The sequence below is a fragment of the Alnus glutinosa genome, chromosome 10, assembly GCF_958979055.1.
Source record: "Alnus glutinosa chromosome 10, dhAlnGlut1.1, whole genome shotgun sequence".
Taxonomy (NCBI): Eukaryota; Viridiplantae; Streptophyta; class Magnoliopsida; order Fagales; family Betulaceae; genus Alnus; species Alnus glutinosa.
In genome coordinates this window covers 24614866-24757487 of record NC_084895.1, presented here as the reverse complement: position 1 = coordinate 24757487, position 142622 = coordinate 24614866, and the positions used below count along the sequence as shown (strand labels likewise).

General features: G+C 37.7%; 10 protein-coding genes and 1 pseudogene across 19 annotated transcripts in view; 3 read left to right on the top strand and 8 right to left on the bottom strand.

Annotated features, from left to right (window-relative positions):
- The window catches only part of LOC133879535 (protein unc-13 homolog), a 63191-nt gene extending 23706 nt beyond the window's left edge, over nucleotides 1-39485 (bottom strand). For 2 of the 4 annotated variants that reach the window (XM_062318129.1, XM_062318132.1), the window contains exons 1-12: nucleotides 39218-39485; nucleotides 38742-38810; nucleotides 38322-38497; nucleotides 38177-38241; nucleotides 37502-37847; nucleotides 35558-35624; nucleotides 35255-35408; nucleotides 13094-13261; nucleotides 12852-12962; nucleotides 10730-10939; nucleotides 10217-10318; nucleotides 292-519 (exon numbers count right to left, since the gene is read on the bottom strand). In XM_062318129.1, the coding sequence (XP_062174113.1) occupies nucleotides 292-519; nucleotides 10217-10318; nucleotides 10730-10939; nucleotides 12852-12962; nucleotides 13094-13261; nucleotides 35255-35408; nucleotides 35558-35624; nucleotides 37502-37847; nucleotides 38177-38241; nucleotides 38322-38497; nucleotides 38742-38749 (1635 nt within the window). In that variant the 5' untranslated portion in view covers nucleotides 38750-38810; nucleotides 39218-39485. Of the gene's footprint in view, nucleotides 1-291; nucleotides 520-10216; nucleotides 10319-10729; nucleotides 10940-12851; nucleotides 12963-13093; nucleotides 13262-35254; nucleotides 35409-35557; nucleotides 35625-37501; nucleotides 37848-38176; nucleotides 38242-38321; nucleotides 38498-38741; nucleotides 38829-38924; nucleotides 38955-39217 lie in introns of those variants that run through there. The other 2 variants (XM_062318130.1, XM_062318131.1) reach the window with 2 other exon arrangements.
- Nucleotides 39486-40882: 1397 nt separating this feature from the next.
- LOC133880117 (protein CHLORORESPIRATORY REDUCTION 42, chloroplastic) lies at nucleotides 40883-41968 on the top strand. Its single transcript, XM_062318998.1, has 2 exons — nucleotides 40883-41230; nucleotides 41799-41968. Exons 1-2 carry the CDS (start codon nucleotides 40971-40973, stop codon nucleotides 41899-41901), a joined length of 363 nt encoding a protein of 120 aa, XP_062174982.1. The 5' UTR covers nucleotides 40883-40970; the 3' UTR covers nucleotides 41902-41968.
- A 3002-nt stretch (nucleotides 41969-44970) lies between these two features.
- LOC133880116 (probable protein arginine N-methyltransferase 3) lies at nucleotides 44971-51325 on the top strand. The gene is made up of 7 exons (XM_062318997.1): nucleotides 44971-45381; nucleotides 45907-46452; nucleotides 46540-46637; nucleotides 48136-48214; nucleotides 48302-48562; nucleotides 48653-48820; nucleotides 50593-51325. Exons 1-7 carry the CDS (start codon nucleotides 45067-45069, stop codon nucleotides 51025-51027), a joined length of 1902 nt encoding a protein of 633 aa, XP_062174981.1. The 5' UTR covers nucleotides 44971-45066; the 3' UTR covers nucleotides 51028-51325.
- Nucleotides 51326-52805: 1480 nt separating this feature from the next.
- On the bottom strand, nucleotides 52806-85825 carry LOC133880085 (DNA-directed RNA polymerase I subunit 2). Its single transcript, XM_062318966.1, has 28 exons — nucleotides 85523-85825; nucleotides 85335-85417; nucleotides 85099-85218; nucleotides 84259-84335; nucleotides 83606-83669; nucleotides 83244-83314; nucleotides 81155-81232; nucleotides 81031-81076; nucleotides 75967-76147; nucleotides 75826-75878; nucleotides 75614-75687; nucleotides 75368-75485; nucleotides 73869-73956; nucleotides 73129-73244; nucleotides 72267-72394; nucleotides 72110-72189; nucleotides 70215-70456; nucleotides 69969-70133; nucleotides 69660-69824; nucleotides 69468-69542; nucleotides 59179-59282; nucleotides 59019-59094; nucleotides 58582-58710; nucleotides 58350-58490; nucleotides 56952-57164; nucleotides 55449-55703; nucleotides 53770-54185; nucleotides 52806-53117 (listed from the first exon to the last, which is right to left on the bottom strand). Exons 1-27 carry the CDS (start codon nucleotides 85686-85688, stop codon nucleotides 53772-53774), a joined length of 3522 nt encoding a protein of 1173 aa, XP_062174950.1. The 5' UTR covers nucleotides 85689-85825; the 3' UTR covers nucleotides 52806-53117; nucleotides 53770-53771.
- Nucleotides 77516-78522, bottom strand: LOC133879780 (probable ribose-5-phosphate isomerase 3, chloroplastic; annotated as a pseudogene).
- Nucleotides 85826-90332: 4507 nt separating the features above from the next.
- Nucleotides 90333-103460, bottom strand: LOC133880007 (mitotic-spindle organizing protein 1A-like). 4 transcript variants are annotated; one of them, XM_062318852.1, is made up of 4 exons: nucleotides 103299-103459; nucleotides 102871-102916; nucleotides 102519-102752; nucleotides 90333-90494 (listed from the first exon to the last, which is right to left on the bottom strand). In XM_062318852.1, exons 2-3 carry the CDS (start codon nucleotides 102891-102893, stop codon nucleotides 102524-102526), a joined length of 252 nt encoding a protein of 83 aa, XP_062174836.1. In that variant the 5' UTR covers nucleotides 102894-102916; nucleotides 103299-103459; the 3' UTR covers nucleotides 90333-90494; nucleotides 102519-102523. The 4 variants fall into 4 exon arrangements, with proteins under 4 accessions (XP_062174836.1, XP_062174837.1, XP_062174835.1 ...); XM_062318853.1 differs by lacking the exon at nucleotides 90333-90494 and adding an exon at nucleotides 99166-99327 and having other exon boundaries at nucleotides 103299-103460; XM_062318851.1 differs by lacking the exon at nucleotides 90333-90494 and having other exon boundaries at nucleotides 102315-102752; nucleotides 103299-103447.
- A 975-nt stretch (nucleotides 103461-104435) lies between these two features.
- Nucleotides 104436-114201, top strand: LOC133879676 (uncharacterized). Its single transcript, XM_062318354.1, has 5 exons — nucleotides 104436-104509; nucleotides 104649-104733; nucleotides 108300-108892; nucleotides 113049-113224; nucleotides 113317-114201. Exons 2-5 carry the CDS (start codon nucleotides 104712-104714, stop codon nucleotides 113768-113770), a joined length of 1245 nt encoding a protein of 414 aa, XP_062174338.1. The 5' UTR covers nucleotides 104436-104509; nucleotides 104649-104711; the 3' UTR covers nucleotides 113771-114201.
- Nucleotides 114202-117561: 3360 nt separating this feature from the next.
- On the bottom strand, nucleotides 117562-120686 carry LOC133879337 (uncharacterized). The gene is made up of 6 exons (XM_062317858.1): nucleotides 120479-120686; nucleotides 120110-120259; nucleotides 119772-120006; nucleotides 119188-119363; nucleotides 118577-118868; nucleotides 117562-117810 (listed from the first exon to the last, which is right to left on the bottom strand). The coding sequence occupies exons 2-6, from the start codon at nucleotides 120189-120191 to the stop codon at nucleotides 117744-117746; spliced, it is 852 nt and encodes a 283-aa protein (XP_062173842.1). The 5' UTR covers nucleotides 120192-120259; nucleotides 120479-120686; the 3' UTR covers nucleotides 117562-117743.
- A 1523-nt stretch (nucleotides 120687-122209) lies between these two features.
- Nucleotides 122210-130886, bottom strand: LOC133879942 (retinoblastoma-related protein). 2 transcript variants are annotated; one of them, XM_062318766.1, is made up of 19 exons: nucleotides 130630-130886; nucleotides 129838-130009; nucleotides 129584-129688; nucleotides 129345-129490; nucleotides 129126-129222; nucleotides 128951-128997; nucleotides 127692-127890; nucleotides 127271-127337; nucleotides 126879-127058; nucleotides 126574-126767; nucleotides 125572-126448; nucleotides 125066-125228; nucleotides 124840-124912; nucleotides 124286-124462; nucleotides 124078-124197; nucleotides 123860-124004; nucleotides 123627-123739; nucleotides 122699-122814; nucleotides 122210-122585 (listed from the first exon to the last, which is right to left on the bottom strand). In XM_062318766.1, exons 2-19 carry the CDS (start codon nucleotides 129934-129936, stop codon nucleotides 122435-122437), a joined length of 3069 nt encoding a protein of 1022 aa, XP_062174750.1. In that variant the 5' UTR covers nucleotides 129937-130009; nucleotides 130630-130886; the 3' UTR covers nucleotides 122210-122434. The 2 variants fall into 2 exon arrangements, with proteins under 2 accessions (XP_062174750.1, XP_062174751.1); XM_062318767.1 differs by having other exon boundaries at nucleotides 129345-129487; nucleotides 130630-130885.
- Nucleotides 130887-135982: 5096 nt separating this feature from the next.
- On the bottom strand, nucleotides 135983-139338 carry LOC133879913 (uncharacterized). 3 transcript variants are annotated; one of them, XM_062318727.1, is made up of 6 exons: nucleotides 139153-139338; nucleotides 138941-139060; nucleotides 138044-138154; nucleotides 137709-137935; nucleotides 137026-137073; nucleotides 135983-136453 (listed from the first exon to the last, which is right to left on the bottom strand). In XM_062318727.1, exons 1-6 carry the CDS (start codon nucleotides 139244-139246, stop codon nucleotides 136277-136279), a joined length of 777 nt encoding a protein of 258 aa, XP_062174711.1. In that variant the 5' UTR covers nucleotides 139247-139338; the 3' UTR covers nucleotides 135983-136276. The 3 variants fall into 3 exon arrangements, with proteins under 3 accessions (XP_062174711.1, XP_062174713.1, XP_062174712.1); XM_062318729.1 differs by having other exon boundaries at nucleotides 138065-138154; XM_062318728.1 differs by having other exon boundaries at nucleotides 137709-137950; nucleotides 138065-138154; nucleotides 139153-139337.
- Nucleotides 139339-141439: 2101 nt separating this feature from the next.
- LOC133880120 (sirohydrochlorin ferrochelatase, chloroplastic-like) overlaps nucleotides 141440-142622 on the bottom strand; it is a 3900-nt gene continuing 2717 nt past the window's right edge. The window contains exons 4-6 of the mRNA XM_062319001.1: nucleotides 142534-142622; nucleotides 142309-142401; nucleotides 141440-142034 (exon numbers count right to left, since the gene is read on the bottom strand). The exon at nucleotides 142534-142622 is cut by the window's right edge and continues 22 nt beyond it. Coding sequence (XP_062174985.1) covers nucleotides 141933-142034; nucleotides 142309-142401; nucleotides 142534-142622 — 284 coding nt within the window. The 3' untranslated portion in view covers nucleotides 141440-141932. The remainder of the gene's footprint in view (nucleotides 142035-142308; nucleotides 142402-142533) is intronic.

The following is a 142622-nucleotide window of genomic DNA, read 5'->3' as shown; positions in this document are numbered from 1 at the left end:
TGCGTGCACTGTTGAAGAAGAGTGGGTCTTTTTAAAACAAGACATCGACGGAATAAAGGTGACAGTTAGACAGAAGCAACAATAAAACAACAAACTGTGAATCATTAATTTATGAGCAAAAATAATAGCTCAAGGAGAATATGCATGCAGTAAATTGATTACACCTATCTTATAACAGTTTGGATACAGTCAGACAGAGAATCACAGCTCATATGCAACGCAATCTCGGACCAGCCTGACGACATATCAAACTAGACATCAACATATTTTGCTACTAATGGTATATCAAACCTCAGAAAAGTGTAGATGGTAGTCTCCTAGCTGCTTATCAGTCCATCTCTGGATCGGTGATAAAAAGGATTGTAAGAAAGACAAATCCCGAAAGCCCCCTTGTTCAACTTTGGAATGCAAACCATTCAAGTGCAATCTCTCTTGTGGGCCCCGTTGTTCCTTCAATGGTATTTTCTTCAGCTGCTCCATGGCATGTCGCAAGATTCCTTGCTCACTTGTAATGACATACTACAATCATAAAAAAATAATAAAACTAATCACAATGAACAATTTTTTATTCATAGTACTGATCCCAATTAACAATGATAAAACTGTGGGGATGCGTGTGGGTGTGTCCATGTGGGCGTTTGTGTGCGTGGTGTGCAAGCATCAATGACAACCAAAAATCACATGTTTTTACAAGCACTTTTTGACAAAAGCTTGTAAATAAGTGTCACATGAAACTTTTTTTTTGATAAGTAATGATAGTATTATTGAAAGCGTAAGGCGCCCCTACGTACACTAGAAGTATACAACAGGAAAACACCTAACTAGTAAGCGAAAAAGAAATCTGAAATTCAGCAAAGCTGATAGATAAAGGGTGCAAATAAGCCATCGACCATCCATACAAAGTATGGAGAAACATCTTTAACACCTCCTCTAGGGAGCTTTCTACATTCTCAAAACACCTAAGATTTCTTTCTCTCCAAATGCACCAAAAAAGGCAAATAGGTACTGTTTTAGGGAAAGAGGAGGCTAATTCTCTTACTTAGCCTACCTCACATAACATTATATAGACTTAGGAAAATATTACAATGACCATAGTACCCTCTTACCTACCACATATTATAATGACCATAACATATTATTCTAACACTCCCCCTCAAGTTGGAGCATATATATCATATAAGCCCAACTTGTTACAAATACACTCTAACTGGTTTCGACACAAAGCTTTTGTAAACACATCAGCTAACTGGTCTCCAGACTTCACGTATGCTGTAGATATATCTCCATCGAGTATCTTGTCTCTAATGAAATGGCAATCAACTTCAATATGCTTAGTCCTTTCATGAAAAACTGGGTTAGATGCAATATGTAAAGCAGCCTGATTGTCACAAAATAACGGAATAGGAGTAGGAGCTGAGAACCCAATCTCTTGAAGGAAATGTTGTAACCAGGTCAATTCAGTAGCAGTATGAGCCATTGCCCTGTACTCTGCTTCAGCACTAGATCGTGCCACTACTGTTTGTTTCTTACTCTTCCAAGTGACAAGATTGCCACCAAAGAATGTGCAATAACCTGTAGTAGACCGTCTATCTGAAGGAGAACCTGCCCAATCTGCATCAGTAAAACCTTCGACTCTAAGATGTCCATTTGGTCTATATAGTATTCCCAGACCAGGGGCTCTCTTCAAGTACCGAAGAATGCGAGTAACAGCTTCCCAATGTGAAACCCGAGGAGCCTCCAAGAACTGACTAACAACACTAACTGCATATGAGATATCTGGCCTGGTGATAGTAAGGTAGTTCAACTTCCCAACTAGACGGCGGTACCTGCCAGGATCTTCAAATAATTCACCTTCACCCTTCAATAATTTCTTATTTGGATCCATCGGAACATCAACTGGTCGAGAACCCAAGAGACCTGTCTCTTCTAATAAATCAAGTGCATACTTTCTCTGAGATAAGTTGATACCTGATCGAGATCTAGCAACTTCAATACCTAGGAAATATCGAAGTTTGCCCAAATCCTTTGTATGAAACTGCTGTTGTAGAAACTGTTTTAAACGAGCAATTCCTTCTGAATCATCTCCAGTAATAACAATATCATCTACATATACCACAAGAAATATATAGCCTGCACTAGTGTGTAAGTGAAATACTGAATGATCCGTCTGACATCTCTGAAGACCAAACTTCAATACTGCTTCAGAGAATTTTCCAAACCATGCCCTCGGTGATTGCTTGAGACCATACAATGCCTTTTTCAACTTACAGACGCTGCCTGGAGACTCCCCCTGAGCAACAAACCCAGGTGGTTGCTCCATATAAACCTCCTCATGCAGATCCCCATGCAAAAAGGCATTTTTGACATCCAATTGAAACAAGGGCCAATCCAGAGTAGCAGCCAAAGAAATAAGAACACGAACAGAAGAAATTTTGGCAACGGGTGAGAAAGTTTCATCATAATCAATACCATATGTTTGTGTATAGCCTTTAGCAACCAGCCGAGCTTTCAATCGGTCAACAGAACCATCAGGATGAAACTTAACGGTGAAGACCCATTTGCAACCAACTGTCTTCTTATGAGGTGGTAAAGGAACAAGCTCCCACGTCCCATTATGATGCAAGGCGCTCATCTCCAATTCCATAGCTTGCCTCCAACCGGAGTGAGATAGAGCATCATGCACTGTCTTTGGAATGGAAATACTAGAAAGGTGGGAAGTAAAACAAGATAGTGAAGGAGATAAAGAACTAGTGGACACAAACTGACTGATAGGATGGTGAGTAGTGCAAGAACGTGTACCTTTCCGTAGGGCAATGGGCAAGGAGTCTGATGCATGTGGAAACACTGGATCTGAAGACGTTGAGGATGATGGTGGAGGAGCAGGAGCTGTTGGGCGTTGACGACGCGTATAAACCTGGAGTGGGGCAGGCGAGTGTGGTGGCGACAAGACAGGAGGAGCAGAGGCAGGCTCAGAGAGAAATGGAACAGGCAGCGGAGTGGACGAAGCGTCAGGCGCGAGAAAAGAGTCTCCCAAAGAAAGTGTAGTAGTGAAATAGGGGAGAGACTCGACAAATGTGACGTCAGCGCTAGTGAAGTAGCGGCGAAGAACAGGACTATAGCAACGATATCCTTTCTGAGTGGAGGAATATCCAAGAAAGACACATTTAGTAGCACGAGGGTCAAGTTTATCAAAACCGGGACCTAAATTATGAACATAGCAGACACACCCAAAGACCTTGAGTGGCAAGTGGAACGGGGAGGAAGAAGGATATAAAAGGGAATGAGGAGAGACACCATCTAAGACCGAGGAGGGCATCCTATTAATGAGATAACAAGCAGTGAGAACAGCATCACTCCAAAATTGTTTGGGGACATGCATATGAGACAAGAGACAACGTGTAACATCCAATAAATGACGATTCTTGCGTTCGGCCACACCATTTTGTTGTGGAGTGTGAGCACAAGAGGTTTGATGGATAATGCCTTTATCAGACAAATAAGAGGTAAAATGACCAGATGTGTATTCTTTGGCATTATCCGAACGCAAGATACGGATTTTCTGAGCAAATTGAGTTTTAACCATATTACGGAAAAGTTGAAAAATAGAGAATAGCTCAGTACGATTTTTCATTAAAAATAACCATGTCATACGGGAAAAATCATCCACAAAAGTCACAAAATAATGAAATTTATTGGACGCGATATTAATGGGACCCCAGACATCTGAATGAACCAACTCAAAAGGACTCGAAACCCTACGGACAATTCTAGATGGAAAAGAAACACGACGATGCTTACTAAGCTGACAAGTTTCACACGACATAGACAACTCAGAACGAAGACTTGGGACTTGATGCTGCAAAGTAGGAAGAGACGGATGACCAAGACGACAATGCCATTGAAGAGCGGAGGCCGAGGACTGCAAAGCGCGAGGGGCGGGTGTAGGTGCGAGGTCCAGATAATATAAACCACCAACTTCATGTCCCATACCAATCATCCTCTTCGTCTTGAGGTCCTGAAAAATGCACAAAGAGGGGTAAAAACTAACTGAACAATGAAGGGCTTTGGTAATTTTACTAATGGATAACAAATTAAAGGGAAAACTGGGAACATGTAGAACAGACAACAACTCAATGTCAGGACTCAAATGGGCAGTTCCTGAACCGGCCACTTGGGAGAGGGAACCATTAGCAAGAGTGACACTTCTAGGTGTAACAACAGAATGATAATCAGAAAGGGAAGTGGACGAACCAGTCATGTGTTCATTTGCGCCAGAATCGATAACCCATGGGTTGCTAGTGGAAGATAAAAGACAGTGTGATGCAGTACCTGACTGAGCAAGAGTAGCAGTAGAAGAGGAAGAAGCTTGCTTATGGGCCAAGAACTGAGCATACTCATTTTTCGGGATGGAGATGACATCACACTCCAAATTGAGGTTGGACGGAGCAGGAGGTCCAGAGGTGGCGAGAGAATCTACTTGAGAAGACACCTGATTGGCAAACCCAGATGGTGTGCCATGTAGATCCCAACAATAATCCACAGAGTGATTGTTTCGGCCACAATGAGTGCATTTGCGAGGCCCACGACCGCCCGTACGACCACTACCCCGAGAATCTCGTCCACCGCGAAAACTACGACCACCTCTACTGACACGTCCTCCACGGGGACTACCAGAACCACCACGGGCAGGAGGGGCAGCAATAAAAGCAGCGTGATCACCCTCACGGCCAGAGTTCAACACAGGTCCACGATCAGATAGAGTAGCACGCTGAATACGAGAAAAAACCTCAGGAAGAGATGGGAGATCTGAACTTCCTAAGATCTGTGCACGAACTGACTCATATTCAGGTTTCAAACCGAGAAGAAACCTAACCACATCCACATCTTGACGTTGCTTGCCCATTTTCTTTAAATCAGTTGAGAGTGGTTGATACATATCCCGCTCCTTACAAATGGCCACAACTTGATTGTAATACTCGTCCACAGACTGAGCACCTTGCTCGAGTCCAAAGTATTGTTTGCAGACTTCATAAATGCGAGTAATATTGCCAGTACCCGAATACATATGACTAAGATGATCCCAAATATCCTTGGCAGTAGGAAGATAAATACACGAGGATCCAATGTGAGGTTCAATACTGTTCAGCATGAGGGAGATAATCTGATTGTCTTCTTGATCCCAAAGGCTGGTGGATGCGGAATCAGTCGGTTTGCCTGATTGCAAATGAGTATACAAACCCTTCCCGCGCAAGGATACCTCAACAGAACGTGCCCAATAGACATAATTTTTGCCATCTAATTTCACGGATGTCAGTGGTATATTACCCATAGAGACCAACGTGGGTATATCTGATTTAATAGGAGTAGTCATGCTGAGTCGAAACTACCCCAAATTGTACCAACAAGAAGAAGAAAACCCAAAAACACAACACAACCAAGCTGAACGGGTCTAAAATGAGATGAATCGGGTCTGGAATTGGCTAAAACCGGGTCGGGAATTACCTGGACCGGGTCTGTGGGTCTAAAATGAAGTAAACCGGGTCTGGAACTGGATCCGGGTCGAGTTAAAACCGGGTCGGGTTGACCCGCAACACGAATCGGGCTGAACTGACCCGAATGGACAAAAACCGGGTCGGGTTGACCCGCAGCACGAAACGGGCTGAACTGACCCGAATGTACTGGGATGACCCGTGCGGATTTGAGTGACCCAACGACGCAGATCTGGGCTGTAATGGCTGACGCAGATCTGGGCGTTTAAGCACTGTTTATCCGGCGCATTCTCCGTCGCCGTCGCCGGTTTCTTCCGAGAGCTCGCAGCTCCTCCTCCAACAAGACAAACAACATCAACAAAGCACGCACACGGGTCTGTCTTCCCCACTCCGGCCCGACGCAGATCTGGGATCCGACGCAGATCTGACCGGGATATCCTATTTCCGGTTAGGATATCCTTGTGCCGGGCAACCACGACGGCAGTGCACAGAATCGCACCGACGAACAAACTCTGAACATAACCGAACAGATCTGTGAAGAACCTGCGCTCAGGAGTGCTCGCAAGTCACACCACACACGGAACAAGATTACAAAGCACAGCTCCAGCCACCGCAACCACCACTGATGACAACCAACGGAGCGAAACAACAGAGCAAACCAACGGAGCAAACCATGACGGCGAGATCACACCATCAATAACCGTGATTGCGCCGCCGCCGCTTGCCAGACACGGGCATGAAGCCCAGTGCCTTAGATTCCTTCGAGATGCAGCACAATCAGGTCTTTGGGGTTTCTATGGTTAAAAATAAATAAATAACTTAGAGAATAGGGTATAGTATGAAGAACGGAGTTGAACCCTAAGATTAATCCTAAAGCTCTGATACCATGTTTTAGGGAAAGAGGAGGCTAATTCTCTTACTTAGCCTACCTCACATAACATTATATAGACTTAGGAAAATATTACAATGACCATAGTACCCTCTTACCTACCACATATTATAATGACCATAACATATTATTCTAACAGGTACCATCTTCCAAGAAGTAGCACTCCCAGATCTCCCAGACTTCCACCAACAAGCAACTAAGTCCATCACGCTCCTAGGCATGACCCACGCCATACCAAAGCGGGAGAAAATGTTGTTCCAAAGAGCAGAAGCCAGATCGCAGTGCAGAAGAATATGATCCACTGATTCCCCATCCCACTTGCAAAGATAGCATCTATCCACAATAATAAGGTTCCTCTTCCTAAGATTGTCCAACGTCAAGATTTTGCCTAGAGCTGCAGACCAAGTGAAGAAATTTGCCCTCGAGGGAGCCTGAGACCGCCACACACACTTCCATGGGAACCGAGTACCTCCATCACACATCATCGAACCAAAAAATGACTTCACCCTGAACTCACCTTTCTTGGATGGAGCCCATTTAAGACAATCAGCCCTCTCCATATTCACCTTGGTAGAGCCCAGCATCTGGAAGAAAGAGGCAAAAGTATCGACTTCCCAATCATTAGCCTCTCTAATAAAACTCACGTTCCATTGAAAGGACCCACCCAAACTCTCCAAATTATCAGCCACTGACGCATCCTTCACCCGAGCAATGCCAAATAGATCAGGGAACACTTCTTTCAGAATCGAATCTCCACACCACATGTCATGCCAAAATCTTACCCTACTCCCTTCCCCCACCTCAAATCTCAGGAATTTGGAGAACTTCTCCCAACCTTTCCTTATAAACTTCCACAGCCCTACTCCAAACGCCCCAGCAGCCTCTTGGGAGCACCACCCACCCCACAAACTACCATACTTGGAGTCCACCGCGACTCTCCACCAAGCATCCCTATCCGTGCCATATCGCCATAACCATTTACCTAACAATGCGCGATTGAACTGAACCAACTTCCTTATGCCAAGCCCCCCGTACGAAATTGGCGTACAAACCTTCTCCCAACTCACCAAATGGTATTTAAAATCTTCACCCATGCCACCCCAGAGAAAATCGCGTTGCAACTTCTCAATGCGAGAAGCAACACTCACCGGAATAGGGAACAGCGACATATGAGTGTCACATGAAACTTATGTGACAAGTGTTTAGATGTTTAGATGTGACAAGTGTGACAGCTTAATTTCAAATAAGTTTACAAGCGTATGTGACAAGAGTCGCATGAATTTTTTTTTTATTTAGATGAAAAAGTGTAATTGGGAATGTGAATTTAGATGCCAATTTTTTTTTTTTTTGTATATAATTATTCATTAGTGGAGACATAGAGCAGTAAATCAGTCTCAAGAGACAAAAGCTTGCAAATAAGAAGGGGCTGATGAGAAGAATAGGAAGAAAGAGGGAGATCAGTTGATCATTCCCAGTTACACTTTTTGACAGACATGAAACTCTTTTGCAAATGTTTTTACCCAAAGAGGAAATTTAAAGGGAGATCAAATCAAACATGTTTTCTTGTTACTGGAAATTTTTAGGTAATTGATCAACCTGAAAATTTTCCCTGTAGGCTTTCCAAAGATTCTGTGGCTCACACAAAATCCTTGCCATTCCATTATCATTTTCTTTTTTTTCTTTTTTGAACAGGCATTCCATTATCATTTTCATTTTCATTTTCATGGCTAATGTGACAAAGTTTGAAAAAAGAAATAGAACAAAAATGCTCAGCTATTTTTAACTTCAACTATGATACGATCATATCATGCACAACTCAAAAAATTTGCAAACCAAGTAGGACAATTCAGAACTTCAACAAATTCAATTTTAGAATGAGAAATCAACATAATTGTCGTTGAAAAAAAATTAAACAAACAGTATTGCCAAGAGTACTCCACAGACTAACACTGAATTGCTCTTGATGCTGACTTAGCTACTTAGGTATGTGGTTGAGTCATAATAGTGTCATATAGGCAACAGGTAAGTATACTCCACATACTTCAGTCTTTTTTTTTTATAAGTAAAAAAATTTCATTACAAAAGCGCAAGGCGCCCCTAAGTACACAGGGAGTATACACAGGAGCAACTCAACTGGCCCACATGAAAAACCCAAGAAAACCCATAAGAAATTACATACCCACAAAACCCAAAACCCACATGAAACCCAAGATACAAAGTAACCCCCATAATAATAAAACCCAAAAGAACCCCCCATCTAACACTCAAGATACAAAGTAATCCCCCATAATACAATGAAACCCAAGATTCAAAAGAAACCCCCCATCAAACACCCAAGATACAAAAGAACCCCCCATGATACAATAAAACCCAAGATACAAAGTAACCCCCTCCACATACTTCAGTCTTAAATCTTATATATCATTCAAGTCAAGCAGCTCAATAGGTCAGAGAATAAAATAAGAGAGATGTTTCACATAGTGCACCAACAGTGAACCAAAGGATTAGAAGCATTTGCCATAGCGCATCTCAATTGATCCAATCTCCACCTGATGAGAGTGGCTGGTAAGTATTGCTATTATGATTTCTTAAACAACAATGATTACAACTTCTGGAGATCCATTATGACAGACACCATTTAATAAACAAAGATACAAAGAAAAAAAATTTGAAAAAGAGGGAAAAAAAAAAACTCATGATCAAATGAAGCTGGCAACTCATCGATACTTATTTACTTGATAACTGAAGCTCCAACTTAAATAGATCAAACCATAATTTTCAAAAGAATGCATTCTACATCATCTAAATAGCTTTCATTCCCTTCATTCAGTTAAATATACTTTTTTTTTATAAGTAAAAAAACTTTATTAAAGAAAGCGTAAGGAGCTCCTAAGTATACAGGAACAACCAAGCTAACCCGCAAATACCCACAACACCAAGGCCCCAGAAAACGAAAAAACCAAAAACAAACTACAAAATGACCCAACTAAGAACAAGACTACCCACTATCCGCCAAGGCACAACAAGCCTACAACATGTGTGCCTTGCCTTAATTAGAAGATGTATAGAAGAGGGAATCTTCAGCTCCGTTTCTAGGTGCCTGGAGCCTTGGTAACTGTAGCTCCAACTCTAGCACGTTAATTCCGAACACTCTACATCACCTGAATAACTTTCATTGGCTACACTTTAGGTGAATATACATCGATAGAAGATGAATTTAATTGGGAAATCTTGGTTCCAGGAACAGTTATACTTAATGACTTTAATGCACATGAAAATCCCAAAAAGTTTAAATACAAAACACAGCCAAGATACAAGATACAACAAAAAAACTGTGGAGTGTGCAGGAGAGAGAGAGAGAGAGAGAGTTCATCATAACGTCCAAAATTAATTTCCTATATGCATTTGCACGTTAGTCTTAGTTTCTATAGCACATAAGAATGGAAGTTCCCTAAAAGGGGGGAAAAAGTACACAAACATGATACAAGATGCATCCAACCTTTCATGCACGCTTACTCAAACTGCATGTGTTTGTGTTTAGAGAAGGGAAGGAGGCAGAGAGACAGAGACAAAGCACGAGAAAGTGTCTGAAAGCATCATTTATGTCCATGAAAGTCAAAACTTCCAGTAACCATTGTTTAAACAAAATATTAGCATTGCTTAAATAAAATATTTGGAGTATGGATATAAGAAATGAGAGTGCGCATTTTCATCATCAATTAAGAAATCAAGTGTCACAGTAAAGCATTTTCAATCATAGAAAAATATGAAGAAAAAAAAAATTGAGTGGCTACTGAACTACGCAATTAAAAAAGATACTCTTATAGAACTACTATACCTGACGAAACAGTACCCATGCATAGCAGGTGTAATGGATGGTCTCTGTGATTCCTAAAACACGCCATGTTGACTTCAAGAGCTCAAGGATTTCTTCCACTTCCTGGTGATAAAAATAAGCTATACATGGTCCAATCAAGCAAATTATGAAAAATGTAGCTAAAATGAGTCATCATAGATTCATAATGTTTTTTCTAAAAAACAATTTCTTGGATTGCAGTCTGACATTTTTTTACAAGTAATTGGATCACAGTCAACCCTGACTAACATCTCTAGATGAAAGTTTGAAAATAAATCCAAAATTTCAAAGCGTGTCTAAACTATAATATATTTAACAAGACATTAAATTTTATAAGCAATTTTGAACAGAACTCAAACCTAATCCTACCTCCATGAAGCTTTAACTCCAGTTTTCAAGCATAAACTAGCTCAAAACTATGAAAGAAATCTTAAACTTCAAAAATTGAGGACTTCTTTCTTGGTGTTGTCATCACCTAACAAAAAAGCTACTAACCTCTGTCAGCTTTCCCTCATCTAACATGTCGAAGACGCTGAAAAGCAGTTTTTCATATAGTCTAACATTTAGGGGATAACCATCTGCCCAGTGGCATACTTCACCAGTTAAATCACCGCGAGCTGGCCTCTCAGCAAGTGGAATGGCAATCTCTCTCAGGGATCTCAAGCATTCCGTTCGTTGGAGTTCACCCGTGGAAGATGGAAGAGACTAAAATCGGAAATTAAAAAAAAAAAAAAAAAGTTATCGGGATCACTAGCAGCAAGCCAAATAAAAAGGAACAAATGAGAGATAGAAGCGTGCTAAAATGTAAACTAATCTAAGCTTGAAACACATTTAATAAAGTGGAGCATTTAGTTACCATCTGATAATTGGAGGAGAAACTGGAAAAGCCTCTAAGAATTTCGACACGATGACAAGTACATTATTTCTGTTAAATTATCATTTATCCCAAAAGCTTAAATCGATAGAAAAGAGTTGATTTAATCATTTTAATATTCCAATACTCCCCTTCACATGTGGGTTCAAATTTCCTCTCAACAAGTGAGGCCCAACAAGTGAAATGGGAGTAGAGTCATCAAACTTATGATCTCAGCTCTGATGCCATGTTAAATCACTATTAATCCCAAAATCTTAAGCTGATAGGAACATTTAAACTAATATTCTAATAATTTCTTTGAGAAACAAGCTAGAATTTTCAGAAAATCGCAAATGATTTAAGCAGTTATATGAATCTAAAAAAGATAATGATATATAGTCATTTACCATATAAAAAAGAAAAGAAAAGATAATGATGTACAGTCATTTAAGAAATACAGCCAGATGCTGAAGATTATGCCAAAGGCTTTAAGGAGTTACATAAAAGATACTCAAGGTTGATCATAAAGCTGCTTGCGTAATATTGGAACAAAACTTGCGCATCATGGCTCAGAAAGTATGATGATGCACAATTGCCAATCAACACAAATTTATGGAGAGGAAAAAAAAAAAAAAAAACTATCCACGCAGAGGCCAAGGAGGAAAGCAAAAAATTAAGACTCTCTATTCCATTTTGTTTTTCTATCTCTGGGAAATACGACATTTAAGGTGACATCATTTAGTAACATTCACATGTTAAAAAAATCTTTATCTATTCAAACTTAGAAAAACTCCCTTTTCCTTCTTTATATAGGGGTTCTTTTGGAGAGTGAAAAAGAAAATAAAATTTAAAAAAAAAAAATCTATAATGACTTTAAAAAGTGAACAAGCATAGAAAATCAAACTCTAAGGCAGATAGAGAAATTTTATTTTTTTTTGATAAGTAAGAAGAACTTTTATAAAAAAAAAAAAACGTAAGGCGCCCCTAGGTACACAGGAAGTATACACAGGAACAACCAAAGCTAACCCAAAAAAACCCACAACACAAATGCCCCAGAACTGCACATCAACACAATCAACAATTGCTAAAACAGAACAGATGATATAACATAGACGTCAAACAAGGCAAAGATAAAGTTCTAGCCCAAACATAATATCCACATTAGCAACATTATATTATTTAATTTTCTTTCTTCCTCATATACTGTACTTAACTAGAACTGGAAGAAATAACAAGCTAAGAACTAAGAAACAGAGATAATAAACAAGGTCCTATATGATCCAACAAGAAACAAATCCAAAAGACAATAAAAATATATAAAATAAACCTCTTCAAGGACATAGATGCCTTTCAAAATCTTTTTTTTTTTTTTTATAAGTAAGAGTAATATCATTAATGACGCAAAACGCAATCAATTACACAGGAAGTATACAAGAAAGGCATCTAAGAAGAAGAAGAAAACAAAACAAAGAAATCATTAAAACTAATCACTAAAGGAACGAAGAACACAGCCATCCAAGAGTACAAAGAATGAAAGAAAAAGGAAATGAGCTCCTCAATGGTTCTTTCTTTGTCCTCAAACTGTCTATCATTGTGTTCAAAAAGAACTTAAGATCGAAAGCAACTAACTAATTGAAGTAACAGTTTACAAGACAATGGTTTTAACAGCCAATCATGGAAGGAATACACAGGTAAGCAATGGTTTGGCATGGTCTGATGCTAATAATAGCAAACAACAGTAAACAATAAGTGAATAAGACACACCTCAGATTCCTCAATCTTTGCCAAAAGAATCCTCAACTCACTCGCCTTGCGCCCAGATTCCCCAAATCCAACAACAGGATGATTAATAAGCCCCTCCTCCAATATATTTAACTGAACTAACAACAAATTGAAAAAAATTACCGTCAGTGTTAAGTATATATATCACAACCACTCCAAATTTTCCTTAAAAGAGAACTTATATGGCCGAGAAACAGAGTGACAGAGAAAGGGGAAGAACTTACCTGCCTTTTCTGCCACCTTATGTACGCCTTCTTGTCAGAAAATTCTGTGCGCGAAACACAACATAACAATTCCAGAGGGATCAATAGGGCATCCATTCTTTTTCCCACTTTTCCCACCAGCGCACTAAGTAGCCCTTGTCTTGTTCTGATATCCATTGCCTCAGATATCTGTTTTAATGCATAAGAATGGTAAGAGAAATCATCACATCACTCAGAAACCCAAAGACAATTAGTGGACTGAATTGCACAACAAATTAAATATAAGAGCAAGTATGGACTATGAAAACCCTCTGGCTAACACCAAATCTATCCTGGCTGACAATCAGTGACTCACATAAAGGAGTCACTTGCAGAAAAGGATACGAAGTATAAATTACAAAACAGAAGAGGGTTGTAAAGCCCCTATATTTATGCAGCTTTATCACTACTACAATTTTTCTTTTCCTTTTTCTTTTGTTTTTGGGATAAGGTTTTTTCTTTTATAAGTAAAACAATTTCATTAAAGAATGTAAGGGGCAAAACTCAAGTACACGGGGAGTATACAAGAGAAAACACCCAACAAATCAAAAAAGAGAAGAGAGAACAAAATTGGAGATATTTTTTTTTTTTTTTATAAGTAATTGCAATTTATAAAAAAGCACAGAGGAGCGCAACCCTTATACACGGGAAGTATACAAGAGAACTCCTAAAAGGGACACAAAATTGGAGATATTAAGAGAGGCATTAGCAGAGAATCACTCAAAGAGGGATTTAAGAAAACATAGATGTAGGTCCTAACTCGTCTTCTCGCAATCATCGAAACTTCAAGCATTCCTTTCTCTCAAAATGCACTACATTAAACATGACGGGATTACATTCCAAACAATTTTAATATCATTATGAATAAACCTACATTTCCAAAAAGCCAAAATATCTACCACATGTCTAGCCGTCTAGGCATAACCCACTCTACTCAAAACATCTAAAAAATCATGTTCCACAAATCTCTCGCAACATCACAATGAAGAATGAGATAATCAAGAGTTTCCCCACTCCTTTTACATGTGCAACCCTAATTTATCACTGATGTGAAGCTTCCAGAGATTATCCAATGTGAGAATTTTCCTTAAAGATACTGTCCAATTGAAGAAAGTCATCCTGAGAGGAACTTTAATCCTCCAAATGCTCTTCCAAAGGAAGGAGGAATCAACGTTGGGAATGAGAACTTTGTAAAAAGTTTTTACCTCAAAGGATCGTCTTTTCAAAGGGATTCAACAAAACTTATCGTCACCATCACGACCCATCCTAATGGAATACAAAACATTAAAAAAAAAATAATAATAAAAAAAAAAAAGATCCTGAATCCACCTTCCAATCATGCACCAATCTAAGAAAATTTATGTCTCAATGCACCGCATCATTGTGAGAAAGCATATGGTCAGCCACCAAAGCATCCCTATCCCTTGCAAGGAAAAATCACTTCGAAAAAGTGTCCTTCAAAGAGAGATGCCCACACTAAATATCATGCCAAAACCTGGTTCGAGAGCCATCACCCACCTCAATACTAGCAAAACTAGAGACGGCATCCCAACTCCTAATATTTCTCCATAAACTTTTTTTATTATCATTAATAATTCATTCCATTGATGAGCGCAGAGGGGCGCAACCCTAGTACACAGGATGTATACAAATAAAGTCTATCTTACATGCAAAAAGAATAACAAAAATCCACAAATTTAGAAAAGTTAGAAAATTGAGAGATATTATACGCCCCAGTCCAACTAAAAAGCGATTTGACCAGGTTGTTCTTGAACTCTTCCCTCGTCTTCTCTTGATCTTCAAAGCATCTAGTGTTCCACTCTCTCCATATACTTCACATTAAGCACAACGAGGCTATCCTCCACACATCTAAAACTGAGCGACTACCCACCTGACCTCGCTAACAATCGAACAATTTTACTACCCTTACAGGCATAACCCAATGAATTCCGAATAGGATAAAGATCACACTCAATAATTCTTGTGCCACTTCGCAATAGAGTAAAAGATGATAAATAGATTCTCCGCTCCTCTGACACATGCAGCACCATTGCACCACTATTACTCTTTTCTTTCTCAGATTATCCAATGTCAAAATCTTCTCATGAGCTGCTTTACAAAAAAAAAAAAAAAAAAAAAAAAAAAAAAAAAAAAAAAAAAACCTTTTAAAAAGACTTTAACTTTCCAAACACTCTTCCAAGGAAAAGAAAAACCCCCCCTAAGTAGATAACTCGTGAAAGAACAAATTCCCCTCAAATTTCTTCCTCTTTGAAGGAATCCACCTAATACAATCCTCACTCCCTTGTCTAAGTGAATGTAACAATTCTAAAAATGCAAGCACCAAATCTACCTTCCAATCTTGTACAGATCTGAAAAAGACACATTCCACTAAATAACACCACTGGAAGACAGCTTGTTGTCCACAACCCACGCCTCCTTACATCGAGCAATACTAAATAACTTCAGAAAAACTTCCTTCCATGGTTGATCCCCACATCAAGCATCATGTCAGAAACGAGTCTTAGTTCCATCGCCCACTTCATATCTAATATATCTCGAGGAAACACCCCACCCCCTTGTAATATGTTTCCACACTCGAACACCAAAAGGCCCCGCTACCTCCTTAGAACACCAATCACCACTCAAAATATCATATTTTGCTTTCACAATCAAACACCATAACGCCTCCCTCTTCATAGCATAATGCTATAACCATTTACCCAACAAAGCTTGATTAAACTTAATCAAGTTTCTGACTCCTAAACCACCATATTGCGTAGGAGAGAAAACAGTCGACCATTTCACTAGATGGAATTTAAATTTCTCCTTGATACTTCCCGATAAAAAACCTCTTTGCAATTTCTCAATCCTATTCGCCACACCCAACAGAATAGGAAACAAAGATAAATAATAAGTGGGTAAATTGGATAAAGTACTTTTGATCAATGTCAACCTCCCTCCCTTCGACATATATAGCCTCTTCCAGCATGCCAACTGCCTTTCCATCTTTTCTACAATACCATTCCATATACTATCAAATCTGCAAAGTTCCGTCAATAATGGCAATGTTAAAGCTTCTTCTAGGTGTAGGAAAGGCAAGGCCCACATGTTGCGGGGTTGTATGCCTCGGTGGTTTTTTTGTGGGTTGTTTCTTGGGTGATCTTTCGGTTTCTGGGGTTTAGTTTTTGCGGTTGCTCAATACTTTATATTCTTTGATAGCGCCACATCATAGTTTGAGTGTCTTTACTTTTGTAGATTTTTTAAATTTATTTTCTGTTCGACCCTTTTAGGGGCTCTCTTGTGTATAAGGGTTGCGTCCCTTTGCGCTTTTCAATAAATTGCTATTACTTATCAAAAAAATAAAAGTTTGTAGTTTTTGTTGGGTTTTCGCGGGTTAGCTTTGGCTCTCCTGTGTATACTACCTGTTTGTCCACACCCCCACGCTGTAGGACCTGTACACCGCATCGGAGCTTTACCCTCCACACATGCTCTCCTATTTAGCTTCCACCACCAATCTCAACAAAGCCTCCCTCTTCGTGTTGGAATATTTACTCTTCAAGTATCAAAGCAACAGATATTGAAAATCTTAAGTTAGAGCTGGAGAAAATAGATAATTTTAGTACTTAACAACAACTCCCGGAATGAGTTATGTCATCCCGTCGGTGGTCAGTAGAGTCTAAGGAGTTTGTTGTGTCGGTGGTGGGTGGCTTCACAGGCATTAGGATCCATGAGCTTCGTAATGGAAAAACGAGGACTATTCTTTTGGACAAAGATGAGGCTGTGTGGTTGCTTAAGTCTTTTCAGCATTTGGTTACGGTTCAGGACTGTAGAGTGTTCTGGAATCAAGCCGTATCGGGTTATCCGCGGATTCTTGCTCAGCAATGCGCTAATAGGCATGGGTTCTTTTTGATCTTAGAAGAATATGAGGGGAGGAGAAGAAAAGGCTCTGTCTTGGTGCCGAAAGGCTTGTTCGGTGAAGGGTGGAAGCGTTTTGGGGAGGAGCTTCGGTTAGCTCTCAATAGTTTGCTCGCTGGTAATTCCACGAAACACGTTCGAGGTAAGGAAGTCTCACAGTCTCAGCCTCAGACTGAGAAGAGGAGTTATGCAGATATTTTGAAAGCTCCCCTGCCGGCAGATATGGCATCCTCTTCCTTTATGGAGGAAGAGTCCCGTTGTGGGGCGTCTACTCCGGAAAAGGGTCATTGTGATAAGGAGACTCTTACGGCAATTCTGGAGACGGCGAATCAGGCTGGGCTGATGAGAAATAAGTTGGAGAAGGAACTTCCGGAGGCACTAGCTGGGCTGAAGGCAGTGGAGAAGGAGAAGGTTTCTCCGGCGATACCTGCCGGGATGAAGTTTCAAAATTCATCCTATGCTACGTCGAGCAGGGAGCGTGCGACAGACCTTAGTGGTAGGGGAGCGGGCTCTTTTCCCCCTATGTCGGCCACTACACCACGCAAGCTACATGACCAGGATTGCCTCGAGTTGCGCAGTATCAGGGAGATGTTGGAGACTTTATGCGAGGAAGTCGGATATTGTCTGAAACGAGTGCTTTCGTGGGAGGAGGAGATGATGGGTAGGTCCAATCCCATGGGCCCCAGTTTCTCAAGGCCCATTTCCAGGATAACCGATAGAACCTCTTCTATCCAAGGACCTCCTAAGTTGGCCCAACCTTCTATAGGCAAAGACTGTTTACAGTTCCCCAGCAAAAGGCCCGACCTTCGGTTTTTGCCCAAGGCAAGGTCAGTTCTGCGCCCTATTCCGGCTCGCCAGTTCTTATCCGACGCCGGCGCTTCCTCCTCAGCGGTTCAGTCCGAGGTGTTGGGTCTGGGGTCGGCCGTCCAGCCGGCTGTAAGCAAACCTGTTCTCTCGGGACGTGTTTATCAACGTAGGAAAAGGCGGAACCTGTGTTCTTCGGCTGTCTGGAGAGTCAAGGCAGGGCAACACAAGCTGGACGCAGAAACCAGTCAGGTCAAGGAGAAGGAGGCAGCTTCTGCGAAGTATGGGGACAAGGATATTTCTCCGGCGTTTATGGAGTTGCAGGGTGATGGGGCTGGAGAGTTGAAGATCGTATCGGATACCGTGCAACAAGTTGACCAAGATGATAGACAGTTGGATAACTCCTTTCCGGGGCTGGAATCAGAAGAGTTCCGTCAGGCTGGGTTCGCCGTTTCACCTGTGGCAGAAACCACTGAACTAGAAGAGAGAGGTTTGGTCGTCGGTAAGGAACTCAGCTTTGCTTTGTCGGCAGAGGGTGGAGGTCTCCTGTTGACCCCTCAGGTAAACACTCCTCAGATGGGTGATGGTCTGGGAACAAATGGGTCTGTTGTGGACCTGGTTTTTCAGAGACAAGGGGAAGGTATGCCTGACTGGGTGGTGTTTTCCGCTATAGAAGGAAAAGTGGGTATTGATTCTGTTGCATTATTTGGGGAACCGCTGGTGGGGAATTATAGCTGGAAAGGACTAGGAGGTTTCAGGGGGAGTGGGTCTTCTTTTGAATGTGAGACGGCTGAGGAGTGGGATCACTTTGATTATCAACCGTTGCTGCTTGAGGATTTTTTTGAAGGTCCAATGCTGCTGGATAAGACCAGTGATGGGGAGAGGGAGTTAGAGTGCTTTGAGCCGTTAGTTATTGCTCCACTGGCAGTGGAAGTTGAAGACAGGCGGAGGGTGTCGCCTAGATGGGTGGTGGAGAGAATCAAGAAGTTTTATCCAATCATTGGGCTTTCTTGTGGTCGTTTTGAGGACAGATTGTTGGCTTTGTTTGAGGAAATTGAAGAGGCTAGAGATCTCTCTTTAGCAGACTCTAAGACTATGGTTTCGCCTGCGCTAGGGAAGAAAGGAAAGAGGGAATTAAATAGGCTGACTTGGTCTTTGAATTATGAGAAAAAAGGGGCTCAGTCTGTTAGAGGAAGACTTAAGGGTAGGGATTCTGCTCGTTTTTATGACGCCTAAAATTCTGTCATGGAATGTTAGAGGGCTTAATGCGATCGAGAAAAGATTGGACATCAGAGGGCTTTTAAGGGTTTGGAAGGCGGATATTGTATGTTTGGTGGAGACGAAGATGGCAGTAATTTCGCGTGAGGTGGTGCAAAGCTTATGGGGTTGCATCCATGTTGATTGGTGTTATTTGGGTGCCAATGGTGCGTCGGGTGGGATTTTGTTAATGTGGGATAGAAGGGTGGTGGAGAAAGTGGAGGAGTGTATTGGTAGATACTCAGTTGCTTGTTCCTTGCGCAACATTGGTGATAACTCTGTTTGGGCGTTTGGGGGTGTGTACGGTCCTAATGATGATAGAGAGAGGAGGGCTTTGTGGGATGAGTTAGCTGGACTGATGAGTCGGTGGGAGATGCCATGGTGTATTGGGGGGGATTTTAATGTGGTCCGCTTTCCTAGTGAGAGATCTAGTGGTGCTGGTTTCTCTGCTGCTATGGAAGAGTTCTCGGACTTTATTTTCTCGCATAATCTGGTGGACTTACCCCTTGTAGATGGCCAGTTTACCTGGTCTAATGGTCAGGAAGATCTTATTTGGTCCAGAATAGATAGATTCTTAATTTCCTCAGAGTGGGAGGATCGTTATCCTGAGGTATCACAAAGGAGATTGACAAGGCTATTCTCGGATCATTTTCCTTTATTATTGGATTGTGGAACTATTAGGGGAGGTAAAAGGTATTTTAAGTTTGAAAACATGTGGTTGAAATACGAAGGTTTTGTTGAGCAGGTTCAAAAATGGTGGATGTCTTATGAATTTTCTGGTGTGCCAAGCTTCGTTTTAGCCAATAAATTGAAGGCTTTGAAAGCGGATTTGAAGAAATGGAATGAAGAAGTGTTTGGTGATATAGAGAAGAAAAAGAAAGAATTAATGGAGGGTATTCGTGAGCTGGATTTAATCGAAGAACTGCGTTGTCTTGATGAGGGTGAAAAAACTCGTAGGGTAGATATGGCGAGAGAGATGGAGAAGACCCTTCTCTTTGAAGAATTGAGTTGGAGGCAAAAGTCTAGAGCTTTGTGGTTAAAGGAGGGGGACAAGAATACTAAATTCTTCCACAGGGTCGCCAATTCACATCGCAAGTTCAATCATATGGACTCTTTGATTATTAACGGTGAAATTTCAAAAAATCCAGCAGAGATTAAGGAGCATCTAGTTCTTTTTTACAAAAAGCTGTACTCAGAGAACTGTTCGTGGCGCCCTAGGGTGGATGACCTATCGTTTTTATCCATTGATGCGGAGGAGAGCATCTGGTTAGAAAGAGTTTTTGAGGAGAAGGAGGTGTGGGATGTTATCAGGGATTTGAATGGAGATAAGGCGCCGGGCCCGGACGGATTCACGATGGCTTTCTTTCAGAAGTGTTGGGTTTTTCTAAAAACTGACATTATGGATGTTTTTGCAGAATTTCACACTCGAGGCAAGCTCGAAAAGAGCCTGAATGCTACTTTTGTCTCCTTGATTCCTAAGAAGAATGGTGCCATGGATGCGAGAGATTTTCGCCCCATTAGTTTGGTTGGGGGGATTTACAAGATTATTTCAAAGGTTCTTGCGAACAGATTCAGGTCCGTAGTGGGAAAGATTATCTCCAACTCTCAGAATGCGTTCATTGGTGGCCGACAAATACTAGACTCTGTGCTTATTGCAAACGAATGTGTGGATAGTCATATTCGATCGGGGGAAACTGGACTTCTGTGTAAGCTGGATTTGGAGAAGGCTTATGACCATGTGAACTGGGATTTCTTGCTTTATTTGCTGCAAAGATGTGGTTTGGGGGAAAAATGGAGGAAGTGGATACGTTTTTGTATTTCTTCGGTGAGATTTTCTATTCTTGTAAATGGAACCCCAGCCGGTTTTTTCAGTAGTTCGCGTGGGTTGCGACAAGGAGATCCTCTTTCTCCTCTGTTGTTTGTGGTAGTTATGGAGGCATTGAGTCGGATGCTGACTGCTGCACTGGATCAAGGTAATTTGACAGGGTTCTCAGTGGGGTCAAGGGATTCTGAGGCATTAGTTGTGAATCACCTGCTGTTTGCGGATGACACTTTGATCTTTTGTGGAGCTCAAGAAGAACAGATTCGACATCTGAGATGTATTTTCTTAGGTTTTGAGGCGGTTTCTGGCTTGAGAATCAATTTAGGAAAATCTGAAATTGTTCCTATTGGTGGAGTAGAGAATGTCGGAAGGTTGGCGAATCTTCTTGGATGTCGGGTTGCTTCTTTGCCTATGTCTTACTTGGGCCTGCCGTTGGGTGCTTCTTATAAGTCCACCGCTATTTGGAATGTAGTTATTGAGAAAATGGAAAGGAGGTTAGCGGGTTGGAAACGGATGTATTTGTCAAAGGGTGCCCGGTTGACTCTTATCAATAGTACGCTCTCCAATATTCCCACTTATTACCTATCTTTGTTTCCTATTCCTGTGAGGGTGGCTAATCGTCTTGATAAAATTAGGAAAAATTTTCTTTGGGGTGGCATGGGTGAAGAGGCCAAATTTCATCTAGTAAATTGGAACAAAATTTGTTCACCCTTGCAAGCTGGTGGGTTGGGAGTTCACAATTTCATTCAATTCAATCGAGCTCTATTGGGTAAGTGGTTATGGAGGTATGGTAGGGAGAGAGAGGCTTTATGGCGCTCGGTAATTCATGCCAAATTTGATAGTCTAAAAGGGGGATGGTGTTCAAAAGAGGCTTTGGGTTCTTTTGGAGTAGGTGTTTGGAAGCATATTAGGAAGGGGTGGGAGGTTTTTCGTAATTTTATTCGTTTTGAAGTGGGGAATGGTTCTCACATTAGTTTTTGGCAAGATTTGTGGTGTGGGGATAGATCCTTGAAGCAATGCTTTCCTTCTCTCTTTAGAATTGCAAGGTATAAAGACGCGTTGGTGGAAGATAACTTGGTGGTTCATAATGGTGTTATCCAGTGGAATGTTCTCTTCACTCGACATATTCAGGATTGGGAATTGGATATGGTCCTTTCCTTCTTCGAGCGTCTATACTCCTCTTCGAATCGACATGGGGAGGACGACAGGTTAGTGTGGAATCCCTCGAAAAAAGGTGTATTTGAGGTGAGATCCTTATACAAAGAGTTAATTAGGAAGGATGGCCCTTTGGTTCCGTGCTTCCCTTGGAAGAATATTTGGCGTGTGAAGGCTCCAACAAGGGTGGCTTTCTTCGTTTGGTCAGCTGCTTTGGGTAAAATTCTGACGCATGATAACTTGCGTAAGAGGAAGGTGATAGTAATTGAGTGGTGTTGTTTATGCCAGAAGAGCGGGGAATCTATTGATCATCTATTGCTCCATTGTGAGTTCGCCCGGGCTCTCTGGAGCTATGTCTTTATGCGTTTTGGGGTTGAGTGGGTTATGCCTCGTACGGTGTTGGAGTTGCTGAATAGTTGGGGGGGGATGTTTGAGGTTGGTCATGCTGTAAAGGCTTGGCGGTTAGCTCCTGTGTGCATGCTGTGGTGTATTTGGAAGGAACGGAACGCTCGACTGTTTGAAGATGTGGAGACATCCATGGTGGAGCTACGGAAGCGATGGCTCAATACTTTATTTTATTGGATAGCACCCCATTATAGTTCGAGTTCTTTTACTTTTGTAGAATTTTTAAAGCTATTTTCTGTTCGTCCTTTTTAGGGGATCTCTTGTATACTTCCCGTGTATAAGGGTTGCGCCCCTCTGCGCTTTTTATATTTATATAATTACAATTACTTATCAAAAAAAAAAATACTTAGGGGCGCCTTACGCTTTTTATCAATAAATGTTTGCTTACTTATCAAAAAAAAAAAAACACTATCGTAACTGACTTGTATGGCGCCCCCAAAGCAAATCCCATATGTCATTGGTAACACCGCCACTCTACACCTGAATATACCATCCAACCTTTCGACATCCTCCACCTCACCAATAGGAATGATCTCTAACTTCTTCTTTTTTTGATAAGTAAGAGAAATATCATTAAAAAGCGCAAAGCGCAATCAAGTACACAGGAAGTATACAAGAAAGGCATCTAAGAGGAAGTAGTAAACAATACAAGGAAATCATTAAAACTAAACGTTAAAGGTGCGAGGAACGCAGCCGATCTAGAGTACAAAGAATGAAGAAAAAGGAGATGAGATCCTCAATGGTTCTTTCTTTGTCCTCAAACTGCCTATCATTGTGTTCCCTCCATAAGCACCACATAAGGCAACAAGGGACCATCTTCCACACGACAGCACTCCGGGAGCGACCACCTGTCCACTAGCAAGCGAATAAATCTACCACCCGAAGAGGCATAACCCAAGACAGGCTGAAGCGACTAAAGATGGCGATCCACAGAGCGCGTGCTACCTCACAATGGAGAAGAAGGTGATCCACTAACTCCCCATTCATTTTGCACATGCAGCATCTATCAATCACTATGACCCGCTTCTTCCTTAGATTGTCCAAAGTAAGGATCTTCCCATGCGCTGCCGTCCAAGCAAAGAAAGTCACTTTCAAAGGAACCTTGGTCCGCCAGATACTTTTCCAAGGAAAATGAATAGCCTCTTTGTAAGCAAGAGCCTTATAAAAAGATCTAACATCAAATTTCCCTTTGTGAGAAGGAGACCACCATAGCTTATCCTCCCCATCATAATTCGCTCCGGATGAGTACAACAGAGAGAAAAAAGAGGCCAAAACATCCACCTCCCAGTCGTGGGCCGCTCGGTAAAAGCTAACATCCCACTGATAAGACCCACTCACCACAACCATATGGTCTTCTACAAGAGCATCCTTGTCACGCGCAATGTCATACAAAACTGGGAAAGCTTTCTTAAGAGGCACCTCACCACACCACACATCATCCCAAAAACGGATCCTAGATCCATTTCCCAACATGAGTCTGGTATGGTTACAAAACGAACTCCATCCCTTCCTAATATTCTTCCAAAGCCCCACTCCGTGAGACCCAGGGGGATCTAAAGAACACCAACCATCCCGAGTAGATCCATACTTTGCATCCACAACAGATTTCCACCAAGCCTCTCTCTCATGGACATAGCACCACAGCCACTTCCCTAAAAGAGCCTTATTGAAAAGCCTCAAATTCCTGATGCCCAAACCACCACTTGAAATAGGGGAACAAACCTTGGACCAATTAACCAGATGAAATTTAAATTCTTCACCTATGCCACCCCACAAGAAATCTTGATACATCTTCTCTATACGACTAGCAACACTGGAAGGAATAAGGAGTAGAGATAGAAAGTACGTAGGAAGATTAGAGAGAGTGCTTTTTATCAGGGTTACTCTGCCACACTTCGACAAATACAACCGCTTCCAGCTAGCCAGACGTCTCTCGATCTTCCCAACTACCTCATCCCAGCAAGACTTAGCCTTAAAAGGAGCCCCCAATGGAAGACCAAGATACTTTAAAGGAAGAGAAGAGACTCCACAGCCCAAAATGCCAGGAAGATCATCCATATTATCCACAATACCCACAAGAACCAAAACTGACTTATCCAAATTAATCTTCAAACCTGAAACAGCTTCAAAGGACAGTAATAACATACGAAGATAGAGAAGATGATCAGGACTAGCCTCGCAGAAAACTAATGTATCGTCTGCGAATAAAAGGTGAGAAACATTAATCACTCCATTGCTTCTAGAGCCCACAGAGAAGCCAGAGAGAAAGCCCCTTTGAACAGAAATAGATAACAGCTTACTAAAAGCCTCCATCACAATGACAAACAAAAGAGGCGACAGAGGATCACCTTGTCTAATACCACGAGAGCTACTAAAGAAACCAGAAGGGGTGCCGTTCACCAAAACCGAGAAACGCACCGATGAAATACAATGCACTATCCAAGAACACCATCTCTCCCCGAAGCCACATCTTCTCAACATATACAATAAGAAATCCTAGTTTACATGATCATAAGCCTTCTCAATATCCAGTTTACAAAGTAACCCAGGTTCACCTGATTTGATGCGGCTATCCAAACACTCATTCGCTATAAGAACAGAATAAAAAATTTGCCTTCCTTTCACAAAAGCATTTTGAGGATTCGAAATAATCTTCGCTACCACCATTTTGAGTCTATTAGCAAGAACTTTCGCAATGATCTTGTAGGCACCACTTACAAGACTAATAGGCCGAAAATCTTTAAGATCCATAGCCCCAAACTTCTTCGGAATTAAGGCTAAAAAAGTGGCATTAATGCTTTTGACAAACTTGCTATGAGTGTGGAAGTCCTGGAATACCCCCATGAGATCAGTCTTGATCACCTCCCAACAATCTTGGAAGAACGCAAGAGTGAACCCATCAGGACCTGGAGCCTTATCACGATTCAAACCTTTAACCACCTCTAAGACCTCCCTCTCCTCAAAAGGGAGTTCTAAGGAAGAGGCTTCACCCGCATTCAAATTGTCAAAAACAATGTTATTCAATCTAGGCCTCCAACTAAAAGGTTCTGCAAAAAGAGATTTATAAAATAGAGCAACATGATCCTTAATAACCTGCTGATCAGAAGAGATAGAACCATTGACAGAGAGTGACTCAATGGAATTGGATCTCCTATTCGAATTGGCTACACGATGAAAGAATTTGGTGCATTTGTCACCCTCTTGAAGCCAAAGAGCCCTAGACTTCTGTCTCCAGCTAATCTCCTCCTGTAAAATAGAATTCTCCACATCTCTGATGACCCCTCTATTCCTCGCCTTTTCTTCAGAAGTTAAAGACTAATAGGCCGAAAATCTTTAAGATCCATAGCCCCAAACTTCTTCGGAATTAAGGCTAAAAAAGTGGCATTAATGCTTTTGACAAACTTGCTATGAGTGTGGAAGTCCTGGAATACCCCCATGAGATCAGTCTTGATCACCTCCCAACAATCTTGGAAGAACGCAAGAGTGAACCCATCAGGACCTGGAGCCTTATCACGATTCAAACCTTTAACCACCTCTAAGACCTCCCTCTCCTCAAAAGGGAGTTCTAAGGAAGAGGCTTCACCCGCATTCAAATTGTCAAAAACAATGTTATTCAATCTAGGCCTCCAACTAAAAGGTTCTGCAAAAAGAGATTTATAAAATAGAGCAACATGATCCTTAATAACCTGCTGATCAGAAGAGATAGAACCATTGACAGAGAGTGACTCAATGGAATTGGATCTCCTATTCGAATTGGCTACACGATGAAAGAATTTGGTGCATTTGTCACCCTCTTGAAGCCAAAGAGCCCTAGACTTCTGTCTCCAGCTAATCTCCTCCTGTAAAATAGAATTCTCCACATCTCTGATGACCCCTCTATTCCTCGCCTTTTCTTCAGAAGTTAAACCCCGTTGTTCCTCCAAACTATCAAGAGCACACAATTCTTCCATATGCATTTTCTTGCGGAATTCCACATTACCAAACTCCTGATCGTTCCATCTTTTGAGATCAATCTTCAATGCCTTAAGTTTTGAGAAAAGATGAAGCTAGGCGAGCCTTGAAAGCGATAGGACTCCCACCACAAACGCACCCTATCCACAAACCCTTCGGCCTTTAGCCACATATTCTCGAACTTGAACGGTCTGGGACCCCAATGAACACCACCACAATCAAGAAGAATAGGAAAATGATCAGAACACAATCTTGGAAGCCTTTTCTGAAGAGAACTAGGAAACTTGACTTCCCAATCTGGAGAAACAAGAAATCTACCAAGGCGAGACCAAGAGGGAATCTCCTGATTAGTAGACCACGTAAAAGGCCCTCCTACAAGAGGAAGGTCCATACGATCCTGCTCAAAGATAAAGTCTGAAAACTCCATCATAGCCGCATTAAGACGAACGTCTCTAGATCTTTCAGCAGGAAAGCGAGTGACATTGAAATCACCCCCGATGCACCAAGGTAGCTCCCACCAAGAAGAAAGGCCAGCCAACTCATCCCAGAGAGACCTTCTAAGAGAGTCAAAGTTAGGACCGTACACTCCAACAAAAGCCCAAGAGAAATTATCAGCAACGCTTCTGAAAGAGCAGGCAACAACAAACTCACCCACATACACTTCAATCTTCTCTACAATCCTTCTATCCCACATAATCAAAATACCACCAGAGGCCCCGCGAGAAGCTAGATAGCACCAATCAACATAGTGACAACCCCACAGACTTCTCACTAAACTATTAGACACAAAATTCAGTTTAGTTTCTTGCAAGCAAATAATGTCAGCCTTCCATTGCCTTAATAAATTTTTGACTTTCAATCGCTTGACACCCTCGTTTAACCCTCTAACATTCCAAGAGAGGATTTTAGGCTTCATCCCTGCCTTTGCACCTACCACGTGAGGTGCTGCCACTATGTACATCATAATTAACAGAACAAGCTAATCTGTTTAATTCCCTCGTACCTTTGATGCTCAAGCTTGAGCTAGGACCCGCTGCCTTCTTATCATTACTGTCTATGATAGCCTCGAACACAGTCGAAAGCTGATTTTCAAAGCCATCGCAAGTAATCCCCACCCAATGGCAATACGCTAGAACCGCTTTCAAAAAACCCTCTGGAGTCTTCTTACCGGACACTCCCCTGACCTTCTCAATAAAAGACAAAGGTACAGGCTCTTCATCTGGAATTAAAGCAAGTTCCATCCCCTTCCTACCTCCCGAGCCAGAACTGTGAGTCAAATCAACTGCAGAGAGACCCGCAGAAACCAAAGAGTCCGGAGAACCCGAACCATCCCACACAGTCAGCATATCAAGAGAATCCTTAAGAGCTTTGGCAGAACCAACCGGGTCTTTGGGAGAGACCTCCAGAACCGGGATGGACAACACTAGCCCCGAGCTCAGAACCGAGGGAGAGGAGACGCATACTGGAACAGGAACTTCAGGGGGCGAAAATAGAATCTCCGACGACCTCTGTTAGCTTTGGAGACAGACCCGACTTCTCAATCATACCCATTTCTCCCTCCGACGGTTCTCCGTCAAATTCTGGCCGAGAATCCCGCTCAAGACAAGAAGAGCACCCGACATGCTGGTTCCCCGGAGAATATTACCGGACGAAAGAAAACCCAGCCCACCGGAGTTCTTAGGTTGCCGAAGAGTTACCTGAGCCCACTAAGCCCTTCGCCGGCGACAAACCCTCCTCGGGAGACAGTACCCGATCTTTCAAGACTAAGGCATTGGGCTTCGGATCCTTCTGGATCCAACGAAGCCTCCTCTCTAACTTCTACAAATTAATCTTCAACCCCAAGACCGCTTTGAAACATAAAAAATATTATTAAAAAAATAATAAAATTAAAATGAAAAAGGAAAGGAAAGGAAATAAGATATCTCAAATCAGGAAGATGTTCACCATTAGCGTCACAAAATATTAAAGTATCGTATGCAAATAACAAGTGCGACACAACCATTCTTGCAGCATTTCTCGATCCCACTATAAAACCATCCAAAAGACCCCTATCCACTGTGGCTACCATCATCCTATTCAAAGCCTCCATAACACTACAAAAAGTAAAGGTGATAACGGATTTCCTTGTCTTAAACCCTAAGTACTACTTAAGAAACCAAATGGGGCGCCATTTATTAAAACTTAATAGCGAACCGTAGAAATACAAAATGCTATCCATGCTCTCCATTTCCCCCCAAACCCGCTTCTTTCCAACAAGTATAACAAGAACTCCCAATTCACATGATCATATGCCCTTCAAGATCCAATTTGCATAATAAACCCGGTACTTCTGATCTGAGTCGACTATCAATACGCTCATTTGCAATCAGAACTGAATCCAAAATTTGTCTCCCCCTAATAAAGGCATCCTATGAATTTGATATGATCTTTTACAATACATGTTTCAATCTATTCGCTGGCACCTTAGAAATTATTTTGTATACAGCACCCACTAGGCTGATAGGACATAAATCCTTAATATCCACCACACCAACTTCTTTTGGTATGAGAGATATGAAAGTAGCATTGATACATTTCTCAAACAGCCCTTTACTATGAAATTCACTCCATATGGCCCATTGACAACATTAGTGCACCAACCACCCGCCAAACTACTTGTCGCCAAAAAGTCTCTCTCTACAGCATACCTCCATAGCCACTTTCACAAAAGAGCCTGATTGAAAGTAAGAAAGCTCCTAACCCCAAAGCATCCAAGATGAAGCAGAGTAAAAACCTTCATCCAATCCAGTTCCACCATTTCTTACCAAAGCCACAACTCCTTAACATATATAACAACAACAACAAAAATCAACTAACGTGATCATAAGCCTTTTCTAAATCCAATTTACATAATACGCCCGGCTCACCAAATTTTTTTTTTATAAGTAATTGTAATATTATAAAAAACAGCGTAAGGCGCCCCTAGTACACACGGAGTATACAAGAAGCAACAGCCTCACCACCGACCCGACAAGGAACAGCCCAAAAAACAACCCAACCCTAAGCCCCAAAAGCTCACAATCTTCAATCATATCCCACCTCCTATGGTCCTCATCAAGGGCAGAGAGGAAAGCCATAGTTCTATCCCCCTTATCCCCAAAATACATAGAGCACGCCAAGGACAGCTCCAAAGGAGAGGTAGCCTGGAGACCACCCGCAGAATTGAAAGGGCGGGCGCTTGAGAAACTACGATCTGCCTGTGAAAGAGAGGAGGAGCTCGACTCAAGAAACCCCCGCCTGAGAAAACCCACATCTTCATGATTTCCTTGACCCACCACCGGCTTTGGCTTCCTCCCTTTACGTTTGTACTGAATAAGAGGCTTGGACGTGGGTTCTTCCAGGGAAGAGGAAGGGAGAATCCTCCCTTCCGGCGAGCCCATCACAATGGAAACTTGAGAACCCAAGGCAGAAGTCTCCGACCCACGCCCTAAGTCCACAGGATCAAGAACCTGTGGAAAAAGCTTCCGACCAGCCTCTGAGGAAGCCATAGAATCCGTAAAAATAGCCCCAGGATCTGTCGACAGCAAGGTCACCAGCCCAGAAGACACTGGAATAGAAGAGGGAGACGCCGGAACAGAAAATAACGGCGACGCCGAACCCGCTACCTCAGAGGCATCTGATGAGGCAATCTCCATACTCCCAGAAGGAGAATCATTGGCAATGAGAACAAAATCAACAATCTGAAGACCTCTGATAAAAGCATTATGAGTCTTTGAGATGATATTATCCAAAACAATTTTCAATCTATTTGCCAAGACCTTTGTAATAATTTTATAGACACCAATCACCGTACTAATAGGACTAAAGTCTTTGACCTCAACAACCCCCACTTTCTTAGGAATAAGAGTAATGAAAGTAGCATTCAAACTTTTTTCAAACTTACTATGCTCATGGAATTCCTTTTTCTAGGGTTAAATAGTGAACACCCCCATGTGGTTTAACTCCTTTATTTTTTGTACCCTGTGGTTCATTTCATATCGCAGATACTACCTTGATTTTGGCTAAAGATGGAGATGGTATCTCTGTCCAAAAACTAAAGGTAGTCCACGTCGGTGCCACTAAACACCCTTTAAAAGTCGACACCTGTCCCAGATGCCACATCAATGCCATGTCATATATATATATATAAAAAGCTTTAAAAATAGAATAAAAAAAAGAAAAAAGAAAAAAAAGGAGGGGTAGCTCAGCCACCCCCTTGGCCGGTCTGGGGGTGGTTCGGCCACCCCCATGGCCCTTGGGTGTGGTTGTTTGGCGAACCACCCCCAGACCAAAGAAGAATATAGAAATAAATAAAAATTAAGGGGTTTGGCCCATGGGAGTGGCTGAACCACCCCATACCAGCCATGGGGGTGGGGTGGTTTGGCCACCCCCATACCGGCCAAGGGGGTGGCTCACTCATTTTGTTTTTTTTTTTTCGTTTTTTTTTTCATTTTTTAAAGCTTTTTTTAAAAAAAATGACATGGCACTGATGTGGCATCTAGGACAGGTGTCGACTTTTAAAGGGTGTTTAGTGGCATTGACGTGGACTACCGTTAGTTTTTGGACGGAGGTACAATCTTTGTCTTTAGCTAAAATCAAGGTACCATCTGCGATATGAAATGAACTACAGAGGGCAAAAAATAAATGAGTTAAACCACAATGGGCAAAAACATATTTAACCCTTTTTTTTTTTTTTTTTGATAAGTAATAAGACTTTATAAATGAAAGCGTAAGGCGCCCCTAAGTACACAGGCAGTATACAAGGAGAAACCTAAGCTAACCCACAAAAACCCAAAAACAGCCCACATTACCACCCAAGAACCAGCCCACATTACCGCCCAACCCTATGCCCCTAATCCCCTAAGGCTCACAATCTTCAACCATATCCCATCGCCTATGTTCCTCATCAAGGGCAGAGAGGAGAGCCATAGATCTATCCCCCTTATCCCCGAAATACAAAGAGCATGCCATAGACAACTCCGAAGAAGTCAAAGCCTTCTTCCCTTTACATTTCTCCTGAATTAAAGACTTGTAGGAGGGAACATCCAGGGAGGAGGAAGGAAGGATCCTCCCTTCCGGCGAGTCCATGTTCGATCCCTGACAAATCCTCCGACCAGCTTTCCTACGCCTAGAGGGACAGTTCGTGTCACCATAGTTGATGGAACTCTGCAGATTAAGAAGTTCCCTTTTTCCTTTAGACTTCTGGCGCTCAAAAACCTGAAACTCCTCTTCCATGGCGTCCCGAACAGCCAAAGTCCCCTCCCCAAAATCCCCATCCAACGCCCAATCTAAAGGCAAAACTTCCGAATAATCATCTTCATCCTCCTCCCAAACTACAATATCCCCATTGATGGCCTCCTGAGGCACCACCGTTGGGACTGAAATCGGGGGAAGATTAAGGAACCCCTTCCTAAAAATGCCCTGACTCACTGACGTCATTGCCTTCTTTATTGCATGATTTTTTACCACCTTCTCCGCTGTCGTCACTTGACCTGAGACCCCCTTATCCACGAAACCAACTGACATCTTCACAGCTTGCAAAGAGTCAGAAAGTAGCCCATCATCCCATTTTACAGAATGCCTTTCCCTCAGTTTTTTCGCCCTTCTGTAATAACCCTGGAATGGCTTAGATGCCATCACAGGGAGGGGAGAACGCAGCTTCTCTCCTAAAAGAGTAGCACCAGCGGGAGACGGAGCGGCAAAAGAGTGATTAGGGTACTGCATCTTCCCCAGAGGCATGAACTTGAATGAAGTAATAATAGAACCCGCCGGAATACCCAACTCCAGCGCCGGAGAGGGGGGGAAGCCGAACAAGATAGTGGCTGGATACACCCTCGAACTAGAGACCTCCGAATGCACCTGGGAACTGTTCGTTTCACCCCCGACAAGAACCACCGATCTTGGATCTGTCCCTGTAACAGTCGCCGGTAGGGACTCCGGCCTAGGATAGATCTCAGCCGAAGAAGCTGGACTCACACCCACTTTATCTCCCACCTTTGACGCCTCCACACCCCCAGGAAGAATCCGATTCAGAACCAACCCAGAGGACAACTCAGGTATCATCTCCGGCGAGGTTGGCGGCGAACAGGAGATATTAGGTTTCCGCTTGATTCGGGTCACGCGAAAACCCGTAGGTTTTCTAAATTTCCCTGACCCGGTAAAACGGCTCAGGACTCTCCCCACAGCGTGGCCCAAAGCCAAATAAAAACCGGACCCCAACTTGTGCCACGTCCGCAATTTCGAAGATTCAAAATTCAAAAGAGAGCCCTTATTCTGCGGATCTACGGTTTGGTCTATGCCCGACAAAACACGCCGGTGGGCCTCCAAAGAGAAGCAATCCACCGCCAATCTCGGAATATCCTCTGCAATCCGCACCACCGGAAGAAGATCGAAATCGCAAGGAGACGCCCGTGAATCCCATAACCCGGACTGACTATCACCCACCATGGGCAACTTCTTTGCAGCAGTGGTTGAGTCTGCCCTCACAACCTCCACAAATGAAGGCCCCGTCCACTTTGAGGCCATGCCCAGAGCCGATCGATCTTCCTCCAAAGCCTTCTTCTCCGGTGAAGAAGATGAGCGTAGCCTGCCACTCACCGAATCTGAGACGGAGAGTACAGCCTTACTCAGCTCATCTGAAAATTTAAGCCATCCCCACCCTCCACGGCCCTCGGGGATAACAATGGAACCTTTCCGGCCGCCCAACCCGAACATAGTCGCCTCTAGATAGCACCCAGCTTTATTCTCACCTCTTCTAGCAATTAAAACCTTCGAACCCTCTCTAAATGACTTCACAAAAACTTGCTCTGTCTGGATACCCAACATCAATTCCAGAGTCGACGCAAGCCAATCGGCGCTCTGAACATTCAATAAGATCACACCCAGAAAGTTATTCCTCTTCTCCTCCACCCTCAACGTCGACGCCCCATCCAAAACCGAGAAGGTGAAAGCCTTCGACTCCACTAAAAAAACCTTATCCATCATCGATGCCCCCAGGACTCAGACGACCAAAGTCCAAAAAACTACATCGCCGAAGCGAAAGAGAATACCGAAAAACCAATTACAGGACCAGACAATAGGCTGAGAGAGAACGGATCTGAGAGAGGATGGAAGAACTAAGTTGGACGCGCTCTCACGCGCCGTCACTTCTCTCCGAAGAAATGTTAAATTTTATCTCTAGAAACTCCTTTCTAGAAGAAGAAGAAGATGAAGGAATACTAAACCTTAATGAAAGTTTGTGTTTTGGAACGACATTGGTGCCGAATTTCCCTCTCTCTCCTCTTCTCTGTCTTCTCCTTCCTTTAACCAATCTCATTAAAAAGCGTAAAGAGAAGCAACCCAAGTATAGAAGAAGTATACAAGAGAAACACCTAACTAAGAAGGAGAAGAAGAAAACAAATCAAGAAATTCTACGAAATTAGAAAAGCGAGAACAATTGTAAACCAGGCTCATGGAAATCTAGGACTTTCATGACATCTACTTTGATAACATCCTAGAAAATTTGAAAAATAAATAAATAAGCGATAGAAAAGCCGTTTGGACCAAGAGCCTTATCCTCATTCATGTCTTATAACCGCAAACACCTTCGGTGCAGGCAAAGCAAATGTAAGCAGAACTCTTCTTTCTTTCTTTCTTTCTTTTGGTTTTGAGGGGGGGGGGGGGGGGGGGGGTAAGCAAAACACTTCGAGAAAATGGAAATGAGACAAAGAAATCATCCTTGAACACAGATGGGTGAGTGACTAAGTCAATTTTAGGCAAGGAGGAAGACATAGCCTAGAAGAGACCTCTAACAAATTTAGTCCTATAATCAACATAAACATATTACATTTAACAATCTAATCCATAGAACTATTATGAAGCTTATGTTGATGCTTCATCTTCCAAATTTATTATATTAAACCTTTGCCTTCCAATCATTAGGGTACCAGTCATTATGTCCATCCTATGTATATTTCTTTTTCTGACTTTCTCACTCGCTTTTCTATCTCTAGATAGGTGTTTTCCCTGTATACTACCAGTGTACTAAGGGGCGCCTTACGCTTTTTATATAAAATTGATCTCTTACCTATCAAAAAAAAAAGTTTTTAATACTCATGGGTTGCAACTTTTCGCTTTTGAATAAAATTTGGATTACTTATCAAAAAATAAATTAATCAACCCATGGTTGTTCGTTCTGGAAAATAATGGAACATTAAAACCATGTCAGGACATGAGTGGTTTACAAGCATGCTACTTTAATTTCTTAATATATCTCTATTTTTTTTTATAAGTAATTTCTTAATATATCTCTATGATTTAGGAATTCTCTTGTATACTCCATGTGTACTAGGGTTATACACATCCGCGCTTTGAATGAATATACATTACCTATTAAAAAAATTAATTAATTACCATTAAGAAAAGGGGGAATTTAAAACAATTAGGTAAAGTCCACCGGATATAAAATGATTTACAATGCAATGCTTTAGCTCTCTATGCTTTCAAAAGGTTACTTGCAGCAGACTAGAAGACAATTTTAGATGGTTAAAACACTATTTGCTTCATTGCATTCGTTGAATTTATGCCATCCATCAATACGTTCTCTTCCTCTGAAACATGCTACGAGTCTAATTTCAGATATCACTATAAGAGTGATGTTCTACATCTCATTAGGGTCACATGGTATTAAGGTCCACAATACCGTGAAATGAAAAGGAAAACAAGGCATGGTGTGTATTGTGTAACTAGCAGTTTGGAGAGTGAAACAAAAACTAAAATAGAATAGAAAAGGAGTAGAGATGTGAAAAATCCTACATGAGAGTTTCTCTTAAAATTACCTCCATCTGGACACGCATGGTCTCCAACAAGCCAACCAAACCAGGTGCACGTTGTGACTGTGCCACAACATTTTCACTTCTACTACGTCCAAGCTTCCTCATCAACTTGGACCTTTTATCTTTCTTTTTCTCCTTTGATGGTACAATGAGACCCCTGTTTACACAGTGCTAACAAATAAAAACAGTACAGGGTGCAAAAGGTAAAAGAATATAAACAAAGTATGAGAGAGTTCATTGCCAAGCCCTCATTCATCTAACAAAAGAAGAATGATCTGCTGGCCAAACAATATGATAGAAGCATACCCCATAGCCCCGGCACCTGCCAAGAGGATTTCGTATGCAGTTTCACGGAGGTCATCATCAGTGATTCCTGAAAGCAGTAAAAGTACGGAGGTTATTAACAACCATTTCATGCATTATAACTTTTCCTTTCCATGCCACGGTTAATATAAAAATCATCCCAAGAATGCATTTTTTACTTTTGATCGTCATATTACTCAAGGCAACTAAACATAAAGATAAACATGGCATTTACATAATCACATGATTAGACATTAAATGGAATTCCATTATTTCTAACTTTGCCCTATCATCTCCATTATTATCATAATCACAGTCTTACGAGTTATGGCTAATGGTACAGCAGTAATATTACAACGTTGTGATACATGCAAAAATTCCCCTATGAGAGTTAAGCTTTTATATCAATTACCAAAGGAGATAAAGCAAAATCTCTACACTTTCAAAACCCAGCAAAGAGTGGATTTTAAATGAATAGATCTCACTCTAGTGAACAGGGTGAGCCATTAAAAAAAGATACTTGCAAAGAGTCTCAACAAACAAGATTCTTTTGATATTTACCAATATTGCAAATAATTTATTTATTTTTCCAAGTTACATCTCTCACATAATATAATTCTTATCAAAGCTAAATATTCATGTTGTTGCTTGGTCATCTCCATGATGATGATACATTCTTATTCTAGCATCCAACTTTCTTTAGGTAAATCAGTCAGTCCCCATACATCTAGGCTATTCTTAACCCCAGTCAATGCATAGAATTTGATACAAAAAATTTGTAATTTGATTTCAGGTATTGGGTTTGGTTTTGGACATGTATATATTCTTTTCAAAGTGAGTCAGAAAATCAAAAAGAGAGAAGATGATTGGCGATGGATGCAATAGAAGAGTGGGCCCAAGGGTTTTTATAATAAAAAATGTGGAAGATAAAACAAGATAAAGCAATCAAGTGGGACTGGGGACGAACACTCCACAAAGCCATGTAGCACATTTTACCGCCCCATTGTGCCCTTACTGCTGACAACAGGTTTGGCATAATGTATATAATGGTTAATATATTTATTTTTAAAGTGACTCCATAAACTCAAAAAAATAAAATAACAATATAAAAAATGGACCCAAAGGTAGTTATATCGAAAAAATGAGGGAGAAAAACAAAGTAAAACCATCAAGAGCTTGGGACTGCAGATGAAAACTACCCAAAGCCATGCAGCATATCATATGCCATGTTGTCCCTTTAACTGTGTCAGCCACAGGTTTGGCATATTATATGTAACGTCTAGATCATTTAACTGTGAGACTTCATATAACTTACTAAACTCATTGCAAACTTTTGTCTATCTGATGCTATCTTATGCCTTATGTTGTCCTTTGAAAAGAATACAAGAAAGTCAAGTTGTGGTCAGATAATTATGTAGTTTGATATTTTTGTAACTGTGCACAAGAAAACATATATTATCAAGATACTTTACAATGTAGGAATGTTACTAAAACTTGTTAAATGTCAAAAAAAATGTATAAAAAAGAATATTTACTTGCTTCTTTTTCGGTTAAGCTAGGTGAGATTTCAGTTTAGGCCTGACCCACCCAACCCTTTACCACCTGAGCCAAGTCCAAGAGCAATTGTAAAGTACTAGCCATTAATTAGACCAATTAAGAAGTAGTAAAATTCTGTGGCTCCACACAAAGAGAATAATTCAAGTATGGGTATAGGTCTTTAACATTGATTATTTATGCTTAATATGCATAGGTCATATTATCAACTTCAAGTAATCCCATGTGCTTCATTTTTTTTTTCACTATTCCTGCTAGTTCTGAGATGGTTCCTTCCCTAACCTACCTGACTAAAAGGGGCACTTAGACAAGATTTAATACCTTGGCAGCATGGGATGAGCTGCAAAGAACCTATCCTCCCACTACATATACCAAGATCTTAATCCTTTTTACCTGTTACAAAAGAAGGCAATTTGAGTGCAAGATCAGCAGCATCACTTGTGTTCCTTCTTGACATTCTGAGACTATTGACCTCTTCAGCATCATCATCATCCTCAAAATCTTCAATGTCATCTACGGTTAGTTCTTGAACTTGTGTGGAGTTAAAAGAGCCCGATCTCGTCACACTTGATACAATGGGTGATGGTACAAAAGCAGGAGGCGGTGTGGAAACAGGAGATGATGTGTATGCAGGAGGAGGTGTGAAAGCAGGAACAGGTGGTGGTGCCCGTTTTGGAGGTGAACCTGAATATTCAGGATTTGTAACCAAATAAAATTCACGGGCATAACCTGTATTCCTCTGATAAAGGCAGAAGAATTAAAGTTCAAACATTAACAGCAAGAACAAGATAAACAAAATGCTCGACGAACTAATTAGCAGATGTTGGCAAGCAGGTACAGAAATCATGAGCAGAATTTTCTTTTTGAAGATGCATCAAAACCAAAAAGCATGAAAAATACAACCATCCATGACAAGAGGTACTTTTCACTATATTAGTCAGAGCGCAGGCATGTGTGTGTGACACGCAAATAACTGGCCATTACTTATGCACACATGCGCAAGCACCTACATGATTAATATAATGAATAAACAATGTCATGAGCTGCACACAGTGAGACAAGGCTTACAACTTGGGGTAACCCGGTGTGATCGTGATAATCTCTAATAGCTTCAGATAGTTCAAGCATTCCACCTGCACTAAAAAAGAGTCATTTGAATGAAAAATTCTAGTAAAAATACAACCCAAAGGAAGTTAGAAACAAGGTCAGCCACCTTTTTTAGCACAATTGAGGACATAATCGACACTAACTTGGTCCAGATCCACGTCATCTAGCGTAACCGCGCCAGGAGGCATCGCAACTTTCTTTATCAGACTACCAGAAAGTATAAAATCAAGAAGTATTCGCCTGTCCCGCCTGTATCTTTGTAGAACCTCCACAGCATCCTCCCTTTATTTAGACATGTCATAATCCATAAGTATGATCGACAAGCCCGTGAACTCAGCATATATACACATACATACATACATACATAGATATACATATATAATGTCACTTGCAATTTCACAGTATGAATTAGTTCATACTTATAAATTGTACATGCAATACATTCATTCAAATGTGTGTATCGATATATACAACGGTGTGAGTATTGAGATTCAGATAAGAAGTTTCATAATGGACGGATACATACTCTTCCATGGCAAACTGAACAACAACTTAATCGAATGCCACGAACTTCAGCTCCTCAAGACTGCTATCTCTGCAACCCAAGCATAATCTACAAAAATTAATTAATTTGAAAACACACACAAATTTATTGTCATTGCATTGCTTCGAATATAGTTAGATCTCGATAAATCAGCTGATACTCTACTAGCAAGTAACAGCGGCTTTTATATGCTCTGTTTGGTAGGTAAGAAACTGGAAGAAAAGAAAAGAACAAAAAGAAAAAAGAGTTTGCAAGTTAAGCTAAAAACTTCATTCTTCTCAGTCTCTTATCCCGAGATCTGGATTCTTTTCTTCTGCTAAAAGCTTTCTTGGTAACCAAACAGAGCCTATAAACTCAAAGCAAAAATGTGAAAAGAAAAGGCTCAATAACCATGAGATCTCGAACTCAAATTAAAAAAAAAAAAAAATAGTGAAAATATAGAAGTCAATGGGACTCACGCAATAGAAGTGGTGCTTTTGATTGGAGGAATAGCAGAGAATGACAGTCAAATGCGAAGGAGGCCTCCAAGGGAGAGACGGTGACGTTAATGGGAGTAGAATTTAGAACAGGAGTGAAACGGTCAGTTTTGAATACTATTGGTAGCTCTCAGCGGCAAATGTTCCGGTGCCTGTCACCGGAGCAGAGAGAGAGAGCGAGAGGGGTAGCGAGTCAGAGTTGATAATTGATTTTTGATCCAATAAACTTTTATTTATTTACTTTTGTGTTTTGGAATTTATTTTTGTAGAGGCAAATGGTAAAGCTGTATATATACCTGTGATTCTGAAGATAATAATTAGAAATTATACGCACGCACGTGCCGCGCCGTTTTGTTGGACGGTTTGGAATGTGGTTTGACATCAATGCCCCGCTTCACCCCAATATTGGCCAGTCTAATTATTATCCTATTTATTTAATTCTTTTTGCTTTTTAGTAAACTTGAGAAAAAATAAAAGGAAAAAGTTGACGATCTGTATTATTATTATTATTTTTATATAAGTTGACGATCTGTATTAAGTTATTAAGTATAATTCCAAACTTATATGAAAAGAATACTCTTTTATGCTATCGGTTCCGGTCATTTGAAATGGGATGGATAATATTTTTGATTTTGACATATGAGCTCTATGTCAATTCGGTGTTCTTTGTTTATTTTCGAAAGAAAAAAAATGAAAATTTAAAAACTAATTTTCATGTAATTTTAATTTAATCTCTAAGTTTTATCTTCTTTTATTAAAGTAAAAATTAACATTTAAGTCAATAAAAACTTGTAAAAAAAAATTAAAAGTTATTTTCACTGTGACTATCATTTTAATTATATAGGATTTAGGAGTCGTATTTGTACTTTTGTATACGCGTATTTTTTTTCTTCGAAAGTTGCATAGTTTTATGGTTTTAAAAATGCTACACATATTTAAACTTTTATAGATAAAGCATTATTAATTGAAGTGGAACTTTTTTATTAGTGATAATTAAAACAATTAATAAAAAAAAATGATATGAACACTAATGAATAAGCTCTACGTCATCAAGTAAGACTTCTTTTATAAAAATTTAATTATGTATAGCATTTTTCAAAGAGTTTAAATACTTTAAAGTTTAAACAGTTAAAATATGATCTTTTATAAGATACAATTCTTAACCGCATAATTTTAGAGAATTATTTTAAAAAATAAAAAATAAAACTTATTCCGAGGACAAAAGCGATCAATAATTGTATCTTAACTTTAAACCGCCACCCGAACCGTATCAGTCTGCTCTTTCCAATCCCTCCATTACTGCACTGTCAGCACACATGGCCAAAGACCTCCCACCGAAAGAGATTCACAAGAAACGGAATCAATGGACTACGAACTCGAAGAAGAAAGCGAAGACGAAGAGCTCGAAGCCTGGGAAGACTGGGAAGCCGAAAAGGATGACGTAGAAGAAGAAGGCTCCGACTCCGACTCCGACTTCCTTTGCTTCTTCTACGACTCCAGTACGGTTCGTACAATTTCTTAGAAGACTAGGCTACTTATGCCCTTTCCATGGGCCTAGTCCATCCTATTTTGGGCCTCACAGTAGAAGCCCAAGGATTTTTGGCCCCTTTTTAATTTGTTAATGGGACTCTTTATCTATTGGACGGCTCCGGACGTATCTTCTCTACAAACAAAAAAGAAACACCAAGATCGAAAACTTGTTTTGAGAACCACAGAAGCAAATATCCTTTTTGTCATGGCATTATCTATATCTTCCACTTCCACGATGATATTTTCCAAGTCCCCTCAGTTCGTGAATCGCTTGAGAGTGGTTAAAACAAAGTGTGAATCAAAAGAGCCACCACCTGAGACCGGCCGGCCGCCGGCAAAAAGTTCAAAACTTGAAATAGGCTCCCCTGTTATTGTTATCGAGGCTCCCAAAATGATAAAGACCGCTGCATCTGTTCCATGCCTTCGGGTGAATTCTGGCTTAGTCAACCCTGGTGATGTGGGAAGGTACTCTTATTATCTCTCCGGCCATCTCCCTTGCAATTTCCATGCATGCATAACTCTGGGTATTATTTTATTTTTTGAAAAACTTTGCACCGAGCTTCAATCACTTTTCCAATCTCTTTTCAAAATTTAAAAACCCTCAATTTAGAGTAGTTTTTTTTTTTTTTTGAAGGAACAATTTAGAGTAGTTAAATTCAAATTCAATTTTTTTTTAATAATTTTCAATTAAAGATAAATTTAGGATTTTATATATTAAAAAAGAAAACAGGGGTATAAAGGTCATTTCACCTCTTTGCCGTTTGATTTAATTACAAACCCTAATAGAGATGTGACATTGTAAAAATTTAAAAATTATATACACTAAATTTAGAGTTTCCAAACTTTTGAGATAATTGTAAATGTCATTAAAATTCATGGGTTTAAATGAAGTTTTTCTTAATTTTTTTTTACAAATGTTAATCAAAGTGCTAATTTTCACTATCACGACACCAAATTGTATGACAGTCGTATAACAGTTTACTTATATATATTGCATATTAAATACTTATTATTCATGTAAAAAATTGTGCAGAATTGTGTCAAGAAAGCCTAAGGATTTATGGGCCGTTCGGCTTACAGTTGGCACTTATCTCATAGATGGGAAATATTTCAAGCCCTTGCAGCTTGATGAATGATTCAGTAGGCTCTATCAGCTTGTTTTTAATTTGAAGCATTGGAGGACATCATCTTGTCCAAGCATAAGCTCAAGCTGAAAGTAGTAGGCATTAGGAGACCTAGCCTTGTGTATGATTTTGGGTTTGTTTTATTTCTGCCAAGCCTCTATATATATATATATATATATATATATATATATATATATATATATATAGAGAGAGAGAGAGAGAGAGAGAGAGAGAGAGAGAGAGAGAGAGAGAGAGAGTTATCTCCTGATTATGCTTTAGAGGCTCAGGGCTGAGCCCTTTGTTTGCAACATAGCATCCAATAGGTTTTGTAATTCCTTGGTCACAATGCTACAGTAATAGAGCAGATCTAATTGTTAGCAGAAAATAAAAAAGATATCTCCTAATTAATTGGTGTGATGGGCTTGAAATCGGTTAATTAATTAATTAGCATTTTAGTTATATTTAATTAATTTGTATTAATCCTGCAGAAACGAAATTCTTAATACCTATAAAATAGGTTTCAAAAAAGTACCAAGATCCTGATAAACAAAAAAATTAAACATCATACACAAAATCCTGATAAATTAATTACTTAATAATGTTCAGATAAGCAAATTCATAAACAAACTAAACATCGTCCACCATAACATATCTTAATAAATTAAATTCTTAAACAGATCCCGATTATCAAATGAAACATCATTCACAATAACCATTAGTGATAAACAAATTAAACATCATAAATCCTTGATAAGCTAAAATATTTCATTTACTTTCTTTGTCCTTCGCTGTTGAACAATATCCCAAAAAAAATTCATCAATACTACTGTTTGCTTACATAAAAACAGTCATTCATGTGAATTTTAATTCTTTGTATTATATAAAAAGAATAAGGACCAAAGAATTGACAACAACTGAGAAGCAATCACAATCATGTAAAATAAAAGAAGTTTGGGTGGTGAAGAGCTATTTATCACAAGGGTGGGGACTAAATTATTATACTAATAATATTAATGCCGACGGCCCATTTAGAAATGTTTTCAATTTATTAGTTATGAAAAGTTGCCTTCAAGAAACACGTAACAAAAATAATTTTGTTGACAAAGTATCTAAAAAAAAAAAAGTGTTTCCAATAATGAGAAACCAAGAAATTAATTTTGAATGCATAATTGATGTATGTTTGGCCATGCAATTTTGCAGTTTAAAAGTGTGTATTTAAACAAAATTGTTAAAAGTGTGTTTCAAAAATTGACATTTTGAAAACGTGAAAAAAATTAATGTTTTCAAATCTCAAATAAAAGGGGTGCGCTTTAAAAAAAATGATTTTAAAGGATAAATCACAATTTTAAAAGCAAATATCGATTTTATCAAACGTTTAACTGCATTTTTATTGACCGTGTTTTGAAATTGTTATTTATTTTTTATTTTTTAAAAATGCATGTTATAAAACCGTTAAACTGAATGGACCCTAAAACTCTAAAAGTCCTAAAAAGAAAATAATAAGTAAAAGTTCTAATGATGATATGGGACTATAAATACACTCAAGGGAAATTTCATTGCGATAATTTCCTGAGTTTATCATAAACTTGATTTTAGGCTTTAGAAACATCAATTTGGAGTTTTTAGTTTTTGGCACTATACAAGATTAATTGGTAAATGTGTGTGTGTTTTTTTTTTTTTAAAAAAAATTGACTACATATAAGAAAATTTCCTTTGATAAAACTCGGAAGAGAATACTAAACCTCATAAACAATAAAAGAAAAGAATAATAAACTATTGTTCGTGGTTATTGTCGTGTTATTATATATATATATTCTTTTTTCTTTTTTTTTTTATGAAAGTAAAAATTAACATTTAACTCAATAAAAACATGTTAAAAAAAGGGAGATAATTGCACTATTGATTTTTATGATTGGCTTAAATTACAAATCACTCATTCTAGTATCAAAATTAATTCAAAGATCCATGTGATTGGCTTAATTTACAAATCGTTCATTAGAGTCAAATTTCGTTAAAATTTTTAACAGATTTCGCTAGACCAGCCTAGACGCCACTTCAGCGCCAATAAGAATTATATATTTATAGTTTTATATTTTTTATTCAGATCGACACGTGTCGTTATCTTATTGGTACTAACGTGGCAAATTAACGGATTCTATTAACTTAAGGGATAATTGCACCGTTGGTCCCTGTGGTATGCCATAATTATTTTTCACTCCCTATGGTTTAAAAAGTGCATGGGAGGTCCCTGTGATATGCAATAATTGCGTTTTACTTCCTGGGTCGATTTTTCGTCCACAATTTTGACGAAATCTGTTAGCCCTACATGTCAGCGACACGTGTCGCCAATAAGATGGCGACACGTGTCATAAAAATATAAATTTATTAATAAATAAATAAATTTATTTAAAAAAAAAACAAAAAAAAAATGGCAGGCAATGGGGGTGGCCGCGCGCCACCCCCAAAGGCCGCCGGGGGTGGCGCGAGGCCACCCCCAGTGGCCGAGGGTGGCGCGGGCCACCCCAGCCACCCCCTTGCTACCTTTTTCCTTTTTTTTTTTTTTGAATTTTAATCTTAATTTTTTTAAAAAAATAAGTATTTTTTAATAAATTTATATTATTTTATTAAGATGGACATGTCAGCGCCATGTGTTGCCAATAAGATGGCGACACGTGGCATTTGACGGAATCTGTTAAAAATTTTAACGAAATTTGACTGTAGGGATCGATTTGTAATTATTGCATATCACATGGACTTCCCATGCACTTTTTAAACCATTGGGGGTGAAAAATAATTATGGCATACCACAGGGACCAACGGTACAATTATCCCTTAACTTAATTGATTGAAAAATGACTTAAGGGAGTAATTCGTAATTTTAGTTTACCACAATGACCTTACAATAATTTTTTATACTATAGAAAGTGATTCGTAATTTAGGCCAACATAAAGACCAATAGCGTAAATTTTTGAAAAAAAGAAGTTATTTAACTTATTTTCACGGTAACTATCATTTTAATTATATAGGATTTAGGAGTCGTATACTCATATTTGTACTTTTGTACGTGTGTGTGTTTTTCTTTTCCTTGAAGTTGCATAGCTTTAGGGTTTAAACACTTTAAACCGCCACCCGAACCGTACCACTCTGCTCTTTCGAATCCCTCCGTAACAGCACACATGGCCAAAGACCTCCCACCAAACGAAGGTTCACAAGAAACAGAAGCAATGGACTACGAACTCGAAGAAGAAAGTGAAAACGAAGAGCTCGAAGCCTGGGACGACTGGGAAGCCGAAAAGGACGACGTAGAAGAAGAAGGAGACGTCTCCGACTCCGATTTCCTTTGCTTCTTCTGCGACTCCAAGTACGGTTCGTGCGATGCGCTCTTCGAGCATTGCAGCACTTCGCACCGCTTCGATTTTCGCGGTATTCGGACAAGCTTGGGTTTGGACTTTTACGGTGCGTTTAAGCTCATCAACTACGTCCGCTCTCAGGTCAGTGTCTTATTTGATTTGATATCTGTTTGGTTGCTGAGAAAACGAGGGAAAGTAGAGTAAAAGAATTTTTGGCGTTATAACTCACGCTGGATTAAAATTCAGTATTTTATGAGCTTTGTATTTAGTTTTGGTTGCTGAGAAAACCGAGGAATTACGAGACGGAAATTCATGCCGAATGAAGTAAAATAACCGTGTAAGGCTCATTTTGGTTGAAAATGTTGCTGTGTGCTGTCTTTTCTTGCATATTCTCAGCACTCAGAGAATATTTTTTGGTTTGCTTTGTAATCTCTGCTTGGTTGTCAAGAAAATGGAGAGCAACAACTGAAAAGAAGGAAACTGGAATCGATGTGTTCTATTATTGCAATTCACTCAGTTTAATGGTCATTGTCGTGTCTAAGTCCAATGATGAAAACCATGTCATCATTGATTCGTGTGCGAGATTGCGAGGTTAATAACTTAGTGCATATCAAATTTTCATGGTGTGATATTTTCTTATCATCTATCACTCCTTTTTCATACCAGGTGGCAGAAAACAGATGTTGGAGTTGTGGTGTTACCTGTCAGTCTAACCAAGATCTTCAGAATCATTTACATGAAACAGTCAACGTTGAGGACATTAAGCCGCTTTGGGAAGACGATAGATATCTAAAACCTTTCATGAAAGACGACTCACTCTTGTACAGTTTCGGTGAAGATGAAGAAGACTATACTGCATCAGTTGACAAAGAGGAACTAATGAGGGATTTGGAGAATTTTGAAGAGAATGCTATTGATGATGAGAATGCAGGGGACACTACTGCATTTAGTGCTGATACCTGTGACAAAAATGGAGGGAGAATTGTTTCTGCTTCCAATGACTATTCACCCACAGCAAGTTCCTTGGAGAAGGTGATTGTCAATGGTGTGGATTCAAGAGAACATGCTGGCTCAGCTGGTAGAAAATTGAAAGATGAACATTTAAGAGCTTCTTTTCCAACTCTTATTGCAAAGGATATCAAGAATGCGAACAAGAATTATTTTGGGGCTTATAGTTCATTTGGCATTCACAGGGAGATGATAAGTGATAAGGTTCGTAGTTTATCTCTTGGTTTCTGGTAGAAGTGAACTTTAGTTGTGTCAATTTTTGCTAGTAAAAAAGCTTGATGGTTATTGCAGGTAAGAACAGATGCTTATAGACAAGCTATCTTGAAAAACCCTTCTCTCCTGAATAATGCTGTTGTGATGGATGTAGGTTGTGGGACTGGCATACTAAGGTTAGATGACAAATATGCGATGTCTTACTGTTGTTATGATTAGAAGAGTTTTAACTGTTTATTTATTTGCATCATAGTCCACTATTCCATTACCTGGTGCTGATGCAGTTGAGACCATTAATTGAAATTCTGAATCACACTACGGTTTTGACTTCCTGACTCTGTGTTCTATATTGCAAACATTCATCGTAACATTTCCAGTTATATGAATATCCTCGGTCATCATTATTTTTGTATTAGGGAAGTCTATTTTAAATGTAAAACACTTTTTTTTCTATACCCGCACATGATAATATAAATATCTCATGATAATTGATATATGGAAGTACTCCTTTTGAAACATTAGCATGTTATGATGGGAGGCTACGGTTAGAAGGCTATCATGCTTAATTCATGTAAATTAGAGCCCTTTCCTTTTGTTCGGGGAAAAAAAACAATATGACAATGGCTTAAGCTTAATGTCCTTTAGTGAGGGCTTATATACACTGTTGGGACACTTCTTGACAGCTTATTACGTTTGCACTAATGGTTTTCAACATAGTATTAGTCTAGCAGTGTGTTGTTTGCCTAAAAGGTTTTCTGTTGGAAATTTGGAATCCTTTGAATCCTGGGAAAACTTCACCCATTTCAGTATCCGTTTGTCTTTTTTTTTTTCTTTTTTTTTCATGGTTCTATAATCTCTTGATACTTTAAGCTTTTGTTGTTCACGGTTTCCCATCGGGTAATAGAGAAAGATGAAGAATGATAGAGCAATAAAGAGTTTCATGGCCTATCTATTGATTTGAAAAAAAAATGTTGTATAGTTATGTTTGTCTTACTAGCTGAATTTTGCTTGATAAAATTGTGTGTGTGATGTGCATTAATGGGACCCATGGCTTGCCAGTCCCTATACACATTTGACATTGGGATTCTTTTAGCTGTTCTAGATCTAAGTTGTATCATTAAAACCATTCTTTCATTTCAAAATTGTCTTTACTGCTCTTTCTTAATCCTCACTCATTTTTGGGGTTTGGTTTTGGATACCACATCAGATTGCTACGGTATATTGGCAGATGCCATTAACCATGTAGGCTGTTTCTATTGGTATGTTCCATCTTATGGTTGAAGCACTAGGATAAATGAGCCATTTATGAGGTGCATTTGCCTAAAACTTTTAACTCTAACTTAACAGTCCTTTACTTGGCTTCTCTTGTATACCGCTTGTGTACCTGGGGGCACCTTATGCTTTTAATGATATCTTGATTACTTATTTAAAAAAAAAAAAAAAAAAAAAAGGTCCCTTAGTTGAGATTCATTAAAAAAAAGGGTCCTTTACTTGGGATAGCCAATCTCCATATACCAACACTTACGAGAAGGAAAAAAAAAAGGTTACATGTAATAATGATTAGTGAGGCCATCTATTTGTTCATTATATAATTCATCTGTCTATATGTCTCTTTTGACTAGGATTGTTTATCTGATTCTTTTTTCTTTTTTTCCCTCCTTTTTCTTTCACTAGTCTATTTGCGGCTCAAGCTGGGGCTTCAAGGGTAATTGCAATTGATGGAAGTGAGAAGATGACCAGAGTTGCAACTCAGGTAATATTTCCTAGTTTTATAGCTACCAAAGTCACCTTTGTATTTCCTCTCACTGAGTTTTGCCCTCCTTTTGTTTGTTGTTTGCAGATTGCAATGGATAATGGCCTTTGGCGGAGTGAAAGCCAAAATGAAGGTAATAAGCATCCCACAGGGGTAATAGAAGTGGTTCATGGTATGGTTGAAGAGCTTGATAAATCTTTACAAGTTCAACCTCAAAGCGTTGATGTATTATTGAGTGAATGGATGGGGTATTGCCTACTTTATGAGTCAATGCTAAGCTCGGTGCTCTTTGCACGGGACCGATGGTTGAAGCCTGGAGGTGCCATCCTCCCTGACACTGCAACTATTGTGAGTCCCATACAATATTCCATTCGCTTGTCAAACTAGTGCTTTTTAGTTCTTGTGAGCTTATCAATTTCTCTTTCAATTTCTTCGCAGTTTGTTGCTGGATTTGGTAGGGGTGGTACTAGTCTTCCATTTTGGGAAAATGTATATGGTTTCAACATGTCTTGTATTGGCAAGGAACTTGTTGGAGATGCTGCGAAAATTCCTATTGTTGACATTGTGGATAATAATGATATAGTGACTAGTTCTGGAGTTCTTCAGGTTAGTGTTACCTCATTAAAAGTGACCAGTTCCGTTTAAAATATTTAAATAGATGAAATTTTCTTCTTTTGTTTTGTTTTGGGGGGGGGGGGGGGGGTGGAGGATATGACGTAGTATCTTTAAAGCTTCCCTATTAGTTTATGCTAGAATTGCATCCACGTTTACTTTGGCTTGTGTAATGAATCTGGATTTCCTGGAATTTCTTCATATTGTTCATGAGTTTTAAAACCCTAAAGGAAATATTTTTTTTTTGATAAGTAAAATATATTGAAAAGGCGCAAAAGGGGCGCAACCCATAGTACACAGGATGTATACAAAAAGCCCCTAATTTAAAGAAAAAAGAGAACACCTATTTTCAAAGGAAATATTAGTAATTTAAATTAAACTTTTCCAGTTTCACCCCCAAAGGACCAAGCTTAGGTAAAGTTGCCAGAGTATGCGGAAGATAGGGTTGATATCATCATTTACAATTCATCTGTGTATATATATAAGAACTATAGAATCCAGTTGTATAGATAGCGTCATTGTCATCTACATCCAGAAAGCCGTATGCTTGAAATATTTAAAGGTGAAAAGGATAAAGAGAGATTCTGGTTTTAAAAACCTCTTGTTAGTATCTTTTGGCCTAATTTTTCCGAAGTTCTTGTTCGCCTACATTATTTGGAACCGGCTAAACTTTCTGAAATAGGGAAATGATGCTGGCTTTGTTTTAGTTTTGTTTTTTTTTTTTTGTTTTTTTGTTTTTTTTTTTTGTTTATTCTCTTGGGTACCCCTTAAAACTTCAAAATTTCTAAATTTTCTTCTAATAGTCGTTGAGTTCTTTGTGCATGATCATCAAGGCAGGTACAAACTTTTATGGAATTGCATTAAAAAAGTTATAAGAGTTATTTTTGAGTTCGATATGCCATTTAGTTTAGCTGGTAAAATCTCTTAAAATTGTTCCAGAGATCGATAATTGAATTCCTCTCCTTCACCCTAAAAAATGAGTTGGAAAAAAATAATCTTTGACTTGAAGGTGCCAACAAATTCAAAATTGTTTTGACGTCATACCAAATACATAGGAATTAGGGTCAAATCTTGCTTTTACTTGGATTGGATGGTTTATGTTTATGGGAAGGACCCCCCCCCCCCCCCCAAAAAAAAAAAAAAATAAATAAATTGAGTTTTCTTTCAATTGGAGATTCTGTATACTTCTCTTTTTTGGTTAAACACAATTTTTTTTGGATGCATAATTCCCTTAACTTCTCACACCATTCTTTTTGACAAAACGCAATTTTTTTTGGATGCGTAATTCCCTTAACTTCTCACACCATTCTTTTTGACAAAACACAATTTTTTTTTGGATGCATAATTCCCTTAACTTCTCGCACCATTCTTTTTGGCACTATGGTTTGTCGTTCCCATTTTTAGGTCACGATTCAAATATTCTGGACCAACTCTAATTCCTAGATTAAGGGTAAAACCTTGATTAATCTTCTTGTAGGAAACTTTTGATCATAAACATACTAACTATACATGCCTTATTATACTTCTATGATGTACTGATCCCAGAAGAATTGTATTTAGTAATCGAAGCATATTGAAGCATACTAATTCAGTGATATTGTTTTTCCTGATTCTATTATCCATTTGTGGGACAGAAATGAAATTGACGAGTCTATCCTTTTCTCTTAAATAAAAATACCTTACTTAGATTTCATATCGGCGTTTTGATGTATAAATCTGGTTTTGAGTAGTTTGTGTTAAAATGCAATTTTTTTCTTTGGCTTCAGACTTTTGACTTGGCAACAATGAAACCCAATGAAGTGGATTTCACTGCAAGTGCTGTGCTGGAAAGCCTCTCAAATGATTTGGAATGCCGAACAACATGGTGTTACGGGGTTGTCTTGTGGTTTGAGACTGGTTTTACCAGCAGGTTCTGCAAAGAAGTGCCAGTTGTGTTGTCCACATCCCCGTCCACACCCAAAACGCACTGGTCGCAAACAATCCTTACCTTCCAGGAGCCGATTGCCATGGCATCAGCAAAACCGAGTGGCGACAGATTTGCAGCAGTTGGCACCGATGCCTGTCCCGCTACGAAAATTCATTTGCGCATTAGCATTGCTCGTGCTGTCGAACATCGCAGCATTGACATTTCCTTAGAAACTGCAGGTATTGGCCCTGATGGTAGGAAACGCAAGTGGCCTGCACAACTCTTTACTCTATAAGCTAGGACATATCCATCGACCATCGTTGCTGCTGAACATTGCAGCATTGACATTTCCTTAGAAACTGCTGGGATTGTCCTGTTCAAAAAAAGAAAAAAAAGAAACTGCTGGGATTGGCCCTCACAGCTTTTTAATCTACGTGAGGGCATAGCCGATGGATCAAAAGCTGAGGTCATCACACTGGTATTTTCCGTTTTGTTAGCCAGTGGGATTAGTTTTGGCGCGTTTTGTTTTGTTGTATTCATTATCCGATTACTTACTATAATTTATTCAATCTTCTAAAAAGCTTTCACTATCGTATTATATTTATTTATTTATTTTATCCATGGAATCAAATGTTGTGAAGACTGAATCTTAGTTGATCTTGCATTGAGGTGCTCAGGATCCTCTCTCCATTTCACTGTTTCATAGTTGAGATTTGATTATATAGCATTTAACTATGGACAGAAATTCCTTACAACTCACATATAAAAATGACATGTCTATTGGCATGTGAGAAGCACATGTTTTAATAGCATGTACTTCTCACATTTTTTTTAATAGCTTTAATAAAAAAATGTGTTTTTTACATGTTTAAATGGCACGTGTCATTTTTATATGTGAGTTGTAGAAATTTTTTTACAAATCGGTTTGTAAAAAATTTATGTCATTTAACTATTTACATGGCAATCTAGTAAGTTTCATTAACTGCAGCGATGGAAGCGTGTCCTCTTGGCAAAGGAAAGCCAAGGCTCACATGTTGTAAAGTTTGAGTGCTCCTCGAGAGTTCGGGTTTGAGGGCTTTGGTATTTGAGGGATTGCTGGGTTTTTTCCTTGTTGTGGGCTGCTTTAGTTCCTCCTGTATACTTAAGCATCTAACCCTTTTATATAAAAAAATTATTACTTTAAAAAAAAAAATAATGTACATTGGACGGTAAAATAATTCTTGTCTCCTTGAAAAGAGCACAAGATATGCAATTTCAGCCGCTTGATTTGCCATGCCATCTTAGCTAAATTGTAGAAATCTATTAGTGACTATAACCATCTCTTTTTCGTGCTATTAGTATGTGGGATGTTGGACTTCTCCAGGACTTCCTGCTTTCGATATCTTCATTCAAAATCGATATAGATTTAAAATGCTTTTATGCTCATTTATATGGCACAATTTTATTTCTCTGTAAAGCATATGAAGGATGTGCGGCATGTGCCACCAGAGGCTTCATCATTCACTGACCTGCTTCGACAAAATTTTATTGACCAATCAATCCTCCGGAGATATAAGAAGCTAGCAAACCAAAGGCCCACTCTTCAAACAGGAGAGACCCTAATATGACCCGTCTGCATGCGGGGAAGCCCACAAGTTCATTTCTTACATCAACAAGGAGGTATAATTGTAGAATAAAAGTGTAGTTTCTACCGGTACTCATTATATTTCAGTAGTTAAAAGGAGGTAAATTCCTTGCAATTAGGGGAACTCTCATGAACCACTCTTTTAAGTTTCACCTGTTGACATCGTGTTGTATGGTTGACAAATTGTGGATCACTATCCTCTCAAATTATCTGCCTGAATTTGAGAGAATTTGAGTATGTGATTGTGAAAGACTATTTATAAAACCCAGTTTACCAAATAAAAAATGGACTGCTTAACCACTTATTCGGTCTGATGGGTCTCATAATTGGTCTCTCACAATCACCTGTCCGAATTCTCTCAAATTCGGGCCATAATTTGAGGGGATCCTAATCCCAAATTGTCATGGTAATGGATACAAATAATAAAATTAAAAAGAAAATAGCAATAGTAGTAACAACTAATATATGCTCATATAAAATTTGTGAATAAAAAATCACCATTCTGTTATGCCAAGAAACAGTTTGAAGAGCATAGTAATATTTACAAGCATATCAGTACAAAGTAATTAATTTTACGAGACTTCTTTTCCGGCATCTTTTCATTTTTGCTAAGCCAATCCAATCTCCCAAAAACCAACACAAAAAGGAAGTATAACTGGAGGGAAAGGAATCCCCTATGTCTGCACAAGTTCAAAAAGGTTGCCACTTGATGCTGCTGCTAGTCCGTGAGCCATGATCCCAACAAATTCTGGATTTAAGACCTGCAAGCAACAACGCATGGAAACCACATTTATATTACTAAGTTTATCCATGTGAATAACCCCACTCAAAAAAAAAAAAAAAAAAAGGTTCAATCTGATGCAGATCAATTTTCATTCATTTTCCAGTCGCCGGAAAAGAAACTGGAATCACTTTCAAAATAAGCTATAGCATAGAAGAGTGAACCGTATAAGAGAGCTAAAGCAGTGCCCACTCATATTCCAGTTTCAATTTTAGAAGGAAAAAAAAAAAAAAAAAACTAGAAATGCAAGGTCAATGTATAGTAAGTGGCATGTGCACAGATGTTTTATCCCTTAATTACAAGGGACAACATATTATTAACGCCAAAATTATCGATATGGACATTCTTGGGATTGATAATGGTGGCGGGATTGAGTCAAAAGAACTAGAATGCCATTCCCCTAGTGCTACCCATGTGTATATTCTAATCATTGCCACAAATTCAAGACAGATTCTTAACATTGACCAACCAAAAGTCACCAAATAGAACTAGAGCATAATCGAGAAACAACAGAAATGGAGAGAATAAAGTGGAACTAGACCATAAATTCTGGCATAAACAAATACCTTAATCAAGCAAAAAGACTCGAAGCCAATATCTTACATAACCACGACAGTGTTTCACAAACTAACCTTTAGCTTTTGAACTCATTATTTAGCTGGAATGTCATTTTTATGTTCATAGCGGCCAACTCAGCAGCTAAATATCGCAAAACATAGGGCATTGGAACTTTCTCCATCCCCTGACTTGTTTGGCAAGAAAGACAAGTGACCTTTTTGGGCGCCCTAACAGGGGGTAGCCCGCCAATCTCCCTCACAGCTCGCTTTTGTTGCGGGAGGAATGACGTTGTCAGGATGCTTTTACAAACAGAACATACATCAGCAATGTGATAATCAGAACATGTATGGAGCCTGTCATGCAACAAATATGCTGCCCCGTGTGCAAGCAAGGAGTCTCGTTCCATTTCTCCAAAACGAATACCTCCACCAAACTTTCGTCCTTTGATAGGTTGCCGAGTGATCTGATCAACAGTTCCAGTAGAGCGAACCTGCATACAAACATTGCAATTTAAGAGGCCTTAAAGAAGAAAAGAGGATCTCAAAATTAGAAATTTATGAACGAGGAAAATAATAATCAATCAGTCCATAGTAGTGGGGCAGGGGGATGACATCTAGCAACCCACCCCTAAAAAAACTCTTGGAACCTGTTAAATGATCATCATGACTGAATCAAAGAACAACAACAATGGCAATATGCTAACGATACCAAACAGATCATTTTTTAAGGTCATTTACAGACATGCTGTTTGAGAGCTCTACCCAGGGAGTATTAAAAAAAAGGTGGTTTGGGGGGAAGGATATCTCATATCATGCTTGGTATGTCAAAGAATTAGCTCATTTGGCTCATAACCCAAACTCAAATGGCTGTTTAACAGGTAATAGAAGATCTGAAAAACATATATGGACCAAATGAAACAGGTACTACTTTAAACTGATTAAGCATAGATATAAAATAATCTTAGGTGCTCATGTCAGCTATATACAAGTATGATATGGAAAACACAAGCAGGTTTACATGTGACTATGAAGAGATAAACTGCATATCACCGTAATTTGATTTCAGGAAGCAGGAACAATATTTGATAACGACCAGTGTCTCATACATCCCATCAAGATCCAACATGAATTTGGCTTCTGTCTGACAATGGCCTTGTGAAACACACTAACTTTTTACACGCACGTAGGATACTGACCCATTAGTTGGATGATTTTCATACCATTAACCAGATGGATCACCTAATCTCGTGCAGAGTAATTTACCGTTGTATGCATTTCACCATTAGTATAATCTTTTGCATTATTGTTTCTTATCACAGTAAAAATTAAAATTGAATGTGAAAATACAAATTTATCGCTCATTGTTCAGAATGGGGATAAAATTTATGGTCAATGCTCTAGAACAACCATTACTGTACTCTTTTGGATTCAGCAAAAGAAAAAAGAAGATGAATAAACAAAAGAAATGTATTAAACAATGGAATACCGGAAGAATGGACGATAGTGATAAATCCATAGACAATTATGTAGACAAATAAATAACAAATAAATGGAAAAAAAAAATCAAGGGAGAATGTAATTTTTGGGATGGAAAATACAAAGTTCGCAAAAACTAACAATCATTTCTATTCTTGACAAAATGCACAAAACACCACTCATAGCTAACTAAAGGAGAAGTCCTAAAAAAATTCATAGAAGTTGAGGTTCAAGATCATTAATACCATAAAATAAAAGAAAAATGAAAAACTTCTTACCTGAAATTTGTCTGAAACCATGTGCCGAAGTCTCTGATAATAAACAGGCCCGATAAATATCTCGCATGTGAGCTCAGTTCCATAAACCCCACTGTATAGTACTTCCAGACCATGGTAATTGAACCCTTTTTCTTTTAACATTTCACCAAGTTCCTCAACAAGTGAAATGGGTTTTGATCCTGTCTCTCCATCTGTTTTCTTGACTGAACTAGCAAATGGTGTTGCATCTACAAATTTTCCTTTTAAGCTACCTCCCTGTGATGAAAATTTTCTAAACATCTTTTGAAGTTTTAAAATGCTACTAGAAAAGCATAGTATGCAATTGTTATTCCACTAAGAAGAACAAATATCATTTTAACTCTAGATAAAAAATTACGAAGGAGCACCCAACTTTCTACAAAGAGAATTGCATCAACAAGTTTCAAATTTCTTCTCTCATGCTCCTACCCAAAGTAACAAGAAAATAAAGCAGACAAAAAAATATAAGAACTTAGTTTTAATGATAAATGCAATAAATGAGATATCTAAACTATCGAAGTTCAAATATGAACAGAAAAGGAAAAACAAGGTTTGAGTGAACCCATGAAGAATTTTGGAACTACAAACCAAAACCATACCATATAAAGAGGTTAGTAAATTTAAAAGGTGTTAGGGAAATGAAATTACATAATATCGATGTGAGAATAGGGAAAAGATGTGTAGAATGAGGTTCTACTATAAATCAAACATAAGATTTTAAAATTTGAGGTTGTGGACCATCCTTCATGAAACAAAAGTCACTAGTTCAAATCTTTCCTTCCTCCTCCCCTTGGAGCCAATTACTTATTAAAAAAAAAAATAAATAGAAATTTACATCAATAATCTCATTTTGACTTCCTAACACCAACTTAAATCTTCGTATGCAACATGCAACCCTATCTCCAACATAGCAATTGCATTCATTAGAAAAATCACATTAAATCTTCTAGAAAACAAAATCACTCTCCCATCTTTTCTGATTACGAATCCCAAAGTTGAAAATTAACATACATATCAGTTTGTTAGATTTTAAAGGGTAGCATTATGAGGAAAAGACTAGCACATTTGACCCATGAACTCACTTAATGTAACTCACTTAATCATGTACATCAGTTAAATTGAATAAGATTTAATTAATATTGTCAATATCACAATCAACACATAGAATATCGACAGGTGACAAGATAAGAAACACCAAAGCCAGAATGATAATTTTTTACAGAACTTTTTAAAATCCAGACCAATGTGCAACTTGTATATTTTGCACATAATACCCCTTGCAAATGACATTGCTAATGCCACTTCCTCACCAATTTTTTTGAAATTCTGTCCCAAGTAACACTATCTGAGAGTTATTTAAAAAATTCTATGCTCAGTTACTGATATCCAAAGTTGAACAAAAGGCGTCAATCAATATTACATTCTCATCTAGAAGACTGTCATATGAAAATAAATATCGATGATATATCTCTTAGTTGGGAGTACCTTAGCAGCAACAGACTCCAAAAGCATTGCAATAGTCATCCTTGATGGAAATGCATGGGGGTTGATAATCAGATCTGGACGCATCCCAGAAACTCCAGAAAATGGCATATCGATATCTGGCCACAATTGGGAGCAAACACCTTTCTGACCATGTCTACTGCTAAATTTGTCACCGATGATGGGGTTTCTAGGATGTCGAAAACGTATATTCACCTGCTCAAAAATGTTGGCGAAAAAATCAAGTTCCTGAATATAACTACAAGAAGCAATTTAAGTAAGCATTATATACTCTATGAATATATATTTTTTTTATAAGTAATTGCAATTTATAAAAAACGGGTAGAGGGACGCAACCCTTATACACAGGTAGTCTACAAGAGAACCCCTAAAAGTGACGAACAGAGAATAAATTTAAAAATTCTTGTACTTTGTGGGGTATCAATTTCAACAGTGGACCAAATGTGTTTTATGGTAATTGTGGTTCACCAAAAGAAGACCGAGTAAAATGGGTAAGTTCAAGCCACCTCAACATTTAATTGAAGATAGAGTCAAGTATGGTTCTCCTTGCATATTTTTATTTGAAATAAGGAAAAGCTTTTGAAAATCATCACTTTCCAGGCATCTTACTGATCTTGCGAAGAATGTGGATAACATGGATTTTTTCAAATGGTAAAAAAGTTCCAAAAAGATTTCCCTCCCAATAAAGTAAAAAGAATGGTCCATTTGTGTTTTAAAGGAAAAAAGAACATTAAAATTAACATTGAGTGCCCAATAAAGATAGAGTCAACTCTTTTATTTTTTTATTTTATTTTTCAATATTTAAGGTCATTTAATTTCCACATGAACTTGGGAAATATTAAAAGAAGCGTGCAAGGGCGCAACAATGTGGCTATTCTAACGTTAAGAACCAAATTCGAGTTTCTGGCATAATAGATCCTCTTTCTTAATATCTAAAGGTTAGATAATTTCCACATAGGCTTAAGACAATTAAAAGAAGTATAGAAGAAAGGACATCACAATAAGAAATCTCATGGAGACTTCGAGATGAAATGCAGGGCACATTGCCAAACGTGATATACAGTATTGACTCTTCGAAAATGTCACTTAGAACAAGATGTGAGAAAAGAGTTTGATGCATACTAGTTTTTATGGATTAAAGCACAAGCTTAAAAAATAGGCTTGGAAGGCAAGGAAACTTAAAATTCCATTTTACTTTTTTCTCCTCTTTAGTGGTAAACAAAACACGCATACAAAATATTGAAATAAGGGAGAAGGGAAAAAAAGGAAAAAAAAAAAAAAAGGATATGAGCCACATTGTTTTAGAAGCGTCAATGTATTAAACTTGTCTGACTCAATGTCCAACAAGAAGTATCATTGAGATGACAGATATCCAATTACCTTTTGAAGACGCTTCTCATTTTTCACATCAACAGCAACATAGTCAACAATTACAGGTTCCGAACCCTTTCGTCTATTGGTTTTTGTGGAACTTGTTACCTCATCATAAATGCAACAATAGGGTTCATTTGGTCGTATCATCTGAAAATCAGTTGGTAGATGGTCAACCATAACAGCAAAAAAAAAAAAAAATAGTACGGAAATAAGATGAAGAGAAGAAAAGAAGACCAACCTGACCAACATATGGAAGACCATCAGAATCAATTAAGGAATGCATCGATTTGTCGACATTACTTCTTCTGAAAATTCGCTGGGAACGTTCTGACCTATTGCTCTGATTAGACAAATCTATAGTTTCCGTCTGCATAAAAATGGGGTTATGAGGATGAACAAATAGATATACCATACATTTAAACATCTAGAACAACAAATCAACATAATCTATCATAAAAAGGAATACTAAATAAATATGTATGGCAATTGGCAAGCAGAAAAAGACAAAAATTAAGGATTTTTTTTTTTTTTTTTTTTTTTTTGCAATATACTAAATTCCAAAAACATTTATGATTTTAACTAAGTGCATATCTCAAGAGCTATTATTTCTCACAAGTGCATGTATCTAGAAAACTCAACCTTTCAAATAAGAACCGTGAAGATAGAAGAAGCAACCTGGTATATTTGTCCATGGCACATTCCACGCTCCACAGATGACTTATTAAGGATCATGGCGTCCTCCATGTCATATCTGTGACATCATAATGAAATATGATTTTAAGATGATACAGAAGAAGAAAAAAAAAAGGAGAAAGAGAGAGTCTAAAGTTCCTACCCTGTATATGCTAGCACTGCAACTATTGCATTTGTGCCTGTTGGATATTCATCGATGCCATACCTTGTATATGCACTTGTGCGTACAATAGGACTTTGGGGAGTCTGTGCCTCAAAACAATAACAATGAAAATGAGAGAAATACCATTACAAAAAGCATGTGATAAGCAGTGCATAAGGTCCACTCAAATGAATTAGTGTCATCTCTAGAACATGACCGCTCACTAGTTCACCTTACACAACGAATTTAGAAAAAAAACAATGGAATGTTGAAGTATGTGACAACCATTTTTCTTTTCATAGGTAAGTTACATGAGCATCCAATGGGTTATGAAGTCATGTAACCTTCACCTGTTTGGGTAAAAGGTACCGAATTTTTTTTTTTTTTTCATAAATAATAAACTGGTCTTATTAAAAGCGTAAGACGCTTTTAAGTACACCGGAAGTATACAAGAGAAAGCACCTAACTAGAAAGCAAAAAACGAACAAGAAAATCATCAAAACTAAGCGACAAAAGGGACACAAAAATTCTTTGGTTTATAGAATAAAGGATTTTTGCTTTCAAACAGCCTTAACCATTCTCTAATTCCATCATCCATGTGAAAAAAGACACTGTTACTGTAGCTTTAACCTTCGAAATACCCCTCAAGAAAATAAACACCGCCTTCCAAACTTAGAAACTCTATAACACATAATATCAAGAAAAGAAACCAAGGATTCCAACTCAGAATCTTGCATTGCCCAAGTGAATTTTGGACTCTAGTGAGAATTGCATTGTGGGCAACTCAGCCACCGTAGATTTTGCCGATCTTAGATATACAATTTTAGAAGGTTAGGGATCAAATATTGACTAGGGTTTTGAAACAATGGGGATAAAGGCAAGAGCATTATATCATGAAGCAGACAAGTTGCTGGAAAATTCTGGACAGATGCTATGTTTAGGAATTTATGACTGGTTTAATCGGGTGTTGGTGGTTATTCAGTAGAAGAAACATCCGGGGCTCTAAGGTTCCGATAGGTAGGACAAGGGCATAAATGGGAATTGCAAAAGAGAGAAAAAAAGAGAAAAGTTTGTGAGTATTTAGGAGCTGTAAACAGTACCCATCAAGATTACCAATGCACCAAAAGAGAGAGAGAGAGAGAGAGAGAGAGAGAGAGAACTACAAAATGTTCAAAACGCTCCATATTCTATTAATGAAATCTCTAAAAAACTTTAATACAATGACTTTTTTTTTTTTTTGATAAGTAAGAAAAGTTTTATAAGAAAAAGCGTAAGGCGCCCCAAAGTACACATGGAGTATACACAGGAACAACCAAAGCCAACCCACAAAAATCACCCAACAAAACCCTAAAGCCCAAAAGGAGCACCCGAGAACAGCCCACAAAAGAACCCAACAAACCCACAATGAGGAAAGCCCTAAAACCCGAAAACCTCTAAATCCACGAGAGCACAAAACCCTACTACATGATTGCCTTGCCTTTCCCGCCCCTAGAAAGAGCGCTAGCATCGCTGTAATTAATGGAACTTTTCAAATTCAAAAGCTCGCTCTTTCCTTTGGTCTTTTGACGTGCTATCATCTTGTCCCGACAGAAGTCATCTTCCATGGCATCAAGGATTGCCAAAGACTCCTCGCCATGAACCCCGTCCAACGTCCAGTCCAAGGGCAACCCATCCCAAAAATTATCATCCTTCTCCCAAATAACTAACTCCCCATTAAGATCAAACTCGACAGGCCATTCTTGAGACTGAGAAAAACCATTGCCCTCTACGGATGAAGGAATGATGCGACATCCCGGGGGGGAGTGAAGCCCTATCATCCCAACATCCTTGGCCTCCCGAGACGCGGTGGGGGCTATCGCAGTCGAGCGAGGGTTGAGGAACCCCTTTCGAAGAAAACCCTTCTTCGCAGAACCCGTAGAATTCTTCACCGGAGGCACTGCAGCTACTTCCTTTTTAGCAGAATAGATAGGCATCTTCGAAGCATCCAGGGAATCTGCTAACAATGACGCCTTTTTATATAGACACATTGATTGTTAATCTATTTTGGACTAAAACTCCTAATTTAACTAAGCAAAGAAGTAATAAAACCTAATGAAATACTAACGAGTCTAAAAGATAGACCCAGGACACTTAGAAACTCCTAAAAAGTTCAAGTCTCAACATCATTAACAAATGCCCTTAATTTGCAGGAGTCGCAAAAATTACGCATTTACCACTTAGAGTACTAGTGGTAGCTTCCCTTAAACTTTTCCTTACTTTAAGGAATTAAAACACTTTTTGCTTTCCTATTTAAATGCAATCCACAATAGCATCTCTTATCATTTCCTATACTATTTAAAGAGCCTTGAAATTAAATGTTAAGAGAAAGAGAGAGGAAATAGAAATCACTTAAATATTATTTCAAATAAATGTTAGAGGAATGAGAAAGGAAAAAGAAAGTTTTTTATATTAAAATAATGTTAAGGGAACCACTTCTACTTCTCTAGATCTAGGGTACAACTTTTGGTTCTCTTGGTGTTTCCTTAGTTTAGGGAACAACAAGGGAATCTGATTCAAGGGTTTTTTAAGAGTTTTCCCCAGATATAAGGAAGAGAATGTGATTTAAGGAAGCTCTTGCTAGTGCTCTTATAACAGAACTATCATAACCCATGAAATAATTTAGAACTGATTTAACTTTGGACTCCTAATGACTTGATCTTTAAAGACATAAAACCCATTACAATCCAATGTTACACATGAATTCCGCCTATGAAAAGTTTCAAAAAGTTGTCAAAACTGAAAAATTACTTTAAACAACACAACTTGATCTTTCTTCGCTGGCTAAATCAGAAACAAACTAAACATGTATATAACATCTCAAACCAAACAAAGGGAGGTTACAAAGCATGTGCTTGATGGATGGAATTCAAATAAACATATTAAATGTAATACCACCCCCCCCCCCCCCCCCCAACCAAAAAAAAAAAGGCAAAATGACTGCCATGATTTTCAGTGAGAAATGTTACACTTACACACAATCCACTCCCACACTCCAAAGTGCAAACTCCCTGACGCGGCACTGAAAATACCATTGGATCCAAAAATTAATAGTGATTCATCCAAAATCTAATAGTGATTTTTAGTGCCACGTCAGGAAGTAGGAGTGAGAGTGGTGTAGCATCTCTCTCTCTCTCTTCATCAAAGATTTCCGGCCTATTAGTTTGGTGGGAGGCATCTACAAGATTATTGCTAAAGTTCTAACAAACAGATTGAAGTCAGTCTTGGAGAAGGTCATTTCCAAATCTTAGAGCGCTTTTATCAAAGGGAGGCAGACTCTTGATCCGATTCTTATTGCTAATGAATGCATTGATAGTAGGCTTAGATCGGGGGTACCAGGCATCATTTGCAAAATGGACTTGGAGAAAGCATACGATCATGTTAACTGGGATTTTCTTTTGCATATGTTGAGGAGGTGTGGCTTTGGGGAAAAATAGTGCAGGTGGATAGCTCATTGTATATCAACTGTGCGGTTTTCAGTGTTAATCAATGGCTCCCCTTTTGGTTTTTTCAGTAGCTCTCGAGGTCTGAGACAAGGGGATCCTTTGTCACCCCTTTTGTTTGTTTTTGTGATGGAAGCCTTGAGCCATATGATCTCAGCTGCAGTTAGTGAGGGTTTGTTGGAAGGTTTTAAAATAGGTGACGCAGATTTTTTGCATCTTCTGTATGCAGATGATACTCTGATTTTTTGTAGTGCTCTTGATTCTCAGTTACGGAATTTGCGGAGTCTCTTCCTCCTGTTTGAAGCAGCTTCGGGGTTGAAGGTTAATTTGGCTAAGTCAAATTTAATTCCAGTGGGGCATGTTGATCAAGCGGAAAGGCTAGCCGACATCTTAGGGTGTGGGTTTGCCACTTTGCCGGTTAAGTATATTGGTCTTCCTTTGGGGGCCTCCTACAAGTCCACTCATATTTGGGACGGGGTTGTTGAGAAGATTGAACGTCGTTTGGCTAGTTGGAAAATGATGTATCTCTCTAAGGGTGGTAGAGTAATCCTTATTAAGAGTACCCTTGCCAATGTGCCTACTTACTTTTTGTCTCTGTTCCATCTCCCGAGGAGTGTTGCTGCTCGCTTAGAGAAGCTACAACGGGATTTTCTTTGGGGTGGTTTGGGTGAAGATTCTAAATTTCACTTGGTGAGGTGGTCGAAAGTCTGTTCCCCAATTTCAGATGGGGGTTGGGTATTCGGAATTTGTTGTTGTTCAACCATGCTTTGTTAGGTAAATAGTTGTGGCGGTATAGAATAGAGAGAGAAGCTTGGTGGAGAGTTGCGGTGGATGCCAAGTATGGTAGTTTGTGGGGTGGGTGGTGCTCCCGCGAGCCTGTAAGTGCTCATGGGGTGGGGCTGTGGAAGAATATCAGGAAAATGTGGGGGAGTTTCTCTGGTTTCCCTAGATTGGAGGTGGGAGATGGGGTTAGGACAAAATTTTGGCATGATCTGTGGTGCGGGGATAGGGTGTTGAAGGAAGCTTTTCCTGTTCTTTTTGGTATTGCTCGGATGAAGGATGCTTCCGTTGCGAATAATATGGAGGTTTTGGGTGGCTCTATCCAGTGGAATGTGAGCTTTGTTAGAGAAGCGCATGACTAGGAAGTGGGTGTCTTTGCATCATTCTTTCATGTGTTATATTTAGCCATGGTGAGTAGAGATCGTGCTGACAGGCTTAGGTGGGTCCCTTCCAAGAAAGGGGTGTTCAAGGTTAAGTCCTATTTCAGCTCCTTGGTCGGCGATGAGGGTAGTCGTTTCCCTTGGAAGAGTGTGTGGAGGACTCATGCTCCTTCGAGAGCGGGGTTCTTTGCGTGGTCGGCAGGCCTTGGAAAGATTCTTACAGCGGATAATCTCATGAAGCGAAATATCATCATTGTGGATAGATGCTACTTGTGCAAAAGAGACGGGAAAATTGTGGACCACCTTTTTCTTTATTGTAATGTGGCTTCTATTTTGTGGAATCATGTCTTTTCTCGGTTTGGTATGTCTTGGGTTATGCCTAGGAGAGTTGTCGATTTATTTTCTTGTTGGTGGAAGGCGGGTAGGTCAAGGAGTGCTGCAGTTTGGAAGATGGTGCCTATTTGCATTCTTTGGTGTGTTTGGAAGGAGAGAAATCTTAGGTGTTTTGAAGACTTGGAGAATTCCATGGAGAATATTGTTGCATCGTTTTTACATTTGTTGTATCTTTGGACGGAGGCTTTTTTGTCTCCCGTGTCTATTAGCTTTTCTAATTTTCTTGTTCGCTTTTCTTTGCCTTCTTAGGCGTTTCCTTGTGTATACCTCCAGCGTACTTAGAGTGGCGCCTTACGCTTTTTTCTTCTTCTTCTTCTTTTTTTTTTTTTTTTAAATTTTTTTTTTTTTTATAAAATTTCATTTACTTATCAAAAAATATATATTCTTTTTTTTTTCCACCCAAAAGGACCTAATATTCTTTTGTTTTGGCAACTGAGTTGGGGGAGAAGTTGCGCTTTTCTTTCCCCGTGGTCTCGAAGCCATTTCAAAGTTATATCAAGAAGGCGAGGGTACTCAGGGAAGGGGTTTCGTTGAAGTGGAACGATGTGCTTCTATCAAATTCCCTGAAAGCCTCGAAGATGGTTGCCGACTTAGCTATTAATAAGGTTTCGATTGCAAAGCCTCCAGTGAAGACAAGCATTCTCAGAAAGGGGTTTCTCAACCCTCGCACAGATATGCCAACCACTCCTGTGTCGCCTCGGAAGGTCTTCAATGTAGGGATGGTCGGGCCTCCCCTCCTAGAGGTTGCTCCATTTCTTCACCCGTTAAGGGTAATGGATTATCCCAATCTCGGAATTGGCCGATCGGTTTTGATCATAACGGGGAGATTGTGGTTTGGGAGGAGGACGTTGATCTTTGGGATGTTTCGCCTTTGGATTGGGCATTAGAGGGTGCTTTTGGGGACAAGGCGTTGGCCATTCAGGATGCCATGGAAGAAGAATTTCAGCATGATAAGATGATATCGCGCCAAAAGTCCAAAGGCAAGAGGGAACTTCTGAATCTGCAAAGCTCTATCAACTATGGTGACGCTAAATCTTCCACTAGGCGTAGGAAAGGAAAGGACCTTATGTTGTAGAGTTGTGTGCCTTTGTGTGCTTGGGTGGTTTTGTGGGTTGTTCTTCGGGCTTTCGGTTTTTGCTTGGGTTCTTTTGAATGGTGTTTCTCTTGGGTTTTTCTCGGGTTCTTGGGTTTTTTTTTCTTTGGGTTTAGGGGGTCCTGTTGGGGTTTTTGGGGTTGGTTTGGGTGCTTTTTAAGGGCATTTATTGTATTACGGGGTTTACTAATGGGGGTTTCTATTGTATTGTGAAGGTTACTATTATGCTTGTTAGGGGTTTTCTTGTGGGTTTTCTTGAGTTTTTTATGTGGGCTAGCTGGGTTGCTTTTGTGTACTTAGGGGCGCCTTACGCTTTTTTTAATGAAATTCTCTTACTTATCAAAAAAAAAAAAATATATATATATATATATATACAAGTTAATGTCTTTGAAAGATTCACTAAAGACATGCAACACTACGAATACATTTAAAAATAGTACTTTTTTTTTTAAAAAAAAAAAAAATTTATAAGTAAAACGAGTTTTATTAAAAGCGTAGGGCGTTCTAAAGTATACCGGAAGTGTACAAAAGGAAACACCTAACTAGAAAGAGAAAAAGAGCAAGGAAATTGACGTAACTAAGCGACAATGGGGACAAAAAAACCACCGTCCAAAGATACAAAATATAAAAAAATGATGCTAAAATATCATCCATAGAACTCTTCAAGTACTCAAAACATCTATCATTTATTTCCTTCCAAACACACCAAAAAATACAAATCGGGACCATCTTCCAAATCCTAGCACTCCTTGGTCTACCAAATTTCCACCAACAAGCAAACAGGTCAATAACTCTTCTAGGCATAACCCAATACAAGCTAAAACGAGTAAAGAGAGCATTCCACAGAGCGGAAGCCACATCACAGTGAAGCAGAATGTGGTCCATTGATTCTCCGTTACTCTTGCACAAACAACATCTGTCCACTAAAATAACATGTCTCTTCCTAAAATTATCCACAGTAAAGATCTTGCTTAGGGCTGCCTTCCACACAAAAAAAGCTACTCTTGAAGGAGCCTGAGTCCGCTACACACTCTTCTATGGGAAATGACTACCATCAGAACAAGCCAAGAAGCTAAAGAACGACTTGACCTTGACCATGCCTTTTTTGAAAGAGACCCACCAAAGCCTATCTTCACGACCTCTAACCACAATAACTGAGTGCAACATTAGGAGGAAGAAAGCAAATACATTCACTTCTCAATCATGCGCCTCTCTAACAAAGCTCACGTTCCACTAAGTGGAACCACCCAATAACTCCATATTATCCGCTACAGAGGCATCCTTCGCACGAGCAATACCAAATAGAACAAGAAAAGCTTCCTTCAGTACATTATCCCCGTACCACAGATCATGCCAAAATTTTGTCCTAACCACATCCCCACATCAAATCTAGCAAACCAGAGAAAGTCTCTCGCCCTTTCCTGATATTCTTCCACAACCCCACCCCCACCCCCACCCCAAAGGAACCTATAGGCTTAAGGGAACACCACCCACCCCACAAACTGCCAAACTTGGGAGTCCACCGCAATTCTCCACCAAGTATCTCTCTCAATCCCATACCGCCACAACCATTTACCTAGCAGAGTGCGATTTAACGTCACCAAGTTCCTAATACCCAGCCCTCCTTTTGAAATTGGGGTACAAACCTTAGACCAGCTAACCAAGTAATATTTGAACTCTTAACCAATCCCACCCCATAGGAAATTTCGTTGTAACTTCTCAGTACACACCGCTACACTCCCCGGTAGAGGGAATAAGGCCAAAAAGTATGTGGAAAAATTGGAGAGGGTACTCTTGATAAGGGTGACTCTACCCCCCTTGGAAAGGTATATTCTTTTTCAACTAGCCAACCGATGCTCTTTTTTTTTTTTTGGTAAGTATGAAAAGTTTAATTAAAAACCGTAAGGAGCTCCTAAGTACACATGGAGTATATATAAGAACAACCAAAATAGACCACAAAAAGAAACCCAAACAAACCGACAGACCCTAAGCCCTTAAATTCAAAACCCACAAAAAGCACTCAAAGCAACCAAAATAAAAATAACAAAATTCCTAAACAAACCCACAAGGACCTAGCCCTTCAACTGGGAACCCACAAGGAGCATTCAACGCTACAGCACTTGAGCCTTTACTTTTCTTCTCCTAGAGGGCACGCTTGCATCGCCGTAGTTAATGGAGCTTTCTAGATTCAACACCTCTCTCCTCCCTTTAATCTTAAGACGCATACAATTTTTAACCCGATGAAAATCCTCTTTAATGGCATCCAAAATCTCGAAGGACGGATCTTCATCCTCAACACCATCCGATGCCCAATCCAAGGGCATGTCAGGAGGACAGACACTCAAGGGGTAAGAGGAGTCTCCTTCATCCCCAGCCCAAACCTCATCTCCTTGATCCCACACAACAATCTCCCTAGACAAGCCAAAACCTACTGGCCACTTATGGGATTGGATCAAGCCAACCGATGCTCTATCTACTCAATAACACCGTCCCAAATATGAACAGACTTATAGGAAGCCCCCAAAGGAAAACCAAGATATTTCACCGGCAGAGTGGCAACCCCACAACCTAGGATATCGGCTAAACTGTTCGCTTAATCTACATTCCTCACAAGAATTAAATTTGACCAAATCAGATTGACCTTCAAGCCTGAAGCAGCTTCAAACAGCAGGAAAAGACTCCGCAAATAGCGCAATTGAGAAGAACAAGCACTGCAGAAGATCAAAGTATCATCGGCAAATGGAAGATGAGAGAAAGTAGCATTACCAACTTTAAATCCTTCTAGCAAACCCCCATTAACCGCAACATAAATCATTTGGCTCAACGCTTCCATCAAAAAAAACAAACAATAGGGGTGAAACAGGACCCCTTGTCTCAACCCACGGGAACTATTGAAAAAACTCTTTGGAGAGCCATTGACTAACACCGAGAACCACACAGAAGAAATACAATGAGCTATCCACGGGCACCATTTACCCCTAAAGCCACACCTCCTCAGCATATACAAAAGGAAATCCCACTTCACATGATCATAAGCTTTTTTCAAATCCATTTTACAAATGACACCTGGTTCCCCAAATCTTAATATACTATCAAGGCATTCATTGGCAATAAGGATCAGATCAAGGATTTGCCTACCCTTAATAAAAGCACTTTGAAATTTCGAGATAACCTTCTCCATAATCAACTTCAATCTATTTGCTAGAACTTTAGCAAGAATTTTGTAAATTCCCTCCACAAGACTAGTAGGCCGGAAATCTTTGAGAGAAATAGCACCTAGAATCTTCAAAATAAGAGAAATGAACGAAACATTAAGGCTCTTTTCAAACAAACCTCCAACATGAAAGTCATTAAACATATCCATAATGTCCATACTCAAAACATCGTAGCACGCTTGGAAGGAGGACATAGAAAAGCCATCAGGACCCAGAGCCTTATCACGCTTTATGGCAGACACTACCTTCCTAACCTCCTCCGCCTCAAAAGCTCTTTCCAACCAACTGGCCTCAGACTCCAAAACAAAATCAAAGGAGTTACCATCCACCATAGGCCTCCATCTACACTGCTCTGTAAAAAGCTTTTGATAGTACTTTACCACTTAGCTTTTGATAGTAATTAACAAACATGTTACCACTTAGCTAGCACAATAAAAATTTGTTTCTTTTTACCAAATTTTAAAATTTGTTTCAGATGAATTTATAATGATCTAAGCAAATACACAATTCAAACTATGTAACAAAACGACAGCCAACCAAGAAACATCTTAAATTCCAAAAGATGTAGTGAATAGCATGCCTAATTCTTGCCATGAAAAAGCATTGAACATATAAGCCCAACCAAAAGAATGCCAAGAAAAGATACAAGGTATAATAGTAAAGGCTTGGGCTACAACTGCGAGTGTGCAAGTTTGAGTCATGAAAGGGGTCACTTTATGCAAAAACAAAAACGTTCATGAAAAGAACCATATTCAAGTTACCCATTTTAGGGCTCACATTAAGAGGGACCGACACAAAGTAATGACCTTGATGACCCTTTAGTTTATGAAGTCACATGGATGGAGACAGCTATATATTTATAAGTCGCGGCCCTTCTACTCTTACTTAAATAATAATAATAATGATAGATAAATAAAGAAGAAGAATGTCAGAAATGACATGAGCTGACCTGAAGATGGTACAGCTTTTGATCCGCACGAAAGTTAATTGCTTGTGAAGAGAAAGCCATTGTTTGTTTTGCCATCTACAATTTATAAATAAATAAGGAACATAAAAAAGATTCGAAAACGAGCAGGACCAATATACAACACTATACAAGTAGAAAAACAACACAAAAAAGAAAAAAGAAAAAGAAAAATACTTGACACTGGTACATATTGCGTGGGCTCTGATTATGATCTGACCAAGGTGTAAGATTTGCAACCACACTGAGCATTCCGGTCGGATGGATTTCTTCATGAGTTGCAGGAGAAGCATTTCTTCTCCCACCATCTTTACCATCAGGACAGCTTATTTCCATAAACACCTGAAATGGAATATTAAAACCAGTTGGCTACTAATTTATAAAGCCCCATGAGCCACAAAAAAAGAAGTTCACCCCATGACTAAAGCCTAAATTTATCTACAAACTTCTATGAGGTAGGAAATGTATTTGGATATTCTGTATTACCTGTTCAAATGGCCCAATAAGTTCAATATTCTCACTTTTCTCAAGATGTATTGAAATATTCCTAACTGGCCGAACAAATCTACCAGGAGATGTGAAGAGGTACAAACCAGGGTATGCTCCACCATAACTCAGAGGAACATATCCCACTTCCAGATCACCAGGAATCTGCCACATAAAAATATCAGCAACTCATCCAAGGAAGAAAACTCTAGGGAGTAAAGGCAAATAAAATTTGACAAAACAAACCTTTGAAGTAGCTGACAATTTAAATTGCCGTAACTCAGCTACAACATTCTCAACTTCACTAGAAGGTACAAAGCCAACAACATGACCATCTAGAAGGACAGAAAGAACTGCAGGAGTACCACGTTTATCTAGGTATGGCCATAGAGGTGTCACTCCAAAATTTGTCAAAAAATCGACAATATTATTTTGTATTTTTTCAAAATCTCTAATATTTTTTTGGGAATCAAAATATGACGTAATTCCTGAAAAATATAAGAGAAAAAAGTATTAGATGTCATGTTCACCTGAAAGATAATGCGCATAAAGAAAACATCATCATGAATACTAGTAAATAAACATCCAAAAGCAACCCAGATTTCTAAATATAGCTTCTACATAAAAGATTTATTATTATTATTTTTTTTATGAATAAACAATTCATTAAGGTATGAAGAACAAACATAGCACAACTGCACAACAGCTACTCAAGTTCCCTCGCCACAAACTGACTCCAAGGGAACTACAACCAAACAACAAAACAATACAACACAATTACAGACTCATTTGCCTAAGACTGAATTACAAAACATCTTCTACATAAAAGACTACCAGGGAAGAACATTAAACATATCATTAATTCAACTATATGATACACAACATGACACATAACACAGAATTATATTTTTTTGATAAGTAAAATATATTGAAAAGGCTCAAAGGGGCGCAACCCATAGTACACAGGACGTATACAAGAAGCCCCTAATATAAAGAACAGAGAGAACAGCTATCTAAAAATTCAAAATAAGAACATTCATGCATTAACTGAATTTTTTCTCTCCACAAAAACAACATTTGTAGCATCTTTCTCTTCAAATTCAACAAAAGCCATTGATATAACTTCGTACATAAATTGGAAAACAAAAGCCACTTCTAAGGAGGTTGTGCCAATCAATTGGATTATACAATTTACTGGAAAATTTGTGCTTTTATTTTCTCATATTGATGCTATCATTTCACTTTCAGATTGTAATTGCTGTTTAAGGTAATTTCGCTTAATGAATCATATCATTCCCTTTCCACCAACTAAATCAAATTCTACTAAACCTTAATCCCCAATATATATATATATATATAAGTAATTGGAAATTTTATTAAAAGAATAAGGCGCCGCTACGTACACAACGAAGTATACAAAAGGAAACACCTGACTAGATAAAACAAAAGGTGGAAAATGTTAAGCTAACTGATGTTCCTAAACCCCACAGAAAAGCCCGAAAGAACCCCCCCAGTTTCAATGGCAAATAGCATTTTACTTAAGACCTCCATGACGATGACAAACAATAATGGTGACAAAGGATCTCCTTGTCTCAAACTACAGGAGCTACTGAACGATCTAGATGGATTGCCATTCACCAAGACAAAAATGCGCACTGAGAAAATACAGTGCACTATTCAAGAACACCATTTTCCTCCAAAACTGCACCTCCTCAACAAATATAACAAAAACTCCCGATCGACATGATCACATGCCTTCTCAATATACAACTTACAAAGAACCCCAGACTCACCAGATCTAATCCTACTATCAAAACATTGATTGGCTATAACAACAACATGCGACTCCATTTCTCAAATAGGAGCATCTCAAGTGTTTCAATTGTATATCACTTGATACTTTACAAATAAATTTAATTGTTTACTTGAACCACTGTATAGACAACGTATAGACACATAATTTTTTTAAAAAAAGTAATTGAAATATCATTAAAATAGATACACAAATTTTATTTGCACACACTTTATTCATTTCTAATACACCACAAGAGAGGGCTGAAAAGGCATTGTATTAGTTTTAAGGTAATTTACATAGAGTTATAGGAATATAAATTTATCCCAAAAAAAAATTATCAACTTACGGCAATTGATAGTCATATGATTCAACAAACCACATGGCTCCCCATCAGGTGTGTGCACAGGGCAAAGAAAACCCCAAGATCTACAAATCAAAAATATAAATATAAATATAAGTCAAGATGAAATACATGTGACTAATTAAGTTAGCAAGTAACGTACTCAGGTAACAACTTCCGCACAGTTGTGGTTCGAAGTCCAGCAAATGAAGCCCCTCGATGAACAGCACGAAAGTGCGAAAGAAAACGCAAGAAATTAAGCCTCTCTGCCTGAACCGTAAATCCTGCTCTCTAGTGAAGCAAAACATAATCCATAAAGTACAAATCTAGTTTAATATAAACAAAAAAACTCTATAGAAAAAGGCAAACATATAAATGAGTACAGCATGTTTTTTTAATTATTTCCTTATTCTGATACATTAAACATTACAGAAGATCTTTTCAAAGCAAACAGAAGGTTTTAGGCAATTAAATTGCAAAGGATCTACGACGATCAAAATTTAGTGCTTAAAATGAGAAATTGCATAATTAGGTTTGCTCAAAATTACTTAGAAGACAGATGCTCAAGTAATGAATTGAATAAGGGTCCTTTTTTCCCAAAGATCCAATGACTTGTTCCTCCTAAAAAACAATCTAAGTTAGAGTTAACCGTGTGCTTGAAAAATACACTTTTTTTCTTTTCAAGTTACAAAGTGTTAACATTCAACAAAACTGTAAGTTAACCACTGAATGGGGAAATGAGATATAATCATGGAGAAGAAATGGGTATGTGTGTGTGTGTGTGTGTAAAAGGGAGAAATTGGCATTTTGCAATACCCATTAGTAAGACCAACAAAGATCATACCATTGAGAATGATTTGAAGGCTACATTTAGATATTAGAATGCAATTGAACTTTATTGACAGATTTTCAAACGTCGATGGTGTATCAGTACAAGTTAAGGATGCACTGCAAAACCAAAATAAAGAGCAACCAATGAAATTTTTGAATGGAAAGAACAAAGGTGATCACCAGAAAGTCAATACCTGCTGCAAATCTAGACCTGTTCGTGTAGCCAGTCTTCCAGTTTTTAACATGTTCTCAACAGCAGAACTAACTTGCTTCGCAGGATTTCTATACAAAACCTTCTTGACATGTGATACTGCATTATCCAATGAAACAAGATGGGATGTCACCAATCATCAACAATAATCTAAATTTAAATATAGAAATCCATTGAAACTTTTCTGTACAATATTTTAACAACAAAATGCTTTTATTGTAACATTGTTCTCCAGAACTATACGAATAAGGAAACCAGTAGATATTCAAAACAGTAAACTTCAACATGTGGAGAAATCCACAGTCAAATCAGTGGCCAGTATTTCCACTACCAAATCAAGGAATACCAAATCAAGAAATCCAGTCATGTGCCAAACAACTTATCACTAAATCCTAGCCTTAACAATAGAACATAAAATCAACCTTTTCTCTTATTTCCCATTTTACCCCTCTCAAGGAACAAGGACACAATTATTGTTTTCACAGAGAGAGAGAGAGAGAGAGAGAGGATTGTTGGTTTCTTGGTTTCAATATGAATGGTACAGACTAATTCCTCGGGTAGATGAAAAGATTACATGAAACGCCTTTTAAATGAAAATAAAATCCAAATAGCAAAAACTAAAATAAAAATGAAAGAGTGAGAGAGAGAGAGAGAGAGAGAGAGAGAGAGAGAGAGAGAGAGGGAGAGAGAGAGATTCTTTAAGCACTTAAAAATGTAACATACCATTGCCAAAATCAAAATATTTACTCTTGTTATTGATCTCATCTTGAAGAAGCTTTTTTCCCTTACGCAGCCAATCTTCTAGTTTTTCCTAGAAACACAGAAAAAAAAAGTGTATACAAAATGGAACTTCTATAACATCGAACAACAATTTAATTAACTGACACGACAATATGGTGGAAGCAAATTTGATATTATAAACATATCAGCTTGTGCGCCATGCATCAGCAAGGAGAATGACAAAATTAGTATGAGTAGACAGGAAGGCAGAAATTCTTTTTTTAGATAAGTAATAATCTAGTTTTATTAAAAGCGTAATGCGCCCCTAAGTACACCAAAAGTATACAAAAGGAAACACTTCAACTACAAATAGAAAAGCAAACAACTGAATAATGTATGAAAAGATGGAGCAAGACAACCACTCCTGCAGCATATAACCAAGTCTTTATTTTTTGAGACTACTACATGATTGGATGATTGCTTTAGGCAGTGTCCATTTCACAATTTTTTTTTTGAATTTTTAGATCTTTTAAATTTCCCTTTGTAATTGTTTAGGCTTGCCTTTGATACACACTATATATTTGAGTTTCCTCCTCCTTTGAATATAGAAAGTTTAAATTATCAGAGAGAGAGAGAGAGAGAGAGAGATGGAGACGGAGATGTTTATTTTATAAGCATTGGATTTCTATGGCAGCACTTGTTCACATATTTGTAAAATTCAGGATTACTATTTACTTTGCAAATAGTGCTGCAGAGACATGGACACAAGATTCCAAATCCCACATCAAACAGAATAAGAGGTAAAAGACAAAGCACTCTTGTTTAGAATTAGAGCTCCCCCCGCCCCCAACACACAAAAATTCATTGTCACCAACAGACATTACAACTTGAACAAATTAAAGCAAAATCGAGGTGGAACTGAAGTGAGTCTTTATCCCAAGCTCAGAAAAATGACAAATGCTACATATGAGATGCATTTCAGACAAGAAAAGAAAAGAACAAAAGAAACATGAATGGTTGTAACACAGCCTTCCTAAAGTTTAGGTTACCCCGCTGTGGTTAGGCTGTATAACACGGAACCTTCCTAAAGCTTAGTTTGTCACACAGCCTCGTGGTTAGGTTTAAAGTGCAAAGTTACATGTCAAGACTATAACAAATCATACTATGCCACGTCATGAATAATTATACGCCTTCACCCCAATTCTCTTATAGCCAAATCAATTATTTGTTTCCTTAATGAAAAAAATGTTTATTGTACTTTAGCTTTTACCGTGAATGAATGAGTGATAGAATGAGGGGAAGTGTAAAAATGTTAAGACATGGAATTTTCTGATTGATTACAGGGTAATGTGTAACTTATATGTTGACTTTTGTATTTTTGTCATGACCATGAGGGGCTTAGGTGTCACAGTATTTTTTACTGCCTAACCATAAAGGGAGGGAATGTATTTTCTTCCCAAAACAAAAGTTTCCTTCGGAAGATAGCAATTCTAGTTTTCTACCTTGAGATAAATGGTAATCAGGTGACCAGGGAGTAAGACTTCTTGATTCTGCAAGGAATCTGGGTTGTCTGGCACAGACGTCTGATCTACAAGCGAGAAAAGTTTCTGCAGCATAAAGCTATAGAAAAGAGCCAAAAATCAAGTAAATATGTGAGAAAAAAACTTCCCAACAAAAAATGAAAAGTTACACCATGGTGTTGGGAAAGATAATGTAGCAATGAAGAGAAAAGAGCAAGAGTGGCTAACATGAGTAGATCGAACTTTTTGTAATTGTTATCAAGGTGAACAAATATGTACTCATCAAGAACATCATTAGCAACCTGCCAAAAAAGGAATATGAAACCCATTAACTGAAAAATCAATTCCTATAAAAATTACACTTCAGCTTGAATGTGCAAAGTAATTCTTCTTACTCTTATTTTAAGGAAAACTGTAATATGAAAAAAATCAGAACTTACAACAGAATAACTTTCATTCTCCCTCCCATCCATAACAGGTTGGAAATGCTCTCCTAAATTTGTAATGACAAGAGTTAACATAGGCGATTAATATCTGATAATGAAATAACAATGAAAACATGCAATACTCCATAATAGTACCAATATGCTTTAGACATTGAAGATGAGTTACAAGAGACAGATCGCGAACTTCATCAAGAATAATTTTTGCCCTTTCACGCACAAGCTGAGTGGCAACAGCACCCTTTTCTCTCTCATCTTTCTCACTACAGCAGCATGTCAATCTCTCAAAAATTTCACGATCATTCACCTCAATAAGGGCCTGTTTATAACAAGAAGCGAATCTATTATACCACCACAACCCAACAGAAAAAAGAAAATTAAGCATGACAAGACAGCAGGCTAACTACACAATAAAACAAAAAAATATGCATTATGTAACATTCTATCGAAAAATTAAACTTGGCGGTAAACAAAAAAAAAAAAAAAAAAAAAAAAAGACAACCTACTACATCATCGTTGTGAATATGTCACTAGGTACTAAATTTTTTTTTTTTGTAAAGTACACATAACCCCTTCAAACTATCACCTCATTGTCCATCTCCCCCTATAAACTACGAAAAATGTCAATGTCCCCCCTAATGACAAAATTACCTTTCATAAAATTATTAATTTTTCTTTTTTAAAAAAAAATATTCAAAAAAAATCTAAAATAACAAAAAGTTATACAAAAAAAAATAAAAACAGGATTTTTTTTTTCGCTTGTTTTTTTAATTTTCAGTTATTTTTTCTTTCAAAAAAATATTATTTTTCCATTTTTTTTTAATTTTTTTTTTCAAAAGTTCTACAAAAAAAAATTAAAAAATAAAAACGGTTTTTTTTTCTTTTTTTTTTTAAAAAAAAAAAATAGTTCTTTTCCCTTTTTTTCTTTTTTTTTTTTCTCGAATTTATAAGGACATTTTTGACTTACTAAAACAAATTTATGGTCATTTTTGTCTTTTTGTTGGTCTTATGGGGGACATTGACACAATTGGTAATTTGGGAAGAACATTGACAATTGAATGGTAGTTTGAGGGGGATATATGTAACTTTTCCTTTTCTTTCTTTTTTTCCCTTCAAGTTGTTGAAGGATGTTAAGAAGGTTCCCAAAAACCCATTATGAAGAAATCCACCTCTCTTGGAGGGGGACCAACAATGCTCGTCTTCACCTCCTTTTCTCAATATGAAGGAGTATGTTAATTCTGATGGGAGCCACTACAAATCGCCAAATAATCTGCTACAAAAGCATTCTTAACGCAAGCAATACCATACAAGCTAGGTGATGGAACAAAAGCCTTTCTTCTTCAATACCCTTTACATTTGAAAAGCTGCTTTAGACTATCCTAATGTGCTAGGTTTTCATGCTTTTCTTGATTTTCTCTTTCTAGCTAGATGTTTCTCTTGTATACTTCTTGTGAACTTGAGATGCACCTTTTACGCTTTTAAATGACATTTCGATTACTTATAAAAAAAACTTGAAGAGATTAATATCCTAACAAACATTTTAAAATTTTGATCAAAATGAGTAACAATTTTGTGTTTATTAGAAAATTTTGAACAAAATGAGTAACAATTTTGAAAGGGGAAAATACAATTAACCCCCCCAAATTTTGACCACCTTTTCAATTCGGCCTCCAATATTTAAAAAAATTTGCAATGTGCCCCAACGAAGTTTCCCAATTTTTCAATGTAGCCAATCCATTAGTGACTTCCGTCTAATCTGATGGAAATGGCCTCACGTGCTCCGCACATGATGTTTTGCACGTTTCTCCGTTTTACCCTCATTTAGACGCAATCCATTACCGAATTGACCTTCAAACAGTTCAAGAACAACCCATGTTCCACAACCCCTTCGAAAGCCGAAATCTCCTTCCCAGCTGCCAAGGCATCCTTTATTGGCGTCTTGAAATACAAGTCCACTATGTAATTGGAATTATCAGTTACATAGGGCTTCCCATTCTCACCCAACCTCAGCTTTGCCTCAACCCCTTCTTCCTTGAACAACTCCTGCAGCCTTATCAGGTTGTACTTCCAGCAAAACTACACCACCTCAACCGACATTGCTAACCCACTTCCTCCAAGTCCCTTCACCAGCTTCGTGTCGTCCGCCACAACCACGAACTTGTCCGAGGGGGCTTCCACCATTTTCTCACAAGAGTGCTCCGCCATAGCCTTTGACAAGATTGAGATCCGGGCTGACCTCATCTGCACTGTCGATGGCGAGGCCGAGGCACGGGTGGACATTGAGGACCGAGAGAGGGATACCTAGTTGACGGGCTTGCTCCTCGGTGCGTTTCAAGGTGGGGATTCCGACAATGTTGGATAGCTGACCGCCTGACCAATCTGGAGGAAGTGGCCAGGCTTAGCGACGATGAAGGCTGCGGTGGATTCAGTGCTGACGCCGGGGACCATGTCGGGCTTGCCATAGTCCATTGCCTTGTCGGCGGCGAGTTTCTTGAGGTCGCCTTGCGTGAGGATTGGAGCGGAGAGGGCTTTGATGGAGATGGGTTTGCGGGACTAGGTGCGTAGGTGAAGGGGTTTTGGGTTGCGTGGGATAAGAGGGCCGGAGGAGGTTTGGTGGTGCAGGGAGGAGAACGATGTGAAATTGTATGAAACACGCGTGAAATGTTTGAAGATCAATTCGGTAATTGACCGCATCTAAATGAGGGTAAAACAAAGAAACGCACATGAAAAACATCACGTGTGGAGCACGTGAGGCCCTTTTCGTCAGAGTAGATGAAAATCACTAGTGGATCGGCCATATTGAAAAATTGGGAAACTTTGTTGGGGCACATTGCAAATTTTTAAACATTAGGGTCTGAATTGAAAAAGTGGTCAAACTTTGAGGGGGTTAGTTGTATTTTCCCCATTTTGAAATATTTCAACAAAAAAGAAGTTTTTTATAAATAAAAAAATAAAGGAATTAATAAGGGAAAAACACATGTTAAACTATATAACACAACAACGTTTTCGCAATTTATTTAGCAGGTTAGTAAACAAATTGCTTAATCCTATAAAAGTATATTTTCCCCAAGAAACTCTACTATAATTGCAGATTATACAATATAGTTCCGCATTAATTACTATATTACCGCTCTTTCAATTTAACTCGCCCTACCTTGGCCCAAGTGCGAAGACAATATGTATCTATATATATAAGTAATTGACAAATATCATTAAAAGCGTAAGGTGCTCCTAAGTACACAGGAAGTATACAAAAAAAAAACACATAAAAATGAGTAAAAAGAACAAGGAAATCCTAGCCAAAGGCACCCGCAAAAGCCCAGATGGAAAAACTACAATGTTACTAAAGGTTACAGCCATGACGAAATACCCTTATGTCCCACATAAACAAAATACCCCATGAACTCATGAAGCCCCATTGGAATCCAATCAACACCAGAACACAAGACACCCCCCATAAACTGCACACTGCGCTAGAGTGAATTCCTATCCTCAAAACATTGAAAGTACCCTCTTGCCTTTAGCACGGTGAGAACAATCACCTCTTGCGTAAAAGTTTATGGAGCACTTCAAATTTTTAAGCTACCTACTACCTTTCGTATAAAGTTTAGATGAAGAAACCAAAACCTCATGACGGTGTTCCTCTTAAACAATTGTCAAAAGAGCCAAAAACTGTTTCTCATGACCCACACATGAGATCCCTATAATAGGATAGATCTCCTTCGCACATTGCACAACCTCTGAGAAGCCGAATTCCCCACCTCTCCAACCTCACCATCACTAGCCCCATCCAACCCATCCAAGAGACACAGGGCAACAGCTTTCCCTATCTCTCTTGTTGTTCACCCCCCTTAGCAATCACAACCAAATCTAAATACTGCACAGAGCATCGGTTAGGGGAGAAGAAAGAGCATCTTCGACAACAACACCTTGCCTACCCATACAAGGCAGACTTTCAAGCACCTCAGAGAAGAACCCAAAGGAGTCCACACCAGCCAGGACGTCAACGAAAGGGCAAGGGAGGGCCAACGTCTCTAGGCAATGTAGCATAGATATCTTCATTGACTTCTGGCGCGAATCAAAGCTGTCAGCGAGGCCTCTGAACGCACAGCGCCTGAAGTCTCCGTAGAGATTTGCGTAAAGACCACCAGTGAACCGCTAGGCTGGTCGGGGCTTCTTCTCGTCGCTATTGGACTCTCAATCGGGGCAAAGGAGGCGTGGGCACCCAGAACCAACCCAGGGCAAGCGTGGGACAACCACCCAAGTCCCTACCCATGGAAGGGTCGCACACCTTAAGTGCGAAGGCAATATTTGGATTGAATAGGAAATAAATATGAAACACGTTCTGCTAACATAACCAAGGAACATTTCTTTTATGTGATGTTGACTGTAGATGGCGTATTTTCTCTAGTGGTAAAATTAAAAATATGAAAGCATATTATTTTCCTCGTTGTTGTGATTGAATTTCTAAACTAATAATGCTCAAGATCAAATAAAAATAATGATTTGGGATATATTAATATTCTCCTAATAGTAGTAGCATGATTCAGTAAAAAATACTAGAATGACAATCTACTATGAACAAATTTACTGGATTATTCCAACTTAGACAAGCCAAATATAATTCTTTCTTATTTCTATAGAACTCCATTTCAACTATTTGACCCCCATAGCATATGTGCGAGTGTGCAAAGACAACAGTATTTAGGCCCTTCCACACACAACAAAATTATTTGCAAGATTGAAGAGAATGACATAATGGACAAGGTACTAAGAAAGAGGGAGAATTCTAGGACATGTAGTCAAATCATGAACATCAATAAGAAATCTTAGTTTTATTCAAAAAAGTCTGGTGTAACAATCTTTGAGTATCGAGCATGGGCATTGAAATAAAAGCAAAAAATATGGTTCAGGGATTAGTTCTGTAGTTGGAAAATAGAATAAGTTGAAATGAACAGCTTTTTTTTTTATAAGTAATTCAATCTCATTAAAAAAGAGCAGTGGGGTGTAACCCTAGTACACAAAAAGTATACAAGAGAAGCCCCTAATTAGGAGGGAAAAAAAAAATGAACAACCGCTATTTGCTTAAGCAATAATCATTTTGCTTGATAACTAGAAAATGTTCCTCATAAATATGAATGGTTCTAGAAAAAAGCAAAAGGTCCAAGGATATCTGAAAGAAACTATATGCGTCACACCCACCTTTAGCACAATGCCCACAGGAAGCAAGTACTCCCTCCCCTGTATCCTATAAAATAAAATATATGACAGTTAAATTCAAAATCACTAACCATAAATTACTTTGTTAGACCCAACCCTTGCTTACCAAAATCCAAGTCTTGCACTTCCATTATGAAGATAATACAATTTGACTGTTACTGAAGACTGATCTTTTCTTTCACACCTGAAATGACAATTAAAGAGCAATCATAACCAAAAAGTAAAAATAATCAAGTAAGCAGTCAAATGAAGGCTGAAACAATAACAGGAATAAAAAAAAAAAAAAAAAACTATGACAAGTAATAATAACTGGAACAATTTATATGGCACTATTTCATACACAACATTGACAAACGGATCTAATCACTAACACATACATATCATAGAACCACCCCCCACCCCCGATTCCCTCCTTTACCTGTTCAAGCATCTCACTCACTCACCACCCCATAACTTTTGTCTTCCATGGCAGCACAAGAACAAAGGCCAATCTCTTTGCTTGTTGATCACCAACATTTGGGTATACCAGTATTTTTTGTGGGCATGGAAGGAGCATGCTGGCGCATGGTACATGCAAACTATCAGCACAAGGCCATGGCCCCCAACACATGAGTTTGTGAGTGCCACCACCAGTGCCCAAACCGATCCTAATACGACTATTTTTATCAGTAAAGTAGGGCCTTTTGAGTTCGAGAAAGAAGGGGGATGGGGTTTGGGTATTTTAAGGCAACAAAATGGCTGAAACCCTTAAAACCCAAGAGCTCTTTCTTGGGTTTAGGAGTTCAAATGCAATTTGATGGATTTTCGACAACCCATCTGGGCATAACCCAAGAGATTCTAAAACGACTGAAGAGAGAACTCCACAAAGCATAAGCCATATCGCAGTGGAAAAGAAGATGATCCACGGACTCTCCAGTCTTCTTACACATATAGCATCTGTTTATCACGATAATATGCCGCTTCCTAAGGTTGTCTAGGGTAAAGATCTTGCCAAGAGTTGCGGACCATACAAAAGAGGCAACCCTTGAGGGAGCTTGAGTGCGCCAAACGTTTCTCTAGGGAAAGCAACTACTCTCATTGCAAGCTAAGGAGTAAAAGGACTTGACCTTGAACAAACATTTTTTGGAGGAGACCCACCACAACTTGTCTTCACTGCCTCTGCTCATTTTGACTGAGTGCAACGCCTGGAAGAAAGAAACAAAATCATCCACCTCCCAATAGTGAGCCTCCCTAATGAAGCTCACGTTCCACTGGTTGGAATTGCCCAAGAACTCCAAATTATTCGCAACAGAGGCGTCCTTTACATGGGCAATACCAAATAACATAGGCGTCCTTTTGTAGTTTGTCTTCACTGCCTTTGCTCACTTTGACTGAGTGCAACACCTGGAAGAAAGAAACAAAATCATCCACCACCCAATCGTGAGCCTCCCTAATGAAGCTCACGTTCCACTGGTTGGAATCGCCCAAGAACTCCAAATTATTCGCAACAGAGGTGTCCTTTACACGGGCAATACCAAATAACAGAGGCGTCCTTTTGTAGTTTGCTTTTGGGTGTTTTTTCAGCTTCTGAGGTTTAGGTTTTGCGGGTTTTGTTGGGCTTTACGGGTTAGCTTTGGCTGCTCTTATGTATACTTCCTGTGTATTTAAGGGCGCCTTACACTTTTTATTAATAAGTTTTTCTTACTCGTCAAAAAAAAAAAAGAGTCGTGTCCCCATATCACAAACCATGCCAAAAACTAATCTTGGAACCATCCCCCACAACAAATCTAGAGAATCTTGAGAAAGAATCCCAACCTTTTCTAATGTTCTTCCACACCCCCACCCCAAAGGCACATGTCGGCTCGAGAGAGCACCACCCGCCCCATAGGTTGCGGTATTTAGAATCCACCACAACTCTCCACCACACATCTCTCTCAGACCCAAAACGCCATAGCCATTTGCCTAGCAGTTGGATTGGTTTGACTAGCCAATCCGGACAGGTTTTCAAAACATGATATTATTGTATCTTTAAAATTCTATATACAAGAATAACAATATGCTATTAAATCAATTTCCATTGTTCGACACTTAAAAGATCCATCTTTAACCACTTAAAGGTCCTAAATCTGCACGTATATCTGATAAAAATATAGAAACTACATATGGAAGTGAATATTACAAAAAGAAACTCTATGTTCATAGTAGAGAGAGATGACCTTATGGCAACTGCTTTATCAGTATATCCTTCTCGTCGATCACCAAAAGAATTCCGAACCATACTCATTGGCTGGACCACAAAGAACTTTTTTCAGCTATGCAACATTCATAAGCATCAAAAGCAAAAGTAAAAGAAAAGATTGTATTGAACAAAGTACTGATTCGCTTCAAAAACTATCGAAGCATCAAAAGTTCCAATTTTAGTTAAACAGAATAGCATCAACTAGGCAACTAACTAACTTATTTTTCAAGGTTCGCCAAAAGTTTTGCTATAAATCCTTCCTACAGCCATAATTCAAGGTTGAACAACTTCACCTGCTTGACTATAGAAAAATATATGCCTAATATTAGGCTCACTTACATAATTACGCTTTGGCAATATAAGAAGTCGAACAACTCTCTCAAGCCCATTCAATATGAAGTAACTACAAAACAACCAAAAGAACAATTTAGTGAAGTAGGAATTAAATATAGATTTAAAAAAGAAAATCAAAAAAGGGACAAATAAATCTATTTAACAAAAGTTTTCCACCTCAATAACATTATTAAGCAAAAGATGACATTAAACAATACTTCAATCGAAAACAGACTACAAGAACACCTATTATGGCACAATCCAAGAAGAAAACAAACACTAATAGTGTCAAGCTCTTACCATATTTATAATAGCTTACTGATGATATTAATATCGAACAACAGACACAACCATAGGAACTACTCAATTTTTATTTAGCATTCACTATGTTAATTTATGTCCTACAGTCTTTTAGCAAACAACATGGTGCAACTACATCTCCAAGTCTCAATAAAAAGTATAATAAAAATATATACGTCGTTACAATTAATTATATACTGCAAATCTATTCTGCTAAGAAGAATATAAGTACTTATAAAATCTGCTTCCAGAATTTCCATCGTCATAAAATTTCATCTGAAGCCTAACAAAATGAAATACAATTTTCCTAAACTAAGGATCTAATACATAGTAAGTAGAAGAGATATCGAAACACTTACCCACCCATTTCTGATGACTCTTCTTTTTTGGAAATTAGTTCTTGGGGACCGTCCTTTTCCAAATGACAACAATTTGACTGCATAGAACATATTCAGGCAACACTAAGAAAAGGATAATATAGGAGATTTCACCCTATGGAATACATTATGGGTTGATTTAAATAAGTAGGAACCAATTTTTTGTCTTGTTATCTTTATTGCGCCTTGCCACAAATAATAAGCATTTAAACTATAAGACGTCCATGCACAACTATACTCATCAATGTGTATACAACCAAACATATTTACTTACACTGATATTCGAATAAGATAATAAGATACAGATGAGATCACCACAAATAAACGGTGCTACAGACACCAGCTACAGACACCAACAATTTTCCAGTATAACTTGCCCAGGCCTCTCTAAACCAAAGTTGCTCCAAATAACAAAGGCTCTACCATTCCCCAGTCTTGCATCCGTAGCAAACTTATGAGCACTGTTAGACCCATTGCCTTCTTTACTAACTTAAATTATTTCGCAAACTTATATTAAACTGTGAACAAACCCCTTTCTTACGAACAAATTCCCCACCACACTTCCATCCACATCTGTACGCAAAAGCTTCTTTTATTTTCCTAGTGCGTTTTTCAGCAACTGGTGCATTTTATGTCACTTAAACTTTCTTCATTTTTTTTTTTTTTAAACTATAATCGCTATGTATACTCATAGTTTTCGTCCCTGTAAGAAAAAAAACCAATCTAGAAAAGTAAACCATTCACTCACACATTAACTGATTTCAACAAACACAAAATTTGATAAATTTTAGAAACCAAAACGAAAAGGAACACAATACCAACCTTCACCATTATCGGAAACTGCCCAAAATCGATTTGTTCAGAAATAGGAGGTTCACCATCCAAATGAAACCAAACTTTCGCCTTCAAACTCCCTGTGTACGAAATCTTCGCCTGCCTGAACTGCGTGTACAAATCCGTCAAGAAAATCAACAATGGAGGATAGATTAATAGAAACAAATAACAATGACTTCCTGTGAATTTAAAAAAAATTAAAAAATTAAAAAAAAAAATCTTACTTTGTAAGGGAAAGCTTCTTTGTCCATAAGTTTCGATAACAGCTCTTTACGTGGTTTCGACAAAACAGGTTCGGCCAACCAGAGTAAGCTCCAAGTCAAGAATTAACTTAAATTACAGTGAAAAAAAAAACTCAATTAATTCATACAAATAAACAGCAAAAAGAGAATTGGTTAGTAGCAAAGGATATTTCTGAGATTCTTGTTGATAAAAGAATCGTAAATTTGTACGGGCTTGATGCTTTCGAAGAGGATTTTGAGTCCTTTCTCCGCCATATAATTGAATGATTCTATATGGTGTCTGAAGAGCTCGCGCAGCGGCTCCAAATCCGGGGTCACATTAGAGCTGACCACCATCTTTGATCCCTGTAGCTTTCTCTTTCTCTAACTCGCTCGCAAAGCTATCGGTCTGCGGTCTGTGTTGTAGTGACTAGTGAGAGACTAGAGCTTGGGGTTTTGCAGAGGTTTAGAAGGGGAAACGAGAACCGTTTTCGGGTGTGAGGGGCAGTAGGGTTGATGTATGATATGGGCTTTGGGGATGGGCCAAGATTGTAATGTACCAGCCACCTGTATTACTAGGGCCCATCGTTCTTCGCTGCTTTTATTTTTAAGAGTGAACATTTCAAAGAGAAATTATATTTTTAACTCTCCAATATATCTTTTGTACATCTCATTTTTAAATCTATCTTTGAATTTATGTGACCCACATTAAATCCCACAAATTCAATGGTAAATTTAAAACTTGGTTGTATGCAGATGTATATGAGATATAAGTATATCATTTCTCCATTTCAAAAGGTTAATGACCTTTACTTTTAAATAATGGTATGCCTACCACCACTTGCTTATAATTCTTTTACATTAGCCCATTGAAAAAAAATAAAAATTAACACATTTCAATCATATGATATGCTTACATGTTTGACTCATTGTGGTTTAACAATTTTATCTTGTTTGTCAAGGAACAATACATTACAGTACTGTTTATGTACTTTCTTTTTTTTCTTCATTTTTTTTTTATATTTTTCACTACTAATCAACATCAAAACATTCCCACTTTTTTCACTTTTTTATATCACATCAATAATTTTTTATTACTATTCAAATAAAAAAATTCACTACAATACAAAACTTTTTCACTTTTTTATACAATTTTTTTTTATTTTATATCACATCATCACTTTTTACTAATTTCAAAAATTAACAACCCACTACTCTGTTCTGTTCTGTTCTGTTCTGTAATGTCACTTGCCAAACAAGCCCATTTTTTGCTCTATATAGTTCATTTTGTATCGTAGAAGATACATCAATTATGGCTAAAGACGGAGATGGTACCTCCGTCAAACTTCCGTCCAAAAATTAACGAAAGTCCATGTCACATGCCTTAAAAAATTAATTAAAACTTTAAAAATTAATAAATAAATAAATAAGAGTGGCTCGAGCCACCCTAAATGGACCAGGCTAGGGGTGACTGGTGCCATGGGGGTGATTCGGCCACCCTCAATAGCCAAACCCTAACTTAAGTTTTTTTTTTTTTTTTTTTTTTTTTTTTTTTTTTTTGTTCTCAAAAAGTTTTTTTTTTATAAAGTTTTTAATTTTTTAAATTTTTTTCTTACTTTTAGTTTTTTAGTTTAATTTTTTTTTGTTAATTATGCATAGGGACATGTATCAATTTTTTAAGACATATAACGTGGACTTCTGTCAATTTTTTAATGGAATAATGGAAGTGGACTTCTGTCAATTTTTTAATGAAAGTTGGGCGGAGATACCATTTCCGTCTTTAACCATAAATGAGATATCATCTACGATATGAAATGAACCATAAGGGACAAAATATAAAGTCGTTAAACTTAAACCACATGAATCAAAAAATTATTTAACCAAACAAAAAAAAAAAAACTAACACATTTCAATCATATGCTATGCTTACCTGTGTCAGTAAATTGTAAAGGATTGTAGGTGTAGCATTTTTCTTCATTTTTTTTCCTATTTACTTTGAAAAATGCTACACTTCCAAATGTTTTACAACTATTTTACAAATGTGATTGGGAGATTTTAAAATTATTTTTTTAGTGGTTGACGTGTCTACAATCACATATTAACACGTGTTAAAAGTTGTAAAATATTTGTACATGTAGTATTAATCATTTTTTTCTCTTTTTTTAAAAAAATAAAAAAAAAATAGAAATTGACCCTGAAAGATTATTGTCGTAAAAGTTATAAGAATGCACTCTCTCAACCTGGTTGCGTGGATTTATCTCTCTTCCCTAGTATCCCAAATTCTAAAAAACAAAAAGAAAAAAAAAAAAAAGAAGAAGAAGAAGAAGAAGAAGAATGCGAATGCTCTTAACTTAATAAAATGCAGTCCCATTTTTGAAGCATTATTTCATAGTAAAAATGAGTTCTTAATTGTTCAGTTCGTATGTTTATTTTCATAATTAGTCATGAAGTCAATCCTCGCGTTTTTATTGATAATAGGATTCTCTTCATTTCACTTTAAATCGAGATGAGACATTTGCCTAAAAAAAAGTCATGTGACACACACGTGGTCAAAATTCTGTCTGATTTGACGGTCAAACCAGATAGAATGCCTAAATTGAAATTTTTTGAAATTTTGGGGGGTACATTGCAAATTTTTAAACTTTTGTAGCCAAGTGAAAATGGCTGACAATTTTAGGGGAGTGAATTGTATTTAACCCTAAAAAAAATGAGTGCTTGGTTGTGGCCTAGCATAAGATGTATATTCCATGAAGATTAAATTATTTCTTCTATTAGACAAAGTGTTCCATTGTTCCCTTAGGTACCTACCTTGTTTCAATTATGAACATTTATTTAGGGAAAATTATGCACCACATAGGATTTGGGCTTGTTTAAGCATTGAATCAATGGATTTATTCACATCTGAAGTCATACACGTTAGCATGACATAATTGATTTTTATGGGATCTAGCACAATGTGACATGTCCGAATAAATAGCCGAACAACTCAAAATTTATTTGAAAATGTAGATTGTAATGGGTCCCTCATAATGTATTGCCCAAATTAAATTGTTGGAGATTCCAATCTGGCTTCATATATATGTACATGACTCTACATATATTTCAAATGAACGGTTTCATTTAATATGTTCTAAATTTTGGATCGAAACTATGTGAAGAGTGAGTTTATCTTCTGATAAAAACTATTTGCAAGTTAAATAGCATTTTTTGGAAGCTTATAATTCTTATCAAGGGATATTTGTTTTAAGAAAAAATTAAAAAAAAAAAAAAAAAAAAAAACATAAACATAGACAGAGACATATATATATATATATATATATATATATATATATTGCAGTCCCGTTGTCTAGCCAGTTCTCTATAGCAGAGTTAAGGGAACATGGTTGGAATGTACAGGGAAAAGTCGGGAAATTTTCCTCTAACTAAGGGGGAACAGCTGGGGATTGAAATTACTGAAGGAGATACGGAGGATCTCAGGGCAAGGGGATCTAAATGTTTGGTGGGAAGGCTAGGGGTGCACAAGAAAGTTAACAAGGAAGCTTTTAAATCCCTCCTCCAAAGGATCTGGCGCACAGTGGGACGTGTTTTCTTCAAAGAAGTGCAGGATAATCTCTGGTTATTTGAATTTTTAGATGAGAGTGATCGGCAGAGAGTGGTGGAAGGTCGACCATGGTTTAGGAAAGAAAAATACTGATAATCAAAGAGTTGGAAGGGAAAACTCCTCCTTCACAGATGGAGTTCTCGCATTCCCCGATTTGGCTACAGGTTTATGATATGCCTCTCGACTGCATGAATAGAGGGGTGGGCCTAAAGATTGGAAATTCTCTGGGCAAAGTGAAGGACGTAGCGATCGCTGCATATAATGTGGGGTGGGGCAAATTCCTATGTATAAGGGTCAAGATCCCTCTGTACCAGCCACTAGACAGGGGACAGATGTTGCTTCTTGCAGGGAAATCATGCTGGGTTCCTTTCCGTTATAAGAAGCTCCATGTATACTGCTTCAGATGTGGGTGTATTCTACATGCAGAAATGGGTTGCCCGGTTGTCCCCTTTAAAAAGCAGAGTCATTATGAGGAAAACCTAGCATGGGGCCCTTGGCTCAGGGCGGAGGACTCTTCCCGGGGAACTGAAGCTCCAGAGGGGTCCCAGTCACCTTTCTTCAAGAAAAATCCCACCGATATCGCAATCTAGCCCTGTACTGTCGGATGCCAGCTATACACCAACTTCAAAATTCAAAAACCGTAGAGGTTCAAAAAGGAAAGGCATTGTTCAAGGCAATCCCCAAGAAGAAGTAAATGCCCCTATTTCACAACGTAGAAGAAGTTCTTCGCCAACTTCAATAGTCAAAAACCGTAGTGACTTGGAAGGAAATGAGCTGATCAAGGCAATTCCCATGCAGAAGTAAATGTCCCTGTTTCCCAGCGTGGAAATAGTTATATAAGGAGGATTTACGGAAGATACGTGAAGGACATGAAGATTCTCGGTGGTCAAAAAAACAGGCTTTTGAAAAGCCTAACGGGGGCTTTTCCAAAAGGGGCCAGTACAGGCCTGTTTCAGAAGCCCGATCGGATACCCACTTGAGAAAAGAAAAACGTAGCCCAACTGGAAATAACAAATGTTGTCCACCTGGCGCAGAAGCTAAATCCCAGAAACACGTGGATTCTATAGAAGTTTCCTCTCTGACGTCTTCTGTCAAGGCAGTGCCCAGTTCTTCTAAAGTTCAGGCCGAAGATTTAGGGGCATCCCCGGTTTGTCAAAGCAAGGGAGGCACAGTGGTGATTTCAACTTCTAGTTCCCAACACCTTGGGACTCCTCAGCAAAAGGGCTTGACAGTAGGGGGAAGTCTTCACCACTGGAAGAAGATAGCTCGAAGGGAAGACTTTAGACAGCCTCAGCATCTGTCACGCCCCCGTTTTGGGATATAAGAAAAATGCGAACTTGAGTGCTAAAAACAAACATTTTAAATGGAAGCGTGCATTTACAACATATAAATTTACATCTCCTACTTTATTATACCTTTCTATTAATAATTCTTTACAACACCTTGAATTCTCCAAGAGAAATATACTATACAAAGTAAAGATTTGGTCGGTTCGCAATGATCTATTGCTCTTTGCGAGATCTACGCCAATACCAAGAAATGACATCATCTTATTGGGTCATCTGAAAAGGGTTGAGGGAAAAAAGAGGTGAGTTCGACAACTCAGTAAGGAAAATACAACACCAGGGTATAAAACATGTTATAAACCTTTATGCCATAATCTTTAGTCATGCATAATGACAGATTTATTCTACTCACTGATAAGAATTAATTTCATATATAGTGAATTTCATAATTTATATTGTTTTACAACCTAAACCAATTTATATGATTGATTTTAATTTATTTTGGATGATTTGAATATTTTTGGATATATTGAAATTATGATGATGTCTAGAAGTATGAATAAGATATGTGATCTTTGAGTGATTATAAGTTGGAGATTATAGTTATGCAAATTGTTTAAGAAATGACATACTAGACTGTTTATGATTTATAAGAAAACACGTGTTAAAAACATGATTCGTGATAAGAAATGTATTGTTTTAAAGCATGAGGCATAATCATATGAACAATTAACAGAACAAGTGAATGAGGAATATAAATAATGGCATATGAAATTTATAATGATTTAATAAATTATTTTTATCTGTTTTCCCTTTAATCCTTTATCTGTGATTTAACCCTTTATAGACTCTACACCGCTGTTTCTCGTGAGCGGAGCATGTTGGCTTTTATCACACAGACCTATGGACTCAGCCTGTCGTCACAGGGGAAAGCCGTACCGGGTTGGGGATCTTCCCTAGGTGAAGGCAAACCTCGGATGGTAGAACACACCGACTTACGGTATGTTTGCTATGTTGTCCTATGGGTACCAATCCTAACTGTAATAGTGCCTTAGGGTTAAACAATTATTACTGCATATGAACACTTTCTGTAATTATGTAGGCTCTGCAATAACTGTAAGCTTTACTTTAAAACTATATGAGCCGCGTTCATAACTGTAGTCATGTGCAAAATTTAAACTTGAGATCCTCTTTTCTTTCAACACTGTATTCTTGAATAAAATCATATACTTCGGAATGCTCTATAATCTTAACTTTCAAATGCTCTTTTTCATGACTATAAGTATGCATAATCCATAACTTTGAAATGCTATTAATTATAACTGTAATTATGCATAAATCATAACTTTAAAATATGTTCTTAATCATATATGTGATTTATGCACAAAATTCTTGAACAATAACATATGAGTAATAAAGCTTGGCATTAAAAATCACACAAGCAAACGCTTTGTAAAATTCCCCAACACTTTTTCAAAAGATTTGTAATAAAATCTTGTTGGGGGTTTTTCGGTGTTGTATCCCCTTACCTGGATTTGCCCTTAACGTCAGGGTCGAGCTTTTACCTAAATAAATCGAATGAAGAAGCTTAGAAGAGTATTCTAAAATTCTAAGCCTAGCTTAAACTAAGGTACCTACATATATTCTATATAACATAAAACCATAATCTTCTAAAAATACCGCGTATTTATATTCATAAATAATTCAACAACGCTATTTTATTAGACTAAGATATCACACTCAGAAATTTCAACATGAAATCATTCGGCCTAATCTACAGAAAAAACCTCTCTCGCCAACCCGGAATTCACCCTCAACTTAACCAACGAAAATCAGAATTGAATTCATCAAAAACTTCAATATCTAACATGTTTTCTACATAATATCATTCTCAACCTCAAATAGTAATTAAAAACTCATTTAACATCAATGGAAAATCTAAAACATTTAAAAGGTTTTTCTTCAGAAAAAATTCTTCACAAAGCAAATTCCAAATTGTCAACAGATACCGCACACTATACGGCCTTTAACAGAAAAAAATCTTAAATAGAAAAAATCACCATTCCCATTTGATTAACCGACCGAATATTATCCCATTAAAACAAAATCTCCAAAATCCAACAATTCTCAAACGGGAAACATCATGCTATACACAAATCCGACTAGCACAGTAAACACATCTAAAATCCCCATATCACAATTGATCAAGAACATGGAACAATAACCCTCAATCAACCGATACACTGCACACATACTCAAACAATCCGAAACACTGTACTCTCACAAAGCCCAATCGGTTCCCACAACAAAATGTTAACATAAGTTCAAATCAATAACACCCAAGCTATCAATCCAACTAATCATCATAGGATAACACTAAATTCACAAAATTACTCACTTTCAAAAATTTTCCCAGAAAATCCACTGGAGAAATCACCGAAAATCGACTTTGGTTCTGCCGAAAATCGTGTCTCAGGGCTCTCGGGTCTGGCGGTTTGCGGGTCGCATGGGTCACGGTCACTCGGGTCTACGGGTCTCTTCAGGTTGCGGGCTCACTGGCTCACCGGAAATCGGCCTTCAAGCCGTCGAATTTCGGCTTTGCTTCGCCGGAATCGCCACCATAGACCCACTGGTCGGGTCCTCCACGATCAAGTCTCTCCTTCCTCCGGTCTCCCTCAATCTCTCGGTCTCATCTCTCAGCTCTCAACCCATTCTCTTTCTCTCTCTCTCGATCTCCGGCTCCCACTCTCTCTGTCTCCATGTGTTCGTGTGAGAAGAAAGAAAGAAGAAGAAAGAAGGAAGAAGATGAAGAAAAGAAAGAAGAGAAGAAGAATTAATAAAGAAAAAGAACAACTTGTCGTGCAAGTTGTTGCTTCTCTTTTCTTTTTTTTTCAACTTATCAATTAAGTTAACTTAACTTACTCAACAAGTCTTTTTTTTTTCTTTTTTTTTTTTTTTTCTTTTTTTTTTTTTAACTTAACTTACTTAATAAGTTGTTATTATTATTATTATGTCTTAATAAAAAAAAAATTGGGATATTACAGCATCAAACTCCGCAAATCCTTCCAGAAAAGAGGGGTTCTAAAGATATTGCAAGAGAAGATTCCAATCCGGCACACCTGAAAAGGGAAAAGAGGTATGCTTCGATCTCACAAGATTTCCCAGATTTATTGGCGACAGCCCTTGTGTCTATGGGATTTGAAGGAATGTTAGCGATTGATCACGTGGGTAAAAGTGGAGGAATTGCACTTTTGTGGATGGGTGCTAGAGAAGTCACGATTCATAACTACTCTAGGCGCCATATTAATGCTATTGTCCAGTTGGTTGATACTAACTATAGCTGGAAACTCACTATATTCTACGGTCATCCTAATCCGGTACATAGGGAAGCTTCCTGACAACTCTTGTCTCAACTGAGTGCTTTTCAACCGCTTGACTGGCTTTGCTTGGGTGACTTTAATGAAATCCTAGACAATTCGAAGAAATTTGGAGGTATCCCAAAAACGGATTCTCAGTTGGAGGGATTCAGAAATGCCATTTCCCATTGTGATTTGGGGGATTTGGGTTTCAGGGGTCCTAAATACACCTGGTGCAATAACCATAGTTCAGTGGACTTCATTAAAGAAATGCTAAATAGAGCTTTTGCTAATAGAGGCTAGTGTGATCATTATCCAGGGGTTGTAGTGGAAGTGCTCGCGGCTAGGAGTTCAGACCACAACCCCTTGTGGGTTTGATTTGATCTGGACAGAGCTAACAGGTTTGGTCCAAAGCAATTCAGATATGAAGCAAGCTGGAGCCTTGATACAGAGTGTTCGGATATCATTAAACAAGCTTGGAAAGAGGAAGGGGGTGGTCCGAACTCGATGATGGCAACAACGACTAATTTGGACAGATGTAAACTGGCTCTCCAAAATTGGAGCAGAGCAACGTTTGGCCAGACTTAGTAGACCATCAAGCTTTTGTCTACCAAATTGCAATCCTTACAACATGAGGAAAGACCAGAGACTTTGGTAAATATTAAACAGCTCCAGGGGGAATTAAATTTATTGTTGGAAATGGAGGATTTGAAGTGGAAGCAAAGGGCGAAATGGAATTGGTTTAGACAGGGGGATCGAAACAACAAGTTTTTTCACGTCTGGGCCACACAACGGAGGAGGAAGAATTTCGTTAGTAAAATCTATGATGAGGAGGGCAGATGCTGGTCTCAGGTGGTAGATGTCGAATTGGCCTTCACTGGTTATTTCCAGGGTTTATTCACTTCAACAGGGTTAGTTGGGATGGAAGAATGTCTCTCAGCAGTCCAAACCCGGGTCACTCCTGCCATGAATCAACTTCTCCTTCGTCCATATTCCTCTGAAGAAGTGGATGTGGCCCTTTCCCAAATGTAACCTTCGAAAGCCCCAGGCCCTGATGGATATGGGGTATGTTTTTATCAAATGCATTGGAGCATCGTAGGTCCTCAGGTTCGATTAGCAGTGCTGAATTTTCTCAATCTTGGGGTTTTTGATTCTGTCATTAATTATACTTATATTGCTTTAGTACCTAAATCCGCGAATGCCTCTAATGTTAAGGATTTTCGTCCTATTAGCTTATGCAATGTCCTCTACAAAGTAATAGCAAAGGTACTAGCTAATAAGCTCAAGCAGGTTTTGCTTGAGATTATTTCACAACGACAGAGTGCCTTCCTGCCTGGTAGACTCATCTCAAACAATATATTGATTGCATACGAGGCGCTTCATACCATGGCTACTCGATTGACAGGGAAGAAAGGGTATATGGCCATTAAGCTCGACATGAGCAAGGCCTACGATCGTGTTGAGTGGCTGTTTCTTGAAGGCATTTTAAGGAAGTTGGGCTTTGCAGAAGCTTGGATCTCTTTGATTATGACTTGTGTTCGCTCAGACACATACTCAGTGTTGCTTAATGGGCGTCCAATAGGCCTTATCACTCCGTCCAGAAGGTTGAGGCAAGGCGACCTATTATCCTCTTACTTATTCTTGGTGTGTGCGGATGGACTTAGTTCTTTGTTGCAGAGGGCTGAACATGAAGGTAGCAATTCGAGAGTTCCTGTTTCAGCAAAAGGTTACAAGCTTAGCCACTTATTCTTCGTGGATGATAACCTTTTGTTTTGTAGAGCCAACTTCATGGAATGGGGGAAGATTCATCAGCTGCACCTGTATGAATCTGTCTCGGGACAGAAACTAAATGCTGGAAAAACTTCTATTTTCTTCAGCAAGAACACTAAGCGTGAGTTTAAGGAGCATATTGGATCTTTTGTGGAAACTTCAGCGTCCACTAGCTATGAGAAGTATTTGGGGTTACTAGCATTGGTGGGTCATGCAAAGAAAAAAACTTTTGTTGGAATTCAAGGAACAGTTGGGAAGCGATTGGAGGGATGGAAGAAGAAATTCCTTTCGCAGGCAGGCAAGGAAATACTTCTTAAGGCGGTGGTTCAAGCCATTCCCACTTATGATATGAGTGTTTTCCTCATTCCCAAAACACTTTGCAAGTCTCTCAACTCCATGATGATTAGGTTTTGGTGGGGCTTGCAGTCAAAAGGTAATAAGGTGTCGTGGATGAGTTGGGAAAGGATGGGGGCACCTAAGCTAAGAGGTGGGATGGGATTCCGAGATTTAGAAGTGTTCAATATTGTTCTTCTTGCAAAGCAGGGCTGGTGGTTGATTAATTCTCCTAACTCATTGGCGGCTCGAATTATGGCAGAAAAATACCACCCTAATGGCACCTTTTTGTAAGCAAGTTTGGGTGGAAGGCCTTCGTTCGCTTGGCGTAGTATCCTCAAAGCTCGGCCACTTCTTGAAAGGGGGTTAGTTTGGAGGGTAGGTAATGAAGCTCAAATTAAGATTTGGAAGGATAGGTGGATTCCCTTGCCCACTACATACCAAATCCAATCCCCAGTCCGAGTTCTCAATTTTGATGCCAAAGTAGCTGACCTTATTGATCCGATAACGAAGTGTTGAAATTTTCAACTCATTGAAGAAGCTACCAAGATATGTAATTTGCCTTTTAGTTCTTTACTGAAAAAGGACAAGTTGGTCTGGATTGGGTCTAAGAATGGCTGTTTTTCTGTGAAAAGTGCATATTACATGGAGAAAAATAGAAAGGAACTCAGAGAAGGGAAATTGCTCGAGGGATTTGGAAAGTGGGGACTTCTGGAAGAAATTATGGCATCTCCATGTTCCGGCTACCCTAAAAAATTTTCTCTGGAAGGTAAGTAATAACATAGTCTCTACCAAGGCCAATCTCCATTCTCGAAAAATCATTTCCGACCCGTTGTGCCCCATTTGTGGTAGAGAACCCGAAACTGTTTTCCATATTCTGTGGACATGCCCTTCTTCTGTGGCAGCTTGGCAGGACAGTAGTAGATGTATTCAAAAACTCTCTCTTGTAGAGAGTGACGGTTTGGGCCTTCTTCAGCAGCTGTTGGAGAAGCTTGAAGACAACGACTTCATTGAGGCAGTGACACTAGCTCGGCTGATCTGGTTGCGGCGAAACACTTTGGTGTTCGAAGGGTTTTTCACGCCTCCTTCAAATCTGGTGGGACAAGCCAAAAACCAGGTTGCGGAGTTTGCTCAGGCCACTGATCAATATGAGACATGTTGTGTTGGTGCTGTCAAACCAACCCCTACATGGACACCACCTCCCCTTGGTATGTTGAAGGCTAACTGGGATGCGGCTGTGGATTGTAAGCAGAAGTTGGTAGGAATTGGGGTGGTGATCCGAACTCATGAGGGTACAGTGCAGGCTGCCTATTCAGCTTCAAAGCAGGGCATCACAGATCCAACAACAACTGAAGTTTTGGCTGCATGGAGGGCTATATGTTTTTGTGAAGGTCAAGGTTAGCAGAATGTTATTTTTGAGGGGGACTCACACTAGGTTGTAGGGGAACTTAATAGCATCACAGAATGCTTGAGGCTTTATGGAAACCTGATTGAAGATTCTAAGGCCATTCTCATGACTGTTGATTCTTTTGTGGTCCAGTATGTAAGTCGTCTGGCAAATAATGTTGCGCACTATTTGGCTAAAATAGCTTTAATTCAAAGGGTAGAATAGGTGTGGATGGGTGGATGCCCTCCTCTCATTCAGAGTATTGTACTTGCTGAGCAAAAGTTTTTGTCTCTATGATTTATAAAATTCATCACTATTTTCTCAAATATATATATATATATATATATATATATATATATATATATATATGCTTTTTATAAATCAATAGTATAATAATTTGGATTCTATATATTCATATATGATGTGGTTATTGGTTATCACTCTTTAATTTCAAACTAATCTTTTCTTTCAAAACCTCTTAAATGAGTGCATTAATATAGTATATCGTGACCATTAGATCATCCCTGAGCTCATCATTTTGAATTTACTTCAAAGTTTCTAAACACTAAACATGGAGAAAATCAATGGGTAGGAAATATATTAGAAAACTTATATTGGGGATAATGGAGTTGCTTATCTTTAATCTTCTTGTACAAGCCAATGACTTTGCCCCTACTTCTTTTCATCCATCTTCACTTCCCATCATGCTTCTTGACTTTTCTAAAGTTGATAAAGTTTTGGGAGCAATGGAGAGATGCCTTAAAAGTAAAATTGAACATTGGGAAATAAAAAAGTAAAGAAAAAAGAAAAGAAAAATGATAATTTTATAAAAGGGTATTGAATTATAGGTCATTTTGAAATAAACGTACTGAACTAGCAAACGACTCAAACTCCGGTATTCAAGTTTCAAAACGTCTCACTTAAGAGTACTCCGTTACGATTTGCTGTTAAATCCTAATGGAATACTCAAAATACCTAATTTCTTTTTTTAAAAAAAATACTAGGATTTAGGTGTTGGTTAGAATTTAACGGAATTTGCACAAATACCCATACCTGAATCTTTGAAAAAAATTATAATTTTTTTCAAAATTAAAAACATAAGGGTATTTTAAAAATTTTGACAGAATTTAATAGCAAATCTTAACGAAGTACCCTTAAGTGAGACGTTTGAAAACGTGGATACTACAGTTTGAGACGTTTGCTAATTCAGTACGATTATCTCAAACAAATGTATAATTCGATACTCCTTTGTGAAGTTATCCAAAGGAAAAAGAAAAAGAAAAAGAATAGGCATGTGAGGTGTCAAAATATCAACGGTGTATTCTGAATGGCTTTCGACACCGCCTGGTTAATATCAAAGAACATGATGACCCAATTACGTATCGTAACATAAAAATGTGCACACATGATTGCTTGGAAAAACATGGAGGAAGCGATCATGTGACTTGTTTATTTTGTTGCTATCAAAAGCATATCAAATGGCCCTCAAATACGCAGAATCCATTAGTCAGCTTTAGATTTGGTAAAGAGTTCCTAACCCCTCTCTATATATATTGACAAACCTAGAGGGGGGCACCCCATAACCACAAACAATAAAGTGAACATCTAATATAAACAGTAGGCCCCATACACCAAAATTAATTACTATACTAAAGAAAAAAAAAGTGGGGGGAATAGGATCCTCCCCATTTCAAATTAAATCGATATTATATATTTCAAATGAAATGTCATGATTTAAAATTGATACATCTAATGGTGTACATGATTTTACATTATTTAAATTTTAAAAAAACATGATAACTTTGACTTTATATACACCGTTACATGCACCAACTTTAAATCCTAACATTTCATTTGAAATGGATAGTACCAATTTCATTAAATGAAATTGAGATGATTCTATTACAACGACCTTTACCTCTACAATATATTGTAAAGATAATAGCTAATGATATATATGTTACGTGAATGATTTATCGAACACACAACGGAATAATTTGATAAGTTCTGAGGGAACCTAGACCTTTTCAAATACAAGGTTTGAGATTAATTCTGCTTAACTCTTTATTAACTTGGAGATCAACTCCTACAAGGACTCAATTAAAGATTGCAGGACAGTGCTACAATAATTAAAAGACTCTGACTTAGATAGATAACTATAACTATCATAATTTAATTAAAATACTCCTACTCTAATATAAACTACTTCAAGGACTTCATGGGATACGTGCTTGTGATTGGTCTTATGTCCGGCCAATGTCTTCTGCATGCAGTAGAATTCCACTTTCATAACAATTACTCTTAAAAATATCTACTATGTAATGAACTTCCTATTTCCATTAAGCTCACCAAAGATTGAATTGATATAAGGGTAGAAGCTGATCAATAAATAGACTTGTGAAAAATTGGAGACCCTAATGCCCAGATCTTACAGACCAATTGGGACACTAAACATGAAATAGAGATGTTATACATCGGATAAAATGATTATTATATAATTTTTTACACAAATTATTAATAACTTTAACAACTTTTTGTTTTTCTACATATACATCCTGCATATTCAATGATTGATTAAAAAAAATTGGAGTTATACAAAAGTTATACTGAAATTGTAAACGTATCATATCTATATACATTTATCTAATCTCTATCTTTTACCAATCCCTTTTGTTTATGAGAAATGATATTTGCACATTTCTTGTACTTCTCATTTTTAAATTTATTATTGGATTTGTGAGACCCATATTGGGTAATACAAATTCAATGGCAGATTTAAAACTTAGTTGTATAGAGACGTACAAATGATGTGCAAATATCATGAAAAATGCTAAAACTCATTATAGTGTCTTTTTAGACGTCCTTCTATGCTGACATGACATCCTGCGTTTAATAAATAAAAACTACAACTTAATTTTTCTCTCCTGTTTTTATTAAAAAATACAGGGTGCTATGTCAGCATAAAAGGACCCTAGAAGGACACTAAAATGAACTCTAGCATTCCTCAAATATCATTTCTATTTGTAAATTCATCATTAAATTTGTGAAACTACATGTTAGTTTCTTGAGAAATCTGAATAGCATATAAGATTAGTGTAGAAGGCAACTCATATCATATCATCCTCTGTAAGGAGGAATGGCAAACCAACGATTTTTTGGCCTTATATAGAGTGGAGCTCAATGTTAACGATACAATAATATTGGCATATAACTTTACCACCTTCCAATTTGTCCACACCATTAAATGGAAGATATTAAAAATATTTTCTTTGTTTTCTGTCCTTGAAGCTGAAAATATCTAAAACGTCAGCTCTAAGGTCGACGTGGATAAGGGACCGCATGCTCTGTTTTTAGCTAGACGAACCTTTTGGAGAAAAAACTACCTACCTCTTTTAAATTATACTTAATTCATAATTACTCCGCCCGCCATGCTATTTTTTTTTTTTTTACATGTCTACATAAGCAGGAATGTGAAATTTAAACTAGTGACCTCCGCTTCACGAGGCGTGATTTCCAGCCGATTGAACTACTCCTTGGGGACACTCGCCATGCTATTAAGAGTTCGTTTAAGTGTACAATTTCCCAATAAATTTAATATCCCTATGAATTTTTTTTATAATGTTTTTAATTTGGCCACTCCTAGGTTGTTTTGATTTTTTTTTTTAGAATTTTTTTTTTATTATTTTATTAAGAGTATTTTCGTAATTGGGAGACATAGACAATCTTTTATGATTTGGGAGGACATTATTCGAATGAAGAGTTTTAAAAAAAATATTATTAATTAAATAGTAATTTGAGAGAGAATATATTAACTTTTTCTAACTTTTTATGCACGTCACATACCCCGGGCCTAATGAAAGGTACCAAATTTCAGAAAATGAATCGTTTGGGAATTGCATTTTTAAAAAATTACGATTTGAAAACGCAGAAAACTGCTTTTTCAAATCGCATGTAAATGAATGCTTTTTTGAAAATGCGAAATTTTAAGGTTAATAATCGATTTTAAAGGTCAAACTGCGATTTTGCCAAACGTTTAATTGCGTTTTTAAAAATCATTTTTTCAAATCACACATTTTAAAATCGCAAACCCAAACGGACTTCTAGAAAAATTTTAAAGAGCTTATTGTGAATGCTCTTAGAACCCATAGAGTATGGGTTGTGGATGATTTTTTGTAATTTTTTTGACATTTTTCCTCCATGTAGGGAATGAAAGAGATGTCTCCATTTTGAATGTTGCTTCGCTATAGCCCGCCTCCCTCATTTCGGTAGTTTTTACCCCTAGCCCTTTTAGGGCTATGGAGTATTTTTTGTCCCTCCCGGCTAAGAACCAGTGGAGGTTAGATTTCTTCCAGTCATTAGGGCTATGGAGTTTTGTTCCTCCAGTAGATCCGGTGGTGGTTGATCTTTCCTTAGTCCTCTCAGAACTATGGTGGTTTGTGTTTATGTTTTCTTGTTTCTTTTTCTTTGCTTTCGTTCAGGCAGGAAGACTCTCTTCAAGACGTCAGGTGGTGGAGAGTTGTTCTGGTTCGTGTCATCGGCAGGGCGCATGGCTGAACTTTCATCTACTTTATATTTTTTGAAGCTAGATCTATGCATTTTCGTCGACTTCTGAGAGACACGCGCCTCTCAGTCGTGATCACCGTCATCCTTTGGTCCTGCCGCTGAAAGCTATGGTCGTGTGCGTCACCGATGATTGGCGCGTGGTCATCACGCTCCAGAGAGTCTTCTCTCCTTGGGTGCGCGTGATGGCTAAGCTCTACCTTTTCTGACCGTGCAAGGTGGCGCTCGGGGATTATGGAGTCCGATCTACTGCAGGGTGATTCTGGGGACGACACATGTTCTACACATGCCGTTTTCCGGCAGTACAACCCCTACCGTCAGCTTGAGTTGGGTTTTTCTATTATGCTATGTTTGTGTATTCCTCTTGTTTCTTCGGTCACAGTCTGCCTGTGTATTGCTCAAATTTTACTAAAATACTTGTTGGTTTGTAGCTAGATATGCCCTCGTTTCTTTTTAGAGTGTGTGTTATTGTAAAGATAGGCTCAAATGTTGTTCTTATGAAGTTTGTGTTCTACTTAGGCAGTTGATTTTTAAGTCAAATCCTTCTGGTTCAGAGTGTAAGGGTTTTGTACCTCTTCTCTCATAATATATGTTCGGGCTTTCCAGTAATATATGGTAGTTCATGATACATGTTCTAAAAAAAAAAATATAGAAAAAAAAAAAATATAGAAAAAAAAAAAAAGAGAAGTAAATGAAAGGGATTATACTATTATAGAGAAGCTGATGGTAAAAGTTTGCTTGCTCGCCTAGGAATTTCAACAACCAGTTACAAGACACCCACAACACACAAACAAGTAAAAACCTAGTCATTTCACTTTCGAATTGAGTACCAGATACGTTTACGAGTCACAATCATGGAAAATAAAAGGCTAAGACAAACCACGACGAACGAACCTGTTTTAGGAAAGAGAAGACGGAGCGGTCGAAGAAGAGGTCTGCAGCTCTCTGCGGAGTTCTTTGACGACGGCGGCGAGGGCCTCAGGGTCGAGACCCAGGTCACAGAGAGCGATGAGCACGGAGAGGGTGTGGCGGTCGAGCCCCGTGTCCAGGACGTTCGACATGTGGAACACCAGGTCCAGTGACTCCCTCGCCGTTCGCGCAGCATCGGGATCCATGGCTTTGCTCAAACTGAACATAGCCATGGAATTCAATACATTAATCTCTTGGAAGAAATAGGGAAAGCTCAAAATTTGTAGAATAAAATATTTTCCAAAAAAAAAAAAACCTTATCGCCTAAAATTTATACCAAAAACACGTAGGGGTTGCCATGGTTTTGACTTGGGTTCTGCCAACTGATTCAAACAAACACAAAACTCCAAAGAAAAAAAATTCAAAATATATAGAGAGAAAGCGGAAACAATTGAATAGTGAGGGAGAGAGAGTTTGCAGTAGCCGAAATTGAGAGAGAGGGGGCGACAAAATGCAAAAGAGAACACTGCCTTAGATATTTTCGAAATATTTCATAGTAGTATTGAGCTAATCACCAATCCATCAACGATCCAAACAATCAAAAGCAACGGTCTAAAACTACTGAGAACAACACCAAACAGGGCAGATCTACAGCAATATACACCAAAACCAAATTGTATAGAAGCAAAACAAAATATCCCAGGAAAAAAAAAAAAAGAAGGGAAAGGGGAATCGAAACCATTGGAAACCCTGAAACCAGATTACCTAAGAAATCAATCTCCGAAAACCGATGCCCTTCCGCTGGAAACCCACTCTCTTCTCTTCACTTCAGATTACCTCCGAAAACCGCCTCCCCGGCCACTCTCTGCTCTTCGCTTCAGAGTTCAGACTTCAGAGAGGGAAACAAAAGCGCACGTGAGAGAAAAAAAAAAAAAAAGAGAGCGCTGGTGGCCCCCACACCCTTGCAAAGAAGAAGAAAGTAGTGGGGTAGGTATTTTGAAAATGACAACTCTGTCCCTACCCCTGCCCCTGCGCCACTCTCTCTCCCTCTTTCTCGCGGTTTTTGGAGTCTTTGACTTTGAGTAACGATCTTCTCACCCGTTTGGCCGTATCAATATTCCCTACCATTTCAAAGATATTTAGAGGTAGTAATTTTTTTATTTATTTAACGGTTTGAAAAATATTATTTATTAAAAATATGGTTCACAAATACAGAAAAATGATAACCATAAAAAAGACGGCATGTTAATGAAATAGCAATAAAGAATTTTCTTTACAAAAAGACCGATAAAAATATATTCAGTTCTCAATAATAATATGCCACATTTTTAATAAGTAGTATTTTTCAAACCGTTTGATGAAAAAAAATTGTAATTTTGCATAATTTCATAATTTATAATTTTAAAAAAATATATATAGGGTATTTATCCAAATTTATGTCCTATTTATAAATAAACAAAATATTTCATCCGCACCAACTGTCCCTCAACCGTAACGATCCACCGCATCCTCTCGAAACCCGTCAGAGTTTTACTGTTTTTAGTTTTTTTTTTATTATAAAAGTATTTTTTGTTTTATTAAAAAATTTTAAAGTTATTTTTGTTTTTTTATTGACTTCGAAGACATTGACATTTTTAATAATTTAAGAAAATATTAACGCTATTGATAATTTGGAGAACATGGATAGTTGAGTGATAATTTGAGATCATATATATATTTTCCCCTAAGTTAATTTCTAAAATTTGAAAAATTAAATTGAAATAATCCGCGATGAAGGAGGAGATTAAAATTTATCATATAATTAAGCACAAAATCTATACTTTGAGATACTTTATAAATAAATAAATTAATTAATTATATATTTAAAAAAAGAAAAAGAAAAAAAAAAGTGAAAGAGTTTCTTATTTGCAGAACTTACTCTTTCCTTCTCTTTTATCTTTCTCTCGCTCTCTCTCTCACCTCCCCAAAGCGACCAGGTCTTCTCTCTCCCCCTCTCCCCCCCCTCCCCCTTTCTCTCTCTCTCTGAGTCGTTTTATATAATACGCATATGTATATGGGTGTTATATATGTGTATGTGTGAGATATTTATTTTTTATTTTTGTGGGATTTGTGTAGGTGGGGAATTCACAGAGGAAGATCTGATGTACTTGACGGTGGATCTCAACTATACACAAGATCATGATGGCCCTTGAAATTACAGGTTTGTATTTCTTCTTTCCTTTGTTTATCATTAATTTTTGGTTGTTGATCTGACGGTTACTAGTTCGATTCCCAAGTGTCAGTGTTATTCCGATTTTTTTATCGGTATGATTTAGTTTCTGTACAATGGTGTTTGAATGAATATGGCTTTTTTGTTTGATTGTCTTAGATATGGATTTTTTTTTTAGGAATTATTAGTATTTGTTTGAGAAAAGGAACGGGTCATAGTTTCACTGTTGGGATAATAATTATTGATGGCGGGAATGTGATGAATAATTGTGATTTGGGTTTTGAATTTTAATGTGGTAGGAGCAAATTTAAGTTGGTTTCGGGTTTAAAGTTTCAAGCTTGTGGCTTCACATACTGGAATGAGATATGAGAGGTTTATCCTAATGCTGAATGGAGATGTGGAAGCTGGAGCTAAGGAATATGGCCTTGGAAATTTTAAAATCTGGGCATTGTAATCAAACAGTTGGCATGCATGAGACCTAGCAGAAGCTGCTTCTAGTACGGAGTTTTTTTTTCCCTCCTGTGAAGCCCCTATTACATACTGTGGCTTTGCCATTTTTATTGGGGCTATTTTCAACCCGTAGAGGACAGATGGTGTGAATGAATTCTTGGATTGAACTATGAACTTGAGGCGTAAATGAGAGTAAGGCTCGGTGGCCGTTCCTGGTTGGTGGCAGCTAAGCCCTAGAAAGTTTTTCTCCATGGGATTTGTTTTGATTGTTGTTTGGCATCTAAAATGGCAATACAATTATACTAGAAAAGCAATGACGAGATTTTCAAATTGTATTCATGAAGTTTTCGCTATTCCTCCTAAGGTTGCTTTTTCTAAGTTCTTAGTGGATCCTAATCCCAGGTAAAATTCCTTTTATAGCCAAAACGTTTGCTTGAACTAGAAAACATATAGGGGTTGTGGTAAAAGATGGTATAAGTTTGATTTGAAAATATTATCTGTTATTATTTTCCTACAATATCTAAAAATTTCTGCTTTGTATTCCCTAGCAAACCAAAAGTGATTCTTTAGGTGGTTTTAATATTCCTCTACCAAATTATGGGAGAGGTTTTTTTTTAATCTACAGTCCGGTGGTGCTTTCATTTCCTCTGATTTTGCTCCTCATTCCATTATGTTTTGAGGGCATTTATTTTTGTTTTTTGTTGTGTATAAGTTCTCTTGAATTGTAATCCTTTTAATATAATTTTGGCTTATTACTTATAAAAAAAAAATGTAATCTTTTCTTTGAGTTGATTGGAGGTAGATATTTTGGGCTGTCTTTGTTGTCCATGGCAATCCAGTTGAACTTTACTAAAATAAATTTGATATATACAAAGATTGGGAAATCTGATTAGCGATATAAGATTAGTGTAGAAGGCGACTCCTATCATCCTCTGTAAGGAGGAAGGGTAAACCAACAATTTTTGGCCTTATGGAGCAGAGCTTAATGTGAACAATATAATGATTTGAAATATAATTTTTCCACCTTCCATGTCGTCTATTTGTCCCCACCATTAAATGCACAATATTATGGGTTTGTTTGATAAAACTTTTTAGAATGTGCCTTTTGAGTTGAAAAAGTGGTTTGATGTGACATATATGTGAAAGTAGTTTTGAGTGTTTTGTGTTTGGAGTTGTTTGTTAATGCTTTTGCTTTTTTGCTAAAAAACAAAAAGCTTCCCAAAAAGCATTGTCAAACGAGGCCACTGTTTTCTTTTTAGATTGGTAAGTTACCCACGTAGCGAGTGGGTTTTGAACTTAAGACCTTACCCACCACCTTATCTTTAAGGAAGGAAGAAGTACCTTTTGAGCTATAATTAATTGGAAATGATGTTTCTTCATATTTGGTAACTTGAGGGAAAAGTCTGTACTACTTTTTCCTCATGAACTGCAAATCTGTGGTGTTCAGCTCTTCCCACTTGGTTGCCGATATGTCCCTATAACAACTATCTAGCACTTGTTTTGGGTTAGCTCCTGCAAGTACCAGTTTAAATTGACATGAAAACGTCACACTTGAGACATTGAGATGATGGTTTATGATTAAAGAAATGATTTTGAACCTTGATGGAGTGAGACATAAATTTTTGATAGACCAATTCAGTCTGTTTAGATACGTGATTGTGTTCTGTTGAGTTTAGTTTAGCTGGTGGACAGATTCAGTATGTGTCAAATTATTGATCCAATGATCCCTTTTGGAGCTTTCATGATCATTTCCACTAGAGGGATTTGCTTTTATACCTTTTCTTACATTTTCTTTTTGCTTCTCTCTCTCTCTCTCTCAATAAGAAATTTATTGAGAGATAAGGGTGTGGAACTCATGATACACAAGAAGTAGGGGTGAAAATGTGGATGCGGTTATTAGCAATATCCGCATCCGCATAATGCGGTTATCATTTTTAGGTAAGCTTGGCAATTTTGACACGACCCGCGAATCCGACACGAACACGACACAAATATATAGGGTTTGGGTTTAGGCTATAACCCGTTTATGACCCGTCAACCTGTTTATGACACGTTTATGACCCGTCAACCCGTTTATGATACGTTTATGACCCGTTAATGACCCACCAACCTGTTTATGACACGTTTATGATCCGTTTATGACCCATCAACCCGTTTATTACATATTTATGACGCGTTAATGACATTTTTTTTATCAAATTAGCTAGACGGGTTGACACGCCAACCCGAATTGCCAAGCCTATTTGTAGGTATCCACATTCACACGGTTATTGCGGTTATTATCCGCTATTCGCATATGCGGTAATGACCATTTTGGATTACTATCCTAATATATATGCAAACTTAAATAATACTGCTATTACTATATGCAAGCTTAAATAAATTAATATTTCACTTGTTACATTCATGAATATCAGTCATAGAGGGTCATTGTTTCATACAGTAATCGAGATTTGGATTACTCAAATAAAAGAAAAATAAATAATTGTACTGAAGTATGACTTTGAGATGATAGTGAAAAAAACCTAACATAACCTAAAGATTTTAAACATACCTAACATAACCTAAAGATTCCAAAACGACGTTGTTTTAGTGAATTTAATTATATGTGTGTGTGTGTAAAGGGAGTGCGGATGCGGTTATTAATTGCATTTGCATACCCTAAAACCGCATCCGCATATGTAGATAGCGGATGCGGGCGGTTATTATCCGCCTGCATTTTCACCCCTAACAAGAAGTATACTAGAGAAAAGCCAGGTAAATAGGAAATTTGAAATGTAATGAATTAATAAAATTGAGAAAAGAGGAAATAGTCCATAGATTGCATAAAAAGGTCCTTTCTTTGACTTGCCAGATATCTTGAATTCATTTTTAGCATCCTTTCTGTCATGATAGTACATGCTTTTCTAGTATTTTTGATGGAAAAGTTGACTTAAACTTGTGAGTTCCTCTTTTGTGCTTTGCCAATTTTTCTTACAGGAAAAATTTGATTTGGTAACACTTTTATGTTTTTAATTGTAAGAAAAAGGGTTAATTATGGATGGTGCTGATGAAAAATCAGTACAATGTCTTAATAAAGTGTTTGTTGCTTCTCAATTTTACTGCAGAAACTATGCAAAGGAACTGCGAGGCATCCTTAAAATGCCTGCAGAGCCAGGGAGTTCCTTACAACCTGAAGTGTAATGGGAACTCTATAGATGGCTTTACAGAGCCGAAAGATGAAACAAGTACTCACCAGGGTGGGAATGTTGAACCAGACCGCTCATTAGGTAGTGAGTTTCCTGAGCCACCTAATGATTTTTACAACAAAACCACCTACCAACACGATTTTAGCACCTGGTCGACCTTTCATTTTGACTCTCAAAAGGTGCAGCAATGTCAAATCAATGCTTTTGAGAGCCAGCTTTATCCATTTCCTGTGGAGAATCGGTTTCAATATGTTCCATTTAATATGGTTGCTCAAGGTCATCCCTATGATTTCCAATTTCAAGATTTTCAGTATTTTGTGGTCATAGACTTTGAGGCTACCTGCGAGAAGGATAGAACTCCCAACCCACAAGAGATAATCGAGTTTCCATCCGTTATCGTGAATAGTGTAACTGGCCAGCTGGAAGCATGTTTTCAGACATATGTGCGGCCAACTTGCAATCAGCTCCTGAGTGATTTCTGCAAGGGTCTTACTGGTATCCAGCAAATTCAGGTTTGTTCAGAACTCAGTTTACCTATATTTATAGAAAGGAAATGTTAAATGTGGGGTGGTCAGTTGCAGTATGCCATTGATGTCGTGATGTCGTAATGGTACTCAAGAAGTGGGCTCCAACTTACGCATGAAGATTTGTTCTGTCGAAACAACAGGATAGACTATCATATGCTTTTGTTTGGGAGACTTTTTTTTTCTTGCTTTTTTTTTTTTTTTTTTTTTAATTTTTTATTTCAGTGACTCATAAATTTCTAGTTATCCTAATTAGGATGTTCACCGATATTTCTGTAACATGAGCAGTTTCTTTGATATTGTCAATGTTACTTTGCTTTACACTTTATGAAGGGAATTTCTAGTTCAAACTGGTACAGCTATGTTTGTTTGTCTGAGTTGTGGATTTTACACATCTGGAGATATGACAGATAGTTAAACCAATGTTAAGAGTCCTGGGGAAAACATTCTTATGGGAAGTGGTTATTTATGTTTTAGATCCCTGTCCTTTACTTACACCAGCCCATTTATTGTTTTTGGTACTTTGGGATAAAGATGGATGGGACTTTATGCTGATCAGACCACCTAAGCAACCAATATTGGTGGTACCAGCTTTAGGTTATTACTTTTTCCAATAATGATATAGGTCATGATATGTGAATTAAATTTTTATTTGTCAGTCTATAAAATAATGGAGGAAGAAGAAGAGACTTCACGACCAAAGATTTCAGTTGAGACTTGTTATTCCATAAGAACATTGAAGAGTTGTGTGTGTGTGCATTTGTTGAATTTAGAAGGAATCTACAACTATACAAGAGATCTGTTTATAAATACAAGGAGGAATAGATCTACCTAAAGAACGTGCTCTACCGAAAAAGAATGGTGGTACAGTTTCTATTAATATGGGAAATTAGAGGATAGATCTCTAGTCAAATTTGACATTGGGTGATTTTGTAACAATTGATGAAAAGCTACTTATTATTTCTGTAATATTGTAAATGGATCAGTTGGAGGCTAATGACACATGATAAATGATTTCATTTAACAAAATTCATCGATCACTCCATAATATAGACTAGACTATACTGACATGAACTAGAAGCTAGAATTTTCTCATCTTTACATACGGATATATTAAAAGCTAGATTGTCGGCTTTTCTGAAGGAGAGATAAATCACTCTGCATGGCCTCTAAAGTTGTGAATGGGAAATGCTAACATTTGCATTACTGCATTTTGGTTTTAGATGTGTTCAATTAAGCATTGGTATAAGTGGAACATTGGCCTATCTAAAGGCATGGTGGATGTTACTGGGTTTGTGTGAAAACTATTCTCTAACTTAACGAATACATACTATTTATTGATTGATAAAAATATAACAAAATTTGAAGGGCTCAGGAAATGGTCAATGAATAACTCACAAACAGAAATAGGTAGGATGGTTGGACAGAAGATAATCGGTTATTGTTGCTAATTGGTTTGAAAAATTGTGGAAGGATTTTTTGTGGGGTGGTTTGGATGATGAGTCGAAATTCCATCTTGTTAATTGGAAGAAGGTTTGATCTCCTAACCATTTTGGAGGGTTATTGGTTGGGAGCTTGTCTACATTATAGGCCCTTTTGGGTAAGTGGTTGTGGAGGTTTGCTGTGGAGAGAGGCTTTTTGGCGCCAGATTGTAGATAAAAAAATATGGGGGGTTGGTGTACTAAGGGGGTCAATGGTGCTTATGGGGTGAGCCTTTTGGAAACACATTAGGAAGGGGTGGAAAATTTTCTATAATTTTACTAGTGTGCAAGTGGGTGATGGCTTTCTTACCAGGTTTTGGCATGATATTTTGTGTGGAGATAGTCTTTTGAAGGATTCTTTTCCGGAGTTATTTTGTCTTGCTAGGAACAGGGATGCAACGGTGGCCGACCTTAGGAGTGTTAGTAATGATACAGCTCATTCGGACGTTAACTTAACTAGGTTTGTGCATGATTGGTAGGTGGACTTCATCTCCTCTTTCTTCAATGTTTTGTGTTCCGCTAGAGTGGGTTGGGAGGGTGATGATAGCCTATGTTGGATTCCCTCAAAAAGATCTTTTGAGGTCAAAACTTATTATAAGATTCTTCTTCCTAACGGCGTTTTCCATTTCCCCTAGAAGAGCATTTGGAGGACTAAGGCTCCTTTGAAGTTGGCTTTCTATACGCGAGCAACTTCCCTTTGGAAAATTCTCATTTTGGATAATCTCTGCAAGCGTCACATCGTAGTGATAGAATGATGTTGTATGTGAAAAAAGGGTGGGTAAACTTTGGATCATCTTTTTCTTCATTGTGATGTCACCAAAGTTGTGGATTGTGGTTTTTAGATGTTTGGGGTAGAGTGTGTTATGCATAAATGGGTGGTGGACCTTTTGGCGTGTTGGGTCAGTCAGAATGACAACATTATTGTTTGTAATGCACTTCCATCCTTATTTTGGTGCATATGGGGAGAAATGAACGCTTGAAGCTTCAATGATCAAGAGAGAACGAGAACGAGCTCTGCCACCACATTACCCCGTGTCTCTAGTTAATACAGATTTTTGTTTTCTTTTTTCTTGTTCTTGATTTGCTAGGTGTTTTCTTTTGTATACTTCCTGTGTACTTGGGTTTTGCCTCTTGATTAGTAAAGTTTTAAAAAATAAAAACAATTCTTCTCCAAAAGTTGAGTTGTTAAAGCTATATTCCAGGTTGGTCACTGATAGGGAAGTAGAAAGGATTTTTACGTGGTGTTCATTGGTTCGCAATAGCATTTGAAACACCTAGATAATATAGTGTGCCACAACTAGTTTGTGAGCTGCTTGTTGGGATCCAGTTGTGTCTCTAATCATAGTCAGTTCACACCGTTGAGTATCGTTGAGCTAGCTTGGCCTGTGTCATCATCACTCTGACTTAAGTCATGGTTAATATAGATAGTCTCTAACTGCATTTACATGTTCTCTGATCTATTCAATCAAATGATTTGTGGGAGGGGAGGGGAGGGGGATCGTTGAGCTCCAGGACCTTTTCTTAGGACATAACCAGGTGCTTGCTTTGGCAAGGTATAAATGCTGCTCACTAAATATGATGGTGTTGCGTACAAAAATGGCATGACATCACATTTGCTCACTCTTAACATGTGCATGCATGGACATTGTTTATAAATGTATAGAGAATGACTTCTATAGGGACTTAGCACAAAGCAAGTTCTTTGTACCCTCCACTAAGAGGATGACACATTAGTGTGGAACAACAAAAGTGAATCAGACAAAAACACCAAATCTTTACCTATTCTCTATCACTCATTGTCGTCATCCACAAAGACTATGGCTCATGAAGTAGCATTGCTGCAAGACTGCATCCAAAAGCGATATCCTTCGGATCCATCAGGCAGATCGTGAAGACGTTAAGTAAGAAAACATATATCTTACACAATTCTGATTTGATTATAAATGTCAAGGAGAGTTAGGGGGAACGGAAATTACTGGTTCCACTGGAGCTTGCTATTTTTTTCTCTTCTTTGCGGTCCCACTGGAGCTGTTGGCTCAACTGTTCTAAAGTTCATCAGATGTGGGCTGTTTCCGTCTTTGATGCTTTAGTGTTCTCAGAAAATAAGAGAGTGATAGAGAATAGGTTTTGTGGATGACGACGATGAGTGATAGAAAATAGGTAAAGATATGGTGTTTTTGTCTAATTCACTTTTATTGTTCTACACTGATATGTCATTCTCTTAATGGAGAGCATAAAGGACTTGGTTTGTGCCAAACCCCTATAGAAGTTATTTTCAAATGTATAGACTTAACATATTTTATGAAATCAAGTATGAAACAAGAAATACTACTCAACTCAACTTAGCCCCCAACTGATTGGGCTCAGCTGTAAGTAAATTAGTCAAATATGGAGTACCTAAAAAAGTCTGATAGGAAAGGATAGTGGATTGAATTTGGATCATAATTACTGGGAGAAGTATCTGGATACTGCTGAAACTAATGGAATATGTGACTAAATGATGGATGAAATGAAGACTTGTATGAGATGAGAACAATACTGGATTTCTGTATCTATTTACTGTACTGTGTTATAATTATGGCTTTTAATGTTTAATTTTATGTCATCTAAACGATTGGCAGTGTTGGGTTTTACTTTGTTCTTACTCTATTGTCTGGTGCCAGGTTGACAGAGGTGTTACTCTAGGTGAGGCTCTCCTTAGGCATGATAAATGGCTTGAGAAGAAGGGGATTAAGAGTACCAACTTCGCTGTGGTGACGTGGTCAAATTGGGATTGTCGGGTTATGCTGGAATCTGAGTGTCAATTCAAGAAGATTAAAAAGCCCCCTTATTTTAACCGGTATATAATGCAGATAATGAAAATATTGTTAATTTGAATTTTACATCTGGATGTGATCTAATATAATTTCTTTATCGGTCTCCTTTTCTTAGATGGATCAACTTGAAGGTTCCTTTTCGTGAGGTTTTTGGTGGTGCGAGGTGCAATCTTAAGGAGGCAGTTGAGATGGCTGGTTTGGTATGGCAGGGCCGTGCTCACTGTGGCCTGGATGATGCCAAAAACACTGCCCGACTACTTGCACTCCTCATGCACAAGGGTTTTAAATTCTCCATTACGAACTCTCTGATGTGTCAGACTACTGACCATTCGTTGATGTGGAAACAATCCCTAGAGCCTCCGTCCTTTTCTCCTCGTCAACCACAGAAACTGAAGGATATGCATGCTCCTGTATTCCATTATCACCCTTATTGTTTCTGTGGGGTGAAGAGCAGCCGAGGGATGGTCCGGAAACCAGGGCCGAAGCAAGGAAGCATTTTCTTTGGGTGTGGGAACTGGACTGCCGCTAGAGGAGCCCTCTGCCATTACTTTGAATGGGCTTCTCCCTGACTGGGAAGTATGAGAAGATTTCTCTTAATCTCTCATGGTCGTATCCTAAGTTTTCTTATAGTACCTTCTGTAAAAAAAAAATGAAAAAAAGAAGGGGTAAAAGTAGTGGGTTGTCACCTAGTGAAAGCATGAATGCTTTAGCTGCTTGGTGCTTTTACATGCTCAGGCTCTTACAGAATCCATGCAAGTAGTTGGTTCAATTGCTTAATTGTGTGTCTGCTAAAGACCAGAGTAAGTCTTCCAAGGAAAGGGAGCTCCAACCTGTAAAGCTGACTTCAACAATTGGGAATGTGAGGAATGGGTAGTTAGGATGGTGCTTTTACATGCTCAGGCATGCTAAGTTTATCTTAAATAATTTGTGAGATAGGGACACTTATCTTAATGCCATTTCTAATGGGAATCGGTAGATCTGCTTGGCCTGGTTTGCTGCATTTGTATAGTTTCCTATTGCTGTTTTCTCTTAGTTATTGTCTTATGGATCCAAATTGTTTGTTTCTCCCTTGATGCTTATCATGCTTTACGTCAGTAATGGTAACCTTGTGATTTTCATGATGAATTAATCTGGTAAGCGCTGGTTCTCTACTATTTGATATCTAGTGCTCCTGTCCTTTGCACATTCAGAAGCTTTGGTTTGAGGTTTGAGGTGCCTAATGTTGAAAAATTGAAACGAGTTCTTGGCGTACCTAATATATGGATCTTGTGGGTTGGTTTGTGTATCTGAGGTTTACCCACAAACCTTATACTCTTATAAGAGATTGGGTGGTTAGGGCTTAATTTCAAATGAAATGAAATGAGTCGTTTTATGGTTAATGGTATACATGATATCGTAATTTTAAATTACTTGGTGATATATTCATCTCGTGATATCATGTATTTGTGAAATAAAATCTTGACCATTTTAACCATAAAACGACTCATCTTCATTTCACTATAGAAGTCCTATTCCTCTTGTTACATTGGGTTAAAATTATTATTACTTTTGTACCCAACAGACACATTGAGCATGCCAAAGTTGAAGCCTCTGACTTAGGGGTGTAGAAATGGTTATAACCGACAGTTAATTGGCTAAAACCGTTAACTGTCTAGTCGGTTATTGCATTTTATCAACCGCAACCACTAACTGCCTAGGCGGTTATTGTATTTTACCAATCATAATTGCTAACCACCTAGGCGGAGGCGGTTATAAAAATAACCGCCAATTAACGGTTATTGAATAGATAACCGGTAATTGTATAACTGCTTTTCAATTTGGGTTTTGAGTCAATTTTGGATCAGTTTTGGGCTGGTTTTAGTGCGGGTTTTAAATCCAAATCCAAAATAGTAACAAATACAAATTTAAAACATAACAAATCCAAAATTATATATATATATATACCAGAATGATATTCACACTCACTCCTGATTTATTAATGTTGATAAGAACTCTAAAGGACCAATCCTTTATGGTTCCACAGGTGGTGGCAAGTTCATAGTCCCATAAATGAAATCATCCCTGAAGAAGTCCAAGAAGCAATAAGATACTTCTCTACTGTCAAGAAGTTAATTCAATATGAAGCCCTATTGCCTATAACACTCAATTTCTTTGCTCATTATCATGAATTTTAAAATGACAATACATCCTAAGTCAGAACTGTATTTCCAGACAGCTCCCTGTTAAGTGGTAGGATAAATTTGATTTTTCAAGAATTCAATCCCACCTTGATACTGAGTTTTCAATCAAGCCAGAAGCTACTTCAGTAGCACAAGTCCAAACTTGGTCACTAAAGCCTGTTGCCAAGATTCATCAAGCTCTTAAGTTAGAATCTTCTTCCTCTTCCAAAGGAAAGAAGCCCTCTAAGAAAGACCTCAAACAAATTGCCTATGCTTTCGTACAACAATTTAGTGAAGCAAGTGATGAAGAAGAATGAGGAGTTGGAGACTCTACAGTAAATTCGTCCCCTCACATAAGCCATTTCGACCCATTCCAAGATGCCTAAGACCCTTTTGATGGGTTAAACAACTCTAGTTTTCTTTAGGAACCTTAGCCTGTCGGCACAACAAACAAATAAGTGAACAATGTTTTGACACCCACCAGACAGGGTACTATTTATAAATAGTGACTTTTTTCACCATTCACCTACTTTTACCATTTCTTTCGATGTGATTCACTTAAGTAAAAGCAAAAAGCATATACTTTCGACAAGCACTCCGAACAACACGCTAAAGGAATCTTATCCTTCCAACTCTCTCCCTGAGTCTATATAAGGACCCAAAGTCGGTTGAAGAGAGAGCCATTTTTGCACCTGCAATTCTATAACCATTACTCCTTGTAATCCATATACTCTCAAAAGCCAAACACTTGTAATGTCTCATTTTAGTATTGATATTTCTAAGCTTGTAATCATTAGAGCAACTCTAATCTAAGTTCATTTGTAAGTTTTCATATCAAGTTTTCAATCAAGCATTACTTTAAGTTTATTATGAACTTTGAATATTCTGTAATTTTATATTCAGATTTTAATCTTTAAGTTCGTATGCTTATTATTCTATTCACTTTGCTTATTACTCTGTTCACTTACTCTCACAATTTCTCCATCTATTCCACCATTTCTACTGCTTACTTTTAAGTAGCTCTGCTTCCACCCATTTATATATATATGTGTGTGTGTGTGGTTAGTGGTTATTAACCGCTTTTTCTAAACCCTATAATCGCCTCCGCCTAGTCGGTTTGCGGTTATTTATAACCACTTTTGAAAGTGGCTATACAATTATACGGTTATGTCATATGTGGTTAGCAATTATAAGCGGTTATAACCGCTCTATTTGTACACCCCTTGTTGGGTTCTCTCTATAATTGGATGGTAGCTACTAGTTGTTTTTCCTCAAATTTGTGGGTGTTTAATTAGTAATCTTCAAAAAAAAAATCATGTTGGGTGTTTCTCATATATGTTTTACCCGTATTGGGATTGTGTCCTTCTTTTGTTTACTTCTTTATTCACCCTTATTATAAAGAGTTGATTTGAATCATATTTTTTCCAGCAAAAACCTTCACCTTGACGAAGGAAATGGTGATCATATACTGTCCCATTTTAGAATAAGAAGAATAAATCCAGTTTGGCTTCTCCTATAGTTAATAGACATCCGAATCCACTAGCATTCTCTCTCTCTCTCTCTCTCTCTCTCTCTCTCTCTCAATGGTTCTGTACGGGTCATTCCATAGTTCAAGTGCTCTAGCTGAAGGGGAGAATTTTCACTGAATAAGTGTTCTGAAGACCATCTTTTCATTTGCCCACCCATGACGGACCATCTTCTCAAATGTTAAGAAGAGGCACATGTTGGTTTGTAAGAAATTTATGTTCAACGAGTTCTTAATGCACTTTACATTTGCTGAGAGTATAAATATAAGCATTCACAAATAAGCATAGGAAGCTACAATTAGATCAAGATGTGAAGCAAGCCATGGCCGTCGACTTTGTACACGAGATTGTGTTAGGTACTTCAAACAGCCAGATCGTGTTTAGAAACAAATGACGTCCAAGCACTTGAGGTTTTGCTATGATGAATGTACGGAGAACAACATAAATTCTCTTACCTATGAAGCCTTTACCATAAATTAAGAATTCAGATTAAAAATAAATAAAATAAACCCAAGAGGTAGCTCAATCCGCTAATAAGGACCTCGTCTCATGAAGTGGAGGTTAATATTTTGAATCTCTTCTTCCCCTCTCTTCATGGCCAATTGTTTAAAAATAAAAAAAAATAAAAATAAATAAAAAAATAAAAATAAAGAAAGAAAGAAGGAAGAATTCAGATAAAAGATAAGGGTCAGTTCAATTTCACAATATGGTTCAAGATTATAATTCTAATAGTTAAATGATTTATGGTGACACAAGCAGTGACAATTTCTCCTACACCCAAGCAGAACCTTTCCTGCCTATGTAATAAATCAGTAAGCCTATAATACAAGTGAGCAGCATATCGTTTCATCAATTCTTCAAGTAACTGTTGCTTCTTCTAGTAGAGAATGCCTGTCAAGAATTGCAGCAGTCTCTTCCTGTGCACTGGAAATACAAGCAGAACACAACACAGTCAACACTAATGGGCTTATAGTAGGTTTACATGAAAAAAAATAAATAAATAAACAAAGATAAGCATTACTGTCAACAAATTCAATGTGCAAAACAAAAGAAACAAAGCGGTTTGAACATTCTTTTTTGTTAATTACATGAGGTCTGTGAATAGGTGATTGTTTGACAATGAGCAAGCAATATCCGTCTTTCTAAGGCACCCCTCTCTTTCAAGAGGATTCGCGGCATGTCAAGCCCTGGTAAGGTTCTTCGCTTTGCATCGAATTAAACCACATGCTCCCCTTTCTTGTGAAGTAGTTACTTTATCAATGAGCATTAGTTCATTAGAAACCCAAGTATAGTCTTTATAAAGCAAAATGTAGCCTGAATGAAACATATGAAACTTGAATTTCAGAACTTTAAACAAATTATTTGTTTTTCATTTTTTTAGCAAAGGGCAAGATATTCCTCCAGTTTCAATATACTTAACACTAAAAAAAAGTATCGAAGATATAAAAATCCACCGTTTCTTTCCAAATGTTTAAGAATGAGACTTATATTAGCATTGATATCCCTTAACATATTTGATAAATTCATGCAAAGTTTGCAAAAGCATTAATGAAAGACATATATAACAACCGATACACAGCACCTACTAACAATGCTTGTCATGATTTTCTTCACAATTCTAGGCCTGAATGATTGAAAAGCTATAATTACCACATCTTTGAGGAAAGTATTCTAACAACTGGATGCTTACCTTCCAGGTCTAAGAATCTTGTACTTTCCCACCCTGGTCAGGTCCACAATTGTTGAGCCTGCTCGACCAGCTGGAAGCAAACCACTGTCGTAAACAAATGCACAGTGTTGCCAAAGGTTCTCAAAATCTTTGATGCAGACACTGCTTGGCTGCCCACTTAGATTTGCACTTGTAAGGGCCAGCGCACTTCCTGAACCACGAGCAATAACCCTGATGAAGTTACAGTCAGGCACTCGGACTCCTATACTATCGAATCCTGGGTTCAAAGACTTCTCAAGAATACTTGACTCTCCTGTAAAATATCCAAATATCTACTTTTAGACTACATAATGATCCAACCATTAGCAACTAACGTACAAACAGAAGTATTTAAATCGATTCTGAACACTAAAATCCCTTCTTTTTTCTGTGATGACATCATGATGAGTAATTTTAATAGTACATTAAGTGTCCATTAAAAAATAAGGTAGCTTTTAAAATCACCATTTGATCAAAATCATCATATGATCAATCACATGCTCAATAGTGATTTTGAAAGCCCCTCATTTTTTAATGGACACTTAATGTACCTGTAGAATTACTACATCATGAGACATGTATCAGTTACAAACCTCGCCTTAGAATGACAGTAACAGGTCCTGGAAGGAGAGAATCAAGCAGGCCATGAGGTAAATGGTCTGTGACAGCAAAGCGCTTTATATCTGATACATCCCCAACACATATTGCTAGAGGGCTTGTATGTTTACGTCCTTTAATCTCGTAAATCCTATTAACTGCTTCCAAAGAACTGCAAACAACATGAACAGCAACCATGCTCTTGATATTCCGAATGAAGAATGCAGATAAAGAGTTAAAAGTGGTCTATTTCTAAAAACTTTGCTGTGGAATAACCAAAATAAGTTAAGGTCTTTCAATCATTCAAAATCACGTAGAATTATTCTTCACCAGCTTCGCATTTATATTGTCTAAACAGGAATGCACAAACTATCCAAAATAATACCCTTGAGATCAATTAAACTTCTCATGGTTGGAAATCCAAATTAAAAATATGAAAGGTTAGTGAAATTTCAACTCACCTCAAATACAAAATTTGACGAATTCAATACCTGACATTAGAAACCCATAATAATGCTCTAAGGATTTTAAACATATAGGTGATAGGCAATCTATGAAAGCACCCGTTGGAATGACATACCAAGCATCACAAGCGAATCCGTAGAGTGTATCCGTGGGCACAACAATAATCTTCCCAGCTTTAAGAGCTTGAATTGCCTCCTCAGCGTACTCTTCTTTGGCAGGGTGAACCACCCCCAACTTATTTTCGACACCCACATCGCATATCTCCGAACTCCGAGACATTTTAATCGAAAACCCCACTCTCAATCTCCTACTCTGGTGCGAATACAACACAAACCCAAGTTTGGGCGCCCCTGAAAAACACCATAAAAGTTCAATATTGCTTCTTTTATTAGCAACCAAAGAGAGAGAGAGAGAGAGAGATGGGTCTGTGGGGTTTGTGACATTGATGAGCACCTCGGAGAGAGGGGAAAGGAAGGGCATGAGCGTTGAGAAGAGGCAGTCTCTGTGCTGCCGCTATTCTTGTGGGAAGATTCATCTGTGGATGAAATTGTTTCTATTTTCTGCAGTGGCCGTTTGTCAACGAAGAAAAGTCTTGTCGTTTGACTGAGCAAATATTCGTCACAACCAAAGAAATAGGAAGACATGATATGTTGGAAAATCATCTGAATCAATCTAAAGGAGAAATTTTACTATAAAGAAATCAAAAGCAATATTCTTGTCGAAGTAAAATGGAAAATATTTTCTCTAACGTTTTCATGCGCATACCCGAACAAGGAGGAAAAATATTTTCCGGAAAAACATTTATCACCTAAAAACATTTACCCGTATTATTTTCGAGCGTGGAATGATCCGATCCAAACGGACAAAAGCTAAACGCAAAACAGATCCGAGTACAACAATCTAAAATTACTGAGAACCAAACAGAGCATTAGGAATTGGTCTTATGGCGGCGGAGTTCCAAGTCTTTGGGATTGGGAAGCGAATTGGACGCGTGTCAGCAGCAGAACTGTGTTGACCATCACGAGTAAAAAATAAATAAACAAGAAAATGAGCCGCTCAAAAGTAAAAAGTGAGTCTTGTGAGTAGTCGCTGCCGGACAATTCATGTATGTTGGTCTGAATATATAAGGGTTGCTTTTTGACCATCAGATTAGCTCAAACAGAATTTACACCGTAGGATTCAAGGCTCACCCTAAACCCTAGCCTTCATTCGTCCATCTCCCTCCCTCTCATTTTCGGGGACAACTAACACGGATACAGTATTTAGTCCGTATTTAAAGTTTATGCATTTAGTAATGTAAGTGATTTCGAATTATTTAAATTTATTATAAAACGTATTAATATTAATTTTATATATACGGTTAAATGCATAAATTTTAAATCATGACCATAAAATAGATATTATTTATTTGATTTGAAATGAAAGAGAACCATATTTCTATTTTTGGCTCCTGCAAACTCCCCCCAAAACTACTTCAAATAATTTATTTTATTTTCTATTTTTTCTTGAATTTTTTTTTATTATTATTATTTATTTTTTTTTTTTTATTTTTTTATGATTCTATAAAATTTGGTTTAGGTGTATACTTCTATAGATTGTATTTTTAAAGGCTAAAGATTCCCTCTAAACTGGGTTGGAGGAACATATGAGAAACATATGCTTTTTTTAATTGTAAGGACAGTTGAAAGAGCACATGCATTTTTAATAAAATTTCTTTCAACTTTGTTTTTACAATTAAAAATAAATAAAAAAGTTCACATACCCCATCTCCAACTACCACTCAATTGACATTGTCCCTCCAAACTACCAAAAAATTGTCAATGCCCCCCAAGGCCAACAAGAAGACAAAAATGGCCTCAGTTTTTTTTCAATACAACATAAATACCCCTATAAATTTAAAAAAAAAAAAAAAAAATGCAAATTGATGCAATCTTTAGTTTGAGAGGGCATTGCAAATTGAGCGGATAAGTGATTGGACAGCTCAATTTTTATTTGGTCAGATAGGTCTCATAAATAGTCTTTCACAATCACCTACCCGAATCGTTAATAATTCTTGTAGACGATCTTAATCCCATGTTAGGATAGCACATAAAATAAACACACAAATTTTTGCTCCCACACTTGTTGCTTCAATTTCTCTAAGGGATCCTCCACCTGAAGCAAAATTGTAGGCAGTAAATCTTGTTTCCTTAAGATGATTATTGCCTGTGTTTACTTTTAACACGATGTAAATAAAGTGTAGGCAGTAAATCTTGTCTATAAACTTTTAACCTATTGCCTAAGGAAGTAAATCTTGCTCCCTTAAGCAAAATTGTAGGTAGTAAATGTTGGAGATTTAGGCAACTTGAGAAGATAACAAAAGACGCTGTTTTAACTAAAAAGTTCTTCATAAATGAAAATCGTGAAGTGAAAACTGAGACCAACCACAGAAAAAGAAGTCATATTATTCCAACCAAAGAGAGAGTCCATCCAGGCCAGGATTACCGTGTGAGCATCCCTTGATAATTAACTTGGAGTAAATGACTAAAGATCAACAATGACTTAAAACTACAATAAGCAGAAAGCAAATTTTATTAGATTAGTGAATCAGAGCCAACTACATTTTTCCGAGCTACGTACCTAACTTACATAAGCACACGGGGATTTGTGGCGGCATTCTAGACTAAAACAACCGCCCGTACAAGACCCCTTGTCACAAACTTAACAAGTATATATTTAAATATGTGGAGAATGAGAGAATAATTAGAATTTACATGCAGGAACACTGTGCCCATGGAATTAGGAGTCAGGTTGCTCAGATTTCACTTGTGCACCTGATGAGGATGCACAAGTCCCATTTTGAAGGTAGAGGCTATTGGCCACCATAGAATCACTAACCAAGCCAACATCAACATCGTCGAAGTTTAAGGTGCCTCTGACCTTTCGGGTACTGAAGAAAAGAAAATACGGATGAGAAAATAGTTGATATAGCACAAAAAGGGGAAAAGGAAAAAGAAAAAAGGCTCAAACCTAAGAAGTTGAAGGCATATAGAAAAAGCATACCCATTCAATCGGTTATTGATGGCACTCAGGTCTTTTGAAGGGCTCTGATATGCATGAGTACTCTCTCCAACACAAGCATAGTAGCTTTTTGAGCTATGCGAGATTAAAGCATCCATCTGCAGATGAAATTCAAATTTTAATCTCAAAATAAGGAACTGCTAAGTCCAAGGATGCATAGCTACTAATAAGAACAAAGCCCATCAGCAATTCAACTTATTTTGATCTCAAGTTTATGCATTGAGATCAGTCACTACATCATTATAATCATAATCCTTTTTGGGTAAGAATCATCATCACAATCACAAAAAGGAAGTTGGAGATCATATTGACCCAAAAGAAATAAGTGAAGTCATCCCTGTTAGCATCAGAAAGTCGCATGCAAAGAACACTGAAGGTCAAATAAAATGAGGCCTAATTGACCATGGTCTATATAGCTTAAGAGAAAGTAACACGGTCTTCTTTAAATGGGGATATGCAGGGCTACAGAAACAACCATGTTCCTGAATGATTCACAATTACTTATGGCCTACCCCTGAAAGAAACCATACTCTCTTTCCGAGGGGACAACAATGAAACAGGGAAACCTCAAGAGGGCCCAATCCAGGATACCGCATGCACTACCAAAACAACATTTCACATAACAGATACAGACAACTCCAGGACCTAAGCATATATGGTCGGGGAAAGGGCAGTATAAGAGTAATGCTCATTTCTTGACACAGTAAAAATTGATCAAGGATCAATAATTTGAAAGTAAATTATAACCTTTGATGCCACTGAGGGTCACAAGGCAGCAACATGAAGAATAATTACTCTCGTCATATGCTTTTTGTCCTTTGCTATAGTAGGCTTGTTAACATGTGAGGTTGACTAATTTGACAAAGGAGCAAAGTTTCCAAATACGAACACTAAAGAAATAGACAAGTACCTTAGATGATCTCAACGGAGAGACGTATACATTGTGTGCTGCTGATACTTTCTTCGGGGACATATCGGGGAGACTTGGAAAATGAGATATTTTAGGTGATCCAGGACATTGAGCTAACCAGCCCGGAAAGACAAAAGAAGCATATCAGGAAATGGCTAGCAGGATGGCAATTGCAAAGGACACCAAATAGAATGGGCATGACGATTACATATAAACTTGAAACAATAGCATACCATCATTATAATTGCTGACTTCAGGAACTCGGTTAGTTTTTGCAGTTGTTCCAGCAGGGCCGAGCTCAACCAGCAGAGGCTTTACAGCAGGAATAAATATTGAGTTGTAAAATGTAATGATATCAACATGTTCCTGTGCTGTTCTCTGTTTCCAAAACATTCAGAGGGTTAAAACTTATCTAGAAAACCGACAGTTAAATAGAGAATAGGCAACATACTCCATTGCGCCGTGCTGATGGCCAATCAACAAACACACTGCGGAAAACTTGTGGCTTACATTGTGGTTGCTTCCTATAATTGAAAATTATTTCCCTAAAGGTCAGGGTTAGTTGAGATATCTGCAGGCCAGAACATAGCAAGAGTAAGAAAAAAAAGAAAATGATTGAAAAGCAGCCCCAAAACCCTCAGAAGTTGATAATAGCAAACCTTTGCAACCCCATAGAAACAACAAAGGATGATTTGGTCAATGTGGCGGTTAAAAAATAGAGACGTCCGCTGACTTAGTATTTGTTGAAAAAGACAGTAGACATTCTCCCTAATCTCCTGAGATAGTTGTAGCCTTTCAACCATACCATTGATTCTGACAGCAGCCAACTTAGTAATCTAGGAAGCAAAAGTACATGATACGTACTGTTAATGAAACTAAAAAGACAAACTACAGCTGAGAAATTGATTCTTAACTAAATACAGCAAGTGAAGTAATGTGGCAATTTCACCATAAGTACGACTCATGACAGGAACAGATGTTTACTGTTTTACTTCATTTGTTCAATTATAAAAATGATACACTTTTAAACAGACAGCACAATTGCACAAAAGCATTACAGGATACATCCGCTTTTAGAATGTCTCTACAAAGGACAGGGAGACAAATTGCCTCCAAAACCTTAGACATGTCCTTGATACACCCAACAGGAAAGTTCTCTTAGACCCTTGAGTTAGTATAAAGTGACAATTTTCATCATAAGTGTGTATAATACCTTGGTAAAGAATATATTGATTCCAGTTTCTGCACACGTCTCTCCTCCACCACCCGGATTTGGCCGAGTTGGACTGCACACATGAATATCAAATGCAGAACCCTAGTTATAGAATAGCCATAGAAATAAACTGATGCAAAAGCCAAAAAAGTACATTCAACACTTCCTGCAACAAAAAACAAAATGATTCACCACACTTCCTGCCCAGGTCTGCATAAAATAGTACCTAGCAAACGCAGACTGCAAAGGAGGTGGCAGCAGCTTTGATTTAAGGTTACTGAAGGCCAGGTGGCGATCCTTGACTGGTGATGCAAATGAATTCCTCTCTACTAATACACTTCGATAATCTGTGCAGAGTCTCTTTGGAGACCTGATATCCCCATTCTGACCTGAATAATAATAATAATAATATTAGTAATAATACAGTATATATGTTAATTAAATTAAAATAATATTTTATTTAAACAAAATAAAGCTATTCCAACTACTTCTATAAATGTCCCCACATGCCTTAGCTTGGAAGTAAGGCATAAACATTATGGACCGATGCCAAGAGTTCAAAACTAAATTTGCAACTACTTTCCACACTCCATAATGAGCTACCATGGGTTTAACAATCCATTCATAGTACACCTTTTTTATGTCTGGGAACTTATGCATTGCATATAATGATTTATGTAATTTTGAGCAGCCAATGATAAAAGTTTTAGACAAAAGCAACTAAACCACTACCTGGTGAAGTCTCATGCTTCTGCAAAGAAGGCACGGGGGGCACCCCTCCACAAGAAAATTTAATGTGCGAGGCAATTGCATCTAAAGAAGGCATTGGTTCTGCCAGTAATCCAAGACGAGTTATTTCTGCAGAGAGAGTAGGCCTTGCAACTATCAAAGAATTGTACATAGAGGAACCCTTTTCCCATACCATGCTCTCCAACAGTCGTTCTTCCAATGAATTCAGATGTCGCCTCAATTCTCTCGGGAGGGATTCCTCATGTCTAATGAAACTCTCTATGACCTTGCTAAGATCAAAAGCTGTAATGCCAGTCCTCTCCAACACTGCGGGAAACAACATTGTGACAGTCTTATGTGTTGCCAGAACTAGTTCAGCAGAACAGGCAAGCATACATCTGTGGAACCTCTCATTAGTTAACAAAGAGGTCAAATTAGTTGCATGCAATATTTGGGCCTCCGCTCTACACATTGCTTCCAATACCCTATAATATAACTTGAGTGCTTCAAGTTTTCGTTGTTCTGCCCAGATGTTGTCCTTGAGGTTTGCATTTTGCAAATTTCCAGTCACACAACGTTCTCCAAGACCGCTATTTGGAAATATAGCCTGCAATATTATATGTGCCCTGCATATTACATCATCAGTTACATCCCTATCACATGATGCCAGGAAACGCTCCAGCTCTGCTGAGGGTTTTGATGGAAGTGGAGAAATGACAGTCCGAAGCCACTTTGCAGTTGTCATTGCTGTGCTTACAGGTGTAGCTGCCACCTTTGAATTAGAACCAAGAATTCCATTTGCATGAGATACCGGAGAGCGCTGGGGAGAGAGTGGACTTGTAATTGTCTTAGCTGGTGATGCTATTGAATCAAATTTCCTCTGTAGAAAACAGAAGAAATATCAGTATTGAACTATTTTTCCTCTAAACGGAAATAGAAACAGTAACAAATATATGCACAACCGCATTAAATTTAAATAACGTATATTGTCCATTGAAAACATACCTTGACACCACTTATGTTCACAGCACCTCCAGACAAGCTTTCTGAACCAAGTATGCTGTCCTCATCATTAATGAACACCCTTTCATCCAGTTCTCCCTTGCTACGAATTGCATCACCATAATCCTTTTCCAAAATATCTAAACTGGATGACAATGATGAGTCCTCCAGTAGATCTTCAAAATATGTCAAACCATCTGCATGAGCATCAGAATTTCAGAAGTGTAACTAAATGAACCTATAAACCCTAAATTACAAAATCCATAGCTATAAACATATATGTTATATGTAGGAAAATTTTCAATAACCTGTATCGATGTTCTCCATGTTTTCACCTCTACACTCAGATGCTGGACGTGGTGTTTTCTTTAAAATATCTGCTATTAAAGTATTGGCCTTTTCCATTGTTTTCCTCAACTCATCTTCCGAGGTATTATGAATGTTGCAAAGTGATGCAAGGATGTCCACGCCTTTCCCTTCTTTCATAACTGAACCATAAATTAATAAAATCAGCGCAGAATGAAGGCCAAAATCTGACCCCTTCCCATAAACTTTAAAAAGGAATAAGAAGGGATCAAATAGCAAAAGGCAATGAATAATTGAAAAAAAAAAAAAAAGGGTACCTCCCATCCCCTGGAAGAAGAAGAAGAAGAAGAAGAAATAATCTATTAAAATCTCGAAAATAGTAAAAGAAATTTACCAAAGCATCGAGAATCATGGATCTTGAAATTTCTGAAGCGAACAGGAACATGAATAATTAAGATAGCCTGTCACAGATTTCAATAAGCAGTAAGAAAACATTATTATTGAAAATGTTCTCTTTATTACCGTGCAATAATGTTTGTTCTCATTACTACTACACAATTTTCTAAAAGTACAAAGGAAAAAATGTAACCGAAAGAACATTATCAATGCGGTGAAATAGTCAATGCATAATGCATGATATATAAATTCTAAGTTTTCAGTTTTTCAGTTCATTCTACAAATTCTACACTTGCCACAACAATCAATCCTATTCATTTAAAAAAGATGAAAAGCACAATATGATATACCCCTTACCAGACCACCACCCCAGTACTTCATTAAGCAATGGAATTGAGTAATGCAGGAATGTGACTCACCAATATGGAAACCAAACCATTCGTGCAAGTAACCAAGTCCATAAAACGGCTGAATGCATGTACACGGAGTGCCAAAAACAGCAACCATCCAAACCGATGGTAGTCCGAGACATATCCAGATGCAGTAGCAACAGCCGACTGATTATCAATTTTTGCATCACTTGTCAAGAAGAACTCCCGGTATGCACGTAAGTAGTACCTTGTACCATTAATGTATAAGATAGTGATGTCATTTATGTAAAAACTAGAAAAATAATCAAGAGAGAAAGTAATGTAGAATGCAGTTGCTTACAGCAACATAAGAAAGTTTCACCATATACACAATGAAAATTCAAATGTGACATCAGAATCATATGATAAACAATCTGAACTATAATCTACATTCTATTTAGTCTAAAATATAGTCTACAAATGCAGATTTCCCTTGCTTGAACAGCATTAATATAGCCTTTTTCCATTGAATCACATTAAGAATAAAACACCACAACTAAAGAGCTATCTAGTCCCCCTCCAAAGAATGACTAGAGCCTTCATAATAACAACCGGTCTTCACCACCCCGAATTTACCTCGGATAGATTTTAGTAATCTATGACACATTGACTAGGAGTGACACAGATATTTTGATATGGATAAGAAAAAAATCCCATCACTGAACTGAAAATATACCATTCAACAAGCTCACATGGTAGAGCAAGATTATACCACCAACCCTAAATTTTGCAAGAAATTTTGAATTATAATACGAATCAAAAACTATAACTAGAGCTATCTAGTTCCCTCCACAGTATTAGATAAAGTCCCCCACCCCCAATAAATATATATATATTAACCATAGTAAGAATATTCTCTCTTAATTTTTGAGTAAACAATTGATGGAAAAAATTGCAAGCTTTGCCGATCCAATCAACACTATATCAAAGCCAACACTGTCTTCGTATATCAAATTAGGAACCACCATGTAGCAGCCACCAACCTACACAACCTACTACCACTTCATCACCATTTTGCTAACCCAACCACAACGGCAGACCATGACGCTATTATCAGTGCATACTACCACTTCCATCAAAAACATTCTTATATATACATATACACTATCACTATTTCAACGCGCACATTTTTTTTTCCCCTTAAAACAAGATTACGTAAAGTACTCGGTGGAAGTTACCATTTGTTTTTCCTCAAATAGTTGATAATGCATCAGATACTAAAGACATCATTAAAATATATATATATATATGAAAGATAGGATACCCACTTGCTAAGAAGACTCAGGTGCACAAAATTGGCCTGCAACTCCTTCGCCTGATTGAAGAACAATGAATGCAAAACCATGAAAAAAAAGCTCAAATAAAAAAACAAAACTGAACAGAAATAGACACATATCAACACAGCCCTCTTAAAATATAAACATAATTCTGTCACATTAATACCTCAAGTCTGTTCTCCCAATCTGCACCATATAGATCACTCAAAATTGGACCAGCCTTAACAAGAAACTGTGGAAGCTCCTTGAAGAACTCCACAAGGCTGCAAAACACAAAATAAGATGACAACAATAAACAAAAAAAGAAAGAAAGCAATCAATCACCGGCAAAAAATAAAAAAAAATAAAAAAGGGAAAAAGGAAATCTGCAAGACTGAAAACATACTTCAGCTTTGCAACTCTCAATATCTGGTTCAAGGTAACCCCATTATCATCAGACACTTGCTGCTCACTATCTCCATTTTTCTCACTTAGCCTTTTCACAGAATAGAGAACAAACGCAAACCAAAACCTTACCGCTTCATCAGCCTGCTACAGACATGCACCATTTGGTTAGCTCACATAACAGCCTTTCTTTCTCCCTATTTCCACATGAACAGGAGAAAAGAGAGCAACAAAATGTACCACTCCATTTCCAATAGCCGAAATATTTGTCAGTAGAAGGTGTTTTGTATCATTGAACAGCTTCATAGCTTTTGAACAAGTGTTCTCATCCAATGACAATCCATTCTGTCATCAAAACCCACATTTAATTCACACAAACTCGTCTTTTGAAAAATAAGACAAACCAAAAATGTGCATTAGATCTAGGAACAATTCCAAAAATTTAAATAACATTGATCATAAGGAGCAAAAGGATAAAAAAAAAAAAACAAAACCTTGCAGAACTCGGCGAATCGAGCTTCAGGCGAGTCCACATTGCTGCTACCGAGATGCAAATTGTCGGTTGTTGCATCCATAGAATTAGCATCTTCCATCTTCTCCAATGAAGATGGACTCCTCCAAACCCTAGGCGATCCAATCTAAGCCAATGCTGCAGTAAAATCAAACCTGAAAAACAAAGAATTCCGTTTACAATTGCCGCAAACTTGGAATTTTCTAACACAATATTACATTTCTTGAATCAATCTGAACCCCAAAACCCTGAAACTCAAACTCACAAAGCAATTTCTAAAGAAACAACTAAGGTACGGTTGAATTAGCATATAGAAAGCACTTTTCTTTGCTTTCTTGAATCAATCTGAACCCCAAAACCCTGAAACTCAAACTCATAAGGCAATTTCTAAAGAAACAACTAAGGTACGGTTGAATTAGCATATAGAACGCACTTTTCTTTGCTTTCTTGATTCAATCTGAACCCCAAAACCCCGAAACTCCAACTCACAAAACAATTACTAAAAAAAAACTAGGGTACAGTTGAATGAGCATATAGAAAGCACCTTTCTTTGCTTTCTCCAACCAAGACAACAACAACAAAAATCTTGCTTCCAAATTATTAAAAAAAAAAAAAAAAAAAAAACACTATTAGGGCATGATTTCTTCAAATAATTCACATTAACATGCAATTAGCTTAGCGAACACTGACAAAAACCAAACTGATATCTCAAAAACACTGAAAAAATAAATTAAGTACAGATTGAAAAATAAAAAGAACAAAGAAAAAAGCTTACAACTTTTGTTAGATCTCTCTTCCTGATCTCTCCACAATAACCCTACAGATCCAGCCAAGAAGAAACCCCGCGAAACGACGGCGCTTTCGTCAGATCGAAAACGAAATCGCAGAGACTTTTTGAGCTCTCAACCCTACGTTTCTCTCTTTCTCTCTCTCTCACACTCTTCTATTGGGACTCTCTTTTTGGGGGAAACCCTCCGTGTGGTCGCGCGGTCGCGCGGGAAAAACAGCATGGGCATGGGCATGGTAACCATCATCATATCCATGCCGGACGCATATACATGCATGGAGGGCCAATGGGAGCGCGACACGTCGTGGAGGTTAGGTTCTTTTTTTACCGCCAAAATCTCCTGCCGTTACGGGGTTCGCGGATACGATGCCGGAATCCGGATGACTTAATGCCGGTTAACGGTACACTGACGGAAGGCCGTCAACCTCTTTAGGCCTCGGAAAATGCAAATTGGGCCCAGCCCGCACGTGTGTGAGAGAGAGCGTGGGCCCCACTGGGTTGGTGTCTTTATCTGCTGCCATTTGTCGTTTTGTTCGGTGGTGCAAGGAGTTGTGATATGGTGAGGGCACCTGCGTTGTTCTATTATGAACCCCATGCTTATTATCTTAAATATAATATATCTAATACCATCATCAAACTGTTTCGGAGATTTTGAAGATTAAGATTCGATCTTCTTCTAAAGCTCTTCTTTGGACTCCTTCTTCGGGTGTTTTCTCTACTAAGTCGGCTCACCACTTTTTATCTTCTCATAAGACTTCGCTTATTTCCCCTTTATCGAAGTCTTGTTAGGAACTTCTCTAGAAGTTAAAACTCAACCACCGGCTTCGTCTTTTTCTCTGAAAAATAGTTTGGAATATTATTCCCACCAAGGAGCGTATATCTTCGGCAATCCATTCCTCCTTCTCTAATGCTACGTGTTCCCTGTGTTCTTCTTCCACAGATTCTCTAGTTCACCTTTTTTTCTCGTCCCATAACTCAGGTGGTCTGGAGTAATTCTTTCTGGCCTATGGATATTCAAGCTTTGCGTATCTCCTTTACGGTTGATTGGTTACAGGTTATTCTCCATCTACAGGCTATTGGTATCCCTACTACTAATTCTCGCTTTTTCCAAATCTTTGCAGCGGTTGCCTGTGATCAAATTTGGTATGCTATGAATAAAGCGCATCATGAAAATATGGTTCCAAATGCTGTCTATTTCTGACAAAATTAATCGTATCTCCACTGAACACAACATGGCTTGGAGCTCAAAGGATTCTCTTTTCTCTCCAATTTGGAGTAAGCCCACTACTTCTACTAATTAAATGTTTTGCCCAAATTAGTCCACCTTGTTCGGCTATTTATGGTGAAGCCTCTGCGGCTTTCCTTGCAGCTCAACTGTCTTTGTCCCTTAAGCTTCCTTCTGTGATCTTTGAAGGTGATTCTCTTATGGTTACTCTAGCCATTAATAATCCCTCTATTACGCAGGATTAGCGAATTTCTTCAATTATCTTGGATTTCTTATCCACCATTCCATCTGCAACTAGCTGGTCAACTAGTCGTATCAACCAAAGTGCAAACTTCTGTACTCATCATGTGGCAAATTGAGCTGCAACTAGATTTATTTATAGCTGCATTCTCATTCCTTCCTGTTTTCCGATTTCCTTTCCACCCTATTTATGAAAGAAATATTCTGCATCTTTCTTTGTTCCTTCAACTTTGGAGTTTATTTCTGGTTGTACTTATAAAAAAAATAAAAAATAAAAAATAATAATAATAATAATAACAATATCATCATCATACACAATTTTTAGAATATTGTATTGCGTACAATATTTCAAATCTCGATTATTTTTAAATAATTACTATTTTATCATATCAATTGAACAATTTCAATCTTTATTATTTTCTACTACATTTTATAGAGATATGTAACAACCATTAGATCCGTAGGACTCACATGTGTGTCATTGTGGGTTCTACAGATCCAATGGTTAATTTAAAAAATAGATATAAAATAATCATTTATCAATTTTATCAATAGTAAATGCTGACGTAATAAAATCTTGAAGTAATGCTAGACCTATAATTGATTTATAACTCTTTTGCAATTTGCTAACATGTATTAACGTGTGATTAGAAGGTGGCATTGTTGGGTCAGTCACTTCAAAACAAATTTTAACACTCTCCAATTATCTATTGATACATGTGAGTAAATTGTAAAGGAGTTTTAGATTATGAGTAATGCTATGGACTATTATTTGATTAGCTGTTTATTTTCTCAAAGTTTATGTTGCTTTTTAAAATTGAATCGGGATCCTCTCAAATTATTTGACTTCAAAACAAATTTTAACACTCTCCAATTATCTATTTATACGTGTGAGTAAATTGTAAAGGAGTTTTGTATTATGAGTAACGCTATGGATCATTATTTTATCAGCTGATTATTTTCTCAAAGTTTATGTTGCTTTTAAAATCGAATCGGGATTCTCTCAAATTATTTGTCCGAATTTTAAAGAATTCGAACAGGTGATTGTGAGAGACCATTTATGAGACCCGCCTGATCAGATAAGTGGTTGGACAGCCAATTTGGTAATGTGGGTCTCATAAGTGGTCTCTCACAATTACCTACCAAAATTTTATAAAATTCAAACAAATAATTTGAGAATATCATAATCCTTAAAATCATAATCTTTTTTATCTTTTCGTAGTTGATGTGACTTTTAAAATAATCATTAAACAAAAAACCCAGAGAGAGAGAGAGAGCTTGAGCTTTGTTGTCCGGGGCAGGGAGGCTTCACGCCGCCCTCCTCCCGGAGTTGGTTTCCCCCTAGCCTCTACAAGGCTAGGGTGGCTGTTTTTTGGCCTTCCCTGGTGTGTACCAATGGAAGCTAGGAGTCTCCCAGCCTCTAGGGCTGTGGAGTTTGGTTTCCCCCGACTTTGTTCCGATTGTGGTTGTTTTCCTTCTAGCTTTGAGCTATGGAGTTTTTTCCTTTCTATTTGCTTTCTCTTTTTTGGTTTTCTGGCAGAAGCTACGCTAGCAGTTGGTGGAGGGGAGCTGTCATTCGTGGTGTCTCCGGCGATGGTATTGTCTGGCCATGCAAATCTTGAGGGTTTCTTTTGGAGCTAGATCTGCGGACCTTGGCGGTTTTTTTATCGACACGCGCTCTTCCGTGGTGGTCGCCGGCTTTCCTCTGGTCCGGTTGTGTCAAGCCACGGTCGTGGTCGTTTTTCCTGCTTGACGCGTGGCCAGCACGCGCCAGGGAGATTTCTCCCGCTGACTGGCGTGTGAGGGCCACAGCTTGTCGTTCCAGTGGTGGTTGATGGAGATCGGTGGTTTCGGGCGTCTTCCGCTTCTGAAGAGAGCACGCGCCGGCTCCGGTGATGACTCTCCCTGACACTAGCTGTTTGTGTGGTATCTGTTTTGTGTTATTCGTATGTTTCTCCTGTCACAGTTTACCTTTGTAATGCTTAAATTTATACTGGACTATTTATTGTCATGTTGCTAGATCGGCCATCTTTTTTTATGAGTGTGTGTTATTGTAAAGAAATGCCCAAATGGTGTCATTGTATTGTTTCTGTATTGTTTAGACAATTGTTTTTAAGTCAGATCCTTTTGGCTTATGATGTAGGGGGTCTTGTACCTCTTTGTTATGTAATTGCCTTCGAGCTATTAGCAATATATTGTAGCACATGCTACTTGTTCAAAAAAAAAAAAAAACCATTAAATCAAAATTTAGTAGTGATCAATCTCAAATTCAATAGTAATTTTAAAAACCACATTAACTTCGAGATAATAAAAAGATGATGCTTATCATTACTTCATAGATTAGTTGTGAGTCAAACATTACTCAAATTCTTAACTATTAAATGTGATATATAACATAAATAAATCCAAATATTAAATGTGATAAATTTGATATTCACTTTCCATTAAAGTTAACAAATTTTATTAAAGGTCAATTTGTGAATGCCAAAAAATACAAACAAATATCTATGTGCAATTTATTAATGTATATGAGAAGAGATTTTCAACAAAAGTTGATGCTCTTTCAATTAAATTAACCTTTTGAGCTAGCTTATGGACAATGCTCCTAGCACTTTCATAGCACGTAGACATTATTTACTAAAATACTCAAAAATTTGTATTATTTTTGTTATTATACCTGACTACATGTGTGTTTGGTTTTGCATTTCAAAACACACAATTTAAAATATAGCAATTTTAAAATATACAATTTAAAAATGTAGTTAAATGTTAAGTAAAATTGCATTTTGACATTTTAAAATAATAATTTAACATTTAAAATCGTGCATTTTTAAAACGCACACATTTACCTGTGATATGAAAACATCTTTTTTTTTTTTTTTTTTTTTTTTTTTTTTTTTTGAAGAAGGCACTTCATCCAATTTTATTAAAAAAAAATACACCATTTTTTCGTGCAAAATTGCAAGACAATGGGATTCATTTATGGTCATTAGAATTGGCTTAAATTACAAATCACTCTATGTAATTCAAAAATTGTATGGAAAGTCTTTGTAGTAAACTATAATTACAAATCAGTCCCTGAACACGTTTTCCATATGCCAAGTTAACAGATTTCGTTAGTAAGCTATGTCACACCCAATAGGAAGTTGACATATGCCTATTACAATAAGAAAAATATATAAATAAATAAAACAAAATATTTGTTTTTTATTTTTATTATTTGTAAAAAAATACTAAAGGTTTGGGGGTGGCTGACCCAAAGGCATTTAGGGGTGGTGCCCGGCCACCCCCAATGTTTGGGGGTGGCCTTTGAGCCATCCCTAAATGCCTTTGGGGGTGGTCACGCGCCACCCCTCCAATATATATATATATATAAAACAAATATTTTGTTTTATTTATTTATATTTTTTATTGTAATGAACACGTGTTGGCTTCCTATTAGATGTAATGTGGCTGACTAACGAAATCTGTTAACTTGGTAGAAAAAAAACGTGTTCAAGAACTGATTTGTAATTATAGTTTATCACATGAACCCTCTATAATTTTTTTATATCACAGGAAGTGATTTGTAATTTAGATCAATCACAATAATACAATCATCCCATAATATGTTGCAGGCCATAGCTTTCATTAACTGCATTCGCACGTGACTTCAACCTTTCTTATTTCCTTTCGGTACTTGAAGTTCTTTAGTTTGAGTTTTTCAATTGTTAGCTTTTATTTATTTTCTGTTTTTTGTATTTGTTACTATCCTTGTAATTTCTTTTGTATGTCTCTCTCTCTCTCTCTCTATATATATATATATAAAGAAAAAAGAAAAGAAAAAAAGAGAGAGGTTTATGGCACACGGAAACAGTGCAAAAACTAATCCCAAAATTCTTGGCCAAACGGAGCCTAATTGTTTCCATTCATGTGCAGAGTAACACTGTTTTTGCAATCTTTCATCAGAAGTTGCCTAGAAGATATTTACTGTTTCCACTAATTAATTCTCTTTAAAATGAAAATTACAAGAAGTGCTATATATATATAAATATAAGGCAAGAGAAACAAAAGACATGGCTTTCGTTGGAGGGTACTACCCTGGTCCATGAAGCAAAGCATGGTCACATCTGTGGAGAAGCAGCTAAATTAAACTAGAGTTTTAAATTAGCTTCTTTTGTTGTGTTCTCATCAATGCTTCAAAGCTCCATTTCTAATCACAGAAAACGCCCCCCGACCAAATAGTGTCGGCAAAGGCCACCAACCACCTAGAATTCCAACCAAAGTGAGCTTTTCTTCTTTTAGTTCGACTCTAGCAACGCAGAAAAGCTTATAGTCTTGGACTTCAACTCTTTTGGCATATAATGACTGCATATCAAAAGATCAGCAATTGTTACAAGTAGGTAAAAGCAACTTAGGTTAACCAAACAAAAAAAAGAGGCACTTCATCAACACAAATTCTGGACTCAGAAAAGATTTTTATTTTATATATATATATAAAAGTAAAAACACCATAGAAGACTCAGATAAGTTATCCAGAGCCAATAAGTTGATCCACCCATTATATTCTCAATTATCAGATTCCAAATTGTAATCAACCGAAGTGCATGTGATAGCAGTTCCCATTAGCATGCAGCTCATCAAGATGTCAATTAGAATAAGAGTCCAGAAACAATTGGCCTGGACAAACTGGCACATGATCTATCAGATTATGTGCTTCCAACATGTTTGGAATTGCGTTTAGAAATTTAAAAAGTATTTTTAGTAAATAGAAAGTTGTGCAAAGCAAAAAATGGGTATGTTTGGTAAAAAAACTCAAAAAATACTTCTTTAACTTTTTTGCTCTAAAACATAAAAAGTGGAGATCTTTGCTGACATCTCTAAAATTTGTATAGCAACAAGAATTAAAAGAAAGATAATGAAAACAGATAGGCACGTACCTTTACTTTGTATAAGTGAGGCTCTTGGCGCATAGATTGATGACATAACTGCAACATGAAAAGTTTGAAGTCAAAAGCTTGCCGAGGAATATCCATTTATGGAGTCTTTTACATACCCACACACATAATTTATTTACTCTACATTTGATGCGTGCAGGAACAAACAACAAAGAGAGTCAATCCTAAGTATCAATCCCATAGCTCAACAAGAGGACAGATTTCATCTATTGCTACTTCACTGAACAAAGCCTTGGTCCCATTTAAAAATAAAAAGCAGCTCCAATAAATTATAAAGGCCATTGGTGCACTAAAAGTACATATAACTATATCGGCCACTAAGATTGTCATAATGGTACTGGTGATGATGATAATAATTGTACTGGAAGGATTATACATAAGAGTATATCAATAAAAATGAAAATACATACCCTCTGAGATAAGCATATATTGATTGAAAGTTACATTTTCACATTACGCTCAACATAATTACATAAGGTATCATCTGTTTGAAAATCCACATTTCTTGAGGTCACTGAGTCAAACACTAGGGGATGTATTGCCTCCCAATACCCACTAGTTTGTGGATGCCATCACGGATTAGACTTTGGAAACTCGCTTGTTGGACTTTCTCGAGTCATAAGCTATCAATAAATGGAACAAAGTAAAGTGGAATGCATCCATACCTGATCAACAAAAGCATAGACTGAGAGAGGACTGGGATTTGTGCTGAGTAGTAATAGAACAATTTTGAGTGCAATTAGTGCAGTAGGATGATCCAAGTTAGTCAACACAGTAAGAAAGAAAAAAACAGGTAGCCACAATTTCCTTGCAAACATCCAGAAGGCCTTTGGATCTTCTTCCTCATCTGAAGCATCCAACAACTGGCGATCATCCAGCAAAATATCATGACCTACATTATTGAAGACTTAAAATTCAAAGCATGAAAGTCAGTACAGGTACAAATTTGAAAAACCACGAGACTTTAAAATGGAACACAAAACCCATAAATTCATAATACTAACAGCGATGTTCAGCTCACCATCCATAGCATAAGCAACATGAGGCCAAGCGCTTTTTGATCCCAGCACAACTGACACACCAAATATATGTCCAATACTTAGTTTACTCCCTGAAAGAATTCCATCACAACAACCATATTACAATTAGAACTGGTTGCATACTAAACAAATAACATAATGAGGCATATATTTCTTATTGCTTTAGTAAGGACATAGGTTTCAATTCTCAATAAAAGTTAATAAAGCAAAATAGATCAGTCCAGAAAGCAACCACTGTTAAACCCTATACAACAAATCTTAATGGTATAACATTTCTAACACTAGATTAGATGAATGATATATGATAACACCACAAAACCCATCTCATGATGTAAATTCATTTGCCTTAAAAGACACTCCCTTTCCAAACAGTTAAGCTCTACATTTTCCCAATAGATTGAAATAGTCTACTCTAGCATAAAGATACAAGTTCATATATCCCAGCGCTAACACAAACATTATCAACACATGATGGAATAATATCAACCCAGCACTTACATTAGATATTCAGGTTCTAAACCTAAATTAGGGACACGCCCATTTTCAAGTTTGGATTCAAAAAGATACTTCCTTATTCCAAGGCTTCAAAATTGATCGAAACCGGTTAGAATATTAATTAAATCATTAAATTCGTTCATTCTATCGTTGGGATGAACGATGATTTAATTTCGCATCATCCACTCCCATTTTATTTAAATATTTCATGTGTTAAGTCTGATTTATTGAGGACTCGATTTTAAAATATTAATCAAATATTAAAGCTAATGGGTGATTTAATACGGTTGATTTAACAAAACCCAAGATAACCAACCACAAGATTTTGCATTAATATAGTAATCGATATTAGACTGTGTCACCTGAAAAACGGAAATACTTTCTTTGCGTAATCAGTTTACGCTGAAATGTCGAGGCAGGGTTGCGAAGAGCAGGTTCAAGGTTCTTTATTACCGTCTTCAAAGGTTCGAATTTAGCATAAACTGCGAGCAAGTAATAGCAGATTAATGAAATAAACAACAAATTTTGTGAGTATAATCCACACAGAGAGAGAGAGAGAGAGAGAGAGAGTTACAAAATTTTCTAGAATGAGAGATTGGCGGATAAGAAGAGGTTATCACAGCGAGAGATTGCGTAATTGGACGAAGAAATTTGGCTGCGTTAGCCATTTTCACAGTACATTTCTGGCCTCTGAAGAGGCTTTTTCTTCAAAGGCTCCAATGGATCTTTTAAGCGGATCTACCATTACGCTGAGAATTTAAAATAATAAGAATATTGGATTTTCATTTTAAAAGAAAAAAAAAATAAGGAACCGTCGTCGTTTAGCTTTCTCAGATGATACGTTTATCTTTTTTCCTTTTAGGTTGATGTCATCCCGGCCAATAAAGGCCGCACTGTTCCATCGTATTAAAGTGCCATTTGGCGCTATCATAAACGCAGTTCACATTTAGTTTAGTTAGCTCCAGTCTGTGGTTTAAATTTCGACACGTCAGCTAAATGAATTCCAACGGTCCAAAGCAGTAGAGAATAGTTTGATCAAACCAGCCTGAATCTCTTTCTAAACACCCACTTACACCCACTTATAGCTGTATTCGAGCCGAGTCGAGTATTGAATGTTTAAATTCGGCTCATTTAATTTTATTTTGAACACGAGTCGAGCTCGAACTTATCATCGAACGAAATATTGTGTTCAAACTTAGCTCGTTTAATTTTATTTCGAACACGAGTCGAGTTCGATCTTATTACGAGCTGCTTAATTAACTTATTCATTTATTATATAAAGTATATATCATGATTGTTTATATTTTCATAAATCCATACTAATAATTAATTAATTAAGTCTTGTTAAAATTTTATTATCTGAGTTCATTAAATAAATTAACTTGAATCTTAAATAATATAATCTCGAGTTTATATGTATGTATATAAATTTATTATGCACATACACAAATTACATGTGTGCACACAAACACATACTCACAAACACACTTATGTACACATAAATCTATAAAATTAAACTCATAACAATAATTCAAGCTATTTCTATCATATTACGAAGATGATTCATTTTTACTTAAGATGTTCTTATTACAAAATTAAAATAATACTAAGAAAAAATTGTACAAAATGAAATTATACGAGTTTATACAAGTTTATCCTAGTCGAACCGAGTTTATACGAATATGTCTCGTTTAATATTCGAACATATTATTGTGTTAACGAACAATTCATTTATTATTCAAACCGAGACCGAATCGAGTTTAATCGAACTGAACCGAGCCGAATTCACGAGCGGCCAAACTCATCTTACACCCCTACACCCACCTCTCTTCCCCTCCACACCCAACCTCGGACACCATAGTTATCCACTCAAATTTTCTTCTGGGTCAAGCTTTTTTTAATGTAATTTTGTAAGGTTTGAATAGGAAAACAAATAAAAAAAGTACCCCTAAAAAGATAATAAGACAAAAGTATATATATTAGTTAAGTTAAAATTTAAGGCGTTAGAATTAATTGTAATATTTTTCTTGAAGGGTTCAAAACAAATTATCCAATTTTTTTTTTTTTTTTAATGGAATTGGAGAAACTGAGTTTAAAAATAAAGGAGAAAGTGTAAACTATTTGTTTTTTTATTAAAAAAAAAAAAAGGAAATTGAAAATTCTAGAACACAAAATAAAAGTCGTGTTGGAAACAAAAGTGATAATACACTGATTCCCACATTTTGAAATGTTAATTAGAGAAAATGAGTCACTATTTTGTTAAGAGTAAACCTATAGCTCCTTTACAAATTTTTTATAACTCGTTGGCGAAGTAAGCTATAAAAAAAAAAAAAAAAAATTGATCGACACTATTACATCAGCAAGGTAAAATAGTGGTCGAATAAAAGTTTATAGCATTCCTCTAAAAAGGTCTCACCCATCACTTTGTGTATAACAACCAGGAAATGAAACTTACAGGTATCAGTTGATTCATGCCCTGTGAATTGCATCCATTGGGTGGATAGAGAAGAGTTGGCAGTATTGGAGTTCCTGATTCAACCTCAGCCGAAAGAAGGGTATGGCGTATTTGGAGGAGGTTGGGAAAGACCTGCAAATGTATTTATGGCACCTAAGTCCTTCACCAAGCAACTGAATCAGGAGGCTGGCACTCAAAGAAATGGTAGTAACTTTCACCTCATTACGATCTAACAAGATGAGCTATAACTCATTGCAACAATAAAGAGTACAAATTGTTGGTGATTGATCATATAATCTCCAGAGGAAGCTGCCTAGAGATGTCAATTATAGATAATTATTTAAATCACAAAATTAGACAATTATAACAATAAATGTACAGATCCTGATTCGGGTTAGATGCACCATTAGAAAAGAGGAAGAAGTGCACTGGTTACAACTGATGTATAATGAAAATAGAACCAAGATACAATAAGGAAGCAAATAGATTATTTAATGTTATAGCTATTGCATCCAACACGATTAGTCAGAAAATTTGCAGAGGCACCCCAGCACCATTAGAGCAGCATCTTTATCCTGTTAGCCTCACAGGAGCATTGCAAACTCAAATGATGCAAAACACTTCAGATTGATAAAGAGTGGATGCAAACATGTCATGCTTCTCACTTTGATGATATCCAACAGCAACATCCCTGCATACAGGACTTGACAAAGGGCTTCATTTCAACTGATTAGTCTGATTTCCTCCAAATAATTGCACATCCTCTTAAATCATAGCCAGAACACAATTTCATGATTCTTTGTATGTCCAATTACCAGATGCTTCCATCAGATTCAATGCTGAAATGGCTCCCCACTGTAAGAGAGCCCTCATATGATTTTGATCTGCAATTTCTAAATTTAATAGAGCCTGCATTTGCTTGTACCAGCGCAAACTGCACACTCTTCTGCATCTCCTGCTACATGGCTTAAACAGTGTTGAATCCTATCATTCAAAACATCCTGCAATAAGAAAAAATCTAAATTTAGAATGACTACAGCTACGTCGATCTAAATATACTATAACTAGCAATGACTATCAAAGAAATTATGTTATGGAATTTATAAAAATAATCAGGAAAATTTTCAAAATATACTAATATGTGAATGATCTAGAAAAATCAACACAAAGCACATAGCTCAATCATAAAGTTGAGACAGTTTGAACTTTTGGCAAAGTTTAAGAGATTTTTTTCCCAAGTTGGCCGGATAGAATGAACAGGAAGAAATTTTATACCACAAGTAGATCATGCAAACCAAGAGGTGCAGTTACGATATATGACACATTAGGGTGTTCTTTTGCAGCTTCAGCAGCCAAGGAGGGAATATCCTGTTAAATAACAAAAAGTATGAACAATCGACCAGGTTTTCTTAATCTATCTTGGATATATATAAAAACTAAGGTAATCAATTCTCTATTAGATTCATAATCAAGTTCTCAAAGGAAAGCAAACTTAGCTACCTTGTGCCAATGTCGTCCAGGTAAGAGAAAAAATGGGCTTACGATCACACGATTTGCGCCTTGTTCAACACAAGAACCAAAAGCATCTC

Bases quoted from the DNA above. Each gene is read 5' to 3' on its own strand.
- LOC133879676 (XM_062318354.1), top strand. From the start codon at position 104,712: ATGATGGCCCTTGAAATTACAG. The intron at 104,734-108,299 runs GTTTGTATTTCT...ATTTTACTGCAG, and splicing joins GATGGCCCTTGAAATTACAG to AAACTATGCAAAGGAACTGC. The intron at 108,893-113,048 runs GTTTGTTCAGAA...GTCTGGTGCCAG, and splicing joins CTGGTATCCAGCAAATTCAG to GTTGACAGAGGTGTTACTCT.
- LOC133880085 (XM_062318966.1), bottom strand. From the start codon at position 85,688: ATGGTGGTCAGCTCTAATGTGACCCCGGATTTGGAGCCGCTGCGCGAG. The intron at 85,418-85,522 runs ATATCCTTTGCT...CTTGGAGCTTAC, and splicing joins TATCAACAAGAATCTCAGAA to TCTGGTTGGCCGAACCTGTT. The intron at 69,543-69,659 runs GTATTTTTCTTT...TATAAATTGTAG, and splicing joins GCAATATGTACCAGTGTCAA to ATGGCAAAACAAACAATGGC.
- LOC133879913 (XM_062318727.1), bottom strand. From the start codon at position 139,246: ATGGCTAACGCAGCCAAATTTCTTCGTCCAATTACGCAATCTCTCGCT. The intron at 138,155-138,940 runs GTGACACAGTCT...GAATTCTTTCAG, and splicing joins AAAGTATTTCCGTTTTTCAG to GGAGTAAACTAAGTATTGGA. The intron at 137,936-138,043 runs GTATTATGAATT...TCAATAATGTAG, and splicing joins TGAGCTGAACATCGCTGTTA to GTCATGATATTTTGCTGGAT.
- LOC133880116 (XM_062318997.1), top strand. From the start codon at position 45,067: ATGGCCAAAGACCTCCCACCAAACGAAGGTTCACAAGAAACAGAAGCA. The intron at 48,215-48,301 runs GTAATATTTCCT...TGTTGTTTGCAG, and splicing joins TGACCAGAGTTGCAACTCAG to ATTGCAATGGATAATGGCCT. The intron at 48,821-50,592 runs GTTAGTGTTACC...CTTTGGCTTCAG, and splicing joins CTAGTTCTGGAGTTCTTCAG to ACTTTTGACTTGGCAACAAT.
- LOC133880117 (XM_062318998.1), top strand. From the start codon at position 40,971: ATGGCATTATCTATATCTTCCACTTCCACGATGATATTTTCCAAGTCC. The intron at 41,231-41,798 runs GTACTCTTATTA...AAAATTGTGCAG, and splicing joins AACCCTGGTGATGTGGGAAG to AATTGTGTCAAGAAAGCCTA.
- LOC133879337 (XM_062317858.1), bottom strand. From the start codon at position 120,191: ATGAATCTTCCCACAAGAATAGCGGCAGCACAGAGACTGCCTCTTCTC. The intron at 119,364-119,771 runs GTATGTCATTCC...TGTTGTTTGCAG, and splicing joins GGATTCGCTTGTGATGCTTG to TTCTTTGGAAGCAGTTAATA. The intron at 117,811-118,576 runs GTAAGCATCCAG...TTGTATTTCCAG, and splicing joins AAGATTCTTAGACCTGGAAG to TGCACAGGAAGAGACTGCTG.
- LOC133880007 (XM_062318853.1), bottom strand. From the start codon at position 102,893: ATGGCAACCCCTACGTGTTTTTG. The intron at 102,753-102,870 runs GTATAAATTTTA...GGCTATGTTCAG, and splicing joins GCAACCCCTACGTGTTTTTG to TTTGAGCAAAGCCATGGATC.
- LOC133879942 (XM_062318766.1), bottom strand. From the start codon at position 129,936: ATGGAAGATGCTAATTCTATGGATGCAACAACCGACAATTTGCATCTC. The intron at 129,689-129,837 runs GTTTTGTTTTTT...TTTTGATGACAG, and splicing joins GATTCGCCGAGTTCTGCAAG to AATGGATTGTCATTGGATGA. The intron at 129,491-129,583 runs GTACATTTTGTT...GCATGTCTGTAG, and splicing joins CGGCTATTGGAAATGGAGTG to CAGGCTGATGAAGCGGTAAG.